Genomic DNA, 144179 nt, shown 5'->3' with positions numbered 1-144179 from the left:
TGAGTTGTCCCATTCTGCTACATATACATATACATGTAAATTAACATCTACATCCATATCTATAAAGGTAGTCCTTGCTTACTGGCCACATGTTCAGCAGCTGTTCAAAGTTATGACGGTGCTAAACAAACAGGCTTGTGACTGGTCTTTTAATATGGCCACTGTTGTTGCAATATTCTCCACAGTGATGTGATTGCTGTTCATGTCCTTCACAGTTTCTAACATATCAGTGGAGAAGCCAGCAGGAAATCACAGGTTGCAGTTATATGATGTCATGCTTAATGACATCGGGGGATTTGTTTAATGGCTACAGCATACAAGCTGATGTCCAAGTCAGTCACAGTGATGTGACTTTTCACTTTATGATTACATTGCTAAGAGATGGAGTTGCTAGTCCTAATTGTGACCTAATTATATATAGATATAGAGTACATGCCCATATATCTATATATACATCTATATCTCTGTCTGTCTGTTTGCCTGCCTGCCTGTCTATCTGAATGATATATAGCTGCTTCTTTTTTCCAGCGTGCAAGCAAGAGGAATTGGCAGTTTGTACTGTTTCCATGCAACTCTATAATTCTGCAATTGTTTTCCTACACTTATTCTATTGTAATCATTATATAATTTACAAGAAATTATTTGGGGACTGGGGAGAAAAGTATTTTAAACATAGTCTGTGTAATTTTTCCTTACTGCCCTCTGTGTTAGAACAGTTTCTCTCCTGGTTGCATATTTAATATGTGACATTTCGCGTTTACTCCCTTTACCTCTCCCTTCCCAAATCTGCAGTGTTGATATTTGGCAGAAGTACGGCAGCTAAGTTCTGTGAGGCAATGAACTGAAAATATTATTTTTAAAAGTTGGCTGTATGTACTGACATATTATCTGTCAAATCGTTTCTAAAACTGGGCAACAGCACCGAAAACTCAAGCTGGTAATCCATCGCTTTGATGTGGAAACAAAGATAGAAGGCAGATACAGCACAAGGTGTTTTGCTTTTGAAGCAGCAAAATCAGAGTGCTGCTAGCAACTTTTCTTCAACTTATGAAAAAGTGCCCATTTGCTTAGAAATTGTGGTGTTGTCTTTTAAACAAAGCACTGAATTTCTAAGATTAAATGCATAGCTTGATAAAATTTTGCAAAGTAAGTTATTACCAAATCTCGTCTTCCATTCTATTCTTCCCTTTCATGTTCCTTCCTTTTTAAGTGTAATGGATTTTGTAAAGTTAACCAATTATATTCTTTATATATTGCATATGATACATTTTTAAATAACAGCCTATGCTATTAAGTTAAAATAAGTTAAAGAAACTTTTTAAATTGAATCTTTGGTTTGTGTGTTCTTCTTTTTTGCTGGTTTAATATAGGATATATCTATTTTCATAGGCATATGGAATTTCTTTAATATATTCTTCATCATATAATCCAAACTATAGCTAAGCTAACTACTTACTATTGTGACATTTTTGTTCTGTCATCCACTCAATGTATAGTTTCAACTATGATTTGCCAACTAAATGTTTAGTAGCTAAATTCACATATAATACTAATCTGTGATTCGATGCCAAAAATCTGGATTTACATACTACCAAGCTAGTTTCTTTAATACTTTTGTGAAAATATTTACAGATCCCTCACATCCTGGACATAAACTGTTTCAACTCTTACCATCAAAACGATGCTATAGAGCATTGCACACCAGAACAACTAGACACATGAACAGTTTTTCCCCGAAGGCCATCACTCTGCTAAACAAATAATTATCTCAACACTGTCAAACTATTTACTAAACCTACACTACTATTATCTGTCACATCGTTTCTAAAACTGGGCAACAGCACCGAAAACTCAAGCTGGTAATCCATCGCTTTGATGTGGAAACAAAGATAGAAGGCAGATACAGCACAAGGTGTTTTGCTTTTGAAGCAGCAAAATCAGAGTGCTGCTAGCAACTTTTCTTCAACTTATGAAAAAGTGCCCATTTGCTTAGAAATTGTGGTGTTGTCTTTTAAACAAAGCACTGAACTTCTAAGATTAAATGCATAGCTTGATAAAATTTTGCAAAGTAAGTTATTACCAAATCTCTTCTTCCATTCTATTCTTCCCTTTCATGTTCCTTCCTTTTTAAGTGTAATGGATTTTGTAAATTTAACCAATTATATTCTTTATATATTGCATATGATACATTTTTAAATAACAGCCTATGCTATTAAGTTAAAATAAGTTAAAGAAACTTTTTAAATTGAATCTTTGGTTTGTGTATCTGTCCAAGGTCTTCTTTTTTGCTGGTTTAATATAGGATATATCTATTTTCATAGGCATATGGAATTTCTTTAATATATTCTTCATCGTATAATCCAAACTATAGCTAAGCTAACTACTTACTATTGTGACATTTTTGTTCTGTCATCCACTATCACTCAATGTATAGTTTCAACTATGATTTGCCAACTAAATCTTTAGTAGCAAAGTTCACATATAATACTAATCTGTGATACGATGCCAAAAGTCTAGATTTACACACTACCAAGCTAGTTTCTTTAATGCTTTTGTGAAAATATTTTGTGAAAATATTTACAGATCCCTCACATCCTGGACATAAACTGTTTCAACTCTTACCATCAAAACGACGCTATAGAGCATTGCACACCAGAACAACTAGACACATGAACAGTTTTTTCCCGAAGGCCATCACTCTGCTAAACAAATAATTCTCTCAACACTGTCAAACTATTTACTAAATCTACACTACTATTAATCTTCTCATTGTTTTCATCACCAATCTCTTTCCACTTATGACTGTATGGCTGTAACTTTTTGTTGCTATCATTAAGGGTTAAATTTCAACCTAAGACCATCATTTGTGTTGTAAATGTTGTACCTTTGATGAAGGTATTTTTTTCTTTTATGTACACTGAGAGCATATGCACCAAAACAAATTCCTTGTGTGTCCAATCACACTTGGCCAATAAATTCTATTCTATTCTATTCTATTTTAAAAGTGAATTGTGGTTATATCTGCCTTTTTCCTCTAGGCAGTTAGAGAGAGAAATGATAGTTTTAATGTTGGTCACTTTTTAATGGATCTTTGGCCAGATAATATAATGTTATTGCTATTGTTAAGTCTTCAACATCTCATATCAAAAGGTATAATCATTTCCAATATTCTCTTCTATCTCAGAATCCCGAGAATTAATATAATCATTGGGGACGGATTTATACTTTATTTCTGCCCCTGGAAAGATACAACCATTGCTAGGCCTAATATTTCAACTCATCTAAACTATTTGCAAAGAACAAATTCTAAACAATTCACTTATCATAATGTACGAACATTGATGGCACATTCCAACAGTGTCAGGCTTCAAAAACCAAGAAAGATTTCCTTTTGTTGTTGTTACTATTCCTCACCTATAGACAGAACTTTTGCCATACTAAATCAAATTACTTGCAACATTAAAGAACGACTCTGAGAACTTCTAGGAAGGAGCTATCCTGACAACCTAGAACTTGTCCTACCAACCAAATTATCTAAACTTCACTGTCTTTTTCTTCTCTGGAATGCAACCCTCCCTCCATGAAATCTGGATTACATGCCATCACAAACAGCCACAGAAAATTGCCCTTCCAATCTGTATGTAATTGATTTCCAAATATGTACTACCACACTCTTCACCCCACCCAAATGAAGTAACTTTTGAAAAAAGTAAATCCTAAATTGAACATATCTGCTACTTAATATGACTTTGGGATGTGGGGAGGGGGGCACATGCAAAATGGATTCCCCCTCCCCAGAGTTAGCATGCACTGGAATTCCTTGAAGCTATGTTGTAGTTCTTGGATGGCATGAACCCATCACCATCAGAGGTGGATTTCAGCAGGTTCTGACCAGTTCTGTAGAACCGGTAGCGGAAATTTGAGTAGTTCGGAGAACCGGTAAATACCACTTCTGACTGGCCCCGTCCACATCTATTCTCTGCCTCCTAAGTTCCAGCTGATCAGGAGGAAATGGGGATTTTGCAGTAACCTTCCCCTGGCTTAGGGAGGGAGTGGAGATTTTACAGTATTTTCTCCCTGCCATGCCCACCAAGCCATGCGCACCAAGCCACACCCATAGAACCGGTAGTAAAAAATTTTGAAACCCACCACTGATCACCATCAATGCAGACTCTCATATCACACTCATATCCCTGAATTCTTACTAACTGGTGAAGGGAAGGGCATAACACTATAGGTTTGTTTTAATTTGACAGAAATATACAGTATACTTGGAAGTTGCATGAGAAAATATATGTGCATCATTTTAAGTGCAAAAATTATTTTTTTCTCTCATTTTAATTGGAAGGGGGTTAGTGTCAACAACATAGGAAGTCTCACCTAGAAGAGAAAATCTAAATGATGACTTCCAAAAGCAAAATGTAAATTTTTTTTTTTTCCAAAATGTAAAATTTTGAAACCAACATTAAGCTGTAGCAATGCGATATTTTAATTATTCTGACTTCTTTTGGAAGACATATTCGGTCAAGCATAGTCCTTCCAGGAAAGACCAGTTGTCTGGTGGGAGGCATGCACACATGCGCGGTAGAGCTGGGCTGGGGCGACAGCTGGCATGCCTGCAGAGAGGGCTCAGCGCGCCACCTTTGGCACCCATGCCATAGGTTCACCACCACGGTTCTAGAATGTGATTATCCTAAAACTCTTTCCTCCCACCTTCCTCATCTAGCTCAAGATTCCTCTTGATCTGGGTCACGTTTTGGGAAAATTCTGAATTGAAAAAAATTCCTTCTCCTCTGCATTTATTCGGCATTTTAGCCTAATGCGAGCACACCCTCTCCCCACTGGTCCCTGGTCTGTCATTTGCTGCCATTCCACTCTTGTCTGTAATCTATCAGAAGTGTTCAATAGAGTAGCCTGTTGAGTTAACAACTAAGGCAAATAATATTCTGTCATATTAAATGATATCTGAGAGCTGTTAATAATTCTTATATATAAACTGATGATTGTTTGTGTGTATCTAGGATATTGGAGAATTCCTTTCCTTTCCTTCTTTTAAGTGAATCAGTTAATTCACACTTTCCACATTAACTGTGCAGACTGCAAAGAAGTAGCCGTTTGGACAGCATGTTTCTCTGAACTTTGCAATGCTGTCTTGCCTCAAAACAGGATGGGAAAATGTTATATGGGAATATGTATTTATGTGGGAAAAATCAGTACAAGTAAACACCTTTTTCTTCCTGTTCCCTTTAATGTAGAAAGAAGGCTATAGGATCAAATATATGTAAAATTCACACGTCCTGGAAACAGCATAAATGATTTACTCCATACATATGCATTTGCTATAGTGCTTGGTTCAGTGTCACTTTTCCACTTTCTTCTTTTTTTTAGAATAGAATTTTTATTGGCCAAGTGTGATTGGACACACAAGGAATTTGTCTTGGTGCATATGCTCTCAGTGTACATAAAAGAAAAGATACCTTCATCAAGGTACAACTCTTACAACACTTAATGATAGTCATAGGGTGCAAATTTAACACTTAATGATAGTCATAGGCTACAAATAAACAATCAGGAAACAATATCAATATAAATCATAAGGATACAAGCAACAAAGTTACAGTCATAAGTGGAAGGAGATGGGTGATGGGAACGATGAGAAGATTAATAGTAGTGCAGATTTAGTAAATAGTTTGACAGTGTTGAGGGAATTATTTGTTTAGCAGAGTGATGGTGTTCGAGAAAAGACTGTTCTGGTGTGCAGTGCTCTATAGCGTCGTTTTGAGGGTAGGAGTTGAAACAGTTTATGTCCAGGAGATGAGGGGTCTGTAAATATTTTCACATCCCTCTTTTTGACTTGTGCAGTATACAGGTCCTCAGTGGAAGGCAGGTTGGTAGCAATTTTTTTTTCTGCAGTTCTAATTATCCTCTGAAATCTGTGTCTGTCTTGTTGGGTTGCAGAACCAACCCAGACAATTATAGAGGTGCAGATGACAGACTCAATAATTCCTCTGTAAAACTGGATCAGCAGCTCCTTGGCCAGTTTGAGCTTTCTGAGTTGGCGCAGAAAGAACATTCTTTGTTGTCCTTTTTTGATGACAATTTTGATGATAGCTGTCCATTTTAGATCTTGCGAAATGGTAGAACCTAGAAAGTTGAAGGTTTCTACTGTTGATATTGTGTTGTCTAGTATTGTGAGAGGTGGAAGTATGGAAGGATTTCTCCTAAAGTCTACCACCATTTCTACGGTTTTGAGTGTGTTCAGTTCCAGATTGTTCTGGTCGCACCAAGAGGCTAGTCGTTCAACCTCCCGTCTGTATGCGGATTCGTCATTGTCTCGAATGAGACCGATCACTGTTGTGTCATCTGCGAACTTCAGTAGTTTGACAGATGGATCATTTTGAATTTCAAATTATCGTCATCACCACCATCATTGTCGCCAATGATGGCCTATCATATTGTATGAAATGTGTGTAATTTTTATTTTCCATGAAACTGGCGGTACATGGGCCACGCAAGTGGCACATTGTAATTAAAAGAGGCTCCCTGGACATTGGATAGAGAAAGGTCAGAATCCACAAACAGAATACTATTGCCTTGTTGCAAATGAAATGAACCAATGCTTCCAGCACAGCTTTTTAAGCTCTATAGAGCTGGAAGAGGCTGACAGAACACCTGTTCTGTGAGTGATAAGAAAAACCCCCCAATGAATTCCACCTTGAGAGTTCATTAATCTATTATTTGGCATGATCATGAAACATGACCCATCATCCTTGGCCCATAGTGAGAGAGAAGTTAGACTAATAGTAGTGATGACTGAGATAATCTTCAAATGTGTTTGACTCTGAGTGTCTCTCTTTCTCCCTATAAAAATATAGAATTTACTAATATATGTTAGCTACCCTTGTAAATGATTTCTTTTCTCTGATGGCAATGAGATAATATAATATTTAAAATGCACTTTTGCTAAAATCCTTCTCCTGATCCTTGACTTTTTTTTAATGTATTGTTAGCATTTGTGTAAATAATTTATTCATTGCTAGGAATTAACAGGATTAAATGTATTGGTGGAATCAGACAAATATTTATATTACTCATGTGATGAGCCTAATTATAACATGCAGGGACCAAGATAATTCCATTCACTGTGTCCACGAGAATTGCTCTGCTCTGAATGAATTAAAAAAAACAACAACAGAAGTATGATCCCAATGGTTGATTGTGTGAAATTCCAAACCTCATCAACCTAGGAATCTCTGTGAGTGGGAGAAAATTGGAAAAGGAAAAGAAAAATATGAAGTTCTTAGATCAGTCCTATTTTTGCTGGGCTGGTTAGAATTTCAATTCTGTACTAGGAAGCTGAAAAAGCGGTTAATTTCGTATTCTGGGAGAGAAGACGGGCAAACAATATCCTATAATCATCAAATAATCTAAACTAATCTAACTTAATGTCATTTTTGCAGAAATAATAACTCTAATCATTTAAATTAATATATTTATACCTTTAAGTTCTACCTGACCTTTCAAAACTAATCCAAGGGCACTCAAAGTAGGTAACAAGCAAAAAATAAAAGACTAGACTAAAAAGGTAAAGGTTCCCCTCGCACGTATGTGCTAATTGTTCCCAACTCTAGGGGGCGGTGCTCATCTCCATTTCAAAGCCGAAGAACCAGCACTATCTGAAGACATCTCCATGGTCATGTGGCCAGCATGACTCACAGAAAGGCTCTCAGAAGGCTCACAGAATGCTGTTATCTTCCCACCAAAGGTGGTCCCTATTTTTCTACTTCCATTTTTTATGTGCTTTCGAACTGCTAGGTTGACAGAAGCTGGGACAAGTAATGGGAGCTCACCCCGTTACGTGGCACTAGGAATTCGAACCACTGAACTGTCAACCTTTCAGTCGACAAGCTCAGCCATGGATAGGCTAGACTGAATAAAGCCAAGATCAAAAACCTATTATTTGTATTGTAATTGTAATTATATGTATAATAACATAATTATTAAGACAATTGTTTAGTTAAGAGAATAACTAAATATTTTTAAAAATGATGGTTTTTTAATACTGATAATAAAATCAATATTAAAATACTATATAAAATATACAGATGGTTATGATATCTTGGGCTGCATGACTGTTGTATATGCATCTGGATGTTTTCTATAGAAATATTCTATAGAAATATTCAGATTCATACACAACTATTTTGAAGTTCACAAGGATACATTTACAGTTTTTAAGTTATCTTTCTAAAAAATACAGTCTAGTATAGAATGTTCTTAAAAGTTTATGGAACTCGTAATCAGCATATATTATGAACATTTCAAGGAATAGCTGATGAATCATGCTATTGTATATAAATTAATCAAGCCTTGTCAAAACAGTCTCTACTAGAATTACTTCATTGACTAATGTCCAAATCTGCTCAACCCAATGCTGACATTAGTGGAACTCTAATTATATTGTAATTTTACAGCCCTATTTAAAAAGCATGACTTATATTGGCGTAATTGGTTTCACTTAACATGAAATCTGTTGGCATTATTTCATCTCATAAAACAGAACAGGAAGGCCTAAGGCATTATATTTGCTGATTTGTATATTTTGTCTTTCTTCCTCATACCCCATCATGCTTGCAACGTCTTCCTATCAAAGTTTTGACACTATGTCTCTTCAGAGGAATAAAATCATCTTCTTGTTATTGACTATTTTTTCTCAGAAGGTCATGGCTTGCCTCCTTGTTTTCTTTACAGAAGCAATAGGGCAACAAAGCAGAAGGCCAGGCATAACAAGGAAGGTAGGAAGAATATTTTATGAAATTGAAATAAGAAAAATAGAGTACAAAAAATCTGAGTGTCAGGCCTGGAAACCATACTAGGCCTTTTTCTGGAACCTTGACACTGAGAGAGTTGGTCCTTGGCTAAATCTTTACAGATTTACTCAACATATAGTTTCTTTCAGATTTAATCTAAAGCAAAATCTTTAGCACAATAAAGCTGCAGGTTCAACCATTGAGCTTTGGCACCTGCCCTATTGCAATTTCAAATATTTTCCAAGAATCTTCCTGGTATGTTGTGAATCAAAGCACTTCTGTCCAATATCATCTTTATTTCTAAGACTGTCTATTGCCTCTGCATGGGCTAACCAGGCCTTTAGGCAGATTGTTTTCCATTAATTTCTTTTAGAAGACTTACTCATAATGGCAGCTATTTGAAAACAGCAAGCTTCCATAGTAGCCAGAGCTTTAAGTCTATCATCCTGCCGCAAATTGGAAGTTCTATTTTAAGCAGAATTTTTACAAAAGTTACATTTCAAAGAAAGTAAAGATATTTTAATACAATTAAAAGTTTTTCTGAGCCATTTTGCATATCCCTATACTTGGTTGTTCTCTAGATACCTGATTGTTCTACACGTTGGGTCTCTCATTCTACCTACATGCAAGTAGAATGAGAGACCCAGAAGCCCGTCTTCCATCCCTTGGGGAAAAACACACATTCAAGGAGTGGTGGTGGATTTAAGTCTCTTACAGGGGTGTAGAGACTCCAAACTGATGATGTGTTTGACCCCACCCTCAGGCTCAGCCTGGTCATCTCCTACCCTTGTTCCTGTCATTATTGGTGGGGTGTTGCTTTCTCATTGATAGTTCCTTGTTTATGATATTTTTTAATGCTCGTTTGTTTGTCTAGGAATTAATCGTGGTATTAAAGCCAGCTTATCTGGATGTTGATTGCTGGCAAAGAGGTTTTCTGGTCTTTTTTGTTTTGTTTTAGCTTTTGAATTATTTATTCTGAATGTTGTGTAAATGTTGTTTATCTCTAACTGTTGATGGCTGATTTATCCGAGTGCCAGGTTTCTAGGAATTCTCTAGTGTTTTTGAATTGTTTGGTTTATGATGCTCACAATTTCCCAGTTAAAACTATGGTTAGGACTGTGTGCATTCTGAAATTAAAGAGTTTTTGTTGCATCTTCTGACTGCTAATTGGAGTTCATAGGTGTGCTTTGCTAGTTTTTGGCCTGCATATAAACAGGTATATAGAAGCTATACACTAAGGAATATAATAGCTATATAGTATCTATTATACTCCATACATCTATGTTGTAGATAACACCTTTTTTTTTCTTGGACACTGAGTCTTTTGGTTTACCTAAGATGTTTTGGAGGGCTTTGGTTGATATGTGAACTATGGTTGTGTTCTACAACATGGAAAATAGGCTTATGTCTTTATGCTCATATCCAAACTTGCTTGGATTTTAGGTAGTTCATAATTATTTTCAAGGGCTCTGGAATGAATAACTACAGGCTATAAAAACTGTTAAATGTTATTAGCCAGTGTATTCTGATTATATTGTAATAGTGCTGAAAGTGAGGACAATGATTCACAATCCCTCTAGATATGAATTTATCTTGCCCACTGTATAAGTTATAGGCACTTATAGTTATCAGTTTATGCCAATTTGCCCAGCCTCTGACCTATATATCTACATCCATGTAGATTATTTTATCTGCATAGGTTTATGTGTGAAATTTCTCAAGACTAAGCAGCTAATAATGTTAAATTAGTATTTGATTGTGTTTTTTACAGTCATCTGACAATGCATTGTCTGAATGATGTCAACATTATTTTTTTAACTAAGAATGTAAATTATAGAATAATAATTTGAAAATTGAAATACATTAGCATTGTTTCCACAAGTCTGATGTTGACTATTAAAGGTTTTCCCAAATGGCATTTTTACACATGCATTGTGGGGCACTTGTGCAACACTTACTGCATTTGACATAAATAAGATAAAGCATTTGGTATGGAAGTTCTATCAAAGCATCAACTCACTTATGTCAGTTCACAAAATTATAGATTGCATATGGAAACAACACTTTCTATTTCATTTTCTTTTACAATTATGTAGCTCTGAGTTGCAAAACAGTAATCTTGCATCATGGCTAAAGAACTTCTTTGGAGAATATGTTTTGTCATCAAAATATAGTTTATATTTTCCACATTCTGTTTTTCTGTGCTGAACCGATCACTTTTTATTGGCTTTCTCCTCTTTCCTATTTTCTTGATTGGCATGATTTTTATTCCATTTTTATAAGGCAGTGTACTTCACAGATACTGCTTAGACATGCATATTCCCCAAGGCGTTTAGTTCATCTCTCATGTTTGTTGCAGATATTTTTCTTGGAAGAGTTTACGTGTCTTGAGAATCCATTATTTTTTATTATATTGCATATGTCTCCTCAGGGCAGCTAGCAAGCAAGGTGGTGGTGATGTTTGGTTCATAATTAATAACATATATATGATCTGAATTAAGTTCTCGCCCTTGCTGAAACTATCTGCTATGTATATGTATGGGTGTTTGCTTGTTCAGTTGCAGCTTTTCTCAGAATTGTATAGCAGCTGCAGAAGGCAACTGCGTGATCCAGGAAAGACATGGCTACTTTAAAGAGGTGCTAGTGGATCTTATATTTGTGCCCTTGCATACTCCAAAGCACTTTGTTGTCTATGAATCCAAAGCCCTGTGCAACTCTTAGATGGAACAACAACAATAGGGAGATCACTTTGAAGAAAAGATTGAAAATGTATAAATAAGTTATAGTTATGTCTGCTTTTTCCATTTGCATAGCTCATGCATTCTTACATATAAATTAAATAATTCAGTAATACAAATGCAAAACAGTAATACATCACTTTATCCATTACTTCTATATGTCTGCTTTCCAATTTGCCTTTTGTAATTCTTTATGATGCCTGTGCAGCATGTTACTCTTTCAGTGCCTTGTTCGCAGATGCAAATAATTGCAATAAAATTTAAAATGTGATCTAAAAGCTATATTTTTCCCTATTAAAAGTCTGAATCTAGACAACGTGTCTAAAACAGCAGATGTCTGTGGCTGCAATTCTTCACACATCTGATGGGATTAGATAGCAACATGATTCTAAATTAACACGTTTCACATTTTAAAGAAACTCCATCTATAAGTAAGTATATTGGTGAATGGATTTCAGGATGCTTCTACATTAATTGTTTTGTATATTTAGTTTTTCTGGGGTATCATCCTGAGGTTGTTGGGAAAACACATTTCTCCTGCATACTCTTCATTTAAATGTATTTTGCTTTTAAAAAATGTTTTTGCAGAGTTCAGAAGATCTACTTTAAATAAAAAAAAATAGACTAGCTGTACCATCTCTCCATCACTTTTTATCAAGAAATATGCTCTGCTCCTACAACACATTTAATTGGGAAAGTGGATAATTTTTTGCTGAAGAAATATCAAAAGGGAATGAAATAACCTGGTTATCTAACCTGAGAGTTAGATTTAGCTCTGAACAGACCTAGGTCATGTCTTCACTAGTAATTTATAGCATTTTGGTAATGATTGGGTGACGCTAAGCATCTTCAGAGCATCAGCCAATCATTACAGAAATGCTATAAAGCTTGTTCCCATAACTATTATTTTAGCACAATGATAGTTCAGTGACTCTAAAAGACATTTTATGACCCCAATGAACTATTGGCTATAGACTTACATAGGGTTAATCAAGCTTTACCTTGTCAGTAGATATAGCTTTCTTCCTACAGAGATTACCTTATTAGAAACAGCAAAGAAATAATACCTTCACACATAACAGTGATGAAAAGAGATGCAAAGTACCTGCATGATATCATAGCCACTTGCATTTTCTACTATAAAATTCCAAATTTGAATGGGGCCTACCCTGCTAGTATTTCAAAGAGCCTTAAAGACCAGTCTCTTCACCCAGGCTTTTGGATCCCTTTTTTTTACTTTTTCTATCCCTCTGGAATTGTTTGTTTATTTATTGATTTATCAGTTTATCAACTTATTGATTTATTGATTTATCAATTGCCATCATTATTCTGTTGTCTTTTGCTTATTTTTGTTTTTATGTTGCTCCTTGGTTTTAAATGTGCTTAGAATCATTAGGAATTGGGTAGCGTATATATTATTATGGTTCATTGCACAGTCAGCCAAATGTTCAGATTGGATTTGTCATTTTTGTCTTCCTATCAAGTCCTTTGAAAGGATCTGGAATAGGCAGATCTGGATGTTTGATGGTATTACAAATATTGTTGCACATGTAAGCTGTTCTGGGTAAAGCTGCCTTTTGCAATTGACTGATGGTGAATTTGTCAATGCTGATGTTGTTCAGGTGGTGCTCCAGTTGTTTTTTGGGATTGCATCCAAGTCGGTTGTTATTATTGGTACTACATTTGCTTGCTTTTGCCATAGCTGTTCTATTTCTACTTGCAGGTCTTTGCATTTTGTTATCTTCTCCTGTTCTTTCTCTCCTCTTCTGCTGTTTCTGGGTATTGCCACACCCATTATCCAGACTCATTTGTCTTTCTTATTTGTTAATCTTAGTTGTTAAGTCTGGGGTGTTATGTGGCAGGTGCTTGTCTGTATAAATTCTAAACCCCCTACAGCTATTATGGCTGGGTTTTTGAAAGGAATCAAGCAGGGGTATTTCTAAGGGGAAAAAAATCTAAAAACAAAAGTACCCTAAAGCTTTGGAACTATTCATAACATTTAATGTGTTGGAAAAAAATTCAAACAGGATTGATTCACCTCATTTTAAGGTACAATTAGGATGCTTATTAAAAAACTATTTCCCCTACAATAACTTCTTTTTGTCCAGAGTGCCAGCTATTTTTGTGATGGGTCCATCAGCTTAGATGCCTAATCAGTGTCAATTTTGACTGCATATAGAAGTACTTGGGATAACTGGACAATTGCAACAAAACTTGATCAACTTGCAATGAGGTTTTCCAATAATTCTTTGCCTTGAGGACCTTACTTGCCAATGGAGCATGTTCCCACTTCTCATGAATGTATAACCTTCATTCCCTGGGTTTTGTCAAGGAGCAAACAGCAATATATCTTAATCAACTTTAGGTCTGGTCCTGACGTTGTCACAGTCTAATAAAGCTTTCCCCCTTGGAACTAATTTCTTTTGCTCAACGGTTCCCTTAAATAGAGACTGGGCTAAAATTGTCACAAAGACAATGCCTTTAGTCCTTCTGTTTTCTAGAGGAAAACTCAGCCAATGGTAGAAGAAGGGGTTTCAATGATTTACAATTTCATCACTGCAGTTGTTGAGAACAGTTTTCCAAGGCAGCCTATGAAAAAAAGGAAAGCAATTGGATAAAAATTGCTACAGTAAACAGGTCTCAGTTAGATAAAAAATAAGATTACAGATCTTTCAGGCTTTTAAGCATCAATAGATATCCTTAGGCTTATTGTATATATTAATGAAGGATTTCTAACCACTTTTGCCTTACTGAGATATATAACTGAATATTCAGGGAGACATTTGAAATTTAAAATGGATGTTCACTAGCCTTCTTGCCTTAGAGGAATGTAGGGAGGTCAGTTGCACCACAAATAATAATAGCACAATGACATTTTAAAGGGGTCATTGTGACCCAAGGTAAGAGGCTGTTTTGTCTGAATGATTTTGCAGCTTTAACATTTCATCTAATGGGGTGTACCCAGTCCAAAAACAATGTCACTACACAAAACATTTACTGCTCATGATTCAGTGCAAGGCCTTTGATACAGGAAGCTGCTTTTTATACCTCCACACCAGAAAGAAAGAAAAAAAACCCCTATCTTTTCATCCGTTGTAAGAAAACATTTTGACAGCCCTTCAGCACTTTGCAATCTTGAATGTAGATTTTATCTCCAATTCTTCCAATTAGGTACAAAACACCAAAGAATCTGAGAGAAAACTTTCATTATTAGCTCACAGGGAAATCTTGGAAAGTGACATTAAAAATTCATCTGTCTCCCCAGATTTTCTGTGGCGCTTCACTAGAAAACATCGTGAAGGGAATTAAAAGTCCATGGTAGATGTATAGTATTTAGAAAATCTCTTCAAGCATTCCGTAGCATGCTTTTTGGCTGTGCCCACATTGAAATAGGATAGGCACTATATATTTGTCCCCTGGAAAATGTTGGTGAAATCTCTCTTTCTATTTCAAAATAAAATCCTCTGCACCTTTCTTATTTGCAAATACACAACCAGTACTCCCTCTGGAATAACTTCTAAGAGTATCAGGTATACTTTTTCTTACGATGATCAGTTTTTCAGTTATTTTAGAGTTTACTTTTATAATTATTTAAGCCCTGATTTTATTTTATATAATTAGATTTTTTCAGTTTATTTAGCATTTTGGTTAGTATGAGTTATTTCTTACTTATCCAAACATAACTTGTAAAGACACCTTACCCTAAACAGCAGTCAATTTAACCTATTAATTACACAAAACAAACTTAATTTTCTCACATAAATTCATATATTTTACTGTTGTTCACAAAACAAAGGCATAGACCAATGAAAAAGGAAAAAAACAAGATTATGGTTTTAGCCGGTATACTAATTCCTGATAATTAAATATCTTATGTATTTATCAAATGAATATGAATTGTTGAGAAAAAAGCATATTGACAAATTGATTTCCACTCTTTTTTGCTTTTTCAATAAGCTATTTCGTATTAGTTAGATATGAACCTCTGGAACAGGATTCCCATCATATAAACATATAAATAAATAATTTTAAAGCCAAGGTATTACTGCATTAGCTCCCAAAGAAGAATATGAAACAATTATCTAAACACGAACATGATCCTGCTTAAATGAAGCATTTTATGATTCATTAAATTTACAGTCAGGCACTGAGGTAAAATGTTCTTCAGCAGTTTCATAAATAACTTAGATAACCGGATGCTTATCAGGGTTGCAGATGGCACAAAGCAAAGGAGGGATTATTGACGCCTCAGAAGATAAGATCAAAGCTGTAAGGCTCTCAATGAATTTAAATATTGGATGCTAGGAAGCAAAATGAAGTAGAATGATGAAAAATAGATGTTTCTGTACTTAGGTAGATGGACAAGCGCCATGCAGATTATAATGAACTCAGCAGTAGCATTTTTGTGAAAAAGATCTGGGCATCCTGGTAGATCACAGATTAAGTATGAGTGAGCAATGGTCAAAAAAGTTAATACAATCTTGTGTGCCATCAATATACATATAGTGCTGAAATCACAGGAAGTGATAGTTCCACACTACCATTGCACTCATCTAATTGCACCTGAATTAACCCTTGCCTAATTCTAGTCATCACAATGCAAGAAGGATACTAAAGAACTAAAAAGAACATATTGGAGTAATAAAGATGATAAGGGCTTTGGAGGCTAAATTTTACAAAGAATGATAAGAGGAACTGGGCATGTTTTATCTAAAGAAGAGAAGGCTATGGGGAAACATAACAATATTCTATTACTTGAAGGGTTAGCACAGGGAAGAAGGTAGGGATATGTTTTCCAAATGTTGGAGTATTGGACAAAAAACAATGAATAGAAGCTTCATGGAATGGCATCTAGACTCAAAATAAGGAGGAATTTCCTGACTAGTGACAGCCATTAAACCATGGAACAACATATTTTCTGGAGAAATGGAAACACCATCAATTCAGGTTTTGAAGACTGGACAACCATTTGTCTGGAATAATAAGAGGATTTCTGTCCTGGGAACTGGGTTGGAATGGGAAACCTCCACACTACCATCCAATCCTATGATTCTATGTTTAATACATCTTACTATGTCTGTTTAATTTAATTTTAAGTATTTCTATCTGACATCCTTTTCTATTTACAAAATGAATAGGATATCAAAGACGCAGCTAGTTCCTTTTCACTAAGCCCTAAAGCTCCATTCCTCACATTTTATGAGTTTAACATGCTTGCATTGACAGAGTTTCAGTAAGATGAAATGGAGAAGAACAGCTCTTGTATTTCTTTAAGAGAAGAAATAAATCATCTTTCCCATTGATTAATTCCTTGTTGACAAAGGGATTAGTACATTGAGTGGCAATTGGTGTTCTTTCTTCCCTGGTTTGTTGTTGCACATTCATTTTGTTATCTCCCATTGCTTTTATTACATGACAGCACAATTCAGCAGAATGCAATATGTACTTGACCCAAATATTATTCAGTGGAATCTGGATCATGCTGGGCAACTTGCTGGTTTTTATAGTAATATATGTGTTCAACCACAGATTTTATTAGAAAATATTTTTGTTTACAAAGAAGGTACATCAATAGAACATGATACAAAGACATCTATGATAAATTGGCTATATCCATAAAGATGTGTTTGTGCGTGCTGTACAACAAAAATAGTGGGAGATTAATGTTGGATGGAAGCCCAGAAGAAAAAGGCAACCAAACGGCCCTGGATGGGAAATGGAATTATTACACCATCAAAAACAAGGGCAAGGCATTTGCTTATTAAAAATAAATAGATAAAATTTGGAGGAAAACATATATATTCCTCCAAGGCCACTGAAGCAATGAATTTGATAGGGCTTAAGTAAGTAGCTTATGATTTATTCAGTTACCTCTCTGAATTGCTTTCTATCAGAACCCCACATTTGAAATGAATATAGCTTAGAACTCCTTTTGAACCACCACACAAGTTCATAGGAAGTTAAAATCTTTATGATCCTTGCCATGTCTGTATGTTGAAAGCCCTTTTTATATGATGAGATGCGATGAAAATCATGTAAATACATAAAAAATGTGTTCCTCTTTTTAGATAGCTTTTATCATCAGCATTTAAATCATTGGTCTTAAAAAACAACAAATGTATGAATGGATAGAGTTTAAATCAGTATTTAATTCAGGGGACCAGTGCCGTTTTTCATCATGAAGTCATCAGCAGTTCCAAAGTATAGGGTTGGGAAACTATGACAACTTTACAACCTGTGAACTTCAATTCCCAGAATTCCTGAGCCAGCGCTCTAGTTTACCAGAAGAAGCCATTTTATATGAATAACAATTCTGTTTATTATTTCTGTTTATTATGATTTCATTATTATTACTATTTCATTATAAATTGAAATAATGTATACTACTACCATTACAAAGATAATTGCTATTTCTTTGCACTATATATTTTCTTTTTGAACATCTTGTCCAATTGATAAGTAATTATAACAGAGTAATTTATGAAATGTTCAAGTCATAAATACACAGGATTTAAGGCTTAGAAGAGACTTTGGAGATTCCTGCCCAGTGTCGTAATCCATCACAATAGCATCCACAACAGATGGCCATCCAACTTTGGTTTCAACATGTCAGTGAAAAAAAAAACCCTAATGGTTTTCTATTTCAATGTCAGAGAGAAAAATCCCTAATGGTGGGAACTGTTCAACAATAAGACAGACTGCCTCAGGAGAAGATGGACTGTCAGTGAAGGAGAGTCCATTTTCTCCTGAGGTAACCTGTTCTCACCATTAGGATTTTTTTTTCTCTGCTGTCCACCTGAAATCAACTTCATTTTAATTTAAATTCATTGTTTCTTTTCCTGCCTTATAAACAATGTTGACACGTCTTCTCACTCTTACACAAGACTGTCACTGAGTTATTTGAAGTCATTGATCATGTGTCCCACAGTCTTGCCTAGGCTTAGCAAAAAAGAAATCATCTATTATCATAGTTTTTTCCTCTAATGTTTCCTCCTTCTCTTCTTGTTTGTTCTGCTCTGGACATGGTCCAGTTTGCCCTTGTCCTTCCTAAAATACAGTGCCCAAAATTCGATGTAATGTTTGAGGTGTGGTCTGACCAATGCAGAATACATAAGATTTTTTTTTCTTGATTCTGATAATATACTTCTGTAGATGCAGCTTAGGAATGCATCTGACTTTTTTGTAACTTCATCACACTGTTGGTTTATATTCAATTTGTGATTCATTTGTGACGTTCTAATTCTTTCACATGTACTGCTGCCCAGTACAGAATGGAAGAGAGGGAATTTGTGACTTGCCCTTCATGAAATCCCTACCAATATTTCCCATACCAACCAGTATCTCTTTTGATCCTTTCAGGGGAGAAAGTAGGATGAATAGGGAACTGGTGAAATTATTTCCCATTTTCTGGTAGAGATGCTCCTAGGCTATTCTCATAAGTCATCTGATGGGAACATTTCCTTTGCTATGCAAACCAGTGTTTGTAGTAGGAACTGAATAGGTTGTGGGCTTATACGAAACAAAAATTGTAGGACCAGCTAGTGTTTTTGCAACTGGTCATCTTGCAAATACACGAAGACTTAACAGCTGATATTGTTGTTTCTCTTCTCTCTGAGCTGCTCAGGCCCTTCCAACCAGATAAGAATGTCTGTGATCTACTGCAAAGAGATGATCTTTGATAGGCTAGTTAGCTGATGCTCTCTGATTGGCTGGTGGTTGGAATCTGCCCACTTGAACTCTGAACAGGAGGAGGACAGGGGGTGTGGGCTTCAAGAGAGAGGTGGTGTCGAGGGCAGGAAATTGGAATCAGTGGGCAGAGGAGCAGAAGTACCAGAAATTTAACAATGGAAAAGGAAGACGCAGTCCGCGGAGGCAGCAGCAAAATAAGGCAGGAAAAAAGGACTGAGAGGGGGATTGAGAATTGTTCTTAGGTAGAGACATTGTGGTCCTGAGGGAGAGAACTGAAGTGGCATTATGGGCTGTGGACTGCATTCTTGCTGCCATAAGACAGGTGACAATTCTAGTCGAAGGCGGAACTCAGAAATGAGTGCATTCCTGATCTGGTGCCAGTTTCCTGATTTGAATAAAGAGGATTATTAACTGAATGAAAACCTCACAAATCCCACAAATTGTCTTTGGGTCAGGTGAATGGTCATCTGAGGGGAGGGACAGAAGGACCTGATCATCAATGCTCCTCCTTCTGGGGTGAATGCTACACTTTAATACGAGATTCATTAGCATAGAATAGACTGTAATGCTATATAGCCTCCAAACCAATCCCTCAATTTAAATAGCCCACTTTAAATATGTTGCTGAGTTATAATTTTTAATACGACAAAAGATAAGAAAATTAAATACATACAGAATAATCATATTAGCATGCTAATTAAGATGATATTAATTATAGTGAATTAATTTGATTTGCTTAGATTCTTTGTCATACCACTCAACTGCTGCCTATGGCTTAGAAAAAGCTGCACATCATAAACAGTCATTATTTTACATTACATTCAGCAGGTTGATGGATCTGTCACATTTGCTATTCCTTTTTGCCATGTCAGGAGAAAAATAACTTTCTAAGAATTTTTATCTAAAGCTGATACACAGTTCCATAAAGTCTGACCCTGGCCTGTGAAATAGACACGAAGTCCGAACAACTTTGTTGCTGAATCAAAAAAATAAGCTTTCAACATCTAACAATCCAATTTATACCTGTGAAAGTTCACATGCCTACTTCTTTGACTTGAATCTCTCGTGGGATTTTTGGAAGCAGAGCAACTCCACATATTCCCTTCCCCTCTCTGCTTGATGTGCTAGACAGAGATCTTCAAGGAAGAGACAAAGCAGAAGCAGAGTGAAGAAAACTTCTTTTGCCCGTATCATCTGGCACAGAAGTCAAGCCAAGGCATTTTTAAACAATTAAAAGTGAACTCTAAACAAATCTTAGGAGGCAGGAAATGTTGGTTCAGCTCAAAATACAGGCGGAGACATGAACGTTTTCAAAAAAAAAAAAAGCTAATTGTTTCAGAAAGGCTATTGCATACACCTCTGGAGTATGCTAATGGGTGGCCTATGAAGTTTAAAAGCCCATCAGTTTTTCATAGCAGGGATGCTCTCCAAAGCAGAAGAAATGGGATTTAATACCTGTTTGGACCACCTGTTATTAGATTATTTTCCAGAGAGACTGCATAAATTGTAAGCACCAGAGATGTGACCGTCATGCTCACCCATGCCACCCATGCAGGAGCTATTGATGTGCTAAATAAAGATGTGCTATTGCCATTTGTCTTTCTCGGGATCCTGCCTCCTTGGGTTACAATTTAGAGCAATTCTGCCAGATGAAATGTGAACTTTGTTCCATTAAGAGGCATCAAGGGATAATTATTTCAATCCTCTAAGGTGAAAAAATTATGAGGGAAAGATGAAAACTACAAGAGGCATATAAGAAAGGCTATGAGATAATCTTTCACATTCTAGAATCAGGGGTGTCAAACTTGCGTTGTCACGGCGTCGTCACATGACGTATCACAACTTTTTCACTTTTTCCCTTTGCTAAACCAGGTATGGATGTGGCCAGCCTGCGGGCCATGAGTTTGACACTCTTGTTCTAAATGGACTCCCTAATGAAGTTAGGTAAGGAGAGGGGGGGAAACTTAACAGCTATCACAATGAAGGGAGTATTTGATCCAACTGACAACTCTAGAACAGCGTCCCCCAACCTTTCAAGTACGAGAGACCGATTCTGTGGAGAGAAATTATTCTGTGGATCGGTGGGGGCATGGTTTCGTCTGCTGCCTGCATCCCGCAGATGGGGCTTTGCTTCTTTACCTATTATATTTTTTTCTTTATTGTTTAATCTTTAATCTTCTTTTAAGGTTCAAAATTTTTCTTACAGTTATCCAATCTTATTCCAGCAGTATTTTCTTTCGGGTTTCTTTTTCTTATAATAAATTTAGTCTCTCCAAATTCAACATCCACATTTACAGTTTAAACATCAAACTCCATTTTGGGCTTTACTGTCTTTTACTTCTGCTTTCTCTTTCTGTCAATTAACTTCCCCTGAAGCTAATTAGCCACTATTTCCACACCAGGGTAGCTTTAAACATTTCCAATTTTTTTTTCTTTATTATCTGTGAGTTGGCCAGTCACTCACCCAGTATCAGTGCTCCGTCCAAATCTCCGTTCCTGCACAATTCTTACTCCAGATGCCCCAGCTTCATGGCAGCTGCAATGGCCATCACCCCCTGCCATCAGATCGAAGAGTTTTCTCTGGCTTTCCAAGGAACTTGCCTGTTCCTCTTTAGCCATCTGAGATGCCTCTCCTTCTTCACTGTCCCTACAGGACAATTCCAGCCCAAACACCTCCTGACAGCAGTTCGTCTGACTGGATTTCACCAGGCTCATTAAAGCCTGGTATTTTCCCAGCCAGTCTCACCACGATGCTGCCGGTCTGTCCCCGGGACACAGACCGGTTGCACAGACTGGTTTCTGGCATGTCATGGACCAGTGCTGGTTCACGGGCTGTGGGTTAGAGACCCCTCCTCTAGAAGGGAGAGAAAATTTGGCCACCTCCAGAGGCACCCTTGGTGAGTCTTCTCTATTTTTCCCTCTCCATGGCATCTTGCAATTTAAGCCAGAATGTCCTGACCTCTTAAAGTGCCAGCTGCAGAAATGGTAAAGTAGGAAAATCTCCATGTTATCACATTGTCCTCTCAAGTCATCACCTGTTTCAATCCTTGGAATGGGAACAAGGAACTTGCTGCGAGGAAACTTCATCTTTGCCAGAATTCTAGGCTCATGCAAATATATATTCATGCTTTGTCTCTGCTGGATCGCATTCCGAGTTCCAAAGGACAGCCATTTGCCACGTGGTATCTTAACCTCTTTAGAAATGCAACCATTAGATCTGCTTGAGACTTTCCTATCATTGAACTATAGATGGAATTGGTACTCCACAAAGTGCATTTCCAGATGCTCCATTATAGTACAGAGAATATTAAATGGAAACATGGAAAATAAGTTTTATTTTATTTATAAAAAGGAAATCAGAGAAAAACAACACTTGTCATTTCTTTCAACTTGCCATTCAATTTCAAGCTTGATTGATTTTGAAATCTTAAATTTAGGCAATGCATTTGATGGACATTGCATTGCCAAGAAATAGCAAGGAACATTTGTTCAATATAGGAACTGAATAAGATACAGCCTGTCAATAGCAAAGACAGGATGCAGCATTTTCCATGTTTCCATATTTAGCATCATAAAATATAAAATGCCCAGAGGAACACTAAGCTATACATTTATAAAAAAAACATATTCTGTATGTTGTAATGTTTTAGCATTTCAGTAGGGATAAATCTAGAAGATAAATTGCTTAATAACCATGGAATTCAAAAGTGGGAACAATATATCAACAATAGGTCCATAAAAAATGAGCTATACATCACTAAATACGGTGGAATTGTTTTCCTTAGTTGGGAATCCATTTTTCATTTCAGGTGATCATCAATGTTAGCTGTACAATTAAACTACTGAAGTTCGCAGATGACACAACAGCGATCGGTCTCATTCGAGACAATGATGAATCCGCATACAGATGGGAGGTTGAACAACTAGGCTCATGTTGTACCTTAGTATTCTTGATGAATATATCTTTTCTTTTATGTACACTGAGAGCATATGCACCAAGACAAATTCCTTGTGGGTCCAATCACATCTGGCCAATAAAGAATTCTATTCTATTCTATTCTATTCTATTCTATTCTATTCTATTCTATTCTATTCTATTCTATTCTATTCTATTCTATTCAATACAGTTTGGGAAACGACCACAAGTAAAATTTGGGAAGAAATAAATGTTGAACTTATATCCGTAATGGATACCAAATGATTTATATACTGACATCAATTGCTACTGCTAATGCCGTATTGCAGTATACATCTCTTGCACCCAAAGCTTTGAACTTCCTGGAGTTGTGGTCTGTGGGTTAGAACAGAGATTCCACAGTTCCCTGGAACTTTTTTAAAGAGCTCTGATTGAACCACGATTAGTGTCCAAAATTTGGACGAAAGACAGAGAAACACTTTCAGTTTCTGTGCAATTTATCTGGCTGCTTGATCAAATGGTTCTTTTCATCCAAAGTATACATTTTTCTCTGTAAACAAAACAAACTAAAAAACAACCCAGAAATTCAGTTAATATGCTTACATAGACAAATCTCTTTGCTTGGGGCAGAGGTGAACTCTGTTTACATAAATCCTAAGCTGTGGATTCTATTGTACAAAATGAAGCCTTCATTTGCGCCAATATGATTCCTTGTCATTGAGTTGAACTGTCACCGCCAACATTTATTTAGTTTCAGAAACCATAAACAAATTTTACTACAGGAGGGGGTGGGGAGAAGAAAGCATTCTCTTTGGTTATAAGATTGTAAAAGCCAAAACAATCTTTTGTAAGGCAGTCTATGGGTTTTTTTTCCCCCAAGCACTTTATATTTCTGACCTAGGTCAAAGTTCAAAGTTTCCCACTTTCATCCCTCAATGTTATTATAGCAGTAATAAAAGATTTTTTTTAAAAAAAAACTGATTTTTCTCTTATGCTGATTTTTATTTAAAAAAAAGAAAAAAAGAAAGAAAAATAACTATAGGCTCAAAAGGAAATAAGAGTCATTTGCTTCTTTCTTCTATTTCCCTGTTTCTAAGGCCACTTCTATCTTCATTCCCAAAGGAATACCTCCTCATCATACTTAAATCTTGGTTGGAGAGAGGAGAAGAATGAAAAAGATTAGAATATAAAATGATTTTTCTAAAGGTGTTTTGAATAGCAACAAAAAACAAAATCTGGATGATAAGAGAGGAACGTGCTTATTGTCATTTCTTCCAATTCTGACTAAATCATAGGGAAAGTATTGTTCTGTATTTTGAATGATGAATATGATCACCCATGATGTTCAGGGTATTTTTTAAAAAGTTGTGTTTTAAAAAATCAGTTTAAAAGATCTGTAAATGAACACCACATCTCTATTTTTTAATTAACAATGTTTTATTAACCATGTTTATGTGGTATTTTCCTTAAACTCTTTTAAATTCTGATAATATAAAGCAAAGCACATCCAAAACTGTTCCAAAGAAGAACTGAAGGATCAGGCTAGGAACAGATGATGGTGGAGAAAATATATCTAGATCAGTGGTGGGATTCAAATAATTTAACAACCGGTTCTCTGCCCTAATGATTTCTTCCAACAACCATTTCACCAACTGCTCAGAAAGTTAACAACCGGTTCTCCCGAAGTGGTGCAAACTGGCTGAATCCCACCACTGATCTAGATGGTCACTATAAGTCGATAATGACGATGGCATGTATTAGTACTGTTATGTATTAACAGTTGTACCTTTAAATATTTGAGCGGGAAATCAGCACGTTGCTGATTGGACGAAGCCTCCTGCAGAACTGTATAAAAGGAGAGGTTTTTCCCCCAGCCTGTTGCTGGGTTCACCCTATATTAAAGAGCTGTTGTCACTACCCTGGTCTCCAGCCTCGTTACTTCCCGAACTTAACATTGGCGACGAAGGTGGGATCTCGAGGCTGAGGAGAACCAGAACCGAGCTGAAGCACGATAGACCCGAACCCAGCAAAATCCAGGGCAGAAAAGCGGAGATGGCCAGTTACACTCCACCCGCACCGTTTGACCCGGCTAAGGAGAAATGGGGGACGTATATGACCCGTTTCGAAAGCTTTCTAGAAGCCAAGGAACTGCAAGGAGTTCCAGATAACCGAAAAAGGGCTTATTTCTTAAGCCACTGCGGTCCGGAGGTCATTGATATCGCGGAAACCCTGGCAGAGCCATCGCCGTTGCAGTCGGTGTCGTGGCCAACTTACAGACTTTGCTAAGAACCACTTTGCCCCAACACCGTCCAAATACGTGCGGCGGTTTGAATTCGGAGAGCGAAGACAGATGGAGGCGAGTCCATCGGTGACTACATGGCCGCCTAAGAAGAGCGCCCAAGGACTGCGGATACCGTGATCTAGACGAGGTGCTCCTCGAGCAACTCATCCGAGGGGTCAAAGACATCCGCTACGGCGACGGCTGCTAGCAAAGAGCAACCTACGCTGGCCAACGCCTGGACGGCCAGAGCACATGAAATGTCATCCCAAGCGGCAGAGACGCTGCAGAAGCCGGTTCCCCAAAAGGCGAGCGCAAGGCAACCCCGTGCACCAGGAGGAGGTTCAGACCGAATCCGACGGTGAAGATGAGGAAGGGTCTGCCGACCGAGAAACGCGACAAAGGGGACCGAGATGAATGCGGAAGCTGCGGGTCAACACCAGCGCCAACGCTGCAAATTTAAAGATGCGATATGTCGGTGTGGGAAGAAAGGGCACCTAGCTCAAGTTTGTCGAGCGCCCAACCTTCCCGCCGAAAATTCAAATCGCCAATCAGAGCGGAATCGGCAAAGGCGACCGCGATTGGCTCAAACAAAAAGGCGCGATTCCAACCAAACAACGGTGGTCATAGGCCGCCTCGACCAAAGTGGAGAAGAAGATCTTCACCAGGCCAAAAATAGAGGGAGTGCGGTGCCGGCTTGAAGTGGACACGGATCAGCGATCACCATCATGTCCTGGGACACTTTGGCGAAGTCGCTGCCGTCCGTCAAGCGCCACCTGCAAGCACAACGACTACGAGTCCACGACTACCAGGGAATCGCATCCCTGTTCGAGGGACCACCTCCGTCCGAGTCGAGTACGGCCCTCACAAGAAGACCCTGCCATCACGATCGTCGAAGGAACTCTGCCCAGTCTGTTGGGACTAGACTGGTTTCTGGCATGTCATGGACCAGTGCTGGTTCACAGGCTGTGGGTTAGAGACCCCTCCTCTAGAAGGGAGAGAAAATTTGGCCACCTCCAGAGGCACCCTTGGTGAGTCTTCTCTATTTTTCCCTCTCCATGGCATCTTGCAATTTAAGCCAGAATGTCCTGACCTCTTAAAGTGCCAGCTGCAGAAATGATAAAGTAGGAAAATCTCCATGTTATCACATTGTCCTCTCAAGTCATCACCTGTTTCAATCCTTGGAATGGGAACAAGGAACTTGCTGCGAGGAAACTTCATCTTTGCCAGAATTCTAGGCTCATGCAAATATATATTCATGCTTTGTCTCTGCTGGATCGCATTCCGAGTTCCAAAGGACAGCCATTTGCCACGTGGTATCTTAACCTCTTTAGAAATGCAACCATTGGATCTGCTTGAGACTTTCCTATCATTGAACTATAGATGGAATTGGTACTCCACAAAGTGCATTTCCAGATGCTCCATTATAGTACAGAGAATATTAAATGGAAACATGGAAAATAAGTTTTATTTTATTTATAAAAAGGAAATCAGAGAAAAACAACACTTGTCATTTCTTTCAACTTGCCATTCAATTTCAAGCTTGATTGATTTTGAAATCGTGACTGACCACAGACCGCTACTAGGATTACTGGCTGGCGATCGCCAACGCCTGTGGCACTTTCGCCACGCTTGACCCGATGGACTATATTTTAGCCGCTTATTCGTACAAGCTGCAGCATCGACCGGGAAAGAAGTGGGGCATGCAGGCGCGTTGAGCCGATGCCCACTGCCAGGGGCGACCGAAGACCCCACTCCGGGACACCCATCCTCCTTATTGACTCGTTGACTCTGGCCCAGTCACATCAAGGAAGTGGCTCGGCATCATACCGACATTGTGTTAAGGACTGTACCGGTTGGGTACAGAGGGTGGCCGCTGCGCGGGCTTAACGGTTCAAAGAATTTGTTAAAAACGAGATGAGCTCTCGGCTCAAGGGGTGCCTGTTATGGGGTGATCGTGTAATAATTCCTGTTAAGTTAAGGGAAAGGTATTGGACCTCCTCCACGAGGTCACCCAGGCATCGTAAGGATGAAGGGGTTAGCTAGAAGCTATGTATGGTGGCCACTCATGGATGCAGAGATTGCTGAGAGGGTAGGGAAATGCCAAGCTTGCCAAGAGTCCAGACCGCTACCCCAACAGCCCCAGTCAGAGAATGGGAAAAGCCCCAAGGGCCTGGTCAAGAATCCACATTGACTTTGCTGGCCCTTTCACGCCAAACGTTCCTAGTGGTGGTGGACGCATTTTCCAAATGGTTGGAGATCATACTCATGAAGTCCACCACGGCCGAGGCAGTAATCGCAACACTGCGCCACCTATTCGCAACTCACGGGTTGCGGACACTCTGGTGTCCGACAATGGGCCCCAATTCACGGCAGCCCAGTTTGAAGAATACCTGGCAGAGGAAGGCATCCGACATGCCCTCTCTGCGCCTTTCCACCCTGCGTCGAATGGCCTTGCAGGCGTTCCGTCCGGGCGCTAAGGAGGCATTGTCCAGGCTCAAGCCAGGTGACTGGCAAACAAAATAGACTTTTCCTGGCCGTCCAGCACAGAACCCCAAGCACAGCCACTGGGAAAAGCCCAGCCGAATTGCTAATGGGACGGAAACTCCGGTGCCCACTTGACCGTTTGAACCCCATTACACACCGAGGGTTACAAGGGGAACTAGAAAAGACAAGGAAATGAGCATAGGCGACCGGTGTGGGCCGAAACTATGGGGACGGCCCTAGTTGGTCGCAGGACAAGTAACAAAGATAACAGGCCCAAAATCGTGCGTGGTAGAGCTACCAGACAACCGAGTGTGGCGCGCCACATAGATCAGTTAAGAAACGAATAACTGACCAAACCAAACCAATAGAGACAGGTAATGACCAATACCACTTTGAATCCACAGCTGACAATGACCGGGAGGCGCAAGACTTAGCTGAGGTCCCAGAGTTCCAGCGGCGCCATCAGGTCCCGAGGAAGCAGCAGGAAAATTCAAAATTAATCCAAGGCGGATGGCCAAGAAAAGAGTCGGCCAATAATCCGAGCCCGATGGCTCAGAGAAAGAGCTGGGAGGAGAAAACAGCCCCTCCGACCAGCTCAAAACACCACCAGAACTGAACCGCAGGTCAGAAAGAACTAGGAGACGCCCAGGTTATTTGCGTGACTACGTCGAAAAATAACATGTAAATAAATATGTAAATAGAGACAAAGTGTTTTCTGGGAGGGGAGGAGTGTTATGTATTAACAGTTGTACCTTTAAATATTTGAGCGGGAAATCAGCACGTTGCTGATTGGACGAAGCCTCCTGCAGAACTGTATAAAAGGAGAGGTTTTTCCCCCAGCCTGTTGCTGGGTTCACCCTATATTAAAGAGCTGTTGTCACTACCCTGGTCTCCAGCCTCGTTACTTCCCGAACTTAACAAGTACCATCTGCAAATTACCTTTATAGTAAATTGTTGATGACTTCTCAAAATAGGCTTGCAAGTTATTTTATTCATTAAAAAAAATCAATCTCACCAAATTCCAATCCTAAATTCTCTTTGCAGGTTTTTAAAAGCTTTCAATAAAGCTCATTGTGCTTGATACATGCTTTTGTTAAATGTTTGCACAAGTTGCTTTGATTTGAATGAACCATATGCAATTATACGCATAATATGAATATTACATTAAGATTCTTAATTTGTAAGCTCCCATAAATGTAGTAAGAAATTATTGCATCCATGTCACTTGAATGACATCAATGTCAGTGTGCTTTTTAAATGCTAATTCACCTGATATATTGTTTTAAAATACAACCATAATTTTATCTAGCTTTTAAGAACATACTTGATTTGTACATACACTTCTCAAATATTTTTTTAAAATTCTTGTTAGGGAAATGTAAATGCTGCTCAAGACTAGGTTAAAGCCAACTGTTGCCCTGAGCATGGGCAACCATTGGTCTTCCTCGGTCTTTGAAATGTTTAACTGACAAGACATTAAGTTCCAATAAGTGCTGAGAACTAAAGTCAAGTGTCACAGTGAAAGGAATATGATAGCTAAGGGCAAAACTCTATGGTGCCCCCATTCCCAAAGTGCCTAAAGCACTTGCTTATTTTGCTTAATGGTTAATCCAGAGTTTGTTTTGATGGAACTTGCAATTTCTATTACAGGACTTTATAATTACATGTTTATAATTACAGTCCAACTTGCACTATGAAAGACTAATATTCAGGAGAGTAGAAACCATCAAAATCAATTATCATAAACTAAAATGCAGGAGAGCTGGAATAAATATATGGGTGTTAATGTTAGCCAAATCTGTACCCTGATTTTAATGAGATTTTTTTCCCTATGAAATCTATCAGTGAGAAATACTAAATTTCTGTTTCCAAGCCAGTCTTGGGCTTCAAAACATTCTTGAATTACACTTCTCATCAGCTAACCAGCATGGCCAATTATCAGGGATGATGGCCTTTGTAGTCTAAGAAGACACATGGACAAGACTGAGCACTACTAATCTAAACAGTAGAAGTTGTACTAAAACCCTTGGGAATACCTAGGCACAGTGCTCTGACAAAAGTATGGCAAATTTTCAGGGATCATGTTTTGGTCTTATCTACTTTCCATGTATATCAGCATTTGTCAGTTTCAGCTTCCAGTATGTTTCAGAAATTTGTTTTCTGAATGCACAAATATGCCATTTGGAAACAAACTCATTATATCTTTCAGGAAAGAAATAATAAGGAGATTCTTTCTTTTTCTTCCACCAGAAATTATTTGCAATTGTCATCAGGTCATTAGAGTTGTTAATGCACACCTCCCTCCAAATCTCCCACCAAATGGCCTCACTGGATGAGAAAGTTGGCTTTATTGTTCATTTCTATTGAATTAATCTCATGTCTGCAACTTCATTCTAATTGAATGCAGATGTACCTTAAACAAAGACAAGGCTCTTTGTGAAAAATTCTTATCCTGCTTCAGGGAGAATCATGGGCCCCCAAATTAGCAACTTTCCTTTAAGCCAAACTGGCAAATCACCATCAAAACCTCCTCCCCCCACCCCCATATTTCCAGCAATGCTATTGAAATGATGGCTTGAGTAATTTTCACCCCTGTTGCACATCCGCATCAGTACCAGAGGTTTAAAAAAGAATATAAGTCTGTGTATTCCCAGCAAATCTTGTGAATTTCAAAGGTCTGGACAGTGAGGGGTCATATACCACCGTCTTGTAAACTTTACATGCTACCCTGAGATCAGAGGGTGGCTTCTGTTGTGTCTGCCTGCCTTAAGGCTGACATGGTGACCTAAACATACTCACATGAAAGAAAGCCAGCAGCTGTACTCCAATATTTGCAGAAACCTCTGGCTCTGAAGCCCTAATAGGTGTATATTTTTCCTTGAGTCTAGAAAGCATAGGTCAAGTAATAGGAGACTTCTTTGAAATGAATCTGTTTTTATAGGCCGGTCAGATGGTTTGTAAGAGCAAACTCACACACATTCTATTAAGTTGTATTTTTTAGGCTCTGTGTTTCAGCAATGATCTTGCGGTAGTTTTCAAACATTTAACACACATGGGCCGACATTTGGTAAGGTCGTTATAATTTTACCCCATTTTAACTTTGAACAATAGAAACCTTTCTGACCCCAAAATGGCCTTGTTTCATCTTTTAAAAATGGGAAGACAAGTATGAAACTGATTGGAAGTATTCTAGGCATGCTTCCATTTCTCAAAGATGTAAGGGGAAAAAAGATGTACAATAATTCTGGACAACTTTAGCCTGCCGCACCTTCTAATTTATCTAAGACTTTAGGGAGGTTACACTAGAACCTAGAAACAACAATACCTTTATCATCCATGGAGCATCTATTTGAAGTCAGTAGAAGAACCTGCAGGTGAGATATCTCCATTGCTCTGAATGCCTTCATCTTATCTTCCATTGGCAAAAACAAGGATAGAGTTAAGTCATACAAGGGATGTCTGTCTGTCTGTCTGTGTGTGTGTGTGTGTGTGTGTGTGTGTGTGTGTGTGTGTGTGTGTGAGAGAGATGTGTATGAAATTTACATTTGTTTGCCTCACGCATTGTTGGTATGCAGCACCAGGCATGGGTGGCTGGAAGCCTTTAGATTGAAGGGTTTTCTCCTCCATTGGCTACAGAAAGTCATTGGATCAGGGCATACCGGTATATAGCTACTATTTCCTTAACAATGTATGGAATATATGGGATACTGACCCCTTTTAGACCAAGATTGCAAAAAGAATGATGTGATCTTAGTCCCAGGTCTACAGACAGCAGCTGACTTCCAATAAACTGTGGATGTTTGTGCTGCATTCTGAATGAGCTAATAATGCAAGGTTTTCATTCCAGTTGTGTGGTTTGTTAGAAGTGTAGAAAATGGTTTGGCAGAACTTCCCCAAAAAACCCCAAGTAATTTAGTCAATGCATCTTATAGACTTATGCCAAGCTACAGGTCATAACTGAAGTATTGAAAGTGGTACATCAAATTATACCCGATAAGGACATTTATACAAGGCTCTTAATTTTCTATACATTACCATCTGATAACAACCACGTATTTATTAAATTTATTTACTGCCCATCTCACCAGAAGGAATTTACCTGCTGCCATCTCGCAACTTAAGAGGAAGACCACTTTCAAAAGTTAAATTAAAAACTGAATTTATTAGAGGAAATTACTACTTGCCTAGGAAGTTATAACACGCTTTTTCTCTTTGTGCAGAATTATCAGCAAAGAGAATCGACTCCTTCATTTTGTGTTTTCGGCTTTCAATAGAAACTGGAAAGCTGAAAAACAGATAGTGGGCTTGAAAGAGAAGGAGCCAACAGCATTTTACAATTTGCTTTTCTGGGAGTAACCCCTGCACTAAAAGGCCAGAGTCATAAATAGCTCTTCTAATCCTGGAAGAAATTATATAAAGAGCTGAATTTCATTTGTGGCAGCCAATCAAACATGACCAGAAGAGGCAATAAATACTAAGTATTGCAAAATACAGAACTAATAAAACTATCTGCCTCAACATAGACTGCTAGGATTTCAACCTTTCCTGGAAAATTCGTTTTTGACTTTTCAAAAAATAGCATCTTATCTAACAAGATAAAAGGGACAGGAAAGTTTATAGCAATATTTCTCAATGTTTAAGATGTGTGGACTCCAAATCTCAAAATTCCCCATCCAGGCTTAGAGCAGGAAGGGTTGGCTTAGAGCAGGGCTGTCAAATTCCTGGCCCAAGGGCCAGATGAGTCACATGCTGGCCATGCCCACGCCCGGTTTAGTGAAGCGGAAAGAAGTCCCAATAAGTCACTTGATGCCACTGTGATGATGTGAGTTTGATACTCCTGGTTTAGAGCCACCTCCTTAAGAAACAATGACTGTGTTTAACTCAGTGTTTTATTGCCACACAAACAATATTTTCCTGCAAAATGAAACTTCCGTTTTTATACTTCATTTGCAAAATTCTTTTGAATATATTTAGACAGCAGAAGGCTAAAAAAAAAAAAAGAACTTAAGATGATAATTGTGACCGTATGACAAAGCCCCACTCCATAACACACATACAAAAGTGGTATGTTTTCAATCAGTCTTTTGTAACTGCCCTTTTAACTTTTTTTACTTTCCACTGCTGCTTTTATTGTGGGGGCAAAAGTGCTGTTGTTGTCTTTCTCTTCATGACGGTATTCTTTGCCTTCTTGATCTGAGAAATTTCTGCACATTACCACTGTAATCTACAAAAAAAAAAGGGGTTGCAAATTAACTACCTTTAATTAACTGATTGCAGTACATTCCTTCAAATGGGCCGTGGTAGCTCAGGCTGGTAAGAAGCCTGTTATTAGAACACAGCAGCCTGCAATTACTGCAGGTTCAAGCCCGGCCCAAGGTTGACTCAGCCTTCCATCCTTTATAAGGTAGGTAAAATGAGGACCCAGATTGTTGGGGGGGGGCAATAAGTTGACTTTGTAAATATACAAATAGAATGAGACTATTGCCTTATACACTGTAAGCCGCCCTGAGTCTTCGGAGAAGGGCGGGATATAAATGTAAATTTTAAAAAAATGTAACACCACCTGCTTTTTTACTTCAAAACCATGCATATTTTTTAAATGGGATCTTTGGCAGGTGAAGCAAAGCTCTGATCCCCACCTCCAATGCTCACTGCCACTTTAAGATAGGCCTCAAAGTCTGAGAAGCCCTTTCCTTCGAGATGCTATCATTGGATGAAAGACACTTTGCAGCTAAGCAAAGGACGGCATCTATATTTCCCTCACATGAATTTCACTAGGGAAAAAAAGGGGGGGGGGACAGAAAGATATTTTCCATGAAACCAAATGTTTAAAAATGATTGGATTATTATGAAGGACAACTGCAGTTTGCAAACTGAATTATATATACATATTCACACACAACCAAACTGCTGAAACGGCTTCCAAACCAAGTTTTAAATCCACATTACACAGTTTTTCCAGTTTAGCTGACCAGACTAAAAGATATTTATGCCCTTATTTATTTTTACAGCATTGCTAAGCCACCCCATTCCCAACGGACTCTGAGCATCGAACAGCAAAAGAATAGCAACAGCTAATTAAAACTATTAGAATAAGAATATGATGAAAGCCATTATAGCATTCCCATTTAGCTAGATTCAAAAGCCCAATGGAATAAGACTGCTTTTACTTGCTTATGAGAAGTCAAGAGCACAATGGTTGCACATTCTGGTGGTGGGAGGAAGCGAGTTTTGTGAAGTGGAACTCACTATCACCATTTTGTCAAGAAGATCCAATGAAGTGGACTGTGCAGATTTTATTCTAGCAAAGTGTTGCCTGGTGTTAAAGCATTTAGGTAACAGTCCAGGCAATTTCCACCATCAGTTGATTAAAAATTTATCAAAATATCAGTAAATTTAAGTACCAGTACACATACCAGTGATGACTACCCAACAATTTGCTGTAACCCTTTATATCACTAGTTTGAAGAATGCTTTCTTTTTATATATCTGCCATATTGATACACATTACTCTTTCTTAATGTTTCCATAAAATGCCTTTTTATGCCTGTATGAAACATGGGCTTGCAATGCTCGTGTTAAAAGTAATTGCAATCTTTTTTTTAATTGCAAAACTAACTGCAATCTTTTTTAACCTCTCCTAACCTGAAATTTCTTTAAAACATTATTTATAAAAACATGACTTCATGCTGATGTTGTTATAAAGAGTTTCAACATCCCATCAGTTTCCTCAGCTTTTTTTTTTAGGCTGAATGTTTAAAAATAGCCAGACAGTCTATGCTTTGAGACCATAGAAAGCTTTTGTCCTAATTAGACTTTAAAAGACAGATGTTTGTTTCTGAGTTTCTCGGAGTGCATTGGGGATGGCTTCTTTTCTAGACAAATTAATTGTCCAGGACTGCTGTCTTCACTCTCCTATGGAGGGATTGTTATATTGCTTTTTTTAATGGCATGTTTGTCTAAAAAGTATCTATTAACTTTTCCTCAAAAGCTACTCCCAAAAGTTCAGAGTATAGACGAAAAAACCTCAGAAAATTAAAAATCCAACAATGTTCAGTAATGTGTATTTTAATGGCACTGCCCAACATGGATGGATACCCCAGCATTCCTCAAATCAGTTGGCCCAGAACCATATTTTCTTTTCCAAATGGAAACTTATAAGGGAGGAAGGATATTATATACGAGATCAATTCATTCCATAAATGAAGTACCATCAATGAGAGTATTCTGCTATGGGATTCCTGTATTTAGAATTTTCTTGGTGTATGTACTTTTAAATGTATACATGATGATGTCAGAAACAACCACAAATTTGTTGGCACCCTCATGTAAGAACCTCTAGGCTGCTTTGGACCATGGAGAACAGACAGCACTATCTGCTTTTTTTTTCCTGAAAGATTCTGTTCAATCTTTTCTCGCCTAAATCTATAGTATGTAAAGTGGTATAAACCAGAAGCCTTGGTTTTGTTTTTGTTTTTTTTAAAAATACAGTTATATTTTGTTTCCATGCTTCTCTGCTTTTTGTAATGTTGCTTGCTGATTACAACAAATGTTCCAGTGAGCGTATATTATGAAAATTGATATATATTATATATGCACAAAATGAGCACAGTAGGAGAAAATGTGTAGGGAAATGTATACAAATGTGTTTGTGTCCTTACAGTGGCTTACAGATGCATACAGGCTTCCAAAAAAAAAAAAAGCTGATGTACAAATTGGTGGAACAAATTACACTTGAAAAACTGTCAGTGCTAGACAAGTATATAATATTAAATATATATTTTTCAAGATATCCAGTTCCAATATGATACGCCCTTTTTCATCCCATCCTTAAACAGCCTTAAAATACTATAAAGAGTTAGAACTGATGCTATTTATTGTTAAAATTCTAACCTTTAAACACTGTTACATTCCCTAATACATTTAGGGAACTGGCATGTGTAAAAATACGTGTGAACTACCTGTATTTTAAAGATGTTGGATTAATATAGTCTATGCACAATATAGAAGATAAAATGTTTGGGTTCCTTTTAATGTTGCATTCCTGCATATCTGTTTGCCAGTATGTTTTCATAACTGGCTTCACAGAATCAGTGGATACTACAAAGTAGTTCTGAGGCGATTTTTTCCTTGAAAGATAGAGAAAATGCACAGTGATCTAAAAAATTTCCCCACTGCAATGCAAATCTACAAAATTCAGAGTATTTTTTAAAATAGATTGGCCAGTAAATTGCAATTACTTTATATTGTAAGTTATTCAATCCCTTTTCTTTGGGCCAATTCAAAGTTGTTCTTCAGATTGCTTTATCTATCTGGTAAATGTGCATGAGAGAGAAAGTATAGGGTAGAATTTCCACAGGCCTCCATTATTTTCATTAAATTCTACTAATATTGTTCAGTTCGGGAAAGTGTTTCGAAGGTAACTAAATTTTCCTCTGCTTCTCTCCTCTTTTTACAATTGATACTATTCTGCTAAATTATATCCATATACCACTTCTCTTTAAATAGATTATCCTTACAATGAGCACACAATTCTTTAATTCACACACACACACACACACACACACACACACACACACACACACACACGTATGTATGTATATTCTTTGCTTGACTTTGATGAAACATATTCCCTTTGCTATTTTTAATAATAGAATACTTTTCAATAATTTAACTATTTTAATAAACCATTTATTAATTATTTTAATAAATAAATATAACATTATTATATATAATGTGAAAAAGAAGAAAAAGAGTATAAGAGATACTCGAGTATAAGCCGAGGGGACGTTTTTCAGCACAAAAAACGTGCTGAAAAACTCGGCTTATACTCGAGTATATACGGTATCCCATACAATAAATAGTTTGATGCAGCATTTTTAGTAGTATTGTATAATGGGTCTGATTCAAATAATAATATTTTTACAGACTTTTTTCATAAACAGAAAATGTGCCTTGCTTTTTAGAGACAATACTTTGAAGGCTCTCCAACCAAATTTATTTAGAATAGAATAGAATAGAATAGAATTTTATTGGCCAAGTGTGATTGGACACACAAGGAATTTGTCTTGGTGCATATGCTCTCAGTGTACATAAAAGAAAAGATACGTTCATCAAGGTACAACATTTACAACACAATTGATGATCAATATATCAATATAAATCATAAGGATTGCCTTTTAAAAAATTTTTAAAAATTAAAAGGACCCTTACATGCAAGGTTTACCTGATGTAGCACCCCCCTATAGTGAAATGTTTGGGATTCTTAAATGTTGTTTATTAGTTCCAAATTTGCACTTATAACTATAAATTATTATACTCAGCTGTTTTATAGATCTGCATCCATGTTTATTGTATGGTATTTCTTTGATCATGTGTTTCACCCCCTTTTTCTCTGGAGACCCAAAAAAATCAAAATAATTTTAACCATGGTTGCTACTATGAAAAAGAAATAAAGAAATTCATGAATAATTTATTGGGATATAAACTAGAATGAAGATTGGTCGGCTGCAAACACCCATTCCATTTACCAATCAGGATGCAACCACACAGCCAACCAACCCGCTCACAGCAACACTCCCCACCTCAACCAATCTGCAAACACCCATTCCATTTACCAATCAGGATGCAACCACACAGCCAACCAACCCGCTCACAGCAACACTCCCCACCTCCCCACCAGTATTTATAGAGAGATGGCAGCTCTGACCACTCTTTGCTTGAGAAGCACGAAGCTGAAGACACGAGCCTGAAGATGATGAGTGAGACCTCGTCGAAACATCGCCAAGATACTCTCAACCTTACATGGGAAAGAAGTCGTGTCCGACCCATCGTGACCCCTTGGACAACGTTTAAGAAAGAGAAAAAGGAAGAAATAAAAGGAATGCAGAGATTAAAAAAAAATAAACAAGTTTTTAAATAGTAGAAAGTAAAGTCAGAATTAAATGATCTACTGTTCTTAAACAAATAAACCTGTTTTTTTCTACAAAATATCTTACCGTAGGCCTCTGTTCCCTTGGAATCTGTATAACTGTCAGAAAGCCAAAGGAAAGAATATTCAGCTGCTGAGATTTTATTCAGATTTGCTCTGATGGTGCCTTAGAATTGTTCTCCTCCATCTCGCAATCTCTTTGGAGACTCACTTATTAATCTCCCACTCTACTCAGAAATTGTTTTCACAGTCCTTTCAATCAGGAGAGTCCAGAGGGTATAGTTTTTTTAAAAAAAAGGAAAGATTGTATCTATAGTGATCAAAGCTGGAGTTCAATTCTACCATTCTGGCAGTCATTTTTCTTTTCTTCCTAGCCTTTTACTTCTTCTGCAGTCTGTTTTTTGCGGGGACCAAGGGAGTGTTGATCTGTTGGTTATGACAGGAATTGTTTCCTGAGCCTAACATTGTGGACTTGAAAAAGTGTGACTGGTCCAAAGTCACCCAGCCAGTTTTCATGCCTAAGGCAGGACTGAGCTCACAGTCTTCTGGTTTTCCAGGAGCACCCACTCTTTCATCCAAGCTAAAGAGCAAGCTGCAAAATAAAATTTCAAATCAGAAAAGGCCAACCCTCCTCTTTCCTTTACATCCTTCGTATATTTAACTCATGATTTTTCCCCTGCCACACAAATGTAGATATATCCTTCTGCCATTGTTTCAATGATACATCAATTATCAAAAGAGATATTGTCAAACGGAGGCAACACATCTATTTTTATTACAATAATTGTCCCCAACCATGACAGTTGTAGTTTCTCCCATCTTAACATACTGTTTTTTAATTCCATTCCATGTCTTAACAAAATTTGAAATAATATACATTTCATATTTGCCATAATAATATCCATTTAGAATAGAATAGAATAGAATAGAATTTTATTGGCCAAGTGTGATTGGACACACAAGGAATTTGTCTTGGTGCATATGCTCTCAGTGTACATTTATTGTGTACATTTATTGTGATATTAGCTGAATACCCGTGCTCCGCTACAAAAGTCGGTGATCTGCTTGATAAATCGACACTTAAGAGTTTGAAAATTAATGAGTAGTTATGATCAGCCTCTCCTCTCCCCTTCTCTCCCTCAGGCTTTCTAGCCCCTTCTCTCCATGAGGTTTGCCCCACAGAAGCCTCTCCTCTCCCCTTCTCTCCCTCAGGCTTGCCCCATAGATCCTCTCCTATCCCCTTCTCTCCCTCCGCCTTTCTAGCCCCTTCTCTCCATGAGGTTTGCCCCACCGAAGCCTCTCCCCTTCTCTCCCTCCGGCTTGCCCCATAGGTCCTCTCCTATCCCCTTCTCTCCCTCAGGCTTTCTAGCCCTTCTCTCCATGAGGTTTCCCCCACAGAAGCCTCTCCTCTCCCCTTCTCTCCCTCAGGCTTGCCCCATAGATCCTCTCCTATCCCCTTCTCTCCCTCAGGCTTTCTAGCCCCTTCTCTCCATGAGGTTTGCCCCACAGAAGCCTCTCCTCTCCCCTTCTCTCCCTCAGGCTTGCCCCATAGATCCTCTCCTATCCCCTTCTCTCCCTCAGGCTTTCTAGCCCCTTCTCTCCATGAGGTTTGCCCCACAGAAGCCTCTCCCCTTCTCTCCCTCAGGCTTGCCCCATAGATCCTCTCCTATCCCCTTCTCTCCCTCAGGCTTTCTAGCCCCTTCTCTCCATGAGGTTTGCCCCACAGAAGCCTCTCCTCTCCCCTTCTCTCCCTCAGGCTTGCCCCATAGATCCTCTCCTATCCCCTTCTCTCCCTCAGGCTTTCTAGCCCCTTCTCTCCATGAGGTTTGCCCCACAGAAGCCTGTCCTCTCCCCTTCTCTCCCTCCGGCTTGCCCCACAGATCCTCTCCTATCCCCTTCTCTCCCTCCGGCTTTCTAGCCCTTCTCTCATGAGGTTTGCCCCACAGAAGCCTGTCCTCTCCCTTCTCTCCTCAGGCTTGCCCCATAGATCCTCTCTATCCCCTTCTCCCTCAGGCTTTCTAGCCCCTTCTCCATGAGGTTTGCCCCACAGAAGCCTCTCCTCTCCCTTCTCTCCTCAGGCTTGCCCCATAGATCCTCTCCTATCCCCTTCTCTCCCTCAGGCTTTCTAGCCCCTTCTCTCCATGAGGTTTGCCCCACAGAAGCCTCTCCCCTTCTCTCCCTCAGGCTTGCCCCATAGATCCTCTCCTATCCCCTTCTCTCCCTCAGGCTTTCTAGCCCCTTCTCTCCATGAGGTTTGCCCAAAGAAGCCTCTCCTCTCCCCTTCTCTCCCTCAGGCTTGCCCCATAGATCCTCTCCTATCCCCTTCTCTCCCTCAGGCTTTCTAGCCCCTTCTCTCCATGAGGTTTGCCCCACAGAAGCCTCTCCTCTCCCCTTCTCTCCCTCAGGCTTGCCCCATAGATCCTCTCCTATCCCCTTCTCTCCCTCAGGCTTTCTAGCCCCTTCTCTCCATGAGGTTTGCCCCACAGAAGCCTGTCCTATGCCATCCCATTCTCTCCAGTTATTTTCAAGTTGGGAGGGGGACTAGAACGTCTAACTAATTAGCATCAGAGCGTGTTATAATAATATAGGAAATACTAATGCTCTAATGATCATTTCAAAAAATCCTTTTTTAGTGAGCACCTAGAAGCCAAGAGAAACATACGTGGCAAATTTCAAGTTTGTAGGCTTTACGGTTCTGGAGATTTCATGATTAATGAGTGAGTGGTTTTCGTTTTTATACAGAGAGACCTCTTCTCAATCTTTAAACCTGTTGTATTCATCAGTTCAAATCAATTGATCTTCTGTTTTCATATTTTTGTTACCATCTTAATCTTTTGGTTATTAACCCTGATACCTGCTAACACACAAAATTCTTTTAATTTGCCCACCAATTTTTCAATTCCCTTTAAAGGATCTTTTAGAACCAAGCACAAGTTATCTGCAAAAAAACCCTTATAATTTATTAAAAGATTTCTTTTTTAACTTTTACTCCTTATATCTATATTCAGTATTTACAGAACCAAAATAAACAAGAGAGGATATAGTAGGAATCCTTGTGCTCTTTTTTTATCTCACAAGGCTTTGGCAGGAATTTTTATTCTGCCGTTTAGAAAATCTTTCTTTAGCTATAAATCAATTACATACAAAAGTGGTTAAGAAATGAGGTTTGTACAAACCTTGCACAATGGCTGTGAGCTTAATTAAAATGCCCTGACTCCCAGCCACTCAACTCACAAGCAGACCACAGAAACCTTAGTTACTGTGGTCCACTAACAAAGAGCAGTTATCCAAAGTGCAAATGGGCGATCTCACAAACTCTCCTTTTTCTAAAGAAACTTCACCAGTCTGAATTCACTGTCTGGCAATAGCAACAGCAATAGTACTTAGACTTATATACATCTTCACAATGCTTTACACCCATCTCTAAACAATTTATAGAGTCAGCATATTGCCCCCAACAATCTGGGTCTTCATTTTACTGAACTTGGAAGGATGGAAGGCTGAGTCAACCTTGAGCCGGTAGGGAACAAACCCCTGGCAATCAGCAGAATTAGCCTGCAATACTGCATTCTAAAAAGGAATGTGATGGCTCAGTAGCTGAGTTTGTTGATTGAAAGGTCAGCAGTTCAGCGGTTCGAATCCCTTATGCAGCGTAACGGGGTGAGCTCCCATTACTTGTCCCAGATTCAGCCAACCTAGCAGTTTGAAAGCACGTAAAAAATGCAAGTAGAAAAATAGGGACCACCTTTGGTGGGAAGGTAACAGTATTCTGTGCGCCTTTGGCATTTACTCATGCTGGCTACATGACCACGGAGACATCTTCAGACAATGCTGGCTCTTCAGCTTTGAAACGGAGATGAACACCGCCCCACTAAAGTCGGGAACGACTAGCACATATGTCTGAGGGGAACCTTTACCTTTACCTTACTGCAGGGGTGTCCAAACTGCGGCCCGCGGGCCAACTGCGGCCCGCGGGTCAGTTTTTATTGGCCCGCAGCAAATTCTGAAAATATAATTGAATATGGCCCGCACATGGCGCTTGAGCTCAACTCTGTAAAACCCCGTTAGCATCCCCTGAACACGCTGGCCAGCCCTGCCCCCCCTTCCCCAAGCAGGGCAAGGTCAGGGCAGGGGCCCCACTCCCCTGTGCGGGACCCCTGGACCCCGCAAGCTCCTTACACAACCGCTCGGCCTGGGTCGGGTCTGCGCGCGGGGCGGGCGATTGGCGTTCCCACGCGGGCTCCATATGCTCGCTGGCTGGCGCGGCCCCCACCCACCCACCTACCCGCCCCCCACCCCACTCGGGCGGGCGGGCGTGCTTCAGCCGCCCGCATTAGGCTCCGTTACAGCCTGGCAACTCCTCCCGCGCAAAGCCGGAGCGGCTGCCAACGGCTCCATTAGCCGCAGCAGCAGCGAGCGAGCCGGTGTCGGCCGCGCTGAGTACCTGGCATCCCGCCTGCCTCCCGTGGGCCGCCCCTCGCCCTTCGCCGGTGCGGATGGGCAGAGGATGAGGAGAGATGGGCCAAGCTTGGGTACTCCATCCTCTGCCGGAGCCAGCAGTACCAGCCCGCCATCTGACCTGTGAGTTCGGCCGCGGGCATCCCTGCGCGGAGTTGGGAGACTGGGGAATTGGAGGAAGGCAGAGGAGGAGGAGGAAGGACGCCCAGGACCAAGACTGGGAGCAGCCTCGTCCGGAGGGGGTGGGTGGGAGCCGCAGGGAGGAAGGAGGCGGGTCGGAGCCTCCGCGAGCGAGACGACTTAAGCAAGGCAAGGAAGGAGTTGGGGAGACGCGGCGTGGAAGAACAAAAGGATTTGCCGGAGGTGGGGATGGGGACTGAAGGGGGGTGGGCAGCGAGCAGCCCGCGCCGCTTTTCCCCGCCAGTCAAGAACGCGCCGCGCAAGAGGCAGCAAGGAAAAAAAGTTTTCCCGTAGGCAAAAAGATGACACAGGACGCGGATTGCCGCCTAGAGCTGTCACGTGGCCCAGGTGGCCAGGGACGCCTTCCCACGCAGACCAGGGTCGCTCTAAAGCGGCCTGGAGAGACCCACTTGGGCGCGCGGTCAAGAAAATCAAGAAAAAAAGTATTGTACGTTACTTCCTTTATCAATCACCTTGCTGACATTTGCAAAGAAAAGTATAATCAAAAAGTATAAAACAGTAGTCCGTAGTGCAATTTTGTGACTGGATCAATTGAGGTGCCACTGAAGGTGTCTTCTTACTCTTGGTCTACAGAAGCCACCTTCTGAGGTCACACCAGGGTCTCTGAACATGGGTTTTTGTAAGGCTGACACAGGGCTGATAGCGGGAAAACTCAGGCAAAATTGTCTTTGCATGGTAAGCGGTTGTGTGACTGCAGAAAGTAACACACACACACCCATTTCATATTCCTGTAAAACACAACGTCCGCAGCTTGCAACAGGGTGGACGTAAAAGCCCGTCTTGACTCAGACACAGCAAATTGAGGATGTAGTTTGGCATCAGACTACATCAGACTGTGTTTGGTCCTACACAGAGTTCTTGATCTCTGTTAGAAATACACACAGTAATCATGTGTCAATATGTCATTTTCTTGTGTGTGGCCCGGCCACACATGAATTTACTAGGCTTATATACTGTTTGTTGTCCAGCCGCATGCCTTTCTGGATAGTTATATTTAAAAATATTACATTAAAAATCAACATAACACAAACACACACGTAGACAAACATAGAGATACACACGCACATATATATAACTCACAGACATATAGTATACTTAAGCCTAAACTGTGCATAGGGACTACCCAGACGGCTGAAAAAGTGATTTCTGACAGGTTCTCACACTTTGACCAGTCCTCACACTTATGACCGGTCATCATTTATGCCTGTTGCAGCATTTTGTGCATAAGGACTACTCAGAGGGCTGAAAAAGTTATTTTTGACCTGTCCTCACACTTTTGACTGGTCCTCACACCTACAACTATCTTTACATTTTGCACCCTATCTTGTAACTGTGGTGAAGAGAAGCAGTTGTGAAATGAGTGATATGGTTGTTAAAAATGCTGCAATGGGCATAAATGTGAGGATGGTCATAAGTGTGAGGACTGGTCACAAATTACTTTTTTTAGCCCTCTGAGTAGTTTCTATGCCCATAGCCACATCCACTCAGTCACATGAGCAGTTAGCCACACCCACCAGTCACATGACCACCAAGCCACACCCCAAAATAAGCCACGCCCACAGAACTGGTACGAAAAAAATTAGCCCCTGCCCCGTTCAATGGTGTGGCCTGGGCCTTTGCTTATTTTTCTGTATTTGGCCCTCACCAAAAAAACTTTGGACACCCCTGCCTTACTGCATTCTAACCACTGTGCCACCATGGTCTAGCCCCCAATCTAGTCACAATGCCATCCCTGCTCATTCAGGTATATCTAGTTCAGTATGACTCTACACCAGAAGTTTATCTGATGAAGTCATATTGAGCAATTCTATTTCACATAGGTCCCTTTCACCTTCAGCTTTGTTCCTTTTTTAATAACAATTTTTATTAAAAAGTATATACAAATGTACTTTATATACTTTATGTACTTTATATACAAAAAAGTACAAAAGCAAAAAGGAGAGATAGGGAAGGGAAAAGGGAAGAGAAAAATGTGGAAGAGAAGGTGGGGAAAGAAAGAAAAGTCATTGACTTCTGATTCCCTTTGGTGCAGTAGAATAGGGTAATAACATCAAACCACAACTTTTTAGTTTTACATAGTAGTTTAAACTAGCCAGTTCTGCAACACCATATCTATATAATTGGTAAAGCCCAAAATCAAAGTTTTATTTTTTTCTACCTCAAGCACAAAGTCCAGAAGCGGTTTCCAGGTAAAAACAAAGGTATTTTAATTTTTATTTTTGATCAAAGCAGTCAATTTAGACATCTCTGCTGTCAGCTTTTGCAGCCATTCATCTCAGGGTCAAGGAGTCCTTCCATTTTTGAACCATAATCTTGTTGCCGTCAACATATATAGCACCTAAGTTCCAAATGTTTTTTCCAAGCCCAAAAGAAGAGACTTTGGTTTTCTCTTTATATACATGTCAAGAATTTTCTATATTAGAATATGAATCCTACACCACCTTCAACTTTGTTCCTATGAGACTCCCTCTCCCTTGCATGACCAGTTCTGGGTCTGACAAGATGCACTCGTTTTGAGGCCACACACACTACTTTCTGTGTTATTCACACGGAGACAATTCTATTGGGAGCAGCGTAGTAGATTGTTCAGTATATTCAAGAATAACTGATGGCAGTCATAGAATGGATCCCACTTGGTAAAAATCATCCACATAAGAGGCCTAAAACAAGATGGATCAACGACATCAGCAAGCATTGTGGGGCCAATTGGCAAAATAAAGCTCAGGACCATACTGATTGGAAGAGACCTTCATCCTGCAGTGGATAGACAACAGCTAAAATGATAATGATGGTGATTCAGATGAACTAGTATTCCCTCTAAATTTTTTGCTTTGTTTTGTTATGTGTTCGACTTACGACTACAATTGAGCCCAAAATTTATGATGCTAACCAAGATGGTTGTTAAGTGAATTTTGCCCCATCGTACCACCTTTCTTGCTGCATTTGTTAAGTAAATCATTGCACTTGTTAGGTTAGTAATACAGTTGCTAAGTGAACCCAGCTTCCCCATTGACCTTGCTTGTCAGAAGGTCGCAAATGGTGATCACATGAACAGTGCAAGCGTCATAAATATGAGTCAGTTGCCAAGCATTTGAATTTTGATCACATGCCCATGGGGATGCTGCAATGGTCATAAATGTAAAAAAAATGGTCATAAGCCACTTTTTTCAGTGCCGTTGTAAACTCTGAAAGGTCACTAAATGAATGATTGTAAGTGAAGAACTACCTGTATGCAAAGTAGAATGTTACATTGAGCAGTTTGTCTATTTGTAGCATACAAAACAAAAGAAAATTCTGTTAACTATAACTGGAGGCATATGACTTCACAACAGTGTTTTCCAATTAATTTTGCTAATACTGTTGAAGCTGTCAACGCAAACCCTGTTAGTATACAGTTAGTTTTTATTCAGGTTTTCAAGACGCATGTATTCTGTGCAACGTGGTGGTGGTGTTTTTTTGCCTTGCTGATATGAAAGATTAAGAGGGCATTTGGAAATGCAAAGTCTTTATGTTGTTTGGGGCTGGTCTGTTGACGTTTCTGGTATCTTAATACCCAATTGCACTTCCAGAGTACACTTTTAAATGTCAAAATTGAAAATGTCACTTGGGTTTATTGATGAGATTTTGTTTATTTCTCTTGCCCTGCACTGCTCATCTGTTTAACTGTTCTTGACTCAGCTCCACCTGCTCTGTGTGTGTGTGTGTGTGTGTGTGTGTGTGTGTGTGTGTGTGTGTGTGTGTGTGTGTGGTGTCTGCATGTGATTCTTTTTCCTGATCAACATTTTCCAAAAAGAATTTCTGATTTTACTATAGAGGTAATTGGCTGGCTAGATAGCTAGACAGACAGACAGATAGATTGTGTCTCTATTTATACATGTGTAATTTGTAAATAATAGGTTGAAAAGAATTAATATTAAAAAAACAAGAAGTAATAAGAATAGAAAGTCAACGTACAGCCTATTAAATTTATGTCTATGTGTGGTTTAGCTTCTATTATCTCTAGGCTTACATGCTAAGGATAACAATCAGAGAAGTTACCTCTCTTTTCAGTATAGAGACCATTCCAGGGTTTGAAAGGGTCTCTGTTGAGAAAAGGGGGCTTTATACTATAAATATCTTTATAATAAGACATTATGCATGTTAATGATTAATTAATTTGTGTACTGCTCCCCCACCCACCCATCCCAAGACTTTGTGGTGCCTTCTGCACTAGGTTGGTTAGTAGTAATTAGCATGGATTGCCATTCTACCTACTCTTGTGTCCCTGGGATGCAAAACAAAGGAACAAATAAAGGAAAATTTATTTTGTGCTCCCACTGTTTTCTGTTGAAATACAATAGAATTGGAATAATCAAAATGTTTTTCTCAAACTCAATGGAATCAACCAGATGGAGTTGCTTAAGGCTTAAGGCAACTTAAGAGTTGCTTAAGGCAACTTAAGAATAGACATTTTAATAACTATTGCATTTGGAATTAGTATACCAGGCAACATATTCTTTTAGGCATCTAACCTTTTTAAATGACATGCAAAATCATTTTGTATCACCCCTATTTGCCTGAACTTTTATTGTGACTTTTCTTGAGAAGAGATTAAAAAAATCTGCCTCAAAATCTGCCTTTTTTCTCTCTATTACTATCTTTCAAGTCACATTCACTGAACTGGATGGCCTCTCCTAAATTCCAGTATAGGTTGTTGTGGTTGGTTGAAAGAACGAAAGAATAGGTTTCAAATATTCTAGAACACTCTTGTTATTTCATCTGCTGCATTGCTTTGTTGGAAGAATTATCCTTCTGGGTTCAGTTCCAAGTGGGGAAAAAGACACTGGATTATTGGAAGTTGCTTGGAAAGAAGGTTTATTGATGAGATTTTGTTTATTTCTCTTGCCCTGCACTGCTCATCTGTTTAACTGTTCTTGACTCAGCTCCACCTGCTCTGTGTGTGTGTGTGTGTGTGTGTGTGTGTGTGTGTGTGTGTGTGTGGAGTCCCTGCCAGCCAGTCCTAGAGGAGATCAACCCTGACTACTCTTTAGAAGGCCAGATCCTGAAGATGAAACTCAAATACTTTGGCCACTTAATGAGAAGGAAGCACTCACTGAAGAAGAGCCTAATGCTGAGAAAAATTGAGGGCAAAAGAAGAACGGGACAGAGAATGAGGTGCCTGGATGGAGTCACTGAAGCAGTCGGCGTGAGCTTAAATGGACTCCAGAGGATGGTAGAGGACAGGAAGTCCTGGAGGAATGTTATCCATGGGGTCGAGATGGATCAGACATGACTTTGCAACTAACAACAATAAAATATCTCATTTTCCTAGGAGAGGGGTGGGTGCTAACTTCCTACAGCCTGATGCTGTCAGGACCAGATTCTGGAGTTGGAGGCCTAGTTTCAGACGGAGCCCCCCACAAGTGAGGGAGTCAGTTCTGAAACTAATATATCTTGCAGCCAGAAGCAGAGGCCATCAGTCTTTTAGAGAAGCTGATAACATTTAGCTAAGCTATTAATACACTGGCTTTAAAAAAAAGAAAGCAAAGAAACACAGGAGCTTGACCAAAATCCTCAGGAAAAATAAAATAAAATCAATAGCGTTTCATTTCCAGCATTGTCAGCTGCTTTCTAAGCTATGAGGTGCAAGAGGTAATTCACAGAGAGCCTGGCACATTCATACTGACCCTTTATTCCTCAGCAGGGCCTCATGCTGAAATCACTTCATCTGTTCTTAAATGGTTGCAAAGGAGGGGGGAGATGAGTGGAAGTGAGAAATCCCAGGTGCAGCAGACTTTCAAACAGTTGCATCTGTGTGATATTTCTGGCCACAGGCCTTTATTTTCTCCCCCCACCGAGGTAACTAAATCTCCTTGATGCTCACCATGCCACAGGACAGATTATTCTGCATTAGACTTAATCTTTGGGTGCTCTGTGTGTGTGTGTGTGTGTGTGTGTGTGTGTGTGTGTGTGTGTGTGGTGTCTGCATGTGATTCTTTTTCCTGATCAACATTTTCCAAAAAGAATTTCTGATTTTACTATAGAGGTAATTGGCTGGCTAGATAGCTAGACAGACAGACAGATAGATTGTGTCTCTATTTATACATGTGTAATTTGTAAATAATAGGTTGAAAAGAATTAATATTAAAAAAACAAGAAGTAATAAGAATAGAAAGTCAACGTACAGCCTATTAAATTTATGTCTATGTGTGGTTTAGCTTCTATTATCTCTAGGCTTACATGCTAAGGATAACAATCAGAGAAGTTACCTCTCTTTTCTCAGTATAGAGACCATTCCAGGGTTTGAAAGGGTCTCTGTTGAGAAAAGGGGGGGGCTTTATACTATAAATATCTTTATAATAAGACATTATGCATGTTAATGATTAATTAATTTGTGTTGCTGCTCCCCCACCCACCCATCCCAAGACTTTGTGGTGCCTTCTGCACTAGGTTGGTTAGTAGTAATTAGCATGGATTGCCATTCTACCTACTCTTGTGTCCCTGGGATGCAAAACAAAGGAACAAATAAAGGAAAATTTATTTTGTGCTCCCACTGTTTTCTGTTGAAATACAATAGAATTGGAATAATCAAAATGTTTTTCTCAAACTCAATGGAATCAACCAGATGGAGTTGCTTAAGGCTTAAGGCAACTTAAGAGTTGCTTAAGGCAACTTAAGAATAGACATTTTAATAACTATTGCATTTGGAATTAGTATACCAGGCAACATATTCTTTTAGGCATCTAACCTTTTTTTAAATGACATGCAAAATCATTTTGTATCACCCCTATTTGCCTGAACTTTTATTGTGACTTTTCTTGAGAAGAGATTAAAAAAATCTGCCTCAAAATCTGCCTTTTTTCTCTCTATTACTATCTTTCAAGTCACATTCACTGAACTGGATGGCCTCTCCTAAATTCCAGTATAGGTTGTTGTGGTTGGTTGAAAGAACGAAAGAATAGGTTTCAAATATTCTAGAACACTCTTGTTATTTCATCTGCTGCATTGCTTTGTTGGAAGAATTATCCTTCTGGGTTCAGTTCCAAGTGGGGAAAAAGACACTGGATTATTGGAAGTTGCTTGGAAAGAAGGTTTATTGATGAACAGGATCACATGGCTTGAGTTCCTGAGCAGAAAAGGGCCGAGTTGCTGAGAGTGCCTTGGTTTTATGCCCTTTGTGGGGCTTTGAATTTGAGTTTGTATTCTGATTGATTGTCAGACTCCCATGGGGCCATGCAGGGGCAACTCCGTAGTCTGTCCTGAGTCCCAAACTTGGCTGAACCTTGCTGGATGATGATGTGATGAAGGGGCTTTGGGCAATTCCTATTATGGCTCTGCTAGAAGGAGGTAGATCTTTGTTATGTAGAATAGACTGGCTCAGTCCTTAATGGCCCATTAACAAAGGTAGAGGCTGATATTCTGCCTCCTTTTTAGGGGAAATATTCTGCCCTTTTAATATTTCCTAAAATATCTCAACAACCTCAGAAATGCAGATGATACCACTCTAATGGCAGAAAGTGAAGAGGAACTAAAGAGCCTCTTGATACGGGTGAAGAAGGAGAGTGCAAAAGTTGGCTTGAAGCTCAACATCAAGAAAACTGAGATCATGGCATCTGGCCCTCTCAATTCCTGGCAGATAGATGGGGAAGAAATGGAGGTAGTGACAGATTTTATTTTCCTGTGCTTCAAGATCACTGCAGATGGGGACTGCAACCAAGAAATTAAAAGACGCTTGCTCCTGGGGAGGAAAGCAATGGCAAATCTAGACAGGGTACTAAAAGGCAGAGACATCACCCTGCCAACAAAAGTGTGTATAGTCAAGGCTATGGTTTTCCAAGTTGCAATGTATGGCTGTGAAAGCTGGACCATAAGAAAGGCTGAGCGCCAAAGAACTGAGGCCTTTGAACTATGCTGCTGGAGAAGACTCCTGCCAGTCCCTTGGACTGCAAGGCAAGTCAGTCTTGCAGTCCAAGGGACTGGCAGGAGTCCCTGCCAGCCAGTCCTAGAGGAGATCAACCCTGACTACTCTTTAGAAGGCCAGATCCTGAAGATGAAACTCAAATACTTTGGCCACTTAATGAGAAGGAAGGACTCACTGAAGAAGAGCCTAATGCTGGGAAAAATTGAGGGCAAAAGAAGAACGGGACGACAGAGAATGAGGTGCCTGGATGGAGTCACTGAAGCAGTCGGCGTGAGCTTAAATGGACTCCAGAGGATGGTAGAGGACAGGAAGTCCTGGAGGAATGTTATCCATGGGATCGCGATGGATCAGACATGACTTTGCAACTAACAACAATAAAATATCTCATTTTCCTAGGAGAGGGGTGGGTGCTAACTTCCTACAGCCTGATGCTGTCAGGACCAGATTCTGGAGTTGGAGGCCTAGTTTCAGACAGAGCCCCCCACAAGTGAGGGAGTCAGTTCTGAAACTAATATATCTTGCAGCCAGAAGCAGAGGCCATCAGTCTTTTAGAGAAGCTGATAACATTTAGCTAAGCTATTAATACACTGGCTTTAAAAAAAAGAAAGCAAAGAAACACAGGAGCTTGACCAAAATCCTCAGGAAAAATAAAATAAAATCAATAGCGTTTCATTTCCAGCATTGTCAGCTGCTTTCTAAGCTATGAGGTGCAAGAGGTAATTCACAGAGAGCCTGGCACATTCATACTGACCCTTTATTCCTCAGCAGGGCCTCATGCTGAAATCACTTCATCTGTTCTTAAATGGTTGCAAAGGAGGGGGGGGGAGATGAGTGGAAGTGAGAAATCCCAGGGTGCAGCAGACTTTCAAACAGTTGCATCTGTGTGATATTTCTGGCCACAGGCCTTTATTTTCTTCCCCCACCGAGGTAACTAAATCTCCTTGATGCTCACCATGCCACAGGACAGATTATTCTGCATTAGACTTAATCTTTGGGTGCTCTGTGTGTGTCTGAACCTTGGAGAGAAAACTACAGGGCAACGTGAATGCTTTTCAACAAGCTTGCTGTAAAGCGTGATTTAAATATTAGTATTACTCAAAGTGTTGGGTTGGATTTGCAATTCTTTCCCCTATTCTCTGTGACCTGGGCCAGCTTTTTTCTTAACCGTGACATGACTAAAACTATCCTTCCTACCTCTTGCAGCTGAACATCTAAATAATAAAAAACAGCCTCCGACTTTGTTTTTTTACCCATGGTCTCATCCATATTTATTCATGATTTCTCTCCCCCACCCCCTTTAACAAATCCCAGCTTCTCCTACTCTCTTGTGCTCCTTCTGCCGAAGGAAACAAAAATAAATCAATTTTAGCTGTTAACATTTTAAAATTGGGTAGTCTTAAACACAGAGAACCAATTGAACATGATGTGAAAAAGACAAAACAAAGGCAAGTTTGTATTTATAACACATTTCTGTAAAAGGAGTAAGAGGTTGTTGTTGGGGTTTTTGTTGTTTGTTTTTTTCAAATCTAAATATCCAGCAGATGATGTTCAATATACGCGTTTGTTTTCAGAAGCATCCAGCTGTTTGCATTTTTTGACTGATGACTGGCTCTAAAGCTGATTCAGAGAGCATTTGCTGAAGGGTGAAAATTGCCTCAAGTTGACTCAGCGTGTGTCCATTTCTAGGGCAAAAATTATGGAAACAATCGTGGAACCATTGGGGTAGAAGCAGTTGATGGTGGGCGGGCTGACTGGCAATCTCCAAGGGAACTTGGCCTGTAAGTATTTTCCTGATCCACTTCAGCAACCTTTTTCCTTGGAATTCCAAACAAATTGGCCTTGTGTCTGAAAGAGAACTGAGTTCTTAGGAATGGGTATAATAAACTTATTTTTTTCAAGCACCATCATAACTTCAAACATTCACATGAGTAACCGGTAAGCAAAGACTACTGATATACAAATCAACATGTAACCGTGCCTTCTTATTTGGACTTCAAGTTCTGGTAGAAAATTACTGTATGATCTGATGCATTCTAGATTATGCAATATCCTAAGTCAGAGTTCCTCAACCTTTCTGACTTTGTGGATCAGTGGGGGGTAGGGGTGGAGTGGGGGGAGAGAAGAGGGGATGGTGCTGTATGTGCGATGGTCAAGCACACACACAGCTTCAGTTGTGCTCCGGGAAATGGAGCGTGCATGCACGCATTCCCCTGCCACTTCTGGGCCGCGGTGTGGCTCAGGCTGTAAGAAGCCTGTTATTAAAAAACACAGCTGCCTGCAATTACTGCAGGTTCTAGTCCCACCAGGTCCAAGGTTGACTCAGCCTTCCATCCTTTATAAAGGTAGGTAAAATGAGGACCCAGATTGTTGGGGGGGCAATAAGTTGACTTTGTAAATATACAAATAGAATGAGACTATTGCCTTACACACTGTAAGCCGCCCTGAGTCTTCGGAGAAGGGCGGGATATAAATGTAAATAAATAAATAAAAAAAGTTCCAAAAGGCTCAAGGTCCGGTAATGGGCTGTGGCCCGACGATTGGGGACCTCTGTCCTAAGTCATTCTCCTGCCTCTTTGATTGCTTCTCTATTAGCAAAATAGCAATATGGATTCTTGAGCATAACCTTTTCTTGTGAGAGATAAATATAGGGAAAGCGTGTGCATTCTAAACATTTGAGGCTGAGTGTCAACATCCAGCTCGAGAATCCAAATAAAATTCCAGGTTCATTCTGTTTCCTAGAATCTTACAGTTTATTGAATACACTGTATGGTAATGTTGAAGCAAAACTAATTCTGAGATTTCCAGATACCAGTTCATAGACTTAAACAATAATTTCCCCAGGCAAACTCCCAACCTACCATGTAGTCCATGTAAAGAGGTTCACTTTATTATGGGAACTGGCTGCTTCAAGTCCACACCTGCTACGTTGTCCTTGAAAAGGTTTCAGGGTCTCACAGTCTTCAGAGGAATTGTTGAGGTTTCGTTTCTCCATCTAACCCATTCTAAAGCAACACCTCCCCCTCCTTACTCGAATGGCAAGTTGAAAAGAAGAGGCACGTAGCTGCCAAAGTTTCATACTTGACATTGAGTTTGGAGGGAGTTATGGATAGTACTTCTGTTAACTTGTAAATGGATTGTAGCCTCTGCATTATTAGGGCTGTCATTGCATAGGAATTCTCATTTACTTGGAGAATCCTATTTATGCTCAAGTCATTTTGAAAGAGGGTCCAGATGGATGCATTACCTTCTAACCCAAGCAAATAAACCATCATATATTATTGCTTAGAAGAGTGTGTCATATTGAGTAATCACTGCATGAGTGAGTAGTAATTTCAGGTGGAATTTTCCACATCATAACTTATGTTCTTATCTTATGGAGACTTTGGGTCTTCCACTGACCAACCAGTTGAAAATATCCCAGTCCCTCACAGGTCTAATGAAAGATTACAACTCTAATGGTTTTATGGAATCATAGAAAGTACCCAGAGGGAAAATACAGGAGCCACTTTGATTCAAATACTGTCAGGATCATCCATTACACCGATATGTCAGTGGTTCACTCGTCCCTTGAATTATTGTAGAATTCATTGTGTTCATAATTGGGTCATCACGATGAAAACACTTTTTCATGCACAAGGCTGTTACAGCTGGCACAAAATCAAATATTTAGTTACCTAGCCGCCATTATAGATACATTGGATATTTATGATGCAATGAAATATTTAGCCAGCACGTTGAAACATTTACTCCCTTGCATTAGAATTTTTTTTAAAAAATGATGTAAATGCACCTCTGACACAGAAAATGTGTATTTTATTTAAATGTATGTGCCCTGAAATATTCATACAATTCCACAAACTCTTTGCATTCAGGGGGCAAGCTTCTAGATATTCTGCATAAAAAGGCAGTTCCTAGGTGGAGGGGTACCCAAACTCATCTTAAATAGTCTGTCACCCACTGAGCTGACTCATCTGATCAGGCATCTCTCATCCTAACTTCACCCCTCTAGAGGATTTTGTCTCTCTCAGGTCACTAAAGAGCGACAGCTGCAGGGATCTGATAAATTGTTTTGTTCACAAGCACAGCTAGGGTTTGGCTAAGCTTCTACACATAAAAGGAGCAGATTTCGGTGCATATTCATAAAGGGAAAACAGAGAATGGGTGCTTTCTGATATTGCTTATTCACATTCACAGGCCAGTGTGAGGTCTGAGGTGATCTTGGTGATTACTCTTGTTTTGGTTTTACAACATATCCTTTGCATGTCTATAAGGTTGCCTTTTAGAGATTAAAAAAAAAAGGCATCACATTTATATGGAGATATAAATATAAAAGGAATCTCTGAATCCTGCTTTGCCCACTCGATTGTCTGTTGATAGGATGTTGGCAGGGGAAAAACAGCAGGTTATAAAATCAAAATAAAAAGACTCATAAAAAGGTGCCACAGGAATCACACCGTGATCTAAACATCAACGCCAGTGCATTTGCATCTGACCCAATGCTACCACCACACAAGTAGTCCTTGACTTACATTCATTTGTTTAGTGATGGTTCCAAGTTACAATGGCACTAAAAGCAGTGACTTGCAACCATTTTTCACACTTGCAAACCGATAGTCATATGATCAAAATTTGGACACTTGGGAACTGACATGTATTTATGACGGTTGTAAGGTTCTGGGATATTGTGAACACCTTTTGCGACCTTCTGACAAGCAAAGATTCATTTAAAACCCATGTTACTTACTTAACAACTGCAGTGATTCACTTAATAACTGTGGCAAGAAAGGGAGCAAAAATCACTTAACAACTATCTTGCTTAGCAATGAAATTTTGGGCTCAACCTGTATTTATTTGACTGGAGCAAAATTAAAATCAGTAACTCTAGAAGTAGCATTCCTGCATTCAGCATTTATGGAATTGATTGGTATAGAATTTTTATTCCTCTGGTTGTTTAAAGGCACCCTTGCAGAAACAAAAGCAAATACTTACAAAAATGAAAAGATAAATTCTCAAATAGTTATAGGGCTACCATAATGCTAGGGAATCCAGACATGCTGTGAAAGCAGTAATAAATCATAAATACAAAAAAGAATAGATTTAAGTCTCATAGTTACACATCCAATGGAACTGACTCCAATGGAACATGACCTATTAACCCGGGGTGGATTCTACTTACCTTGCACCATGCCCGCCCGCCCGCGCTCATTCCACTTGCGCGCGCTCTTCTGTGCATGCACAGATTGCTTTTGATGACGTTCAGGTCAGTGGGCGGAGCCTCCCGCCAGTTTTACTACCAGTTTTATAGAACCGGTGCGAACCAGGGGCAACCCACCACTGTATTAACTGTTCTTAATTTTGATCACTTTAAAATTATTCCTAAAGGATCAATCAAATTACTATCCTGTTTACTACAGTGAACAGTAAGAAATGTAGACATTTGTGGAGTTGCCTAAGTCACACCAACATTTTCAAAAGCTTCTTGGGGAAGAGCGGAGAATAATTCCTTTTTTAAGACGTCACCATGATTCAACAAATCATGGATATGTTTATGCTATTTGTGTGATTTTCGCACCCTGCCTGAAAAATAGAAAATGATCATGGAAGGAGTCCCTACTGCTGTCTTTTATTGAAGTAATTTGAGAAAAGCTGTAAATCTAGCCGTGCCTTTGTTTCCGTGCTGGAATTTTCAATTTGTAATGCCTGCTGAAATTACACTTGGAGATTTAGAGACTACTTTGTGTAGTTCCCTCCTTGTTGCTAAATTTGCAAAGTTTGATCATCAGAAAGCATTATACAGGAATCCTGATGCTGGATTGACCCACTGCTGAGTGGAAGTGTTAACCTCAAGTCGGTAGAAAATGATTACCTGCTTGCTTTAGCTGGCCAGCTGAAATGACTTTTACACCTTGGGTGACCCTGCTGGGAATCTGTACTCTTGGCATATACTCCCAGCATTCTTTCCTCATCCTTCCCAGGACACCTCTTGCCATGAAGAGGCAGCACAGCAGGACTTGCAGGGGAAACTATATAGTACTGATATGAAAAATGATGTCACCATTGGGGATCTCTATTCTGCCAGATTTACCCCTCTGTCCTCAGTCTCGGCCAGGGTAGAGAACAGAAATAATGGCCTTGATGGAAAGAGGGAAAACCCATTACCATGACAATGGACAAATAAACATGGCAGAAAAGATAACTTACCTTAGGCACGTTTGTGTCACAGTTGGGTGTAAGTAGAAGGATGAGGCCCATAGAAAGACAAGGTAAAGAAAGAAGGGGATGTTGCATGGATTTGTTGTAGCAAATACAACTAAAAGTGCCATTTCAGGTGTCATTTGTGGTTTTGGGTTGTTTTTAGATTTGCTTGAGGGTCCCTAAATTTGCTTCCAGAAATCTTGCCGTATTTGCTCATTTGTGATTTAGTTTTTTGATTGCTTGATTGGAATGGGAGGCGATCAGAGATTAGATGTCCCTGTTGGCCATTCATATGCCCTTGAAACCTGGTTTTGTGAGCCCTGGGCATGGGTTAGAGCTCATGTCTTGATTGAATGGATGATAGCTTAGTCTTGGATCATGCCTAACTGCTATGTGTTTTTATTTCTGTTTATATTTTATATTTTAAGGGGAGTTTTATTTTTATTGTAAGGCACCTAGAAGTGGGATGGGCAGTTACATAAATTGAGTAAAGAAATAAGATATAAATAACAATAAATACAAATAAGAGAGCCAGTTTGGTCTAATGGTTAAAGCTCCAGGCTAGAAATAAGAAAACAATGGGTTCTGGTTCCACGTTAAACATGAAAAATTGGCAGGGTGACTTTAGACCAGTCACTTTCTCTCAGCCCAACTCCACCCACAGGTTTCTTATTATGAGGAAAATAGAAGGAGGAAGGAATAGTAGATACTCAGAGGCACCCTATAGGAGAGATGGGAGGTATAAAAATTTAATAAATAAATAATGAAATAATGTGTTTTTCCACTGAGTTATTTATAAAAAAATAATACAGGCAGGATTTTTAAATATATATTTTTTAAAAAATGGGAAGTTTTAAAAATTTTCCATAAGAAGCTAGTGGTAAACTACTTCTCTGTTTAATGTATAATGTATAAATGTCTGTGTATATGTATAGACATTTCCATGTAGTCAAACTTGACTGGAGGAAACCCTCATCTTTTTTTCCAGAGTTATACTCAGAAGAGTTTTGAAGCCAAATCTTTGAATATTTTATTAACTGGTTACTTTTTAAAATAGTTTCTTATCAAGTTATGTAAGCAAGGCCGAGGTTACCATTTCTTAAACAATTGCTTCGATTGAAATGCAATAAATGAAAATACAACTAAAAATGCCATTTCAGGTGCCATCGAATGGATTAGAATAAAGGGGAAAAAAGCATCATATATTTTATATTTATTTGTATCATATTAAATCTAGATTAAATTCTGAATCAGCCCATAATTGAATGATGCTTGCTTGCAGCATATAATTTGAAGTTCAGGAAAGTGTTTGTCTTAATATCTGAATATGTTATGAAATATACAGTATTTTTCACTATGCAATAGATAGCATTAGCTTTTTGACTTTAAGAAGTCATCGTTTTATATTTTTCTATGGGTGTTTTAGGACTTAATGGTTAAATCTTTGCAAATGAAAGGAAAGCAAATGTTTTCCTTTGATAACTCCATTCCACTGGGCAAAATATATATTGTTACACAATTGCAAGCCTGTAAGGATTGTAAAGACAATTATATCAGTCAATATACTAATTACATGCTTTAGGACTAATGATGCATGGATTACTGGAAATCTAGTTAATTCATTGTTCATATTATGCTGAATTCTGCTTTCTGGAATTTATTTTGTTTGTCTGTAAACTTTCCTAGCATATATAACTTTTGTAAGCAATATCCCTGGTATTTTTCTTTGCTATATGTTTTTCCTTAATGAAGATTTCCTATGTTCCTGCTTTTAAAGTAGAGTTTAATATCATATTTTATACTATATGTTTAACTTTCAGAAACATACTTTTTTCAAACCCATCTCTCACAAGCACACAATAAATATTTTGAAGAGATTGAAGTTGTTTGTTTGTGCCTTCACCTCAGTCTTGATTCCTAGGAACTGCCTGAACAAGTCCCTGAAGTTTTCTTGGCAAGATTTTCAGAAATGGTTTGCCATTGTCTTCTTCCTAATGTAAAGAGAGCAACTGGCCCAAGATACCCCACCTAGCTTCAAACCTAAGGCAGGACTAGAATCATGGACTTCCTATTTCTAGCCTGATGTCTTAATCACTGCAGCAAACTGACTCCTACTTTTAGCACTGATTACTTGTACAAGGTGAAATAAGAAATCAAAATACAGCCTGCAGGTGAGACAATTTGTGCCACTGAGAAACTGTATCCCAGTTTATAGCCTGGTTCCCTTCACCTTTATACCAATGGGGTCAGTGGTGAAATCCAATTTTTTTTACTACTGGTTCTGTGGGCATGGCTTGGTGGGCGTGGTGTGGCTTGGTGGGCATGGCAGGGGAAGGATACTGCAAAATCTCCATTCCCACCCCACTTTGGGGCCAGCCAGAGGTGGTAATTGCCAGTTCTCCAAACTACTCAAAATTTCTGCTACCAGTTCTGTTATAACCTGTTATAACAGGTTATATATAACCTGTTATAACCTGCTGGATTTCATCCCTGAATGGGGTTCTTATTGCTGCCCAGCCAATAAAATCATTCCCTTGGAAGAATTATAAATGATTAGCAAGAATAGATGAAAATACATTTGTCCATCCAGTTATTAGGAGAAAACCCAACTTAATGGTACTTAACTTCTCTAAACTAATCTTCCCATCCTAAGACCCCAAGAAGCATAGAATCTACAGTTCCCAACACAACTTCCACCCATTTTGAGAAATCCAAATTTTGGGGAGGATATTCTAAACTTCAGTTGGAAAAAAAAAGTTCCAGCTGAATCCCTCCACATTTGGACATCTGCGGTGGGGGATAAGGTGGCAGATAACGCCATGTGCATGATGATATTAATACAACACAACCCAATCAACAAACAACTACTAATCAACTAATCAGAGATGCAATGGAGAGAGGACAAAAAATAAATAATGCAATATTATTTGGACTTGAAAACACAAATGAACCAGATATCAATAAGATTCACAACATCATTGGAAATTATAATTCATCAACCATCTCCCCAAATGAAATAATTGCTGTCTCCAGAGATGGACCAGAATATAAAAACAGCGATGGGACAACAGCACCAAGATTTTGTAGAGTTATATGCACTAATGAGGACAGCAAACGCAAATTCATAAATACTATAAACTCAATTGCTAAATCCAACCCTACCTACAGTAAACTTAGATCACGTCCTGACCTATCCTTTCTACAAAGGATACGCCTCGTGAACTTCGCACAGAACTTAAAAGAAGACAAGACAATGGTGAATCCAACCTATACATCGACTACCATGCTGATTGCATAAAAAATAAAACCTGCAATCAAAAAATCACCTCCAAACCCCCCATCACCCATAACAATCAACCAGCCATCCCAGTATTCAACCAAGTACCCATCCCCCTACCTCCCATTCAACCAACCATCTTACCAACTATCCAACCAACAGCCATCCAACCAACAATCCAACCAGCCATCCAACCAACCATCCAACCAACCATCCAAACAGCCATCCAAGCAGCCATCCAAGCAGCCATCCAAACAGCCATCCAACCAGCCATCCAAACAGCCACCCAACAATCCACCCAACCAGCCATCCAAACAACCATCCATCCAAACACCCAAACTACCATCCAACCATCTATACAACCATCTATTGTCCACAACCCCCAACCTACTAACACCCAAAACTAGGTATGCACGCCCCTTACCTCTTCAACACCAATCATATCAGATCTCAAATGCAAATTGATAAATGCAAGAAGCATAGTCAACAAATTACCTGAATTTATCCTCTTATTAAACAGTGGCACATTTGATATCATTTTTGTTTGTGAAACATGGCTGAATTCATCCCTTCCTGACTCCATTATCTCAAACAAAGAATATCAAGTCTATCGATCAGATCGGAAAACCAAGAGGTGGTGGAGTGGCTATCTTTACAAAAAGACACTGAATCTAAAAATATCCAAGTAGCACATAAACTCTCTTCCTGAAACCATAGTATGCGACCTATCCCTTGACACTACTCTTCGATTCTTACTATGCTACAGAGCCCCCGACTATGACATTACCCACGCAAATATGCTAACCTCAATGCTAACATGGACTACCTCTTGCCCATACCCTCTTATCTTCCTGGTGGACTTAAATCTACCTCTCATTAACTGGACAACCAATGAATGTTCAACTGACCCAATCCATACTACACTATACAACGCTGTTACAAACCTAGGTCTTGAACAACTTGTAACTAACAATACAAGACTCAACAACTGCCTTGACCTCATCTTCTGCAACAATCCAAACTCAATTTACGGACTACAAATTAAAGAACCTTTTTCAAACAGTGACCACTGCATGATTGATTTTCGTCTCAATATACGTCCATACTTAAATCGTCATAACACCAGAACTCCCAACTACAACTTCAAGAAAGCCAATTACGACCTTATAAACAACGATCTTTCACTTCTGAACTGGCAAAATCTGTTTGCAACCTGCATAACCGCTGATGACCTCTATAGAATCTTCCTACTTGAAATCAATAGAGTCATTAAATTATATGTACCACGAATGACTACCATGTCCAAGAAAACAAACTACCCATATCAATAAAAAGCTTCAATCAAAAAAAATCCTCTGAAAAGAAACAAAAAGGCTATGTTACAAACTTCAGAAACCGTTACAGAAACATATGCAACCAAATTAAAACTGAATGCACAAATTACCACACCAAGCAAGAAGAAAACCTTCTACGCACAAATTCCAATCGTGTTTTTATAATTTTGTCAACAGTAAACTTAAAGATTCAAGATCCATCCCACCACTAAAAGATTCTAACAACAAAGAATGCAATGACGAAACAGTCAAAGCAAACCTCTTCAACATTTTCTTTGGCTCAGTTTTTGTTAACTCCGATAACACATATCCAACATTCCACAAACGAACCAGCAATGACTATGATGATTTAACTCATATAGATTTCACAGAAGACAACGTTGGTAAAGCTCTTCACAACTTAAAACCATCGCTTTCTATTGGACCTGATGGTCTATGTGCATATTTCTTAAAAAAACTTTCCATTAATATAGCTGAACCCCTAAGTATTATCTTTGATAAAGCTTTCTACCAGTTCCCTTCCCAAACTTTGGTCACTAGCCACAGTCATCCCCATCTTCAAAAAGGAGACCCCAGCTTAGTCGAAAACTACAGACCGATCTCCCTTTGCTGCGTCACCTGCAAAGTCATGGAATCTATCATCAATCAATCCATTACCTCACACTTAGAAACTAACAACCTACTCTCCAACAAACAATTTGGTTTCAGGAAAAGTTATCATGTAACTTACAACTTCTCCACTGCAAAACATATGGACTTCAAATCTAGATCAAGGCAAATCAATAGATGCAATCTATATACTTCTGCAAAGCTTTCGACTCAGTAGTACACGATAAACTTCTCCTTAAACTAACATCCTATGGCATCTCAGGACCCCTCCACAAATGGATATCTACTTTTCTGTCTAACAGACAACAAGTGGTCAAAATTGGCAATGCTTTATCAAATCCTGTTCCTGTCAAGAGTGGCGGTCCTCAAGGCAGCGCCCTTGACCAACACTCTTTATTCTATACATTAATGATCTTTGTGACCATATCTCAAGTAATTGTGTTCTCTTTGCTGACGATGTCAAACTATTTAACACCACAGACAACACTTCTATCATTCAAAACGACCTTGACCATCTAACCGCTTGGTCTAAAAATTGGCAGCTCCAAATTTCAACCAGCAAATGCTCAGTCTTACATATAGGAAAAAGAACTCTAAAACTAAGTACATACTAGATGGACATTACTCACAGACGACCCCCATCCCGTTAAAGACCTTGGAGTTTTCATGTCAAATGATCTAAGTGCCAAAGCCCACTGCAACTACATAGCAAAAAAGCTCTAAGAGTTGTAAACCTAATTTTATGTAGCTTCTTTTCCAAAACACCACACTACTAACCAGAGCATATAAAACATTTGCTAGACCAATTCTAGAATACAGCTCACCTGTTTGGAACCTCACCACATCTCTGACATCAATACAATTGAACGTGTCCAGAAATATTTTACAAGAAGAGTTCTCCATTCCTCTGAAAACAACAAAATACCTTATCCCACCAGACTTGAAATCCTAGGCTTAGAAAACTTGAACTCCGCCGACAAGACCTAAGTTTAACTCACAGAATCATCTATTGTAATGTCCTTCCTGTCAAAGACTACTTCAGCTTTAATTGCAATAATACAAGGCAACCAATAGATTTAAACTTAATGTAAACCGCTAATCTAGATTGCAGAAAATATGACTTCTGCAACAGAATCATCAGTGCTTGGAATACTTTACCTGACTCTGTGGTCTCTTCCCATAATCCTAACAGCTTTAACCAAAACTTTCTACTATTGACCTCACCCCATTCCTAAGAGGACCATATAAGGCGTGTATAAGCGCACAAACGTGCCTACCGTTCCTGTCCTATTGTTTTTCTTTTCTTCTTCCTATATATGTTTATATGTGTATATACTATATAATCTTTTTGTATGATGTTGTGACAAAATAAATAAATAAAAAATAAAAATAAATATCACCACATATACCCCAACTTGTTTATCTCCTGGCATCGAACGTTGTGAGATAAGTGTGTGGTTGCAGCATTTGGCCAATGCTGTTATTGCATGTGTTTCATCATTTTGGCATCATCACTGTTGGTTACAGATGTCACTGCCTTCACGTTTCCAAGGGCTTTTTATCTGCTTCTTTCGCAGAATATTTTGTTTTTCCTTTTAAGTATGCCAGCTTATACCGCGTTGTAACCATTCTGAGTCTGATTGGAACTGAAACACTTTGTGGCAAACAAAGTGCGCAATTTTGTGCCTTGGAAAACAAAATAGCTTCCTGAAGGAGAGAAATGGAGGAAAATCACTCCTTGGGGAGTGGAGTTTGTTTTGCTTTGGTGGGAAAAAAAAATCTCCCTGATTTTGAGCACAGTTTCAGCTGAAGGCTACATTAACATTACACAGGCAGAGATTCGCCTAATTAACAAATTATCAGTTTGTGGAGTTTGTCGTGCATGCAGCAACATGCACACAAAACAGTTCTTTGTGATCCAGCAGCTGTCCCGTTCTCAGTTCATGGCTCCATTAATCATGTGCTCGGCATGTTACTGTCTAAATTGCAGGGTCATTGAAGACCGAGGCAAACATTGCAGAAGGAATGTTGCTTCCTCCCAGGAATAGACTTGGATTATCAATGGCTGTAGGGACAGAAAAACTTTATGTTGAAGAGTAGATGACCAATCGGTTCATTTAAATATAAAGTATTGTTATTTTCCCATGGAAATGGTCCTGTGTGGCTTTTCCTCCTCAAACTCAGCTCCATGATGAGTTGACCGGCGATGGAAATTTAACTGGCACTGGGAGAATTATGGAAGGGGCTGTGTCATTTTCTCTGGTTATAGCAAAATATCAACATTCTTACCGATCGCAACTGGAAAGCTGCCCTTTTATTCAAATAAACTGCAATTGCAGCTAGCCAATAGCTCAGTGAATTGGCATGGTGGTAAATATATTTGTCTCTCTGCGGGTGTAAGTTATTGTAATTACTCAATCAGAGCGTTTCTAGCGGAGGGAAAGAGAGTGAGAAAAGGGAATCATGTGGCTCTGCATTTCTAGGTCACTTTGATAGGGCAAAAGATGAAAGCAGCACAGCTTCCCTTTCTTTCTTTCTGTTTTCCCTTTAGCTGCTTCCAGCTGGAGAGAAATAGACCCTAACAACAGCCTCTTTCCCCTTGCGCCTCCCGTTCTCTAAAGAACATGATCGCTAGAGATTTGGTGGCCCCAGTTAGATTGGACATTCTTGATATTGCTCCTCTCGGACATCAAAAAGGCCCTAGTTCTGGACTTTTTCACAGCCAGGGCTAAGAGAACTATGAGGTTGAAGTTGCCTTTCTGAGAGCAGATCTCTTATGCCTTTAATGAACGTGAAGGGTTGAGAAACCCCGCTCAGGGACCATACCAGTGGTGGGTTGCCCCTGGTTTGGGCCGGTTCCTACGAACCGGTAGTAAAACTGGAGGAAGGCTCCGCCCACTGACCTTGATGTCATCAGGAAGCTTCTGCATATGCGCAGAAGCAAGCACGTGTGATATTGCTGTGAACCGGTAGTAAAGGTAAGTAGAACCCACCCTTGGACTATATGTGCATGCAGGTAGTTCTCAATTTATAATCGTAATTGAGCCAAGTTTGGTCATAACGCGGGTCATCACATGGCCAGACTCAATTTTGCAACTTTTTTCTCAGTAGACATTAAGTGAATCCTGCAGTTATTAAATGAATGCCATGGCCATTAAGCAAATGCTGTGGTCATTAAGCAAACCCATTGTTTCTTACAGGGTGGGTTTTGCTGGAAACCAGAAGTAAATGTCAATTTCTAGCAAAAATAACATAAATTGTGTTCACGTGACCAAATGACTGTAAATATGGGCTGGTTGCTGAGCATCCAAAATGCAGTCACGTGACTATGAGAGGATTCAAATATCATAACTTGAAATCCAGGTCATAAGTAGCTTTTGGGGGAAATTGTTGTAACTTCGAACACTCACTAAGTAACTAAGTAGGGCCGCGGTGTGGCTCAGGCTGTAAGACAGCCTGTTATTAAACACAGCTGCTTGCAATTACTGCAGGCTCGAGTCTCACCAGGTCCAAGGTTGACTCAGCCTTCCATCCTTTATAAGGTAGGTAAAATGAGGACCCAGATTGTTGGGGGGGCAATAAGTTGACTTTGTGTATAAATATACAAATAGGATGAGACTATTGCCTTACACAATGTAAGCCGCCCTGAGTCTTCGGAGAAGGGCAGGATATAAATGTAAATTAAAAAAAACAACTGGTTCTAAGCACTGAGTTTAGGCTTGTTTATTTGAAGGTAAGGACCAATAGAAAAGAGCATTTTATTTATTTATTAAATTTATATGGCTGTTTGTCTCACATTTGTGACTCTAGCTCAGAGGTCTCCAACCTTGGCAACTTTAAGACTTGTGGACTTCAACTCCCAGAATACCTCAGCCAGCAAAGCTGGCTGAGGAATTCTGGGAGTTGAAGTCCACAAGTCTTAAAGTTGTCAAGGTTGGAGACCCCTGCTCTTGCTTACAAATGTCCAAAAGTAACAAAATAAAACAGCCATACAGACAATGGAAACAGGAAAACAATTAAATTAAGGCCCCTATAGTGCAATCACCAGAAGAGCACAGCCATTCAAAAACAGTATAGTTGTTCCCGGACTCCACACCACTCTCTGATCTCCAATTAAAATGGCAAAATCAGTGTTAGATTCGGGCAATAACGAGGCAGGAGACCAGGATAGTGACAACAGCTCTTTACTATATGGTGAACCCAGCAGCCCGGGCTGGGAAAAACCTCTCCTTAAATACAGTTTAGCCGGAGGCTTCAACCAATCAGCAACGTGCTTTTTTCCCGCCAAAACATTTAAAGATACATTACACTCCTTCCCTCCCAGAAAACACTTTACCATTATTTACATGAGATTTACATATTATTTTTCAACGTAATCACGCAAGTAGACTGGGCGTCTCCTGACTCTTTCGGACCTGCGCAATTCATTCTCTGGGAGTGAGTCGAGCTGACCGGAGGGACTGCCTGTTCCTCTCAGCTCCTCCTCTAGGCCATCCGGCCCTGGATTATTTGCAGAGTCGTCCCTGCTGTTTTCTGACGGAACCTGTTGGCGTCGCTGGACCTCCTGGAAGTCAGATAAGTCCGCGCTTGCCCCGGGTTTGAGTCAGCTGTGGATTCAAACATTGTATAGTCAGGGCCTGTTTCGTCTAATTCGGATTGTTCGGTTATGCTTTCTTATTTGGTCTATGTGGCGCCCATACCCGCCATCCTTTATCTCCACTAAATATGATTTGGGACCTGTTATTTCTAGGATTTTTCCTGCTAACCAGGTCGGGCCTTCGCTTATAGTTGTGTGCCCACACCGGTCGCCTATTGCCATCCCTCTTGTTTTATCGAGTGCCCTTGTAACCGCCTGGTGTGTAGTTCGGTTTAAACGGTCTAGTGGGCACCTGAGTTTCGACCCATTAATAACTCTGCTGGGCTTCTGCCAGTTGTGACACAGGGGTTCTGTGTTGGACGCCAGGAAGGTATCGATTTTGTTTGCCAGTCGCCTGGCTTGATTCTGGACAATGCCTCTTTGCGCTCCAGACGGAACGCTTCTGCAAGGCCATTCGTGCAGGGTGGAAAGGCGCCGAGAGGACATGCCGGATGCCCTCTTCTGCCAAGTACCCCTCAAACTGGGTTGCCGTGAATTGCGGGCGTTATCGGATACTAACGTGTCGGGCAACCCATGGGTTACAAATAGGTGCCGAGGACTGAGATCACTGCCTCGGCTGTCATGGATCTCATGAGAATGATTTCCAGCCATTTGAGTAGGCATCGACTACCACCAGAAAGGTTTGGCCGTGGAAGGGCCGGCAAAATCGATGTGGATCCTAGACCAGGGCCCTTGGGGTCTCTCCCATTCCCGAACCGGGGCCGCTTGGGGTAGCGGTCTGACTCCTGGCAGGCCTGGCATTTCCCTACCCTCTCAGCAATTTCCAAGTCCATTAAGGGCCACCACACATAGCTTCTCGCTAGACCCTTCATCCTCACGATCCCTGGGTGACCTTCGTGAAGGAGATCCAACACCTTTTCCTCAATCTCTGGGATCACCACTGATCCCCCATAGCAGGCACCCCTTGAGCCGAAAGTTCCCTGCTTTCTTTACAAACTCTTAAAACGCCGCGAGCGGCCACCCTCTTTGTACCCAACCAAGTACCGCTCAGATTGTAATGTCTTTAATGAAGCCCGAGCCACCTCTTTGGATGTGACTGGGCCAGAGTCCAAAGAGTCAATTAGCAGAACTGGTATCCCCGGAGTGGGGTCTTCGATAGTCTCTGGTAATGGGCATCTGCTCAGTGCGTCTGCATGCCCTAATTCCTTTCCTGGCCGGTGTAGTAATTTGTAAGAATACGCTGCCAGGAAGATAGTCCATCGGGTCAGTCTTGGCGAAAGTGCCACGGGCGTTGGGCAGTCGCCTGCCAGCAGACCTAGCAAAGGTCTATGGTCCGTGATGATTTCAAAATCATGACCAAATACATACTCATGGAATTTCTTTACCCCTGAGACTAGCCAAGGCTTCCTTATCAAGCTGGCTATAGTTCCTTTCAGCTGATGACATGGTTCTGGAGTAGTATGCAATAGGGGCTTCTGTGCCATTTGGTAACCTGTGGCTGAGCACAGCCCCCACCCCATAGGGAGATGCATCACAGCTTAACACTAGTGTCAGCGTGCCATTGTATTGGATAAGGAGGCTATCACTCGTTAGGAGATTCTTTACCCCTTCGAATGCCCTAGCTTCTGCCTTTCCCCAAGACCATGTAGCCGTCTTTGCTAGTAATTTATGCAGCGGCTCGGCTACTGTTGCCTTATTCCTTAAGAATACTGCGTAGAAGTTGACCAGACCTAAGAATGCCTGCAACTCCGTTTTGTTCTTGGGCACGGGCCTTCCTGATGGCCCGTACCTTGCTCTCAGTGGGTGAATCCTTCCCTGTCTATCCGTAGCCCAGGAATTCCACAGACTCAACCCCGATCTGGCATTTGTTTAGTTTGACCGTGAGACCGGCAGACCGGAAAATGCCCAAAACTTTTCAGCCTCCCCCTAATTCCTCTAGGTTTTCAGCGGATACCAGTACATCGTCAAAGTATGGTACCACCCTGGTAGGTCCTGCAATAGCCGCTCCATCAGGTTCTGAAATAACCCTGGAGCCACACTGACCCCAAACTGTAATCGGGTACACTTAATGCCCTCTGTGAGTCACAATTGTCTGCGCTTGGCTGTGTTGCTATCTACGGGCAGCTGTTGATAGGCTTGGGCCAGGTCTAGCTTGGCAAAAACTCCCTTGCCCCATTGAGTGCAGTAAGTGCTGTACCACCGAACGGGTAAGCACTCTTTGCAACGCTTTGTTCAGCGTTGCCTTGTAGTCAGCGCAAATCCGGACCGATCCGTCCGGTTTGACTGGGGTGACTATGGGGTCTCCCACTTAGCATGGTCAACTGGCACTAGAATTCCCTGGTTTACTAGTTTGTCCAGTTCCCGGTCAATCCTGGGCTTTAGGGCAACGGGACCCTCCTAGCCTTAGGCGGATAGGGGCAACTTGGGGTCTAAGTTGAAGGATATAGGGGTCCCCTTGTACTTGCCCAGGCAGTCTTTGAAAACGTCCCCAAACTCCTTCGTGAGTGCGTCTTTGAGGTCGACTTCGCTTGAAGATTCCGGTCACTCCCATGCCCAATGCTCGAACCAGTCCAGTCCCAACAAGCTTGGCAGGGTCCCATCGATGATGGTGATGGGCAGAGTTTTCTTGTAGTGTCCATACTCGGACGGGACGGACGTTACCCCTCGAACAGGGATGCGATTCCCTGGTAGTCCTGTACTTTAGTCTTTGTGGTTGCAGCTTGCGCTTATGGCGGGTAAGGCTCTCACGAGGTTGTCCCAGGACATAATCGTGATCGATGAGCCGTGTCCACCTCCAATCGGCACGGCACCCCTCAATCTTTGCTTTTGTGAAGATTTTCTTTCTAGGCGTGTTGATGCGTGACCCACTCTCACGACAGTTTGATTCAACGCGCCTTTTTAAACTGACCACTCGTGGCCGCTTCGCTGCCCCGCCGCCTGATTGGCCGGTTTGAATTTTTGGCGGGAAGGTTGGGGAGCTCGACAGACCTGTGCTAGGTGCCCTTCCTTTCTCGCATCACGCCCAAGTTGCATCTTTAAATTTGCATTGTTGTCGTTGGTGTTGCCTCCGCAACTTGCGCAGTCGCCCGGTCGCCTTTTTTCCGCCTCCCGGTGTGGAAAACGCTCTTCCTCCTCACCGTCCGATTCGCCTGGACCTCTTCATTGTGGACCGGGTTGATTTCGCACCAGCCGCTGGTGTGACCTGCTTTGTAAGGTTTCCGCTGCTTGGGTGGACATCTCGTGAGCCCTGGCCTCGTCCAGGCGTTTGCCAGCGTTAGGTTGCTTTTGGCCAGCAGCCGCCTCGCAAACGGATGTCCCTGACCCCGCGGATGAGTTGCTCCAGCAATGCCTCGCCCAAGTCTCGATACTGCAATGTTTTGAGGCTTTTCTTAGGCGGCCATGTATGCACTGATGGACTCGCCTTCTTGCTGTCTGCGCTCCCGATTCAAACCGTTGCACATACTTGGATGACATCGGTGCAAAATGTGCTTTCAGCAGAGTCTGCAGAGTTTGCCACGGTACCGACTGTACCGGCGTTGGCTCAGCCAGGATTCTATGTGTGTCGAAACCTGGACCGCAGTGGCTCAGGAAATAGGCTCGTTTCCTGTTGTCGGAAACTCCTTGAAGTTCGTTTGCTTCGAGGAAACACTCGAAGCGAGCCATGTATGACCCCCATTTCTCCTTAGCTGGGTCGAATGGCGCTGGCAGTGTGTAGCCGGACATCGCTGCTTTCCGCCCTTGTTTGCTGGGTTCGCGTCTTCCTGGTGAGTTCAGCTCTTTTCCTGGCGCTCTTAGCCTCGAGATCCCACCTTCGTCGCCAGTGTTAGATTCGGGCAATAACGAGGCAGGAGACCAGGATAGTGACAACAGCTCTTTACTATATGGTGAACCCAGCAGCCCGGGCTGGGAAAAACCTCTCCTTAAATACAGTTTAGCCGGAGGCTTCAACCAATCAGCAACGTGCTTTTTTCCCGCCAAAACATTTAAAGATACATTACAATCAGGTCTTTAGGCCCTTTGGAAGACCATCATGTTTGGGGCCATAGAATGGATGCAGCAGCAGGAAAGTCCCTCCTCCAAATATCTGTGGCTCAGGATTGAACTGTGGAGTTCTTTGTGTTCTCTGAGTTTATTTGATAAAAAATAATGAAACATATTCTTTATTAAATGAGTTTAGGATTGTGGTCTTAGGTATCCTTAAATCGATGGATTTCCCAGAGATGGGAGGTAACATTACCCTGTTTGAATTACATACATGTTTTAATCATATCAATTATTCCAGTGAAATGAAGGTCTGTGTGGAAAGTACAGCGCAATTACACATGTGGTTCATCACATGATGAAGCAACATCATGGTGTAAATAAGATGTCACGAACCAAATTCCACAGAATCTGGAAGCCTTTCTCTTCTAGTATATACAGTTAGTGTAATCAGTTTACATACTCAGCTGCTACTCAGCTATGGAAGCAACTAATATAGGTCAAAGGATGTATATATATCCATGAAGCAGCTAAACTTGAAAAACTAAGTTTGGAACAGCAATTCCAGTGATAACAATAATAATGTTTCCAGTATTGTCTTCTGCTTTTAGGACTAAAGTATGCATGGAAAATATTTGAGTTTAATAATAGTGTTTAATGTCAAATGATTCCTTATGAAGCAGCTTTTTATAGAAGGCTAATCCTATTGCATTTCTAATACATGTTTAGGGACCTAATTTTAAAGCATATTTTACTCAATTAAACATAGTTCTCAAATACTTTTAGTTTCACAACAAATTTTTATCATTTCTTTTTTCCTGAGTTTTCCCCATAGGTAATTGGAAACACAACTTTCAGTCCCAATTCCCTTCCTAAGGATTTTGGAAAGATTTAAAATCTTTTTCCTATTGAACATTTTTAGAAAGATTCCCATTTAACATTTTTCTCAATCTTTAATTTTAGAACTGGATGGTTTGAATCAGACCCCTTAAAAAAGCACACCTGTGAAATATGTATCCTGAAAGGAAAAGTATACATTTTAGGCCTGAAAAATATATTCTGCTTCCCAGCCAGCCTACTCAGTAGCCTGTAAATAAAAGCAATAAATTTCAACAGCCAACATTTGTTCATTATATTTTATTAATATATTGAACTCTGGCTTTACTTTCACAAAAATAGTATCGAAACGTGTATTATTTTATGAGAAAATATATCAAAATAATATTTGCTTAAGCTTAAATGCTAGTTTTGTATAACACTTGAAAATTACTGATTAATACAAAGGAGTGATTTTACACAAGAACAACTGGAACAGCAATACTGATTGGAAAAATATGCTTTCTTCCTCACATAGAAAATGTGAGAGTGTTCTTGAATATACCATGTTTATTAATACGGACAACAATTCATTAATATGGAACTCATTCATTTTCCACTTACTATTCAGTGGAAGATAAACCTCAGAGACGGATCTTCATTGTTATTAAAATTCCAAATTAAGTCAGAAACATGTAATACCTTAACATTGATAGAATTTATACTGATTATTGTTCAGATTTATATTTGTGCAACCCTTTTGATATTGTGGAAAAATGCTAGGCAGATGTCCCAAAAGAGAACATAACATTTGTTCTCTACATTAGAGTCAGCAGCTTGCTGTGAACAATTCTCCATTCTTTGTGAATTAAGTCAGTTGGCTCCCTTTTAACTTGGATCTCATTTTGGGGGTAGGTCATTAGTATAACTTTTTTTTAAAAAAAAATATCCTTTTCAGCATTCAAATTTTAGGAATATGCCCAAGTGTGTCTGATGAGATAAAGGCTATTACTTGCATGTTAATTCCCACCACTCCTGGCTGATTTCAACCAGCCTTTTTACTGGTTTTACTTAATTTACAATTTTACTAAAATTGCTTTAGCTACCTTTGTGAGTGGATGACTTTGGATGGAAGAGTGCAACACTACTATTGATACTTTTGATATCATCAGTAATGGCTCTAGTATAGTTCTTTCTGTCAGACTATGTTCTGTAGGTAGTGTTTTTACAAGTTCAAAGTAATCTCTCAATCGCTACCTACCTGTTGGAGGAGGTCATCTGAAATTGTGGAACCATTGCATAGCTCTCTACTATTCAAATCTAAAGAAGTAAACAGTATTCTTGAACTTTGTGCATGTTCAATTAGAGCAGGGATGACAAACTCGCGCCATCATGGCATCATCACAGAGGTATCGTGACTTTTTCTTCCTTCGCTAAACCAGGCATGGGCATAGTCAGCATGTGACACATCTGGCCCACGGACCACAAATTTGACACACCTGAATTAGAGCTAGTTTGGTGTAGAGGTTAAGGCTAGAAAATGGGAGACTAGGAGTTCTAGTCCCACTTTAGGTACAAAGCCAGCTGGGTGATCTTGGGTCACTTACTCTCTCTCAGCCTTAGGAAGAAGGCAAGGGAAAACCATTCTGAAATCTTGTCAAAAAAATTGTAGGGATTTGTCCAGACAAGAAAGATTAAGCTGAAATTATTATTGTCATTATTAATTATTATTATTAATTTTAATGCTGCCCATCTTTCTTACAAGGTGACTCTGAGTGGCTTACAAGTTAAATTGATTTTATTCTAGACAAGGTGGCTTTAGATTAGATTAAAATAAATAATAAACTAGTTCCTGGCTCAGAAATCCAATATTTCCTTAAAGCTGCAGGTTCATGGTCAGGGAGTGTTCCTTCACCCTCCATAGGCACTGGGTTTGCAGATGGAAGCTATAGTGGGAAGTGCTTTTACATAATTATACTTAGGGTGCCAAATGTGGCCCACTCAGAAGCAATTTACCTTGATTAGATTCTGTTTTGATTGCTGTAATGTGTTCTACTCTTGAAAAGTGTTGAAAGTTACAGTTGGAATAAAACGTGGCAGCTAGGGAACAAGCCTATGTCTGAAAGAGTGGCATCAGATGCCAATACCTTATCAGGCAAATTTTGAATTTACAGCCTCAGATGCTTAAGCCTGTCTAAGATATCCTACGACAAATACATGTGTGTGTATATACTGTATACATACACATTTATTTACAAAATCTGTAAAACTTTTTATTAAGTTTGGTAGTAAAATTTTATTGTTAGTCATTTTAATCCATGTCTTTACATGTTGGATAGTCTTTGTTTTATTTTTGTTAGCTATCTTAAGCGTTAGCTGGAACAGAAATACTGAATATAAATAAAAATGTTAAAATACATGCAGAATGGTTTTTTTTCTCTTTTACATTCTACTATTTTTTATTTTATAGACCTTGACATAGTCATTAGCATTCATCCTGCAAGATAAGCTTAACTTGCCGGTGTGTCCAAAATAGCCGTTCAGGGAGGAAACCCCCCCCACACATTTCCTGAGTCACCAGGCAACTAAATCTTTTCCTATCAGCATAGACAACCCCTTCTTAAATCACTTACATATGTCAATAATAGCTTCTTTCTTCTCTGGATAACCAGATGAAAACAGAATCTCCTAGCTTTGCTAGACTAAGAGTTTGCTTTTTTCAAACTGCCTTTATAAAGTTAGATTTCAGAGAGACAATAAGAATGTTGTCACTGGCTCAAAACACACATGTCTGGAACCCATACCACATTTCAGACATCAATACAATTGAACATGTCCAGAAATATTTTACAAGAAGAGTTCTCCACTCCTCTGAATACAACAAAATACCTTATGCCACCAGACTTGAAATCTTGGGTTTAGAAAACTTAGAACTCCGCCGCCTTCGACAGGACCTGTGTTTAACTCATAGAATCATCTATTGCAATGTCCTTCCTGTTAAAGACTACTTCAGCTTCAATCACAACTATACAAGAGCAAACAATAGATTTAAACTTAATGTTAACTGCTTCAATCTTGATTGCAGAAAATATGACTTCTGTAACAGAGTTGTTAATGCTTGGAACACACTACCTGACTCTGTGGTCTCTTCTCAAAATCCCCAAAGCTTTAACCAAAAACTGTCTACTATTGACCTCACCCCATTCCTAAGAGGTCCGTAAGGGGCGTGCATAAGAATTTTAAATTTGGGGTTTATTAATATTTTAAAATTTTAAAATCTAAATTTTAATTTATCAGCCTTTATAATTTGCTATGTTTTAAATGTTGTTTTAATTGTATATATTTTGTTTTATCGTTGGCTGTACACCGCCCTGAGTCCTTCGGGAGAAGGGCGGTATAAAAATTTAATAAATAAATAAATAAATAAATAAATAAGAGCACAAATGTGCCTACTGTCCTATTGTTTTCTTTCATTATATCCAATCAATATAGTTATTACATACTTATGCTTATATGTATATGCTTATATATTATATAGTTACTTTCATGCTTATGCTTATATATACTGTTATGACAAAATAAATAAATAAACAAATAAATAAAATAAAATAAAATAAAATAAAATAAAATAAATTCTCAGTTCAAGCCACATGCATTCAATGACCATTAGGGTGATCCAGTGTTGATAGCATTTATAAAATAAACCACGGAGACTGACTGAGAGCTTTGGATGAATTTTATGAGATCCCTCAATATTCCAGGTGATTCCATTCCTATTGAATAAACAGCTGATGTGTTGTACCTTAGAATTCTTGATAAATGTATCTTTTCTTTTATGTACACCGAGAGCATATGCATCAAGACAAATTCCTTGTGTGTCCAATCACACTTGGCCAATAAAAAATTCTATTCTATTCTATTCTACTCCACTCTAGAATAGAATAGAATTTTTTTTATTGGCCAAGTGTGATTGGACACACAAGGAATTTGTCTTGGTGCATATGCTCTCAGTGTACATAAAAGAAAAGATACGTTCATCAAGGTACAACATTTACAACACAATTGATGATCAATATATCAATATAAATCATAAGGATTGCCAGCAACAAGTTATAGTCATACAGTCATAAGTGGAAAGAGATTGGTGATGGGAACTATGAAACGATTAATAGTAGTGCAGATTCAGTAAATAGTCTGACAGTGTTGAGGGAATTATTTGTTTAGCAGAGTGATGGCCTTCGGGAAAAACTGTTCTTGTGTCTAGTTGTTCTGGTGTGCAGTGCTCTATAGCGTCGTTTTGAGGGTAGGAGTTGAAACAGTTTATGTCCAGGATGCGAGGGATCTGCAAATATTTTCACGGCCCTCTTCTTGATTCGTGCAGTATACAGGTCCTCAATGGAAGGCAAGTTGGTAGCAATTATTTTTTCTGCAGTTCTAATTATCCTCTGAAGTCTGTGTTTTTCTTGTTGGGTTGCAGAACCGAACCAGACAGTTATAGAGGTGCAAATGACAGACTCAATAATTCCTCTGTAGAATTGGATCAGCAGCTCCTTGGGCAGTTTGAGCTTACTGAGTTGGCGCAGAAAGAACATTCTTTGTTGTCCTTTTTTAATGATGTTTTTGATGTTAGCTGTCCATTTGAGATCTTGCGATATGATAGAACCCAGAAATTTGAAGGTTCCTACTGTTGATACTGTGTTGTCAAGTATGGAAGGGTTTTTCCTAAAGTCTACCACCATTTCTACGGTTTTGAGTGTGTTCAGTTCCAGATTGTTTTGGTTGCACCACAAGGCTAGTCGTTCGACCTCTCGTCTATATGCGGATTCGTCATTGTCTCGAATGAGACCAATCACTGTTGTGTCATCTGCGAACTTCAGTAGCTTAACAGATGGATCATTGGAGATGCAGTCATTGGTATACAGAGAGAAGAGAAGTGGGGAGAGCACACAGCCTTGGGGGGGCCCTGTGCTAATTGTACAGGTATTTGATGTGATCTTGCTTAGCTTCACCTGCTGCTTCCTGTTTGTTAGGAAGCTTGTGATCCACTTACAAGTCTGTTCCGGTACCTGTAGCTGGTTTAGCTTAGTTAGAAGAATGTCTGGAATGATGGTATTGAATGCTGAACTAAAGTCTACAAAAAGGACCCTTGCATAGGTCTTTGGAGACTCAAGATGTTGTAGGATGTAGTGCAGAGCCATATTAACAGCATCATCTGTTGATCTATTTGCTCGGTATGCAAATTGCAAGGGGTCTAACAGCAGATCCGTGATGGTTTTCAGGTAGGAAAGCACTAGCCTTTCAAAGGTTTTCATGACTACAGATGTTAGAGCAACTGGTCTGTAGTCATTCAGTTCCTTGATGGTGGGCTTCTTCGGCACTGGGATGATGGTAGAGCGTTTGAAGCAAGAAGGAACATAACACATCTCTAGTGATTTATTGAAAATATGGGTGAAGATGGGGGCCAATTGGTCAGCACAGACTTTTAAGCAAGAAGGAGTTATCTTGTCTGGGCCTGGAGCTTTTCCTGGCTTTTGTCTGTGAAATAGGTCCTGCACTTCCTTTTCTGTGATCACTAGGGGTTGTGAACCCAATGAAATGGGGTCAGTTGTAGGAGGCTTGGCTGTTGTTGGTGTGTCTGAGATGGGGGTTGTGGAGATAGGTGGCTGTAGTTTCCTTTCAAACCTGCAGTAAAACTCATTCAGGTCATCTGCCAGTTGTTGATTACCTTCAGCCTGGGAAGGAGGTTTGCCATAGCCGGTGATATTTTTAAGAGTTTTCCACATGTTTGCTGGTTCATTTGCTGAAAACTGATTCTTTAGCTTTTCAGAGTAGCTTCTTTTTGCTGCTCTTATCTCCCTTGTTAGTGCATTTCTGGCCTGATTGTACAGCATTTTATCACCTTTTCTGTAGGCTTCCTCTTTGGAATGTCGTAGCTGCTTAAGTTTAGGTGTAAACCAAGGTTTGTTGTTACTGTGTATTCGCAAGTTCCTTGTAGGTACACATAGGTCTTCACAGAAGCTGACATATGATGTTACAGTATCTGTGAGTTCATCCAGGTCTGCAGAGGTATCTTTAAAAATATTCCAATCAGTGCAGTCAAAACATGCCTGTAGCTTTAATTCTGATTCCTCCGTCCAGGTTTTCACTGATTTAATTATTGGTTTTATGGCTTTAAGTCTTTGCCTGTAAGCAGGTACAAGGTGAATCATGCAATGATCAGAGTGTCCTACAGCTGCAAGTGGTAAAGACTGATAGGCATCTTTTAGTGTTGTGTAGCAGTGGTCTAGAGTATTCTTGCCTCTGGTGGGACAATTGACATGCTGAAAGTATTTTGGTAGTTCTTTCCTTAAGTTTAACTTAAGTTCTTTCCTTAAGTTTCCTTAAGAAGCCTGTTATTAGAACACAAAGCCTGCAATTACTGCAGGTTCGAGCCCGGCCCAAGGTTGACTCAACCTTCCACCCTTTATAAGGTAGGTAAAATGAGGACCCAGATTGTTGGGGGGGCAATAAGTTGACTTTGTAAAAAATATACAAATAGAATGAGACTATTGCCTTATACATTGTAAGCCGCCCTGAGTCTTCGGAGAAGGGCGGGGTATAAATGTAAACAAAAACAAAAAAAGTTTGCCTTGTTTAGATCTCCCAAAACAATGGCCAGTGAATCAGGGTGTTTGGCTTCAGCCTCCATGATTTGGTCAGCTAGAGTTCGTAATGCCTTGTTTACACAGGCTTGTGGTGGGACATAAACAGCAATTAGAAGAAATGAGGAAAATTCACGAGGCGAATAGTAAGGTTTGCAGTTGATAATTAGAGTCTCTAAATTGTTGTCACAGAATTTGTAAATTATGTTAAAATCTTGACACCAGGTTGAATTAATATATAGGCATAAGCCTCCTCCTTTCTTTTTACCAGATGTTTCTGGAATCCTGTCTGATCGTTCAATTTGAAATCCTGGAATGTTCAGGCTGCTATTTTCAATTGATTCATTTAACCAGGTTTCAGAGAAGCATAGGACTGCTGAAATGAGAATCAGAATAGTATTTGTTTAAGAGGAGTATTTCATCCATCTTATTTGCAAGTGAGCGTATATTTGTTAGGAAAATTGAAGGCAGAGGAGTTTTAATGCGACTTCTTAATCTGTTTAAGATCCCAGATCGTTTACCTCTTTTCCTTCGTTTCCGTCGTTTGGTTTTTTTAGTAATCCATGGCTCCGTGGGAATTGCCTCCTCCTGTGTTAGAATCTCCTCCGTGTTTGTAAAGACAGGCGGGGGTGAGATTAAAGAAAGCTGCTCCTTAAAGAAATGTTCCTTAATTTTTAGCAGATGGTCTCGTGAGTAGGAAATCCGTAGTGAGTCACAGAGAACAATTAGAAATAAAGAAACAATTAGAGAGCATTTCACCGAGGCAGCCTTCGTCGGCGCCATCTTAGGATGGCCTTCGTCGGCGCCATCTACTCTACTCTACTCCACTCCACTCCACTCCACTCCACTCTATTCTATTCTGAGCCTTACAGACAGACAATCTCACCTGAGATAATATTTGATTATTAGCTCTGTGCATTGGCCAAGTGTGTCATTTGTGTCATTTGACATTTGCCTCAAATTAGGGTACCTGGGTTTCAGTATGCCAGTCGTAAAAAATGGGTCCAATTCTACTACTCTCTTCCTGATTATTAGTTCCACAATGCAAAGAACATAATACAGTTTATATTGTAGTTAACTTTCCCAAATTAACTCACCTTCACTTTCAAAGGAACATTTTGACATATTATTTTTTTTAATTGAAAAAGTTTTAAAAAAACAAAAACATTTCCCCCCCTTTTTTCCCCCCCCTCCCTCCCAGAAAACCCCCTTCCCCCCTCCCTTCCCCCCCCCCCCCGGCTTCCCGGGTCAATCACAAGGTATTGTTATACATAAACCAAACATAGAGTAAAATTTTTCCCTTCTCATCCAAATCTTTTCATCTCCCAACCCCCTCCCCATTACATAAAATAATACTTCCTAATTATTCAAAGGCAGTCTGATATTTCTTAATCTGATATCTATTTTGTAGATAATCAATCCATTTTTTCCATTCAATTAAATATCTTTCCTGTATATTGTCTTTTAAAAAAGCTGAGATTTTAGCCATATCAGCCAAATTAATGACTTTCAATATCTATTCTTCTATTGTAGGTACCTCTTCTTTCTTCCAGTATTGTCCAATCAACAATCTTGCTGCTGTTATTAAATTCAGAATCAATCTAGTCTCAATCCCTGTACAATCCGTTATAATTCCCAAAAGGAAAAATTGCGGCAGGAACTTTATCTTCTTCTTCAGTACATTTTGAATAATCCACCAAATTCTTATCCAAAAGGCATTTTGACATATTATTAAGTGAAAGAATAGACACACTGTGTTTGAATGGTTTGACCTCCATCCAACTGAGCCAGTTCAAGAATGGATTAATTAAGGTGATCTTAAAATTAATTGGATAAATCCATCAGCTGTACCTTATTATAGACAATGTATTTACATTAGTAAATACAATAAAACACTGAAATGATATTAAGCTAGTCAACAGAGTTATATCTATGGGAAACCTTGCATTAGTTGGCTGCATAATAGTTGGGACTGCCGTAATCTATATTATAGATCATAAATTGATTGTATCCATTATGTTCATGATCAACCATTTTCATAATGTATAGCAATTATGAGGAAATTGCTAGAGATTTCTGAATGAAAAATCTTTTATTAAATTAACAAGTATCAAAATACTATATTTGTCTCCAGCAACTTGCATCTTTGGGGAAACACCATATACATGCATGTGGGCATTGTATATATGGTATTTAGAATTCACAACAAAAAAACTGTTATGTAATTAAAACCAAAAGAACAAGAAATCAGTTATACAATTTCCTAAGTTATACGCCTAAGCAGAGATCTTTATAGAAGCAGTTGTAAGTACCTGATCATCCCTCAGCTAGTACTCATTAAGCTCCATCCAGCCGCAAGGACTTCCTTACAAACTGTGACCATAATTTGGCTGTTGTTCATCAAAACTGATTTGATGGTAAGGCATGTTGGCCTATATTTGTGTCATGGCCAAAATCAAATCTTAAGATCAAATCTCCACTCCAAAATCGATCATTTATTCATTCATTCAGTTTCTATAGCTGCCCATCTCAACCAATGACTCTCGGTGGCTTAGAATTCTTAAGATCTTTAAAATCATTTGTCTCTTTTTTTTAAATTTGCATTTATATCCCGCCCTTCTCCGAAGACTCAGGGCGGCTTACACTATGTTAGCAATAGTCTTCATCCATTTGTATATTATATACAAAATCAACTTATTGCCCCCAACAATCTGGGTCCTCATTTTATCTACCTTATAAAGGATGGAAGGCTGAGTCAACCTTGGGCCTGGTGGGACTTGAACCTGCAGTAATTGCAAGCAGCTGTGTTAATAACAGACTGTCTTAGCAGTCTGAGCCACCAGAGGCTCTTCATATTCAGCTCAGTTTTTGTGGCCTTTATAGGGGATGAGTGGCTATATTGGTGATCAGGGTCAGGATTCTGATTTGGTCCAGGTGTATATTAGGTTTTGGCAACACTACTGGAGACATTACACTGAATGTTTTTGTTTAGCTACTGATGAGACAAGCTGCTTTCCTCACGTTTTAAAATTTGTTCCTTGTACTTTATATAATATTTATGGAATATATATGACAGTGAAGAATCATAGCTTAAACTAAATTCTGTACTTTGCATGAGGAAAATTCTAGGTTCACATTACACCTGGGGCTGTAATTCTTAAACAGAACCCTGGCTACAACTGGGAGATCTATTGTTGGCCAATATGTATTGGCCTTTCTGAGACTGGTCTCCACCAGATGCACTGGACTTCAACCATCATGGAATGAAAGATAATCTGAAATCACACCCATTTAAGAATTAAGTGAACAACTTTATACCTTTTGTCCTGTTGAGCCTCGACCCTAGGTTATCAATATAATTTGATAAAGTTGTATGGGAGCCAATCTTACTCATAGCCTATTTATTTTTCCTTGTTTCTTTCAATTTGTATTCTCTCAGTATATATAGCATTTCACTGGATGGCTTTAAAATTGTGGGCACCATCATTTTTCTTTGTTTTGTATAATTTACTGTGGTTTTCCAAATGCACTTTCAAATACTGATATACATTTATGATTTATCTTGGGTTGCTTGGTACAGAGTCACATGTACTCTTCAGCTAGAGATTTTCTGTTGCATTTGCAAAACAAAATTATTGCTAACGCTGCTATTCTCCACCACCACCACCCACCCCCAATGTACTTTCTGCATCCCCAGAGCCATTATGCCAGCACCATATTTTTGGCAGACACCTGCCACCCGGACTGTCAGTTAATATAACTGTGGTAATTATGTTTCTGGGCTTGTATTGTGTTGCCTGATGGAAAGCCAGCACCATGATTGAGAGTATGGGTGGGTTGCCAAAAAGTTTGCTTCTTTATTATGCTTTCAGAAGTGGAAGCAGACGTTAAATGCAAGAAACAAAGAAGTCACAGGTTTGGTCCTTTGAGCAAACATAAAAAAAATAATAATCTAGAGACACCAGGGAAATGAGGAACAAAGAGGAGTTTTACACATTGTGAAAAAATAAATAAAATTCCCTGGGGAAAACCTGTAACATTTAGCAAGCTAACCATATTTAACTTTGGTTGATTTCAGTAAGAGAGCATAGCACACGCTTTGTTATCTCCTATGAAACAAAAGTATCTTAAAGTCCCTTTATTTTGCTTTTTGAAGAATGTGGGCTTAGATTAAGGGAAATGCGAAGCCTTGATTTTAGGAGGCCTATATAATATTCCCTGGAGCATTCCAATTTGGGATCTATGAAATAGACAAGTTTAACTTTGTAAAAACTTTTCAAAGCAACAACTTTACAGTAATTCCCTCTTGCCAAGACTGGACTTTAATAAGATGAAAGGAGAAGAAATTGATTAATCTGATATTTTTCCTACATGCTTGTTGAGATCTCTTTATAGTGGTTTCAGATGTTAATTATTTACTCGTGGCTTATCCCAGGAAACCAAAGAGTATTGCTTGACCTTTCCTATCTCGTGTCAAAATGGCCCGTCTCTGAATAATGATAACCAATTATAGGTTGATTATGCTTTCACACTTCACCTACAGTGGAAAGCGTTTGCTACATCTAGTTATCAGAGGCAACACTGAGAATGTCACTGTTATGCCTTCTTCAAGCAAACTTGCTTGGCATCATCATTAATTTTTTTTCCCTAGATGTCAAATTAAGTTGACCTTGCTTGCAGCAGCTTTCAGCTGCAATTACATTTTCTGTTTTCTTCTTCTTTGCAGTTTACTCTCTGTTGGCTCTCATTCTCTTTTTTTCTTTGTTGTTGCTGTTGTTAAAATTGTTTTGCATTGGTATTTCATGGGGTTTCAAATTTTATTTGGCGAAAACCAATCTGATAGAAAGGTTATACTCCTCTTCCATCAGTTGTCTTCCATTGGTGTCATCCATTATTTCTGACTACATTAGCTGGAATAATTCAACCAGCCAATGGATAATAGGTTGAGAAAGCTTGCCCTCTATAAAATGGAATCTTCATTTGTTGCTGTTTTTGAGGAACAGTTGTTGAAGAAGAGGCCTAGCTCCTTGTTGTGGATTTATAGGATGTAAGCAATGAAAAAAAATTATGTGCTACAATTCCTATTTAGTTCCTAAAACAGATGCAACTAAGACAAGTCACTAGTGCTCTATGCCATTGAAAGCCATTCCTTATTTTCTAACTACTTGGATCAGGTCAAAGACTTCTAGAAAGCAAGGGTTATCAGTCATCCCTCCACTAACTTTCACTTTGTGAAAAGGAGACCCTATTAATGCATTGTTATGACTGAGCTTCCTGCCTGTGGCAGCAAAATGGGAAGAGGTTGAGAAGCACTTATATAGTGCGGGTACCAATGCATTAAAGAAAAAATGCTTTACTGAATGAGAAGACAAAAATATGTAAAGAGTAAATCAGTAATAGAAAATTTTCAGGGTTACAGGCTATAAGCACTTTCTATGGCAGACTAGAGGGCCACAGATGATACTTTCAGAAAGGCAATGATTTTAAAGAAAAGGATTTTTTTAATCTTTTTTTTTTTAGTATTTTCAGAGTGTAAAAGATGACAGTGAGAGCAGGAAGCTCCTGGGAGATAAAGAGTCCCAATTCCCATCCTTTAAACACTTTAAATCGTTCAAAGTTGCACCAATTAAATTAAGTGAAAACTATTTAGCTAAATTTCAGTGGCAAAATTCTAGGCTGTTTGGGGGCCTCTGACTCACTCGTTACTAAATCTCAGGTACCATTAACCCAGCCTAAATCTTGATTTGACACTGTTAGCTTTAAATGTTTTGGCGGGAAACAAGCACGTTGCTGATTGGTTGAAGCCGCCGGCTAAACTGTATTTAAGGAGAGGTTTTTCCCCAGCCCGGTCGCTGGGTTCACCATATAGTAAAGAGCTGTTGTCACTATCCTGGTCTCCTGCCTCGTTATTGCCCGAATCTAACACTGGCGACGAAGGTGGGATCTCGAGGCTAAGAGCACCAGGAACGAGCTGAACACATGAAAGAACCGAATCCAGCAAACGCAGGGCAGAAACGCAGCGATGGCCAGCTACACTCCACCCGCGCCGTTTGACCCATCCAGGGAGAAATGGGGAACGTACATGACCCGTTTCGAGAGCTTCCTCGAGGCAAACGAATTGCAAGGAGTTCCAGACAACCGCAAAAGGGCGTATTTCCTGAGCCACTGCGGTCCCGAGGTCATCGACATCGCGGAAGCCCTGGCAGAGCCAACGCCGGTACAATCGGTATCGTGGCAAACTCTGCAAAATCTATTGAAGAACCATTTCGCGCCAACACCGTCCAAATATGTACGGCGTTATGAATTTGGAGAGCGCAGACAGCAAGAGGGCGAATCCATCAGCGATTACATGGCCGCCCTGAGGAAAGCCTCCAAGGATTGTGGGTACCGAGACTTGGATGAGGAGCTGTTAGAGCAACTCATCCGTGGGGTCAGAGACATTCGTTTGCGGAGGCGGCTGCTATCAAAAAGCAATCTAACGCTGGCAAACGCTCTGGATGAAGCCAGAGCTCATGAGATGTCCACCCAAGCGGCGGAAACCCTACAAAAGCCGCTCACGCCAACGGCGAGTGCGAAATCAACCCCGGTCCACAACGAAGAAATCCAGACCGAATCAGACGGCGAGGATGAGGAAGGAATTTGCCACACTGGGAGAAGGGCAAAGAAGACCGGGATGAATGCGGAAGTTGCGGAGGGCAACACCAGCGTCAACAATGCAAGTTCAAGGACGCTACTTGTCGGCGGTGCGAGAAGAAGGGGCACCTGGCTCAAGTCTGTCGAGCACCCCAACCTTCCCGCCGAAAATTCAAACCAACCAATCAGAGCGCGGGATCGGCTAGGCGACCCGTGATTGGTCAAAACAAAAAGGGCGCGAGTTCAATTCGAACGACCGTGATAGTAGGTCGTGCAGCAACCCGCGTAGAGAAGAAAATATTCACAAAACCGAAAATCGAAGGAGTGCCGTGCCGACTAGAAGTGGACACAGGGTCAGCGATCACAATCATGTCCTGGGACACTTTTGCGAAAATCGCCAAACGCAAACTGCAAACACAGCGGCTAAGAGTTCAAGACTACCAAGGGAATCGCATCCCTGTTCGAGGGACCACCTCCGTCCGCGTCGAGTACGGACCACACAAGAAGACCCTGCCCATCACGATAGTCGAAGGGACCCTGCCAAGTTTGTTGGGACTAGACTGGTTCCGTGCGTTGGGCATGGGAGTGACTGGCATCTACAGAAATGACTTTAACCTAAAGGACACACTCATGGACGAATTCGAAGATGTTTTCAAGGACTGCCTGGGCAAGTACAAGGGGACCCCTATTTCCTTCAATTTAGACCCCCAGGTAGCCCCCATACGGTTAAAAGCAAGGAGGGTCCCTTTTGCCCTTAAACCCAAGATTGACAGGGAGATAGACAAGCTCATCAGTCAGGGGATACTGGTGCCAGTCGATCATGCTAAGTGGGAGACGCCAATCGTCACCCCAGTGAAACCAGATGGGTCAGTTAGAATCTGCGCTGACTACAAGGCAACGTTAAACAAAGCCTTGCAAAAAAGCGCTTACCCGGTCCCCGTGGTGCAACATTTGCTGCACTCGCTGGGGCAAGGGCACGTTTTTGCCAAATTAGATTTGGCCCAAGCCTATCAACAACTGCCTGTAGACGCCAACACAGCCGAAGCCCAAACAATTGTGACTCACAGAGGTGCTTTCAAGTGTACCCGGTTACAGTTTGGGGTGAGTGTGGCACCTGGCCTATTTCAAAATTTAATGGAGCGACTTCTGCAAGGGCTCCCGGGGGTAGTCCCCTATTTTGATGATGTATTGGTATCAGCCGAAAATTTAGAAGAATTGGGGGAGCGTTTGAGGAAAGTTTTGGGCATTTTCCGGTCAGCCGGTCTAAAGGTTAAAGTGAACAAATGCCAAATAGGGGTAGAATCAGAGTTCTTGGGCTACAGAATAGACAAGGAAGGAATCCACCCCACTGAGAGCAAGGTCAAGGCAATAAGAAAGGCTCCAGCGCCCAAAAACAAAACAGAGCTACAGGCATTCCTGGGTCTAGTGAACTTTACGTCTTTTTGAAAAATAAGGCAACCGTTGCCGAGCCGCTACATAAGTTACTGGGAAAGAATACTGTTTGGTCTTGGGGAAAGACGGAAGCGAGGGCTTTCGAAGCAGTAAAAAACCTACTTTCGAGCGATAGCTTACTGATCCAGTATCATAGCACAATGCCATTGGTATTAGTTTATGCTTCCCCACGGGTGGGTGCTGTGCCCAGCCACAGGCTCCCAAATGGCACAGAAGCCCCAATAGCCTTCTACTCCAGAACAATGTCCTCGACAGAGAGGAACTATAGTCAGCTGGATAAGGAAGCCCTAGCTATAGTATCAGGGGTAAAAAAGTTTCACGAATACGTTTTTGGTAGAGACTTTGAAATTGTTACAGACCATAGACCACTGTTAGGTTACTGGCTGGAGACCGCCCAACGCCTGTGGCACTTTCGCCCGATTGACCCGATGGACTATCTTTTAGCCGCCTACTCCTATAAACTGCAGCATCGGCCAGGAAAAGAGTTGGGGCATGCGGACGCTTAAGCAGATGCCCACTGCCAGGGGCGATCGAGGACCCCACTCCGGGACGCCCATACTGTTAATTGACTCTCTGGACTCTGGCCCAGTCACGCCTAAGGAGGTGGCTCGGGCGTCATACCGGACATTATTTTGAGAACTGTACTTGGTTGGGTACAAGAGGGTGGCCCGCTGCGCCGGGCGAGCTGCTTTAAAGAGTTTGTAAAGAAACGTGGGAACTTTCGGCTCAAGGGGTGCCTGCTATGGGGGGATCGAGTGGCGATCCCAGAGAAATTGAGGAAAAGGGTGTTGGATCTCCTCCACGAGGGTCACCCAGGGATCGTAAGGATGAAGGGTCTAGCGAGAAGCTATGTGTGGTGGCCCTTAATGGACTCGGAAATTGCTGAAAGGGTAGGGAAATGCCAGGCCTGCCAGGAGTCCAGACCGCTACCCCAACAGCCCCGGTTCGGGAATGGGAGAGACCCCAAGGGCCCTGGTCTAGAATCCACATTGATTTTGCCGGCCCCTTCCACGGCCAAACCTTCCTGGTAGTAGTCGATGCCTACTCCAAATGGCTGGAAATCATTCTCATGAGATCCATGACAGCCGAGGCCGTGATCTCAGTCCTACGGCACCTATTTGTAACCCATGGGGTGCCCGGCATTAGTATCCGATAACGCCCGCACCACGCCAACCCAGTTTGAGGAGTACTTGGCAGAAGAGGGCATCCGGCATGCCCTCTCGGCGCCTTTCCACCCTGCGACGAATGGCCTTGCAGAGCGTTTCGTCCGGAGCGCAAAAGAGGCATTGTCCAGACTCAAGCCAGGCGACTGGCAAACAAAAATCGATGTTTTCCTGGCCGTCCAACATAGAACCCCCTGTGTCACAACCGGCAGAAGCCCAGCAGAATTATTAATGGGCCGAAAGCTCAGGTGCCCACTAGACCGTTTAAATCCAAACTATACACCGGAGGGTTACAAGGGGGGACTCGAAAAAACAAGAGGAATGGACATAGGCGACCGAGTGTGGGCACACAACTATGGTGAAGGCCCATCATGGGTAGCAGGAAAAATCCTAAACATAACAGGTCCAAAATCATACTTGGTAGAAATAACAGACGGCCGAGTATGGAGGCGCCACATAGACCAACTAAGGAAACGCATAGCCGAACAACCCGAATTAGACGAAACAGGCCCTGACTATACAATGTTTGAATCCACAGCTGACTCAAACCCGGGGAAATCGCAGGACTTATCTGAGTTCCAGGAGGTCCAGCGACGCCAACAGGTTCCATTAGAAAACAGCAGGGACGACTGCAATAATCCAGGGCCGGATGGCCTAGAGGAGGAGCTGAGAGGAGCAAACAGCCCCTCCGCTCAGCTCGACCCACTCCCAGGGAATGAATTGCGCAGGTCCGAAAGAGTCAGGAGACGCCCAGTCTATTTGCGTGATTACGTTGAAAAATAATATGTAAATCTCATGTAAATAATGGTAAAGTGTTTTCTGGGAGGGAAGGAGTGTAATGTATCTTTAAATGTTTTGGCGGGAAACAAGCACGTTGCTGATTGGTTGAAGCCGCTGGCTAAACTGTATTTAAGGAGAGGTTTTTCCCAGCCCGGGCTGCTGGGTTCACCATATAGTAAAGAGCTGTTGTCACTATCCTGGTCTCCTGCCTCGTTATTGCCCGAATCTAACATTAGCAGTTGTTGTTGTTTTTTTAAAAAAATTAAACCCTCATTAACCGCATTACTTGCACAAAGGAGATTCTATTCTTTTAACACATTGATAATGTAATTTAATCCCATTTTAGGCAAATAGAATACTCCATTGTTGAATTCTGCCTCGGTCTATCATTTCTTTTATATGTCTTAAGTAAGGATAAAGATAAATGTTTCAGGTAATCTAGGTAGTTTGCTGAATTTCTGTTCTGAATTTGATTGTTTACAGAAATGACAAGTGCGATTTTTGGTTTTCCTGTGCAATATAATATAGTGCAAATGACATATAGGCTTTTAACTGATGCCCACCATTCCAGGTTTACCAAGCGGTTAAACAACATTTTACATATGGGTGATCCTAAATGTAACTTTTCACACATCTATGTTGGGTTGAAAATATACCGGCCAAAAAGCCAGACTTTCTGCTAATCACAGTTGATTGTACTAGGCCAGCGTTGGCGAACCTTTTCGGCACCAAGTACCGAAACGGGAGCGTGCGCACATGTGCACTGGCCACCTGGTCTTCCAGTTTCTGACGTGCATGCATGTGTGAAGACCAGCTGGCTGGTGCACATGTGCATGCCAGAAACCGGAAGACCAGTCACCCGATGCACATGTGCACACCAGGAAGATGATCTTCTTGTTTCCAGGGTGCATATGCGCACCGGCCAGCTGGTCTTTGTGCATGCATGCATGCCAGAAACTGAAAGACCAGGTGGCCAATGAGCATGTCATGTCCCACTCCTCCGCTGACGACCGGGTCAGGGAAATCCGAATCAGGCGTGCCTCTGCAGCTCTGCCAAAGTCCTAGCAAAGTTCTCAAGGCAGGCAGGAGACCAGAAAGTGACTTCAGCAAGATATATTAGACTTTGCCTGACTCAGATAATGCCAGAAAGCAGATCCTTTATATAGGCCATGGGATGTGGCTCCATGACTCAGCACTTATCCAGGCCTGCCCCTCCCTTCCTTCTGTCGCCGCCGCCTATCAATTCTTCTGAAGCGAGGGTCACTCCAGTCTGCAGCTGTTGGCAATTGACCTTCCTCAGGCTCACATGCTGTGGGGGAGGGGGAGGGGTCTAGTTGCTCCATTTGCCTGGGCATGGAGCCAGAGCTGGGGGCTGGAGGTACTTCTTCCTCCTCAGCCTGTCTGGGCATGGAGCCAGAGCTGGAGGTATACTAGGACATTCCTCAGCGTTCGGAAGCAGATAAGAAGGCCCCGGCTGCAGTGAAAGCGGGCGAGACACAACAGAGCATGCATCTGCCAGTAACTGGAAGAGCAGCCACCCGGCGTGCACATGCACACCGGGCAGGTGCTCTTCCAGTTTTGCCCACTCCCGTGCGTGTGAAGACCAACTGGCCAGCACACCGGAACCTGGAAGAGCAATAGGCAATGAGTCGCATGCCCGGAGAGATGGCTTTGCGTGCCACTTCCGGCACACGTGCCGTAGGTTCGCCATCATGATACTAGGCCATACAGGTAGTTCTCGACTTACAACAGTTCATTTAGTGTCCGTTCAGAGATACAACAGCACTGACAAAAGTGTCTTGTGACAGTTTTTCACACTTACCACCATTGCATCCTCCCCATGGTCACATGATCGATATTCAGATGCTTGGCAACTGAGTCATATTTATGATGGTTGCAGTGTCCCAGGGTCATGGGATCCTCTTTTGCAACCTTCTGCTAAGCAAAGTCAATGGGGAGCAGTTTCGCTTAATAACCATGTTATTAACTAAACAACCGCAGTGATCACTTAACAACTGTGGCAAGAAAGGTCATAAAATGAGGTGAAACTCACTTAACAATGTTTCACTTGTTAATGTTTCACTTAACAACAGAAATTTTGAGCTCAATTGTGGTCGTAAATTGACGACTACCTGTATTGACTAATAATCTGACTCGTTTGAAAGCAATTTCCTGTATTTTTTTTTTTTTGTTTACATTTATACCCCGCCCTTCTCCGAAGACTCAGGGCGGCTTACAGTGTATAAGGCAATAGTCTCATTCTATTTGTATATTTTTACAAAGTCAACTTATTGCCCTCCCAACAATCTGGGTCCTCATTTTACCTACCTTATAAAGGATGGAAGGCTGAGTCAACCTTGGGCCGGGCTTGAACCTGCAGTAATTGCAGGCTTTTGTGTTCTTAATAACAGGCCTTACCAGCCTGAGCTATCCGGCCCCTCAGGAGTGACAAAAGAGTCAGCTGCCACTCCAGTTGCCTTTGTGTTCTTGGAATAGAGAAAGCAACCGCTTCATTTTCCGCTCAGGCAGTGGGAAAAGTGAGTTTGGGTGAGAAGAGGCAACATAACACAGATGTGAGAGTTGTGGGAAGCAAATGTTTTGAAGGGACGCTCATTTAATGAAATCATTATAAGCCCTACCTGGAATTTATAACTTTTAAGATTATGCTTTTACTCCAGATTTTCATTACAGATGCCTTTCCAATATTCATCTTATCCTTGGTTTTGTTGTGTTTTATTGTGTTTTGTTTTGTTTTTGGTCAGCCAGTTATGGGAGTTTCATAGGCACCCAAGTGTCTTAGGCTGGTCTTGAAAAAACATACTTACCATCCAGACATTGGTAACTCCCAAGTATAACTCCATAAATACTTCTATCTAGTTTTACACATCTAGAACAATGATGCATAATAAGGTACCAGGCTATACACTTGCTTATGTACAGTATGTACTTCTCTACTGGAAGAAAATTAAATCTTGACATGACAGGTTGTGAAAGCGGGCAAGATTCCCCTTCATCAATAATTCAAATGTGTTACATAAAGTTCACTGGCTAAAATTTTCTCTTCTGCACATAATTGAAGGGATTGGAATCCGGTTGTCTGGATACTATAATGCTTTTTCCTCCTTGAAAAGGAGCATATAGGCCATACTATATGGCCATATAGGGCTGGGAAGTGGCTCACCAGGCTAATGCAGCCTGTTATTAACACACAGCTGCCTGCAATTACAATTACTGCAGGCTCGAGTCCCACCAGGCCCAAGGTTGACTCAGCCTTCCATCCTTTATAAGGTAAGTAAAATGAGGACCCAGATTGTTGGGGGGGCAATAAGTTGACTTTGTATATAAATATACAAATAGGATGAGACTATTGCCTTACACGATGTAAGCCGCCCTGAGTCTTCGGAGAAGGGCGGGATATAAATTCAAATTAAAAAAAAATACAATTTATGGAAAATAGTGTTGGTGTCCAAAACACTTGAAAATCAACTGTGTTGGGTAAGGTTTCAGGAACTGGCATAATTATATATTTCCCTGCTTCCATACCGATGCGCACTGGACCACTAATGGTCAAATAAGACCTTAGTCTGCAGTAGAGTACATGCATGGACCGAGATCTTTGAGTCTTACCTTTAAAGTTTCAGAAGAATATTTTGCCCTTGAAAGGCTTTTTTAGACATGAATTGTACCTGTTTTATTTGGAGTTCAGACAAAACAGCTTGCCAGCCTGTGGACAAAGTGCCAGGTTCTTCTGTTTTAAATATAGTCATTGGCCAAAACCTGACTGCTGAATTTGCCTTTATAGCACTCATCAGCAGAAATCGAATTTAAGTTAAGGGTTAGGCTTTTTAAACAAACAAATAAATAAAAAACCCTCCTGCTTCAGCTCGAATTTTTGGCCATACTGTTTCTTGGCTCATTGTCTTTTCCTCTCTAAACTCCTGGAGAACTTAAAATTTGTAGCCCATTGTCTTCCCATTTTTTCATATCACAGATAAGTACATCCAACATATCCTCTTTAGAATCACAATATATTACTTATATTGTAAGCTATTATTCCAGCCTGCCTTTTGCCTATGCTACCTTCCCCATCGGAGTCTTGGCCTTATCACATGTGTAAGGAGGACTTACAAATGGAACACAAAATCTGCTTTTGTTATGCACTGCACAGCTGGTAAAATCTAGATCAGTCTAAGTCAATGTGTATTTATAGAAGATTTTTTTCAGATTTATTTCATTGGACTAGATCAATCAGCATTTCCCAACTTGGTGTCCTCCAGATGTTTTGATACAAGGATTTACCATGATGGTTGACAAGTACCGGCATCTCAGAAGGTATCAGTCTAATCTGAATTGTCCCTTTTCCAAACTGATCACAGTCTAAAAACACATGGTTCTCAGTGATGGCCTTCAAATATCAAACCCAACTGATTTGCATTGTACTTGGTTTTTATTCCAGTCTTTCTTTCTTTCTGTAATATCTGAATTACATTTAATTGGTTACTATTTTCTTTTCAAAACCCAACAGGGAACCCTTACACGATCACTTTTGGCTACAAATATGGAAAGTCTTTGCTTTTTCTCTGTTAAAGCGATTAGTGCTAAATAAATGTGATCATGTACTGAATTAAAGCACCACCAGACTCTGCTCTCATTACATGATCTCATACAGGCCTGGCTCACAAAATATCCCTCGGGAGTTTTATAAAAATCGTTCATCTCATTGTTTAAAAGCAACTTCTGTTCAACCGAGGAAATGTGTCTGACATTATCACTTTAAGGAGACAATTGATGCCAAGACCATTTAAAAGTGAACAGAGGAGACTTCAATAAGAACAACAAGAAAATTGCAAGATGTTCCTTACATTTATTTATTGAATTTTTATCCCAGGTGGCAGTCAAAGGAAGTCAGGTAGCATGCATTTGCTGCCTGACATTTCAATTGTCTCCATTGTCCACGTTACAAGCAGAGAAGTTAAGAAATAGAGACTGGGGGCAGAGGCAAATATCTGTAGCTCAGGTATAGAATGAGGGTGGATGTTTGTTCTCCAAGCGTGAGGGTTGGTTTCTGAATATTTCATTGCCAGGCTAGGTAACATCTTCAGCAGAATTTAGGGGGTGTCAGTGTTCTTCTGTTCTTCTCACAAGACCCTGACCTGTTGTGACCCTGACCTGATGTGACCTTACCATCAAAAGACCTACTGACCACATGAAACCCTTATAAACAGAAGAACACTGACACTAACATCCCCTAAATTCCACTTAAGATGTTACCAAGTCTGGTAATGAAATATTTGGAAACCAACCCACAAGGTCAGAGAATGAACATCTACCCTCAAATAGAAATTGGTTCGTTTAGGGTGGAGAACATTTATAAAGCGACCCCCTTTTTTTAAAAAAAAAGACAAATTATAAACTTAGAATGTGGGGGAGGGGAGAAATCCAAAAGAATTCTCATTCATTGGACCAGCCAAATATAACTACTGGTAATACAGAATTCCCTGTTTCAGAGCAATGTTGGCATTATCTATAGCAAGGAACATCTAGAAGCAAAAGACTAGATGAATGGGTGCATTTTGCGTTTTCCTCTTTTTTTAAAACCTTAAATTCTTTCTAGAATAGAATAGAATAGATTTTTTATTGGCCAAGTGTGATTGGACACACAAGGAATTTGTCTTGGTGCATATGCTCTCAGTGTACATAAAAGAAAAGATACGTTCATCAAGGTACAACATTTACAACACAATTGATGGTCAATATATCAATATAAATCATAAGGATTGCCAGCAGCAAAGTTACAGTCATACAGTCATAAGTGGAAAGAGATTGGTGATGGGAACTATGAGAAGATTAATAGTAGTGCAGATTCAGTAAATAGTTTGACAGTGTTGAGGGAATTATTTGTTTAGCAGAGTGATGGCCTTCGGGAAAAAACTGTTCTTGTGTCTAGTTGTTCTGGTGTGCAGTGCTCTTTAGCGTCGTTTTGATGGTAGGAGTTGAAACAGTTTATGTCCTGGATATGAGGGATCTGTAAATATTTTCACGGCCCACTTCTTGATTCGTGCAGTATACAGGTCCTCAATGGAAGGCAGGTTGGTAGCAATTATTTTTACTGTTCTAATTATCCTCTGCAGTCTGTGTCTTTCTTGCTGGGTTGCAGAACCGAACCAGACAGTTATAGAGGTGCAAATGACAGACTCAATAATTCCTCTGTAGAACTGAATCAGCAGCTCCTTGAGCAGTTTGAGCTTACTGAGTTGGCGCAGAAAGAACATTCTTTGTTGTCCTTTTTTGATGATGTTTTTGATGTTAGCTGTCTATTTTAGATCTATGTTCTATGTTGTTGACAAAGAAATAAGTACATTTTGGTGAATTGACCAAAAAATAAAATATACATAGCCATAGCAGCTGTATTTAATAAGTATAAAGTGACCCAAGAATTTAAAAATCCCACATTATACTTCATGCCAAGTTATTTTTAAGAATAGATTCAAACCTTTTCTCATCCCTATATCCCCAGCAATTACAAGATATACTGATATCCTGACTTATTGTAGGCTTTATAAGTGTTATCGGTTTGTAGAGTACATTTACTTGGAATATTATTCTGTCTTTTCTAGTTTTTTAAGTTATAAAGTCTGTTTTTTGTTTGGGAGGTGGGATGGGAGAAGAAAGAAACATATTTCCAGATCTTATGACTGCAAACATATGCAGGGCATAATGAGCTCTTAAATGTTACAAAAAGATGGGATAAATATTAATAGAGATTATTGCAAAACCATGTAAGATACCACACAATGTGAGATACTACATTCCTCACCCAAACTTTGCTAATGGGAGGGTTACTGGTCATTTACAGTTAGCAGAAGGAAGCTTATCTCCTTTCCATCCTACATTGGGTATGTAGGAACTTGCCAACAATATAGATTTTGTACATTTGATATGGATGCGGCATGGGGGACATGAATAAGAAAAATTGAGCATGACTACAAATATGCATTCTGGAAGTCTTCCTAGGGCAATGCAGTATTTAACATTGCTTCTTTATAGCCAGAGTGCCTTGCAGAGCAGACACAACAGTCCATAAGGCAGAAAGCAGTTGATACTGTTATTATGCAAACTTTCATTTGGTAATGGGTTTGTGCCAACTTTATTCTGTGCTCAACTCGCTTCTGAAGCAACTAATACAATTTTTATGCATTATTAGCATTGTATAGAATAGTGATACCACCAATGAGATGAAAAAAGAGGATAAAATAAAAACACCTTGAAATGTATATTTATTCAAATTAATCAAAAGTCCTCTGTCTTGGACATTTGCTGGAAAAAAAGGTAATTCAATTATTGACAAATGGTATATATCTGTGGCTGAAAATTGAATGTAGATTTATTTTTACAATACTGTATAATAATTCACTTGGTAACACTCCTATGTGCAAAGGGGCCACAATTCTTGATACTTTGATAAATTCAGTATTGTAGCTGCAGCCAAGAAGAATTTGTTCATCTTTGACAGAATCAATCAATATAATGTCTTTTGAATTTCAAACAGAAATACAACAATACAGTAGAAACAGCCCAAGACTATATGTTAATAATCCAGTTCCTAAACTGCATATCCAATGGCAAAACCATCATAAACATTCATGGCTACACATTCTCAAATTCTAGATCTGAAACATAAATCTTGTGTTGTTTTGCCAAATGTCACTAGGGTATTAAAATTTGTCAGGGCAAACTATCAACAAAGATAAGCCATTTTTTTAAAAAAAAGCAAAATTAGCAAGTTTTTCTCCATTGTCTTCCTTACCACATTAGTTCAACTTTCTGGGGCTGATTTTCTGGCAAATTTCAGGAGAATATATATATATTCAGGAGAATATATATATATATATTCTCCTAAAATTAGGTCTTTGGTTGTTCGGGTTTTCTCCCGTGTAAAATTGGAAGTGTCTTGGTGACGTTTCGACGAAGTCTCATTCGTCATCTTCAGGCTTCAGCTTCGTGCTTCTGGGAGCAATGTGTGATCGCAGCTGTTTCTTCCTTTTAACTGCTAGTGGGGGTTTGAACTGATTGGGTGGGAACGTGGCTGTGCTCTGATTGGATGGGGATTTTTTTGTGCTCTGATTAGCTGGGGATGTGTCCTATTTGGGTGAGGGCTTGGTTGTGCTCAGTTTAGTCTGTGTTGCAGGGGGATTTGAGCTGGTGAGCTGCATTGCTGTTTTTTGGCTTCGTGGTCGTGCTACATCTTCATAGTGGGTTTTAGTCTGCTGCATGTATGGATTGGAGGGGTTTGAAATGGCTAATGTTGCAGTTGCGGTCTGGCTTCTGGTCCTTGGTCGTGCTTCATGATCAGTGTGGGTTTGGGTCTGCTTTCTGGATGGATGTGCGGTGGTGACATCCTGTGTGGACCTCGTGAGTGTGGGTCTGGTGTCATTCCTCGTGTTAGGGACTCGTTTGTCAATAAGGGCAGGTTTCCAAATGGCTGGTAGGCGGGAGGTATCATCTCGTTTGTTCATGCTGTGTGGGCGTTTTTCTATCTCAATGGCTTCTCTGATTATTCTGTTGTTAAAGTGTTCAGTTTTGGCGATAGTTCTGGTCTTTTTAAAGTCAATATCATGTCCTGTGACTTTAAAGTGTTGGACCAGGGAAGAAGTTGGTTCCTCTTTTTTGACTGAGTTCTTGTGTTCTTCAATGCGTGCACTTATTCTTCTGTTGGTTTGTCCAATGTATGTGGTGGGGCAGGCGGTGCATGGGATTTCATATACTCCTTGATTTTCTAACTCAATTTTGTCTTTGGGGTTTCTTAGGATGGTGGATATTTTTGGGTTTGTGCAGAATGCTGTCTTGATGTTGTGTTTGTGGAGGATCTTGCTGATTCTGTCTGTGGTGCCTTTTATATATGGGAGGAGGGCTGTGCCGTTTTCTTGTTCTCTGTCTTGGATTTTAGTGGGGGGTTCTTTTTGGATTAGTTTGGTAATCTTATTTCTTTGGAATCCATTGGATGTTAGTACATTAGTGAGAGTGTGTAGTTCGGTTTTTAGGTGTTGTTCGTCAGCTAAGCGTTTTGTTCTGGAGATGAGTGTCTTGGCTACGGAGTTGATCTGTGCTGGGTGGTGGTGTGAGAGTGCAGATAGCGGTTTGTGTGTGTTTTCTTCTGGTAGATGGTGTATCCTAGGGAGCCATTGGGTTTCCTGTAGACTAAGACATCCAGGAAGGGAAGTTGGTTGTTAACTTCTGTTTCCATGGTGAACTGTATTTTGGGGTGTAGGCTATTGAGGTGTGTGAGGAAGTTGTCAAGTTTTTCTTTCCTGTGTGAATGAGAATGAGACTTCGTCGAAACGTCGCCAAGACACTTCCAATTTTACACGGGAGAAAACCCAAACAACCAAAGACCTACATACAAACACCCGTGAAAACCTCAGAAAACACACACACACATATATATATATAGTATGTGTGTATGCATGCATGCATGCATGCGTATGTATGTATACATGTAGTCCTTGAGTTATGATTTGTTATTTAACTTCAGATGCTCAGTGACACAGCTGCATTTGTGGTTATTTGCAGCATACCTATGAACATTGGTTCATTTAATGACTGTCAAGAGCCTCCACATGTGGGCAAAGCACTTTCTTGATTGTTGATCACCTATTTACAAGAAACTTACCAAACTGACTGCAATCTCTTAAGAGTCAACAGATAAAGGCTTCAATAATTTGCCCTTTGCCACTTCCTCCCACAGAACAACTCCAAGTTGGAATATCCTTACTCCTCCTTCTATTTTAGCCATTGCAATGTTTAAAGGTCTGCTCATTTTACTAACATTATGCCATATGAGTATAATGGGAAGGCTCCATTAGGATCCTATGTTGAGAACTACACGTGTTTGCAATAGTGGCAAATATCTGTAGCTAGGGTGTCGGATAAAGGCGAAGGTTCATTCTCTCAGCTTGCTGGTTGGTTTCTGAATGTTTTGTTACCAGGCTAGGTAACATCTTCAGCAGATATAAGGGCTTCAGGTGTGAGTGTGTCAAGAGAGGGTTTTGTGATGGATCTTGTGAAAGGGAGATTACATCAGGTCAGGGTCATTGGGAGGTGAACTGGGGGGGGTTGCATTTGGTTGAGGGTCAGTGCTGTCTCTGGTTAGCTGTGTGGTTGATTTGGATTCTGAGGTTTGTAGGCTGGTTGTAGGTCAATGTGTCTGTTGATGGAATTACTTGTGGAATACCAGGCTTCGATGAACTCATGAGTGTGACAGGTGATAGCGTGGCCCATGATTTTTGTGTTGCTCCAATCAAACTGGTGTTGTTTGGTGTCAGTGTGGGTAGAGATTAAGGTTTTGGGATCGTGGCTGTGTGTGTGTGTGTAAATATGTGTGTGCATGTTTGTGTGTGTGTGTATATAAAATATACTGAATTATAGTAAAAACAGTCAAAGCCAGCCATGGATATAATAAAAATATAACATTTACATGTAGAGTCATAATATTAAACACTTCCCTGGTTTTATAAATGGCAGTCAATACAATATTTAATTCGTTCGCAGCATTTTAATCATGGAATAAAATTTACAAACCCTTTGCAAATAATCATGAGCTGTTGTCTAAAAATGGTCAATATGAAAGGTAGCCATTATATCCCCAAGAACAGAATTCTGGGTATTGCTTATGCATGCAATATAAAACTCTAATAAACATAAATCAATAATTGGGTTGTTTTTTTAATCTAGATGTGGATTGTTAGGGCCTCAGCCTAGAGTGGGAGATATGGGTGGGATACGTATTTCAGTCTAAGTCAAAGATTGCCCACATACAGATAGAATTCAGATTCTAAGCATAGACAGTATAAAAGGAATTTCTGGCATCGTTCCAACCTAAGGATGCTCTTGTTGTTATGCTTGGATCCTTTAAAATAAAAAAAGATTGTGCCACTAAAGCATTGTCCTTTGGAATTCCATTTTATAATCAAGGATTACTGTATAGATCTGCCATTAGACCTAGGTAAACAAACCTACCTTCGGTTAAGTCGTTTAGGAACAATACATGTCTAGCAGCTTTTGAGGATTTGTTCAAGGAAACAAATGGAAACATCCAGTAGAATTAAACTTATTGCACTTATTATTATCACACGTATTCACAGGTGGCAGAACACTGAGCTTAAAAGTTTTGTATATTTATCTGCCAAAGAAAATGTATTTAATACAACCCTGAACAGGGTTTTGTTGATTTTTCTTCTCCTCCAGGTGCAGTACAGGAACTGATGGTTTTGTATAATTTTTCAGATCTCTGTGGGAGGTATTGGTTGCTTTCCTTTTTTCAATAGATCACACATATTGTGTTAGTTTTATTTTTACTCTGTCCAGTTTCAGCATCTGAATAACACAAGTTTTGTTCCCTTTGCTTTAGGACAATAAGGCTAAATAGAGTCCATCTAATGTCTCGAATAAAATCACGATGCTCCTTGGAAGTTTTCTTGGACTCCATTAAAGACTACTCAGAAAGAACTATTTGGAAAAAAATAAAGTAAGATATTGACAATTGGCTCCCAAACACTACCACAGGAAGTATCGCAATATGGTGAAATACTTCACTTGGTAAACATCTTTAATAAGAGTTTGAAATGAGATCACTAGTTTCCTCCTGAATGTTCTGATCGCCTAACGATAAAGCTGGCTGCAAAGTTGATATACAGAATTTTTAAAAACTTAGTTATGTTTTTTATTTATTATATTTAGAAATTGGATGAAGGTTGCAGAGAAAGAAAAGCAACATTTCCCTATTCCCTTTCTGAAAACTACAGGCATTCCTCAACTTAAATCATTTGTTTAGCAACTGTTAGAAGTTACAACAGCACTGAAAAAAAATGACTTATAATGGGTCCTTACACTTATGACATCACAGCATACTCATGGTCCTCTGATCAAAATTTGGGCACTTGGCAACCAATATGTATTTGGAATGGTCTCAACATCCCAGGATCATGTGATGACCATTTGCAACCTTCCCAGCCAGCTCTAGACATACAAAATCAACAGGGAAGCCGGATTCACTTAAGACTGCATGATTCACTTAACAATTGCAGTGATTTGCTTAATAACAAGATCGAAAAATCGGTAAAAAGATCGAAAAATCGGACATGATTCATTTAACAACTACCTTCCTTAGCAGTGGAAATTCTGGGCCCAGTTCTGATCCTAAATCAAGGATTATCTGAATTCCAAAATCAGCAGGTCTGGCCATATAGTTTATAATCCAAAAACTTATTGTTCATATTACTATTTGTTGGCTTCAGAATTCTGGACAACCATTAAGTGACCAAAAAAAAGTGGTACAGAAAATTCTAATACTCATGTCATCTACTGGATTTGTTTGTGCAACTTGGGTATGGCATTCCTATTTAGTGTTTTCTAGCAGCATCAAATTATTATTGTACTATATGAGGGCAGGCTTTCAGTGATGCTATTTAGTGATGCTATTTAGAGAGAAAGAGCAAATGGCTGGATAATTGTCATATTGCATACTGTATAGGAAAAGAGAAAGTTCACAAAAAAACAGCGTATCTCAGTCTTTCCCAATTCTAGTTCCTCCAAATTTGGAACTAAAATTCCCAGAATATTCAGCCAAAGTGGAATATTGGCCAAACAGGATATTTGAAGGGCATCAAGTTTGGGAAGGCTGATATATATTTACCTGAATTATTTTGATCTAAAAGTAACTTTTCTTTCAATTCTATTTTAAATACTCTAGTCCCAATACAGCTGAAAGTCATTGTTTGTCAGCCTTTTGAGGTAGGCCAGGTCAGGAAGTAGCCTCCACAAGTTTGACTGGAACTCTACTTTTGTTTTAGACTATAAAAGCAGAACATTGAGAGCCCAACAGTGTTTTCCCTTCTCTCCTTCTTAACCCCTAGTGAATTAGGTGGAGCCTATCTGAGCATTTTTCTCATGCTTTCTCTATTTCCTATGCTCCACACTTGCTTTTGTTTTTGTAGCTGTTTCTGCATATTTGTTTTAAGATCATCTCAAAGTTTCTCCAAATCATATAGTTGCATTTAAATTGATGGATCAAGTGTAAGTGTGACTACAGTTGTATGTAACTACAAACAACTACAGCTAAAATACATCCCTGAGCAATTCTCAGGAATCCTCTTTTTTATACCATTTATTTTGAGAGGACAGTTTTCATAAGACTAATGACAATTGGGAGGAGATATTTTTCACAAAATTTAACAAAACTCCATAGAAATATTTAATAATAATAATAAGTATTGTTGTTGTTGTTGTTGTTGTTGTTATTATTATTATTTAATTTCTATACCGCCCTTCTCCCGAACGACTCAGGGCGGTTTACAGCCAGGTAAAAACACAATAAAAGTATACAATATACAACTAAAAAAAACCAGATTTTAAAAAACCTATTCAATTTGGCCCATTAATTAAAATACACATTAAAACCATAAAAAACCCCATTAAAATTACTAATAGTTAATGGGATGAACAGGGACAAACAGAGGTTGTAACTCATAGATATGCAAAGAGGTTTCTTTAGATTTGTTTAGCTTGTAAAAAATAAATCTTTACACTTTTATTTATTTTATTTTATTTGACTTGTATGGAAGATTTATTTATTTATTATTTGATAAATTTATGTAGCCACGCATCTCACATGAACGACGCTGGGCAGTTTACAAAATTAAAAAGACAGAAATAGTAACAAAAATTACTGATATCATAACAAAAATCATTAAAATCATTAAAAACAAAGAAAAAAAACTGTGCCCACTGGCACAGTCCTTTTGCAGACTCCACATCAGAGGTGTCCAACCTTGGCAACTTAAAGATTTATGGAGTTCAATTCCCAGAATTCTCCAACCAACCATGCTGGGGAATTCTGGAAATTGAACTCAATAAGTCATAAGTTACTAAGGTAGGACACCCCTACTCTACATCATTATTACTGGATCACCAGGTCAAATGGCAAAGCCATCAAATCTTCAAGCCCTTCCAGAAGGCCCACAAGGTCAAGGTCAGTCTGACCTCAAAGGGAGATGGTGTTTCAGAGGGCAGGTGCCAAAGCAGAGAAGGCTCTATCCCTGGTCCCATCAGGTGACCGTGACATCTCTTTGTGGAGGGAGCCGTCAAACCCTCTGCCTTCTTTCTTTGTTGCTTCCCACATGATGGAACCATGGGGGGAAGGGGTTGAAGGAAGGAGAAAGGAGAACAATGGTGTGCAGATATCATTACGCTAATCTACTCCCTTTGTATCAGATGTGACACAATTTGATAAAATCATTATTTGTATGGTAAATGCACTGGATGCATGTCCTCATTTTGGCATCATTGCAATTTATTGCAGGCGTCTTGCGGTCTGTCCAGGAAGTGTTGAATAATGAAACTGTTCAAGGTGCTTTCATACAGTTCAGGCCTCCTAAGATTAAACAATTCTAGAGCAGATCCTCCAGCAAGCGTGCACATTGTTTTGAAACTCAGTGGTGGATACCCCCCTCCCAATGTCTCCAGATTTTTTTTGTGAAAAGAGAAAATCTTAACCAACTGGCCTTGTGGCTTTCGTTTGTCCAGCCATGAATTCTTTTCCCACAGGGATTTGTGGCAAAAATCAATTAATATACTAGTTCTGAATTACTCTGATGATCGTGGGGCTGAGCAGAGATCATCAAAACCCTTTAAAAAACTCTCTTTAGCCGAAGGGGGAAAAAAACAAGAAAAAACCCGAGGTTTTAAAAGCCTCCTCTGGCGATCCCAGAGGAATTTCCTGATCCTCACAGGCTTTTAAACTCACTTTTTAACAGCCCCCACTTACAAGAGCCCCCACCCATGCCCAGCCAATTCCCCCTCCTCACTTACCTATAATTACTGCTCTTTCGGGCTGGCAACGCCATGCTTTCTTCAGCTACTGAAGAAAAAAAAAAGCTTGCTTTGACTTCTTGTTTTGCCGGCTGAGGAACTCTGGGATTTGAAGTCCACAGTAAAATAAAATAAAATAAAATAATAAAATATTTGTGCAGCTTTCTGAGATTTGGTGTGTTTCTGTAGTGTTTCACTCTAACTACACAAACACACAAAATCTCAGAAAGCTGTATGTGGCATTTTGTGTGTGTGTGTGTGTGTGTGTGTGTGAGTTGTGTGTGTGTAAAGTGTGAAAGTTGGTTTTTGAGCTTTTTGTGGCTGTGTGAAGTGTGAAGTGCAGCTGCTTTTACATTGTGTGTGAGTCAGTTGTGTTGTGTGTGTGTAAAATGTGAAAGTTGGTTTTTGATACCTCTTATTGTTTTTTATATTTTGTTTATTATTTTTATTATTTATTGTTATTGGCCACACCCACCTGGTCATCTGACAACTAAGCCACGCCCACCAATTAAACCATGCCCACAGAACCGGTAGGGAAAATTTTTAGATTTCACCCCTGCATTAATGCTTACTATTTGCAAATTGATTGTACAATGCTTTAGAGAAGTTCCATGAATTTTAATAAGGATATAGATAAAGGTAAAGGTTCCCCTCTCCTGACTCTACGGGGTGGTGCTAATCTCCGTTTCAAAGCCGAAGAGCCAGCGCTGCCCGAAGACGTCTCCATGGTCATGTGACTAAATGCCAAAGGTGCACGGAACACTGTTACCTTCCCACCATAGGTGGTCCCTATTTTTCTACTTGCATTTTTTACGTGCTTATGAACTGCTAGGCTGACAGAAGCTGGGACAAGTAACGGGAGATCACCCCATTATGCAGCACTAGGGATTCGAACTGCTGAACTGCCGACCTTTCGATCGACAAGCTCAGTGTCTTAGCCACTGAGCCACTGCGTCCCTATATATATTGCTTAACACATTGTAAGCCGCCCTCAGTCTTCGGAGAAGGGCGGGATATAAATTCAAATAAATAAAGATATATATATATAGGTTGTAGATAATAAATGACAAAAATATCAAAGCATGGGAGGGGATGCTGATGGAGAGAGAGATCAAAAATAGTCAAGATTGGTGTTGCTACATAATTTGTACTAAATGTGTAACATCTAAGCCCTCTATTCAAAGCAACATTACTGAACCAACTTTAATGTTTTTTTTCCTCACTGTCAATAAGCCATAAAATTACATTCTTTTAAAACACTCTTGGTATGAATAGAACAAAAAAAAAGGCAGGGAATAATCATCTTGAGAAAGAATAACGAGATAAATAATGACTAAGCTTGCCAGATTCCAAGACATTTCTGGAGATGTTGTGTTCTGAATTCATTGTAATGAGCTGTGGTTTGGTTTCTCCCTTTACAAATAAAATAAGGTAAAATAAAATAAATACTTGAATTCGTTCTAACCACCTGCACAATGGATCGTTGCCCAGTTAATTTCCTTTGTGAAATAGAAGTGTTCTCGTTTAAGCTATGTAGTGTTCCTCTTGGTTAAGCTGCTGTTACAAAGGCAGCATTTTCATAGCAATAAAGACAATGGCAATGTCCTTTGGAAAAGAGGTTGGGATGGGGGTGGAGGATCTTTTTGATTATTTAACAGTGACCGTCCTGTATTCATGTAACATAATGTTACATATTCATGTAACATATAATGACTTTAATCATTATAGTGGCAAAAGGGATGACCAGACTTGATGCAAAATTATACCCAAACAACCATGGAATAGGCAGTCCAAAGAAGAGTGTTATAGTGGACAGGGTTAAGACCTACCTGGCTAATCTCCCCTTCCTCTCACAATATCTGTCCAGAATTCACTCTGTACCAGAGATGGTATTCAGCAGGTTCTGACCAGTTCTGGAGAACCGGTAATGGAAATTTTGAGTAGTTCGGAGAACCGGTAAATACCCCCTCTGACTGGCCTCGCCCCCATCTATTCTCTGCCTCCCAAGTCCCAGCTGATCAGGAGGAAATGGAGATTTTACAGTATCCTTTGCCTGGAGTGGGTGAGAATGGTGATTTTACAGTATCTTTACCCTGCCACGCCCACCAAGCCACGCCCACAGAACCGCTAGTAAAAAATTTAGAATCCCACCACTGCTCTGTATTGCAGATCTTTCCTACTGATTTCAGGGGTCAGTTCAGCTTCAAAAGAAACAAAAGTATTGCATTACTTAATCAATTAATGTAACCTTTTGTCTATAATTGATATTCCTATAGACTTTTAGAATACCTTCCCTTTCCTCTGGAAGGCAAATTTTACATTTAGAACATCTGAAACTTTCATCTGATTGCACGACATGAAAGCATTTCCCAGAATTCAAACATCTGGTCTGGGTTTGGATAGACTTAAATGTTAAGAGAAGGGGTATCTTTGCAACATAATAGCTCAAAAGATTAAATTGCAATGCGTCCAAGCCTAGATCAAAACTGTTTTGTTTACCTACATATTTAAGTAAGATTGTATATTGTACTAAGTTTCCTGGTTGAGTTTGTTCAGTGAATGTTATTATGGCTCTTTTATTTAAGTACAATTTTTATGTGTCTTTATATTTCGCGTAAATCACTCTGATATCTATAGGAATGGATATAATTAGGAACATGCACGTTTCTGGTTTTTATGGTTGTTTTAAGATGTATTTTTATTGTTCTGTTTTTATTGTCTGGTGCCCGGAGTCACATTAATGAGATGGGCAGCTACATAAAATAAAAAAATAAAATAAAATAAAATAAAATGTGGTATCTTAATAACTAATACATGTATTGCATAAGATTTTGTGACTGATAGCACTATAGGAAATTTGTTGGCCTTTAAAATGCCACAATTATTGGTTGTATGTACTGCAAAAACTCTGCCTATGGCAATTATAAGGACAAAAGGCAAATTTAAATGCAGTTAATGCATTTAATGCAAGGAAAAAACATGGAAATGCTTCGAAATTGTGTTCAATAGGACAAGAGGAGATTAAAGATAATTTAAACATCTATGAGCAAACAGCCTCAGTCATTCGGGGATTCCCCCACTTGTATTTTGCACAGAGGTGAAAGGAAATTAAACTTTTTGTCTCTGGTCCATTTTCTCTAACATTAAACCCTAAAGCTTCTCTTCATTCCAAAAATTTCTCTTTATTTAATTAACTTTATACCGCATGGTTTTTTCCTCCTTAAAAGTTGATTGACTTGTAATGTAGTTGTTCATTCTCTTTCTTTTTTTGCTTTGTTCCATCTAATTATGTAGCTGCCAATCTTAAAGCATGCAAAAGAGATAAATTTGAAAACATTCTTGGCTTTGGTTATACTACAGATAGAATTGTTATTTTTCTTCTCACAAGGGAGAGACAGCGCTATGTTAAATTTTTGCAGGCCAATTTTTTTTTTTAAAAAAAAATCAGTGAATCCAACATGAAAGAAAGGAATTGACAGGCATGTAATTATTTGACTATTCCTACTTTTGTCACTTTTCCTCCCTCCTGCCAGTCTTTTTACCATTCCTTGCCTTACGTTAACAAAGTCCAGGATCTCTTTTACATAAGAACAATCTGCAGAGCATGAACAGAGTGACAGTAACAGGTCTTAGCCAAAAATAATGTGATAAGACATTGAAGCTGTTCAGAACTCACCTTAACAATTCCATTTTTTTGGCAGGAATGCGATTTCATTCTTTCCTTTAAAAATGTACATATCAGTAAGTAAAAAGCTTTTACAGAAAGAAAAGGTGATAAACGCATATGTCCTATCTTTCACCCATCTTCTAGCTCTGCTGAAATATTTCTCTGTTGGAAAATGTAAACTCTGAAGACAGCTCATTACTTCTTAGCAGCCATTATGAGTTCCAGAACCTTCTCACCATTCACATTGCAACATTTTGCTAGCAAGCCCCCCCCCCTTTGTAATTTTATGGTTTCCTTGTTCTTGTTGTCTCCACTCCATCTGAACTTGATTTCTCTTAATCTCTGGAAGTGTAGAAAGAGGCCCAATAAACCAAGCCAAAATTCAGGTTCATGGAATCTGCTGCAAACACACTTCAGATTCTCTGAACTTCTTTAGATGATGTTTTAGAAAATCATTGCTTACTAAATTACACTATTGAAATGGCAATTATAGGGATTATCATCTCTGAATAAATGCCACTGAACTCAGTGCAAATTGCTTTTCAGTAATAATTCAACTCTAATCCTATGCCCATCTCTCTGTCTCTCTCTGTTTGCCCTCTCTCTCTCTCTCTCCCACTCCCTCTCCCTCTCTCTGACAAATGCATTCTCCTGCAGGGTTTTGGAGGCATTGCTATTAATCTGTGTTTTATTTTGGTGGTTGTTGTTTTTTCTGTGTTCATATTAACTTTGCAGGGAACTGAACTGTGCTGAATCAATGAGACCCCAGTTTAAATTGCATTTAGAGTGTCAACAAAGGGTTTAAGCTTAGCAGGTTTGGAACACTTTCAACAAGCTAGCAAGATCCATTATACCTAAGGTGGAAATTTAGTAATGCTTACAAACATTGTATAGACTTGTACTGGGAATACGTTCAATTTAACCCAGACTTGCTTTTCTCAAGCTCATTCTAAGGAGCTCGCCTTTTAGTATATACATTTCCTTGCTTGAAGGGAGAACTTTTGCTCATGGCTAGGAGTGACTCTATTTTTAGGGCTTAGCTTTGATCATTTGCTAGTGGGAGCACTGTTTCCTTCCAATGCAGAAACTACCTGGTATTTAGCCTTAGAGTGGTTGGGATAAAGATTTTATAACAGAAAAATAGCATTCTACGAATGAGGCTATTAGAGTTAATGTTCATGGTCTTGCTGAAATCAGAGAATGACTCACTTTTGACAATCTCATTTTTGAACAAGATTGTTTAATCCAAATTATATGCAACAGGTTCATCAAGTAGGATGGATATGTGTCTTACTAGAGATGGGACAGCCTTCTACTACAAGAATTATCAAGTCCAGTTGAACAGCAAAAACTAATAAAAAGAAAGAAAAGGGGACACATTATTAAATCCAGACAGATTAGATATACAAGACAAATTAAAGGATTTTGGATTAAGACAAGTAGGACCTATATGAATAATATTATATTAAATATGACATTTTATTTGTGGTAAAAAAGGATGATGGGACATACCAGGATATTATAGTAATAGTAGTAGGAAAATGAAATATGATTGTAGATGGGAAGGTCTTAAAAATTAATATAGCAGTTTATTAGAGAAAATTAGACTGAAGAACTTGGGTAACTAAAATGTGTTTTCAAAGATGAACAAAATGTATTAGAAAGTTTGGATATGTTTTTATGTATAAAAGTATTGGTTTCATTAGTAAACTGATTAAACTGAATTTATCAGACATCTGAATGATTTTCAAAATCATTAATGATCAAAAAGAGTATGTCATATTGATCATCCTCATGTCCCCTTATCTGTGATTCAGTATTACCTTCTCCTTCTCTCCAACTTACAACCGGAGGAGCTAAAAGCTGCTCTTAGTTATTCTAATGTTAAGGTAGTTTTAAATTTCTTTTCTCCCAACAAATTTTCCCACAGACACAATTTAGGAGAGTTCACTGACAAGGTCAGGGTTGGATCTGCCCAACTCCCATTGGCCAGTTCAGACTGGAGATGCCTCTGTCTTCAAATCCATGAGGAGGGTGTCCTCCATGACCCTGACTTGGGTTGCTGGAAAGTTCAGACATCTGGCTTTTCAAGCAGGATCTGCCCACATACAGTAGTACTTGCCTAGTGCTTTCTGAAGCATTTGTCAAGATTGAGGCAGCTACATGAGAAATGCACTTTCATGGAATGGCTCAGATGTCTTATTAAAAGTGGTTTAACATTCTTTTGAAAGAGCACCAGACCTGTGCTTAAAAAAGAGCACTGGGGCATTCTTCAGAGAGCTGTGTAGAATGTTGATTTAAACCAAAAAAGTGAATCTGATTCCGATAGCTATATGTCGTTATATATGCTGTCTTCAATGATTGCACTACAGATATGATAACTGAAAAGTATTTTGTGGAACTATACTTTTTACTGTTTCATAATTGGAGTTCGGGGAGCAGTACTATTTTGCCTGATCCTCAGGCTAGGTCTGGATGCTGCCAGTCACAGTGACTTATTAGCACTGCCGTTTCCTTGAGGAGAGAACTTCTCATTGTTTTTCCCATTACACCCTACAGCTTTCCTCTTTGCCAGTTAACCTAACTTCTTTCAGTGTCAGCTCCCAATGTTCCTCACAACCCAGTCTCCAGACCTGTGATATATCAGTTGAGCTATTAGTGAACCCAGTGCAGACTTCTCAGGAGGGCCTAGCGCCGTGTCTCAATAGCCCAGGGATGTCAAACTCACAGCATCACATTGTCATCACGTGACGTATCGCGACTTTCCCCCCTTTGCTAAAACTAGCGGTGGGCATGGCCAGCACGTGATGCATCTGGCCTGCGGGCTGTGAGTTTGACACCCCTGCAATAGCCCAAGGGACAGATCGCAGGCACAGCGGAGTGCTGAGTGAAGTGTGGGGGGGAGACTGGGAGAGTTTTTTTCCACTTCATCCCATTTCCCTTCATCTTGTCCACCTATGCTCCGAATGAGCTCAGCTGACGGATCTTATGATCTATCCCTTGGACAACTTCCCTTGCGGGAAGATATAGGAACAAATGTAATCAAAGTAAGATTTTGGAGTAGGAGATTGAATTCCAGTTGCTTCACCTGTAATTTTTGGAAGTCTCTTCACTTTTCGTTTTCTGTGCTTGGATAATATTTATTTTCTGAATTTCTATTTCTTGGATTCTTTACTTTGACCTGATGTGGCACTAGTCTATGGGTCTTTGGGAACGTTATGGGGTATTTCACCAAATTATCAATTTCCTTTTGTGATTATTCTCTACATTCTATAATGCTGTATTATTTTGTATTGTTCTTCCTTTTTTGAAAAATATATCATGATTTATTGTGTCCTTTTATTTATTTTTAGCCCCCCTTTAATGTTTTTTAAATATTCCTAATACTCCTTCCTCCTCCTATTTTCCCCACAACAATAATCCCGAGAAGTGGTTTGAACTTAGAGAGAAGGCCTGGCCCATAGTCATCCAGTTGGTTTTCATGCCAAAGGCCGAACTAGAAGTAATGGTCTCCCTTTTTCTAGCCTGATGCTTTAATCACTAGACCAGACTGGTTAAATTTAAAATATCAAAAAATAACCTTCTTTTTTTGGAGCCAAAAATGGATACTCTGTTCATGCAATATTTCTAAGAAATGTTTCTACTTTGTTCCCTCCCCCTGGCAGCCTGTTTGCCAATTGTGTGTTGCTACTTCCTTGTCGTTAAAGTTGTAGTTCTATTAACATAACATAATAACAGAGTTGGAAAGGACCTTGGAGGTCTTCTAGTCCAACCCCCTGCCCAGGCAGGAAACGGTACACCATTTCAAACAAATGGCTCTCCAACATTTTCTTTAAAATTTCCAGTGTTGGAGCATTCACAACTTCTGCAGGCAAGTTGTTCCACTTATCGATTGTTTTAACTGTCAGGAAATTCCTTCTTAGTTCTAAGTTGCTTATTGACTACTATTACCTATTTATCGAAGAGCGGATGAACCACGCTGTTCTGTCCTCCTTCGCCTCCGTCCGAGTGATGGCTTAATTAGCCGGCACTATCAGCTCTGGCAGCAGAATAGCGAACGTCTGCCAAGTTCTCTGATATCTCCCTCGACGCTGGTGAGTCACTTCAGCTCTCAGTTAATCAGTTGATTTGCCAGCTACAAAGAGACACAGCAGTGCTCACTGCCTTTATATCCTGTGGGGTGTGGCTCCATGACTCAGCACTTCCTAGGCCTGCCCCACCTCTGCTTCTGTTGTTCCCTCCTCTCCTGCCTACGAAACCTAGGATCCAACCAAGCCTTATTGCTATCAGCTGGGTCTGAAGGCGTGGCCTGGGGGGGGGAAAGAGTCAGGGGATGGAGGCCTCGTTATCTCTTCCACCTGGCCTGCTTCTGGCTCCTGGAGCTGAGCCAGGGGAGCCAGTGCTCTCGAGGTAAGTCCTGACAGCCCTTCCCTCTCACTTTCCAAGTCACTTTCTGGCAGCAGGCCCAGCTCGGGGGGTGCAGACACAACACATGCACTGGAATCTCTGCATTTAATTTTTTAGACTAAAACAGTCTATGAATTTTATAAATAAATATATACTTTATTTATACGTTCCGTGACTATTAAGCTTTTGTTCTTGGTGCTTCATCTATATTCACTTTGTCTGGAGTCCCAAAGAAGTTCATGCCTTGCCATCGAATTAACATTTCAGAGGTAAGCCTTGAATCTCCCATAGCCACACTATGCCATTTGCAGAGGGTTTTTGTAATTTTTATGCAAGCCTATGTCTTTTTGGTTCTTCCACTTAGTGATATTTTTTCTCATAATGCTTAAGAAGCACCCTACCATTAAGTGTCAGTCTGAGTGTACTGCATTCAAGTATGTGCCAATTAGCTGTACAAATATGTTAATTACCCAGAGTTCTCTAGCTAAGAGAAGATTTTTTGACCCCAGACCTTGGTGTAAAGAGGTTACTCTAGTAATTATAAAGTCAACCGGCATCTAAGGCATCTAAAACATGATTTCAAGTTCCTCATAAAAAATGGTTCCAGACATTGTTGCTCCTGAAATTTTTCCAGTTTCAGGCACTTCAAGGTAGCTATGGGGTTTCTAAGCTTTATGTAGACACTACTCAGCTGTTATGATATTATTTATTTATTTGGAAATTTTGCATCCCATTTATTCCTTTAATACTCTGCTTGTTTATGAAAATGTAATAAAATATCCACATGAACAACATACCACCTTCTGTTACCACATGCCTCCCACCTACTGGTACGCTCCCATAGAGAGGGTCTCCTCAGGGTGCCATCAGCCAAACAGTGTCGGCTGGCGACTCCCAGGGGGAGAGCCTTCTCGGTGGGGGCACCTACCCTCTGGAATGAGCTTCCCCCAGAACTTCGACAACTTCCTGACCTCCGGACCTTTCGCCGTGAGCTGAAGACGTATCTATTCTTCCGAGCAGGACTGGCTTAACAGGGGTTTTTAATTGGATTTTAAATGGGGTTTCTTTTATATTATGTATTTTATATTTAATTTAGGCCATATTGAATAAGTTTTTTAAATAGTGATTTTATTGTAATATATTGTATTGTTTTTATCTGGCTGTTCACCGCCCTGAGTCTTTCGGGAGAAGGGCAGTATAAAAATTAAATTATTATTATTATTATTATTATTATTATTATTATTATTATTATTATTATATTGTTGTTGTTGTTGTTGTTGTTATTATTATTATTATTATACTATAAAACCTGCTTTTTAAAAAACTATAAAATCTAACAGATGGGAACAAAATAAAATAGGAATAATAAAACATTAATTTATTTAGGGAGGATAATATACATTTTAAAAAGGGATAAGGAATGAGCTGAGGATCTACCAACTCTATCTCAGTTTAATAATAAGCGGTTTCAAAAAGTAACTGTGGAGTGGGTTGAAAATCAACCAATTCAGGGAAAAGGATTATGTTCAAAGATCTTTAAAGTTATTTCTGTCAGTTTCTTTGCACCTTTGTCTCAGTGGTGATTGGACAGTTTCACTCATTTTAAAAGGACAGGACAAGATATAAATCCTTACTTGAAAATGCTATAGCAGTAAATGATCTATGGATGTTGAATTGTCATCACCTTTCTCATTACTCACATTTTACAACCCCACGTGATGCAGTCAGAGCAGTAGCACCTCTCTTGAAGTATAAAATTCTTCATCTCAGTTACCAAGAGAGCATCTGTCTAATGTTTTATTCCCCCTCTTCCATCTCTTGTAGCTATGTGAATTTTGATCAGCTGAGCCAAGAGGACACTATGCCTTATGAATTAGAAACAAGCTAAAAGTTAGAGTCAACGTTACTTTAAAAATTCAATACAAAATATCCTGAAGAAAGGATTAACATTAATCAATAAGAGGATATATAAGAAGGAATTCTGATTCTGTCTGGCAGGAGAAATATAATCTGGAAGAGGACAGAAATGCAATTACAATGCTGTATCATGAAACCTGCATTTAAAACTTTATATTTATTAGGTGGGGGGGCATTTCTATTCATTTTTTTACATTTGGTTTGTTAGATTATTTTGTATTTTATTTTGTACTGTAGTAGAACATGAGAACGTAAGAAAACAGTTGGCTTGTGCCAACAACCCATCTGGAGCTCTGCCACCCCACAATCTGTGCCACACCTATTTCCTAACCCATGCAGCTCATGTACATTTCCATCACATCAGCCTCATCACTTCCACCTTCCAAATCCTCCAGTATGGTATGTGAGAGCCTCCCTTCCAGCCACATTTGTGCCAAAAATTGAAAATTGTTTCCCTAATCTTTACAGAAAGTAGACCATCTGAGGCAAGTGATATAAGTCAGCCATGCTTATAGGCAACTTTACAAGATCATTTGTTGCCATTGACATATGGTCAGTCTAGGAAATGCTGCATAGTTTCTAATGGTTTCTTATGTATGTGCCAAGTGTTTCTTCCTAAGCAAGCATTCTGTGCCTCATAGTTGTCAAGTTATGGTCACCACAATTATGGAGATCCAGAAAGAGCACAGAGAAGAGCAACAAAGATGAAAAGTATTTAGAGGCTAAACCATAGAATGAACAATTGAGGGAACTAGAGATGTATGGTCTTACGAAGAGAAGGATGAGGAGTGATATGATAACTGTCTTTTAGTACTTGAAGGATTGTCACAGAGAAGAATGGGTCAACCTATTCCCCAAAACACCTGAGATCATTAAAGAAAGATCCAATCTAGAGCCAAGGAGAAATTTCCTGGCAATGGGAACGATCGGTGGAATGACTTACCTCCAGAATTTGTGGGTGTTCCATCACTGGAAGTTTTCAATAAGAGATTGGACAGGCATTTGTACAGATTGACGTAGGGTTTCTTGCTTGAGTAAACGATTGGGCTAGAGAACCTCTAAGGTCCTTTCCAACTCTATTATTCTACGGTCTATGTTTTATGTCAGTGCTGGCAAACATATGGCACGTATGCTGGCACCTCTCCGAGCATGCCAGCTGTTGCCCGTTGCTTTTCCGGGTTCTGGTGCACATATGCGCGGCAGCCAGCTGGTCTTTGCGCGCACATGCACACTGAAAACCAGAAGCTCAGCTTCCTGGCGTGCGCATGCACATGGGGGAACTGCTCTTCTTGTTTCCAACGCTCCCGCGTGTGCTTGCCAGGGAACTGCTCTTCTGGTTTGTGGTGCTCCCCCCTGTCTCCCATTTCAGTACTCGGTTTGCCAACACTGTTCTAGAATAGAATAGAATAGAATTTTTATTGGCCAAGTGTGATTGGACACACAAGGAATTTGTCTTGGTGCATATGCTCTCAGTGTACATAAAAGAAAAGATACGTTCATCAAGGTACAACATTTACAACACAATTGATGGTCAATATATCAATATAAATCATAAGGATTGCCAGCAACAAAGTTACAGTCATAAGTGGAAAGAGATTGGTGATGGGAACGATGAGAAGATTAATAGTAGTGCAGATTTAGTAAATAGTTTGACAGTGTTGAGGGAATTATTTGTTTAGCAGAGTGATGGCCTTCGGGAATCTTCTATGTCCTATAGCTGACAACTAAATACATTCAGAAGCTTACAGAGATGGACTTGTTTGCTCCTTCATATCTTGTGTTTAAGGTTGGTGCAAAGTCTTAAGGAGAAATAATTTTTTCTCCTTTCCCAGTCTGCAATTTAGTCTTGCAGTTCCTTGTTTTCCAGTTGCAATTTTTGTAACCCATCTGTCTCTAAAATTTTCCAGTCCATGTCCAATTCAGTGGATCTTTTTCTTTACTGGTCACTTCAGAGTCAATGCAAATCTCCCCATAACATTTCTCAGCAATTAACTCTAAAAGCTTCCCTGAATCCACAGGATAAAGTTTCATCCCGACAGCTTTATATCTGTTGTCCATTGTTGTGTCATCCCTTCTGGACTGTACCTTGATGTGTTTCTCCCCAATAGTTCTTTTCCACAAAGGCATTTAATTTGGCTATGGTAAAAGATAACTTTTCTGCTTGTTTTAAATTTAAATTCTCCATTCCACTTTGATTTCTTCTCAGTACCTCTAAAATCTTCCATGTGATGTATTACAATTTGCAAGTTTCCATCTGCCTTCATTTTTTAGAGCATTCAACAAGAATGTCAAAATATTCTAGGAGGCTGTTTATCGTTAACCTAATTATGACTGTTTTAGATAGAATTAGCCTTTGAACTTCTAGTTGGCATGATATTTCTAGCATCTCATTAAAATGCACAGATAAGCTTTTTTTTCCTTCTTAGGGGCTCTTATTACAGAACTGTGTAACAAGGTGTGCTTTGGAAACCATGGGCCTTTTCATTTTGTAGTCATTTCAACATGGCCCATATTTTTGTATTATTCCGTAAATGAAGCATAACGGAATTGCCTTCAACAAAGCAAACTCATTTCAGTTGCTTTTTCATAACTTCTGTTCCATTTTTTTTCCCATTTTTGTTAATGACTAGGAGTGTTAGGAAAAGAAGCAAATCATGAAAAAATATCCAGGAAAAAGATGTATGTACAAGGTTCATCCTTACTCAAGGACATTCCTGTGTCTGTAAATGCAGGCCAGAGACACATAGTCCTCATCTTGTAACTATTCATTTAGTGACTGTTCGAACTTACCACAGCACTGAAACAAGTTTGTGACCACTTTTCACACTGATGACTGTTGTAGCATCCCCATGGTCATGTGATCAAAATTAGGATGCTTGGCAACTGACATGCATCCATGATTGGATGGATCATGGTTGGATGCATCATGCATCCAACCATGCATGATGGTTGAAGTGTCCTGGGGTCATGCAGTTACCTTTTGGGATTTTCTGACAAGCCAAGTTAATGGCAAAGCCAGATTCACCTAACAACCATGCCACTAATTTAACAACCACAGTGATTCACTTAACAATTGTGGCAAGAAAAGTCATAAAATGGGGGCAAAACTCACTTAACAACTGTCTTGCTTAGCAATGAAAATTTTGGATTCATTTGTGGTTGTAAGTCAAGGATTACCTGCATGTAAATCATTTCACCCATATCAATTTATGAGTGATTTGGGGTTAGAGTTTTAATTTTCTTTCTTTCTTTCTTTCTTTCTTTCTTTCTTTCTTTCTTTCTTTCTTTCTTTCTTTCTTTCTTTCTTTCTTTCTTTCTTTCTTTCTTTTTGCACCCTGCAAATTTGCAGCAGGATAAACATTAGTCAGGAGAAAGGCTGATTAATGTTCATTTTTCCTCAGAAAAAGTCTGACCCGCTTTTGAAACTGGCCACATGGACAGAGTCTCAGCTTTATTTCTCTTTCTTTTGTAAATAGAATAATAGCCTCACACTTGCAAGAGTACAGAGCTTCCTGCAAAGCTCTTTACAGCACTTCCAGACCACAATACAACATTGCATCAAAAGCACCTGGAAAAAAAAGAACCAGTTTCTTCAAAATCTCATTCTATTGTCAGCCACAAGAGCATTTGTGAGGAAAAAAAGAGATAACTTGCACCTGGCCACTGTACAAAGTAAGTTCAATCCCGTATGTTTCTAAATAGACAAGCAGTTTTACATCCAGGTAGTTTATTGAAATTGAGGCATAAATATGTCAGAATTGAAATCTGTCCTACAAAGCAAGTAAGAAAATGGACCAAGTTTATTGGAACTCCCACATCTCCAATATAGGCTTGTATTATTATTGGCCATATGTCTGCAGAGGCCTCTTTCCCATTTGAAGAATATGTTAGTCTTAAACAATATGGTGCCAACTAGTGGATGTTGCAGTTACAAAATTTTATATTTCCAGTGGAAACTTGATGTACAATTCTGACATTTTTCCAAAGTTCAGTCCAAATCACAATCAAGGCTCCATTCATAGGTCACATCTCACTTTTTGATACTGCTTAATTTGGACAACTTAAAAGTAACAAGATCCCTTTGTTACCACTACTCATTAGAGCAGTGACATAGGCTGTCATCATTAACAAAAGGTTTAATTTAAAGCAATATAAACAGCACTGCACAGCAGTAGAAGAAGTGGCAATTAAAATGCATCTTCTATGATGGAATGAACTTTAACAAGGATCTTAATGATCAGATTAGAAGTCATGCATGAAGTTCTACTTCTAATGCATGGTAAATTCATAAAAAGGAGATAAAAATATAATATAAATATGAAGTGTGGCATTTGTGAACTAGATAGAATCGTGACACTGCACTCACTTTGCCTTAATGAGAGGAGAAAAAAGAGGAAAGGAAAGAAATTCTCCACTGCCAGTGCATCATTTGAATCAATTTAGTTTAAATGTGCTTGCTTGCTTTCATGGAAGGTCATTATTTTGTAAAGTGATTTTTGTAATTGTTGTCATTCTATATCACTTATGTCACATTTAGGCGAGATTAATTCTGAGAGCATCCCTCTAATAGATTATTAGCTAGCTGATTTGCTCAATGGCATGCACACACCGACACAGACATAAGCACACACACGTTGTCAAGTTAGTAGGGTGTCTCCTGTCAAGCAGAGAAATTAAACAGAAGCTCCAAGGTGGCTTCATTTCAGAAATTTATTCTGGTTCATGGGTCAAGATCTTGGGAGTTTTTATTCCTTTGTCTACTTTCTTTTGCTTATGACTGTATGACTATAACTTGTTGCTGGCAGTCCTTATGATTTATATTGATATATTGACCATCAATTGTGTTGTAAATGTTGTACCTTGATGAACGTATCTTTTCTTTTATGTACACTGAGAGCATATGCACCAAGACAAATTCCTTGTGTGTCCAATCACACTTGGCCAATAAAATTCTATTCTATTCTATTCTAAAAAATAAAGTATAGACTTACTTACAGTTTATGGTAGAATTTTATAAAATGGATTGAGAAACCAGCCCTTGGTGCAATATATCTGCTTACCCTCCACCCCCAATGACAAATAGTTAGGCAACAAGCTGCTCTATGGCTATCTATAGTGGCCCAAGAATGCAGGAGCGGGTCCTCATTAAATAAATGGCAGCTTTAGGAAATACTTAGGGATAAAGATATATACCCTAGATTAGTACATAAATCCTTAATCTTACATGGAACAATGGAAGAGCTATGCTGAGTGGAATGTCAGACATGAGCATTGTTGGTAGATACTTGGTAATATTGGAAATAATTGGAAATATTATATCCTGGAGAATGTTTTATAATTATTGTCTCTAAGACTGTAATTCTGTCCATGGATTTTCAAACCAGTTTAACAGCTATGGCTGCTAAATTAGGTGTTTCTGATAGCTATCACAATTGGAAATTGTCCTTCTCTAACCTCCCTATTCCACCCCAGTCCTCTTTTTATAGATACTACTGTTATAATGGGAAAACAGCACATTGCCCCTTCTGCCAAGGTCTTCCATCCATAGAAATTACTTAATGAGCTTTTGAGAGGCGATCCTGTTTGAAATAAAGATGGATATTACTAGAATACCCAGTTTGCATTGAAAAGCCGGTTAATTATATACCTCACAACATTGCTTCCAGAACAGTTCCACAACATTTAAATAAAAGCTTTAGATAAAAGTCACAGGATCTATACACATGTATTCACATGGTCTATTATACAGGTAGTCCTCGACTTACAACGGTTTGTTTAGTGACCATTCAAAGTTACAACAGCACTGAAAAAAGTGACTTATGACCATTTTTCACAGTTATGACCTTTGCAGCATCCCCATGATCCTGTGATCAAAATTCAGACCCTTGGCAAATGTTTCATATTCAAGACGGTTGCAATGTCCCACGGTCATGTGGTCACTTTTTGCGATCTTTTGACAAGCAAAGTCAATGGGGAAGCCAGATTCACTTAACAATCAGGTTAGCTTATCCCCTGCAGTGATTCACTTAACAACTGCGGCATAAAAGGTTGTAACGTGGGCCAAAACTCACTTAACAAATGTCTCACTTAACAACAGAAATTTTGGGCTGAATTGTGGTCATAAGTCGAGGATTATCTGTACATCAATGCCAGAAATGTTAATGATTTCTCACTGGGTTTCTGTGTCTCTTAGTCTAGAAGAAAAAGTCTTGACTTCTGTCGACTTTTTGAATAAGTCCATGTGGTTCTCTTCAGAAGTGGTTTGCTTAGGGCCGAGAGAAAATGACTGGCCCAAGACTGCCCAGCTGGCTTTGAGCCTAAGGGGATACTAGAACTCCCGATTTCCTGTCTTTAAACCTGGTTCCTTAAACCTACACCAAACTGGCTCTCTAAAACAAAACAAAGTAAAGCAAAATTAGATGGAAAAATATGAAGATGGATTAGGGCTATGAGAAATGGCAGCCACTCATGAAGATTCTAGTTTGGGCTGTATACTATGCCAAGTGAAGCCAAGGTAATACAAAAACAGTTAGTCCAACAACTCTAAAAATAAAGTCACTAATTTAAGCCATAGTGTTAAATTTGGTACAGGTTCCCCCCCCTCCCCATACACACCTTCTCTTTAAAACTTCTTTTTATTCAGTTTGTGGGTTTCTCACAGTTTCATGGCCTGGAATCCAATAAACAGCCCAATGACAATCAGATGTTGAGGCAGAATTTAAGAGTGAATTTCTCTGAGTTGTGCAGATCATATACTTTCTTTTCCTGTCATCGTCCCCCCGCCCCCTTATTTTCTATATGTGACTGCACAATGTTAAAATGCTGCCACCTTCTGTCTGTTTTTCATGTCCCATTCATCAACAGTAGCAGCAAACTCTGCTTAGAGATTTATAAACTGATTTATACGGATCCTGCGCTGCTCTTCGGCTCCCTCTCTCTCTAGATAGATAGATAGATAGATAGATAGATAGATAGATAGATAGATAGATAGATAGATAGATAGATCATGACAAGTTAAACACGGAGGCTGCCAAAAGATCTCGAAAGGGTCAGGAGCTTTCATGCAGCAGCCGTTGAACATACTATTACGTGCGCCACCCAACTAAAGTATACTCAATAGTTTTGACAGTGAATTATTTGAACAGCACTTTATCTCTCTGCCAAAGACTGGTGTTAAAACACTGGCGTTACAAGAATTGAAGGATCCAGGAGTTAAAGATGTTTTATTTTTGCTTTTTAAGAGGAGTGCTGCAGAAAGTTGGAATCGGTCCAGTTCTGATGTTCGTATAATTTGTCAACTACTTGGAAGATCCCAGAATATCACTTGCCCCCGCCCCCGAAATAACTCCTCCAACCCCACCCACAAGGGATTTAAGTTTATCTCATAGTTTGCAGTCACAACAGATTAAGTATTAAATGAATATATTACACATTCAGATATGGGACTTCGATGTGCAATGCATGTTAAGCATTTTGAAACGCTGGTATCAGGGGGTCACACCTGCAGTAAAATAAAATTGTGCATAGTATCACATGTGGAAAATAGAATGACAGGATAACTGCCCAACTGCCTGCTCAAGGAGAAGACCCTACGTGGTACTGCACCAAAACGCCTATCATTCTTGAAGTGTCACATGACCCTTATATCTGACCTAATATTTTATAATTTTGAAATGTGAAAAATGTAACCAGGAAGGCAACCTCTGTAAGTAGGCATTCTGTTGATACACAATGGTCCATAAGTCATAAATGGTGGTCATAAATTGAGGACTACCCATAACTAAAAATATATAAAATTTATCCCTCCATGCCTTACCCTCATAAGCCTACCAGATCTATTTGCCCCAATTCCCCCCTTCAAGTGGTTACCCTCCCTTTTTTTTTGTTGTTCTCTTGTCTTTTCCCTCGCATTGACTACCTTTTTCCCAAAGCAATGGTCCTGACCCTCTGAATCCCTTTGTCAAAGAGTCACCAAGGCCAATGCAGGATGTCCATCATTCTCCCTCCCTCTCCAGTTTCCACAAGGACATGAGGCATAGGGTGGGGAGGGGAGGGGAGTGGGCGGTTTGACAGAGGAAGTGGGGAATGGTTTTGAAGGGGTTGCATTGCTGTTCAGGGCTGGCAGGGAGTGCAGCCAGCCGGCTGGCTGCTCCACCAACCTTTCCATTAGAAGGCGAGGAGGAGGGAGAAGGTGAGCTCATCCTATCTGATTAGGGCTGTCACCATCCGACCGAGTTTGCAATTAGTCCATGCCAGCCTCGTTCAAGCTTGGATTCCTTTCAGCGACGATGGGCGGGAGGGGGAGGAATGGGGTGGAAGACTTGAGCTCCATTGAATTGGAGCGTGGCATCTGCTGCACATGGAGGGGAGAGGTTGGGGGTCAGCGGTTGATTTTGATAAAGTGTGCCAGATTAATTGTCTCCCGTAATCCTGTTTGTCATGCTAGATGTGTAGAGGAGTCTTTGTGGCACAGCCTGACATATGGGCTAGCCTGCTGCTTTGCCCAGCACATGCTCTTCACAGTTGGCCTAGTTCCCAGAGCCTTGTTTTCCTGGGGAGCGGGCCTCCTGCTACTATTCATCTGGCCCTCCGCTCCACAAACAGGCTTGCTAATCTTCAGGCCTGTCTGGGCTACTCAAAGCAATGGCATTATTCAAAAAGATGGAGGGAGAGAGCAGGGAAGGAGGAGGAAAGAGAATGAAAAGCAATACATGAGCTGTTTTTCTTTTTCTCTTCTTTCTCTGGAGCCTCAAGCGAAACAGGGCAGGAGCTTGATGATCATCTGTTTTCAAATCAGGGTCAATCAGCAAATGAGAGTTTATTAGTTCCTAAAGGAAATCATGACAAACTCTGGACAAAGCAGAATTTACCACAGGGCGTTCAAACCATATTTAGACCTGTCATTCTCAAACTAGTGCTCTCCAGACGTATTGAGATATAGTTGCAACTTTCTCAGGCAACTTTCTAATATTTGTGTCCTAAAATGAGTCAGCTTTTTAATTTTGCAGCTACCTCAAATGGATTTGAAAGACTAAAGAAGCAAAAAAATGTGGCTTCTTCCAAATAAATTAGGATTATAATTCTTAAAAGTTTGCAAAGAGATGGGGGGGGAAAGATACTTCTAAACTCAGTCACAGAGGGAAAGCGTGGAAGTAAATTAATTACCAAGTGAATGCTAGGAATGGGAGGGAAAAATATATATTCTGATGATGGCAAAACTGGGTGCAAGTAGCAAGAAAGATATCTTCCTAGGAAAAGAGGCCATCACTGTGCTAAGGCAGTGAAAAGGACAAACTCTGTTAGAATGTATTAGGAATAAGATTGAAAATAATAAGGATCTCTGTTTCCTGCAGTCACTCAAGCAGTGTGCCAGTCTCATTGAATTCAGTGAAATATATTATCTAAGAAGACATGTATTCCTGTTCCTCGGGATTTTGCTACAGAGGAGAAAAAGTGTTCTAACAATGCAACCAATATACTCTAAAGGTTGTTGGTGGTTAGGAAAGAAGATCAGTCCGGAACTTCATTATTTTTATGAAGAAACAGTGAAAGTGTAGGTTATGAGCTTTACCCAGCACTGTTTCCACTTGTCACTCCCTCCAAACTATTTTGAAGTCAGTAATGCAATTAACTTTCCTTGCTGAAGGCTTTGGAGCGCTGACAAAAGCAGCAAAGAATATCACAAGCAATCGGTTCTCTCTCTCTCCAGTTGACCAATAGAAGAGCACACAAGCCTCACTCAGTCTATGTCCTGCCCCAAGCTATTGTACCGGCAGCAACAAAAGCCCACTCATTCCATCCAAAGAGGATGTTTAATGAATTGCTGTGAGAATTCACATTTCCATAAGGAGGGAGGGAGGGAGGGAGGGAGGGAGGGAGGGAGGGAGGAAGGAAGGAAGGAAGGAAGGAAGGAAGGAAGGAAGGAAGGGAGGAAGGAAGGAAGGAAGGAAGGAAGGAAATTCTGAGCAGTTTCTATAAAGGGAGAGTTTTTTTAAAAAACTACCAAACTAAAAAAACTATCATTCCCATTATATATAAAAACTTTTGCTGGTTGTGATGGAGAAGGAGATCATGTTAGTAGTTTTGCAACTTGGGACCCTTCCCAGTAGATTTAACAATACATTTTGTTGTATAGGTTATTATGGGAGAGAGAGAGAACTTCATCCTAAAACAACCCCAGGGATAAGCAGAAAGAACAACATACAGTCAGTGGTCTGATGAGTTGAGGGGTGAAAAGAGAGATGGTCCTAGAGCAATTAAAATCTTTTCATTCCTTTTTTTTTTTAAGGAAAAGAAAAGAAATTACTTTCCTATCCTATTAGTTTTTCTGGGGGTTGGGTACAACCACATGTACTTTGCATCAATTGATTTACAGCAAAAGAGAAGGGTAAAATAGGCACAGCTATAGTCAAGTCTCCCGAACTCCTCTTTTTTAGATTACTTTGTGTATGAGAAAGATGGCAGATAAAATATAAGATAGTCCAGATCAATGATAGTACTGAAGTCATCAGGACAATACATATTTCTGGATCTTGCGTGAAAAAAATTCTGAGCAGTTGCTGGGAAGAGAGATCTATAAAGCTGTTAAGTCATCTTTCCCCTTTAAGGACCTGTAAACAGAATGGTACATCAATTAAAGTAAAATGAAGCAAGTGTTCAGTGGGAAAACAGACTACTATATAAACAAACTTGCCAAATACACTATTTCAGCTTTGTGAATGGAAAGATCTTTGTGTGCATTTGTGTGTGTGTGTGTGTGTCAGAGGTGGGTTTCAGCAGCCACCAGTTCTGGAGAACCGGGAGCGGAAATTTTGAGTAGTTTGGAGAACCGGTAGTAAAAATTCTGACCCGCCCCCACCTATTCTCTGCCTCCCAATTCCCAGCTGATTAGGAGGAAATAGGGATTTTGGAAGTAACCTTCCCCTGGAGTGGGGTGGGAATGGAGATTTTACAGTATCCTTCCCCTGCCACACCCACAGAACCGGTAGTAAAAAAATTTGAAACCCACCACTGGTGTGTGTATATAATTTTGGGATACCTGGCAGCTTAAGTAGAAATATATTAGTTCAGCTGCTGATCACAGACAACTGCATAAAACTAAAAGCTTCAAAACATATCTTGCAATAACTTGGTTTAAAGATGCCATATATTTGAGGATACTTATGTACCAGTTGTGCAGTTCTTACAAGCTTTACAAGAGCAAATCACAACCACCATTGGCAGGGGATTGGACTAGAAGATCTCCAAGATCCCTTCCAAACCTACTATTTTGTTATTAGAATAAATGCTACATTCTGAATTACCATCAGGTATTGTAATGCTAATATCCTTTAACTAGCATGCAGTTATGCTGAATCTGAAGGGAATCTGCCTAATTACATATACTCAATGTAAAAGTAGTGGGATAGTATTTCAGGGCACAACTGGTGTACAGCAATAATTTTGCTTTACCATATAGATTTAAATATATTTCCCCTAATTTATTTACAGGTAGTCAACTTACAACAGTTCATTTAGTGACCGTTCAAAGTTACAACAGCACTGAAAAAAGTGATTTATGACCATGGCTCACTTATGACCATTGTGTGATGCCCATGGCACATGATCAAAATTCAGTACTTTGCAATTGACTCACATTTATGATGGTTCCAGTGTCTTGGAGTCATGTGATCCAGTTTTGCAACTTTCTGACAAGCAAAGTCAACAGGGAAACCAGATTCACTGAACAATTGTGATCTTAACTTAACAACTGCAGTGATTCACTTAACAAATGTGGCAAGTAAATGTGGCGCCAAATGGGGCAAAACTCACTTAACAAATTTCTCACTTAGCAACATACATTTCAGGCTCCATTGTGGTCATAAGTTGAGGACTACCTGTATTGTCTTGATATTTTCAGTGCAGTTTGTTTACAAACAGAATAACTGACTCAGCTGCTGTTCAGCAAATATTGTTGCCATATTCAACTGTCAGCTAAACTGGTTAAAACACACGAAAGTGGAGAACAGGCGTATGCTAAGGAATTCCACCACAAATATTTTACATATTGTCTTTTGGGAGTCCATATATACAACATGAATGCCAGTGGTATCAAGGGAGTACTCTAAACATAATCTTATATAAAAGTCTATGGAGATTCTCAGTCCTCCAGGTCATGGTTGTCCCAAAGGTGCTTTTTCAAGAGGCAACTGGACTTTCTGGTTTTCCTTTGAAGACATTTCACTTCTCATCCCAGAAGCTTCTTCAGCTCTGCCTGGATGGTGGGGGAATGGAAGGATTTATACTCCTTGCAGACAGCTGGTCATTGGCATTCTTTTAGCAAGTTGTTAAGGCCACCTGGAGGTTTATCTGTGTCATCAAGGTCACCTGAGTAGTGCAAATGGGTGTGGAGCCTTCTTGGAACTGTTGAAAGGACTATGTTGTAGACTGGAGGTAGAAGATGTTGTATCCCTCCTCCTCTGTTGTGAGAGGGCTGTTCTCATATAAATGGGGACTTCCTTATGGGCTGGGACAATCGGGTTCGTGCAATCCCAGTTTGGTGAGCATTGGAAGTATCCTCTGCTTCATCACACTATATATGCAGATATTGGAAGAATCCAATCAATAAATGCACCATTAGAATGCATGCTCCTCTACACGGCCCCTTTGCTCTTTGTCTTCTCTAACATATGTAGATAATACTTGCAATTGTTCTGAAAATTATCTTCTCAAAGTAGAATTGCCTTTTATCTATGTGGGCAACAAGCCTCTCTAATTTTTATTATGAGTATCGCTTAAGCTATGACGCTAAAGTGCTAAAACCACTTAAGTATTATTAAGTGTAACACTTATGAAGACAGTGTATGTTGCTTTCAATAAATAAACACAAGATTGTTACATATTTTTGTGAAGCCATCTCTGAAGTCAGAAAAGGCCCGAAAACTGACATTTTCCAGTAAGATTATATTAGAAACAAACAGTATAAATCTACTTACTGACTCACCTATTGCTTTTGGAGAAATTAAAGACAAAAATCATGACATAAGTATAGCGGTCTTAAAATGGTTGAGTGACACACCAGGGCTTAGTGACACACCAGGGCTTAGATTCTCTCACTGAACAGATGTCTCTTGGTCATTAAAAAGGGTCAGCTGAAATACTTACCCTTGGGTGCCTTTGTCTACCATTACCACAATAATTGATGTGCACTCATCACCCCAGGTCAATAAGTCACAGCCTTTGGTATGGACTATCTCTGACTTGTCTGCCTTAGTTGTGAACTTCAATGAAGGTCTAGTCCTCACCAACTGTGTGCTCCTTAATGGTATCTCTCTGACAAATACCATGCCCATTGTAATGCAATGGCCACCTGCTGCTACTTTTGCTGATTTCCTTTTCTGTCCCTGCAGGTGCACAAATCTGTATAGGCATCCCCTTGAAATCCTGAATAATGGATACTTCCTAATGATCACTTGTTGTAAAACCATAAAAACAGACATTTCTGGTATAAATCTTCTTTCCCAAGTTTAAAGAGCAAGTTCTACCTCTATCTCCCATTCTGGAAGGTTTCTGACTATATTCCCTTTTACATTTCCATCTGCTACTGCAATTCCTCTATGGTGCTTTCAAATCCATGTTCAATTTCAGATGCCTATACATTATAGAAGTATTTTGATAAGTCCATCAGTCAATAGATGAAGCCTAAAAGTACTTTCTCTCTCTCTTTCATTTCCATGAGCAAATGAATTTTTCTGATGGAATTTGATGGCCATAGGTATAATTGGTTGTAAAATGATGGAGATGCTGCTCAATACAATTGCCCATTAATAAATAAAATCCAGGCCAGTCAAGGAACTACAGCATGTGCCCATGAAAGGATAATTTCATGTAGCAGGCTGCTATTTCTCTGCTTTATTTTCATTGTTCAGTCTGCAGCTGCAGACAGCTAATGAATGCAGTTCTTGTGAAAATGGATATTCCAGATAAAATTGCCTCCTACCACTGTGAATATATTTGGAAGAATTATCAAGCCTCTACAAGTCAGTATCACTATGTTATATGTAAATATATTGGAAGAATAATATCATATCTGCTTTTACCTTTAAATGCACCCAAAAAAACTTAGGGAATAGCATAACACAGGGATACATGTAAATCTCATACATGTAAATTCCATACATGTAAATTCCATTTCTGATTGCTGCTTCAGGAAGGAAAAATCGCATTAATTTAGCAATGTACTCCAAAAATATAAACAGTTATGATTTACAAGTCAGATTATATGTTCCTACCCTCCTCGTTTCCAAATTACACACTGAACCTTTGACTTCAACAAAATATGATGCTGTCATTTTATTTTTAATTCACCGATTTTGTTTTCAAATGTTGTGTAGCACAAGGAAAACCATTTGTTTCTGCGAATGCATGGATGTCCAGGTCATTTTTTCAAACCTCCCTATTTCATATCTACTATTAAAAATGGATGGATTATTTTTATGTATTTGTGCATTAAAGAATAATGAATGCATATGTTAATTATGGGTAGACACGTAAACATAAATGTTAAAGTTATTTCACTTTCCATTGATCTTCTTGCCATGAAGTTATTTCAAATTTAGAAGAGCTGAGAAATACTATAGGTGTATGTCTAATGAACACATAAGACGACAAATCTATTTTTTTCCTAAATTATACCGAGGCAAACAGTACACTTTCCCTACTCAATTCTGCCTGTCCTTTAGAAATTCAGAAGATATATGGATCCCTACAAAGTGGGGGGAAAGATAATGTCAAGGAACAGAAAATGAGCAGGAGAAAGAGGAAAAGGAAAACATCCATGATCTATAGAAAGTCAAATTGCAAATTTTGAGATAGCAACCTTCATTTTGTCATTTTTTAAAAAATTTCTTACTGCTGACATTACAAGAAAAGATTAGAGACCCTGGTTTTCATTGCTAATTCAGTGGAAATAGTTTTGTCCTCTCCAAATGAAATGAATGAAAAACAAAAAAAACACTGCTCTAGTTCCATTTTGTTGCCCACATAAATCAGGAATCACCTTAGCCCCCGTGTTCTACTTCATGAATAACACCTATTATGGCTTGAGAAATGCCAAGTACTCTCTTCAACTAGAGATAATTTATTATTTTGGTAATAGGATAAGTGGATCTTGCTTTTTCTTTGACAATTGCAGCCAGTCAGTGGAATAGTTCTTCCTAAGGCAGGAGCATTCTTTAAATCTGGCAGCATTGCCCAATTGTATGAAAAGAAAATGTTGAGCTCTGAAACTGCTGAGATAGACCAGTATATTGCAAATAAAACATGTATGGTGCACACAGTCAGGTCTAAATAATATTTGTAGAAAATATCAGAATCAACATAGGAATCCTGTTTCCAACCAGAGCCACATCATACAATCAGGCATAGGTCTTTAGTGCAGCGTGGCTGCCCACATTTTTCCAACACCCTAAAGCAAGACTTATTGATAGTGGGAATGACCATGAAAACAAAGGGGAAGAGATGCTGCCTAGGGAACAATCTGATAAAGGAAGAGGGCGAGCCCACAGCTATGTAATGGGCAGAGAAAAAAACTTAGCACTAACTTATCAGGCTGTAAAAGAGACGGCAGGAGGTTTGTACCTTCAGACCTGAAAGACTCTGTTAATGTAGCCTTACAATGAAGTAGAATTAGCTCATCAGGTCTATTTCCTGTCTGGTTTACCTGGGAAGGCTGATATTGCCATGCTGTAACTCACAACATTCTGAGTCACAACATGGTTGTGTCTAATGTGGGAACATTGTTATTCACTGGGGAACAAGTAATCATGATATCTGTTGGTACAGTAATAAAACATATTTTCCAGCAAGAAAAAGTGAGGCTAAGGATGTCGATCTGTGACGTGTTGGTCTGACAAATGAGAATTTCACCATACAGGAGCTGAATTCCAAACTGAATTAGGCATGCTTATATAAAAATGTTATTAGGAAAGCTGACCAGAGTCAAAGAAATAAAATTACTAAGAGCAAAACACTGGTGTACATTCTCAATGATGCTGACTCAGCTACACTTCCTAAAATAAATCATCTAATTTATTGTGAGTTCATTATTATTTGACAAACATGGGAACACATTAAAACTTCCGTGAACATGTGTGTGTGCATGCACGCAGACATGTTTGCATGCACGGACATGAGCATGCACACATGCAGACATGGGCACATGCGCAGCAGACACCCGAAAACTAGCTGGCCAGCAGGAGGCAGGGAATCCCAATACTGGCAGCGCGGCAAGAGGTAAGATCTTTTTCTTTTGTCAGCTTCCGTTTCGTTGTTTGCCCAGAAACAGAAGCTCACGAAAGAAACACCACGGAGATCTGACCTGGGACAACGGTGTGCGTGCCAGCAGAGAGGGCTCTGTGTGCCACCTCTGGCACGCGTGCTATAGGTTGCCATCACAGCTCTACACTAATGCTAGAATTGTGGAGTTGTATACAAGTACTAGAATAGTTCTTCTGATTATGGCAATGCCATCAGAGCACAACAGAGTGAAGCAACACCAAAGCTCCCCTTCGAAACTCTGCCCAGCCCTACACAACAATTTTGAAATCCATTTTTATTTATTGCATTTCAGTTCTGCTTAATGTTCATTGTGAAATTGAGAACCTTTTCAGCTTTGGGGACTGGCGGGATGGGGCGGGAGAGGGGATGGTTTTGCTCATGCAGGGGGCATGTATGCAGCTCCATTTGTGTGAGATGTGTGCACACGTGTGTGCCACTCACACAAATGAAGCACATGCACATGCTCGCCTGCTACTCACACGAGTGGGGATGCAAGTGCACGCTCACCCACCACTTATGTGGCCCGATTCTGAAAGGCTCAAGGCCCGGAAGTGGGCTGCAGCCCAGTGGTTGGAGACTTCTGTTTTAAAAAGTCAGCACTTACTTAATCCCACTTTAAAGGATAGAAGATTTAACATTGCGAGATTATTTTATGTTATCATTCCTATTTGTTTAAAGTGCTGCACCTTATTAATAGCTTGGTCTGATTCTCATTTCATGGAAGCAGTAATATAACCAGGAGGGAATTGCTCATTTCTCTACTAGTACTGCTTGCAGTTCTATCGGATACTGCCTGCAGGTAAAGGGGAAAGGCAAGAGCCAGCATTCAAGATAATGACACAAAATTAGGAACAATTCGGTGTCTCTGAAGAGCCTGCCACAGTGACATCCCCGTGTATGCTGATACATATGTCCTCTGCAAAATGTTACACCAGTGATTTTAAAAGCCAGCAGGGATGGGCAAATGCAAATTAGGGAAACATGAGGAGGCTTTGACTGTTTTATAAAATGATGTTGGAGGGCTTTTTTCAATGAAGCAGTTTAGATTGTTTTCATTGGTTATTGTTTTCATTTTTATTTATTTTATTTTATTTATTAATCGCATTTATATACCGCCCTATCTCCCGAGGGACTCAGGGTGGTTCACAGGCAAGTAAAAGACATATAAATACAGACTAAAACCACAGTTAAAAAACTTATTCTACCAAGCCAAATTAAAAGCAATATAAATAATAAAAACCATTTAAAACCAATGTAAATTTAAAATCTAATCCAGTCCTGCGCAGATGAATAAGTGTGTTTTAAGCTCGCGACGGAAGGTTCGGAGGTCCGGAAGTTGACGGAGTCCTGGGGGAAGTTCGTTCCAGAGGGTGGGAGCCCCCACAGAGAAGGCCCTTCCCCTGGGTGTCGCCAGACGGCACTGCCTAGCTGACGGCACCCTGAGGAGTCCCTCTCTGTGAGAGCGCACGGGTCGGTGAGAGGTATTCGGTAGCAGTAGGCGGTCCCGTAAGTAGCCCGGCCCTATACCATAGAGCGCTTTAAAGACCTTGAAGCGCACCCAGAAGGCCACAGGTAGCCAGTGCAGTCTGCGCAGGATAGGTGTCACACGGGAGCCACGAGGGGCTCCCTCTATCACCCGTGCAGCCGTGTTCTGGACTAACTGAAGCCTCCGGATGCCCCTCAAGGGAAGCCCCATGTAGAGAGCATTGCAGTAATCCAGACGAGACGTCACGAGGGCGTGAGTGACCGTGCATAAGGCATCCCGGTCTAGAAAGGGGCGCAACTGGCGCACCAGGCGAACCTGGTGGAAAGCTCTCCTGGAGACGGCCGCCAAATGATCTTCAAAAGACAGCCGTTCATCCAGGAGGACGCCTAAGTTGCGCACCCTCTCCATCGGGGCCAATGACTCGCCCCCAACAGTCAGCCGTAGACTCAGCTGACTGTACCGGGATGCCGGCATCCACAGCCACTCTGTCTTGGAGGGATTGAGCTTGAGCCTGTTTCTCCCCATCCAGACCCGTACGGCTTCCAAACACCGGGACAGCACTTCGATAGAAATGTTTATAGGCATATTTTGAGCTGGACCCTAATGAAGAAAAAAAATGTTATGTAGATATGAAACATTACAGTCTGAAGTCTTAGCAGGCAAGAATTGGGTCACACTGTAAGGGAAGATCACAGATGGGACCTTTTCCATGCTAACTTTGCTCCATACTCCCCTCTGATTTGCAGAGAGGCTGGATCAGGGGTGAAATCCAGCAGCTTCTGACAGGTTCTGGAGAACCGGTAGCAGAAATTTTGAGTAGTTCGGAGAACCGGCAAATACCACCTCTGGCCGGCCCCAGAGTGGGGTGGGAATGGAGATTTTGCAGTATCCTTCCCCTGCCATGCCCACCAAGCCACGCCCACAGAACCGGTAGTAAAAAAATTGGATTTCACTACTAAGCTGCATACTGAGTCCCGTTTCCTAAAAGGCCTGAAGAATGCTTCCATGCAATGAAACTTCAGCTTCATTGTTTCTTTTATCTGTGCCTCAAAAGGAGCGAAGACTGTGCAATCTTTCTCAAGAAGCAAATGATTTTCTTACCTTATCAACTGTGTCGTCTTTAATAATGAAGCTGCAGTATCTCATTGCTTGCCTGTTAAGCAACGTTCAGGTGACAATGCAAGTTCTGCAATAAACTCCTATCTGCATATCCATCCAAACGTTATGCCAGAATATTATGAAATGATTGCAAGATATGGATGCATGAATTTTAAAGTACAAGTCAATTCTATTGTTTTTTTGCATGTGTATGAGAGAGCATTTGTGGGTATGAGACCATTTTTTTTGGTAATACTGTTATGAAAGAAATTAGAGCACAAACGTGCCTACCGTTCCTGTCCTACTGTTGCTTCATGCTTATACTTATGTATGGTGTTATGACAAATAAATAAAATAAAATAAATAAAATAAATTCTGCATTATTGCCTACCAGTATAGTTAAGAAACTATAATGAGTTTCTCAAACTGGTAGGGCTTCTTTGTTCTGGTTAAGGCCAACAAGAGCCAACAATGTTACATTCTAATCTCTTATTAGCCTTACACCACTACAGTTTTCTGCTCCCAACTGTCAACAAAAGAATTGGTCTAAATAGATAATATTTTACAGGATGACTCTTCTTGTTGCAAACTATAACTATCATGGTTTTGGAAACAACTGGACTCCTACCTTGGAAATACCATGCATGTGCATTGTTTTGAAAAGGCCAGTTTTTCTCTCAAGAGCTCTTTGCATCATTCTTATTCATTAAACTTTCAATAGTCAGAAATTACTTGTGAGTGATGATTACTTTAATTGCTTAAGAGATATTTTGGAACCTTTGTTTGCTGGGTTTGTGAGAGCTGACAAGGCTTTGGAGCCAACATGTCAGAATTCAGCATGTATCACTTGTTTAGTGACACAACAGCATGTTAATGAGATGCATGAATATGTTCCACTTTAACTATATTTGGCATTTGCTAAGTGCCTGGGGGATACAGATGAGGGAAAGAGGCATAAGGAGAAGGTCACTGCTTAAGGGCAGCTCATATGTTATATGTTATTACTTTGATCACATATTTATGAACTGGAAGAGCAATAAGGGAAATATTCACCACATGGTGCACACATGGGTGCTGGAAGATACAAACAGTTATTTTCACTTCAATTCCACTTTCTGTTATGAAAATTCATTCTTAATTTAATTAAATGTGTTTATTGTTTCTTGTGAGTCAACCTTCTCCTTGTTCCCATAGCTCAGATGCATGCGCTTTTTAGATTACATTTATTTAATGGAAGTTGCTTATAGTTCCCAAATTACCTAGATATTATTAGATTTTTTTTCAGGCCTTGTTTCTTAACCAGTCTGTTGAATAGAAACTGCCATTGTATAATAAGGGTGGCTCCAGATCTAATTTGGTCTGCATTTTTAGGAAAATCTCATTTGCATTTCCTAGATGAATACATAGACCAGATGTATTTTAGATTTTGAACTTCTTCAAACTTTTGTGTCGTAGTTCTGAATTCAAAAACATTCTAAAATCCATATTTAATTGTGCATTTAGAATTAAAATGTGTATATGTTTATACACATAAAATTTGAATACACATAGATTTTAAAATCTCACAAAAAGATGCAACATACATGGCTGAATGCATGTGACATTGATGTGACACAGAATAGAACAGTCCTTCCATCAATATAGCATAGGAGTCTGAAAATCAATTGGAAATGGTAGTCTGATGTTCTTATTGCATCTTTTAATTCAGTTAAGTACCTAAGTTCATAAATATGCCTTCCAGCTTCTATTAACTAAATCTAATTAAACTTTATTTGTCTCCAGTTTTTATAGGTATGAGATACAAGTTGCCTCAATTTTCTACTTGATTAACATCAGAATTCCAACAGCAACTAAATTTTACCATTTTCAGGCCTTTCTTACAAGCTAATGAGGGAAAGAGAAGTAAATCTATTTGCTCCACTAATAGTCTTCCTAGAGATCAGTTAAATACAATAAAAGTTCAATTTTCCTGTAAAGGGTCCTTTAGTTAAGGACAGTGACTTCATTAGTCTTCCTACGCTATTTTCACATTACTTGTACGTGCTTAGAAACACCTTCAGATAGTTGTATTCCTCTCCATTCAACTCCTCCTTCTCCTCTAACCCCCAGGGTAAAAACCAAACGTGCTCCCCCCCCCGCCCCCGAAAAGGCAACTGAACTTACTTGGTTTTTTCTTTGAAAACATTTCATTTCTTATCCAAGAATCTACCTTCTTGGATAGAAGAATCCAGTTCTACCTGACTGGTGGGGATTCAGGTGGAGTCAAGTAGAACTGAAGATGCTTCTTGGATGAGAAGTGAAACGTTTTCAAAGGAAAAGACCAAGAAAGTCCAGTTGCCTTTTGGAGGGGGAGGGGAAACCCCACCTTTGGGACAACCACCTGAATGATTGAGAATTTCCTAGACACTGGGGTGAAAGAAAACATCAGCTTTTTCCAATTTGGCTTGTGGCTTATGCTCAGGCAAAAAATTGGACCCTTAGTAATGTATAGAATATGAGCAATAGGCAGAGGTCCTACAGTGGGGCTTAAAAGGTTATGAACCCTTCTGAATCATTCAATATTTTTGCATTGAAAAATGACTTAAAATGAGATCTGTTTTCCTCACGAGCCCTAAAGTTAGATATAGAGAACCTGGTTAAATGAAGCTAAAACAGTACATTTTTAAAATAGTGTTAAACATTACATTTCAGTATTGCCTTAGAGGCACATATCTACAGCCAGATTAATTTGTTCCCTTCTCCAAATGGCATAAATTTCCCAGATCAACACCAGCACCTGAGCATCCAGGAGAAAGGTGGAGATAACCTAGGGCAGTGATAGCTAACCTTTTTGCTGTGGCGTGCCAAAAGCGGGGGAAGCGTGAGGGGTCACACACATGCATGCCCACACCCATAATTAAATGCACCCCCATGCATGTGCATGCAAACACCGCCCCCCCTGCACTCCTCCCGCTTTCGACATGCAATGGCAAAAAGGTTACCGGTGGCCCCAGTAGGCCCGTTTTTCACCCTCCCCAGGCTCCAGAGGCTTTCTTGGAGCCTGGGGAGGGCAAAAATAGCATCTCCCACCCCCCTGAAGGCCCTCTGGAGGCCAGAAACGACCCATTTCCCAACTTCTGGTGGCCCGGAAGGCCTGAAAATCAGCGTGCATGCATGCTGGAGCTGAGCTAGGGCAACGCTCGCATGTCTACACATATGGCTCTGCATGCCAGCTGTGGCACGCATGCCATAGGTTCTCCATCACAGATCTAGGGGTCTGGGATGCCTCATTTTCTCTGTATAGATGCTTCCTACATGCTAGGACAGGTAGGTGGGCAACTACGGCCTCCTTACAACCTGTGGGACTTCAACTCCCAGAATTCCTGAGCCAGCCATGATATGGTGTATGGTTTCCTAAAAATTTAGGAAACTTGGTGATAGCAAAAGAATACAAAAAAAAACACCTCCAACTCAGGATTTTTTGCAGCCTAGTTATGGTAGCCCTGTATAAGATAATTCCCTAAATTTATAGGTAAAGACTTGATTTCAAAAGAACAATTTCTCATTCATGCCCATGTATATTGCCATTTTCCCTCTCTTGTTCTCCCACTTCTTAATTATTCCTGGGCTTTGCTCACTGAAGAGGCAAATCCATTCCACTGTGTATCCTAAAGGCTATAATGAAGTCAACTGTCAAAATCCCATCATGCTGCTGCCCTGAAGCTGTATCAGAAGGGCACTTGTCAGCTGTTTCACCAGTCAAATGGAGACAAAGACCCTTTTGATGGTCATCTTTTCTCTAATCAATCTACGCTGAAGCAAATGCTAAAACCTGACAGGAAAAGGTGCAATTTGAATTTCCATACAGCACAGGCTGACCCACATAAGAAAGTTAAATGTATCAGAATATGATACTTCTCGTGTTAAGAAGGAGTATATAAAATAACTGATTTTTAATTTGCTGTCTGACAAAAGTAAAAAGGTATTTTTCTTTTGATCCACCCCACCCCCTCATTTTTAAACTTGGGCTCAGCAAATATAGCAAGTCTTGAGGGTGGAGGTTTTTTCTCTGAGCTTGTACGTTGGTTTCTAAATGTTTTGTTACCAGGCTAGGTAACATCTTCCAGCAAAGTTTAGGGGATGTCAATGTTCCTCTGTTTATAAGGCCTTTGTGTAGTCAGTAGGTCTTGTGATGGGGAGGTCACGTCAGATGAGGGGTTTTTTATGGGTTTTCTGATGGGTCAGATGTGGGTTGCATTAAGTAAGGATTTTGTGATGGGTCTTGTGATGGGTCAGATGTGGGTCATCTCAGGTAAGGGGTCTTGTAATGGGGAGGTAAACATTAGGTGAGGGTCATTGGGAGGTGAAGAGCAGGTTGGGATGTGTGGGGAGGGTTGCATGGGTTGGTTGAGAGTACAGGCCATCACTGGTTGGTTGTGAGGTCGATTTGAATTCTGAGGGGTTTATAGGCTGGATGTAGATTGGATGTCGACAAGACCTAAGTTTAACTCATAGAATCATCTATTGTAATGTCCTTCCTGTTAAAGACTACTTCAGCTTTAATTGCAATAATACAAGAGCAACCAATAGATTTAAACTTAATGTTAACCGCTCTAATCTAGATTGCAGAAAATATGACTTCTGTAAAAGAATCATCAGTGCTTGGAACACTTTACCTGACTCTGTGGTCTCTTCCCATAATCCAAAAGCTTTAACCAAAAACTTTCTAATATTGACCTCACCCCATTCCTAAGAGGACCATAAGGGGCGTGCATAAGAGCACAAACATGCCTACCATTCCTGTCCTATTGTTCTTCTTTTTCTTCTTCTTATATATATATATATATATGCTTATACCTCCTAATATCTACTCATATATATGCTTATATACTATATAATCTTTTTTGTATGATACTTATATATATTGTTGTGACAAAATAAATAAATAAATAAAAATAAATAAATAGATTGATGTGTCTGTTAATGGAATTGCTTGTGGAATGCCAGGCTTCGATAAACTCATGAATGTGGCGGGTGGTAGCATGGCCAATGATTCTTATATTGCGCCAATCGAATTGGTGTTGTTCGGTGTCAACGTGGGTAGCGATTAGAAATTTGGGGTCAAGGCAATTGACTGCCAGCTGGTGTTTATGGATTCTGGTTTTCAATTGACATGATGTTTGTCCCACATAGAATTGGTAGTAATTGTTACAGTTGATTTGGTAAATTATATTGTTTCTTTCGTCCTTCTGTATCTTGTCTTTGGTTCTGGATAACCAAAGGTGGATTGGTGGATTGTGGCTGTGGATTGTAGGCTGTTGTTATTCCTAGAGGTTGGAAAATTCTGGCTGTCATTTCCGACACCCCTTTAGTGTATTAGTTTTTGTGTGGTGGTTGGCTGTGTGGTATGTTGTGGTTTGGGTGCTGGGTGTCAGAATACAACTGTTTTCGGATAGCCATTGTGGAGAAAGACATCAAGCATCTGTTTCTCTTCTGCTTTTCTTAGTATTGTGGTGCTGCAATGTGTCCTGGCCCTTCTGAAAAGGGTCTGGACACAGCTTATTTTGTGTGTGGTGGGGTGGTTGCTTACAAAGGTGAGGATTTGATCCCTGTGAATAGATTTGTGATAGATTAAGGTTTCCAGTTCTCTGTTGTCTAGTCTTCTTATGTCAATCTCAAGAAATAGAGTCTTTTGTCTGTTTCCACTTCGCATATGAATTTGATCCCTGACACAAGAATGCCAGAAAGTGTATCAGAAATTGTCCTTTCCAATTCTTTCTTATAATAAGCAAGATTTGCCTTTGTCCAAGTGAAAGTAGGAGATAGATAGGAATTAGGATACATTTTATGCAGTTCAGAATTTGATTATAAAGAGAATTCTAGCACCCCATGAATTATTCTCATATAAGCATATAATAAGTTTGATAGAGTCTCTCTTCCAGTGAGACTCATTTATAGAACTTGGTATACAAAATTTTACAAGATTTATGAAGCAGGAACTGTGTTTAAAATTCTGAGCATTCTTTGGTTTATCAACCTGTAATCTAAATGAATCCAAATATTTAGCTTTGTTTTCAACCATGACTATTTAAATCAACCTATTATGACATTAATAATGTATATTATTTTCTTGATTTCCATGAACATTTAGCATCATGTGCCTCCAGTACGAAAGGATAAGAATTGGAAGGAGTATTCATTCTATTTTTATTGGATAGCCATCCGTGAATATATTTTCCTAAGCATAAAGCAATTTTTACTGTGGGATGGGGGTCATAACCACAATTTTACACAGTTAGACAAGGTTTATCACAGGAAAAGTTAATTGGATCAAGCAAAGCACAAAGAATGGAGTCTATTAACAGCATGCGAGGAAAAACCTATTCCAAGCTAACATAAAATATACTGCAAAACTGTTGATTAACACCAGAGCCATCAAATGACAGAGACTTCTTGGGTACCTGATCGTCTGTGCTCTGTAAATTGTTCTCTCTCTTCCTTCCCCACCCCCACCCACCCACCAAAAAACCTAGGAAAACCACCCAACAAAGAGCTAATTTCTCAAATAGATGAAGGCTTATTATGTTCCTGTTGCATATTCATAAATGTAAAGGTTATGTGCTGGGTGTTTGACTTTATTTGCATGAAATATTTAACTAGTCCGATAATGTTCTGAATAGATGCAGTTTATCCATTACAATATGTAATGGAGATATAGAAATAATTTACTACCATGCCCTTTCCCCTTTAAAATTCATGTCCTTAATGAAACAGGGGCAACACATAAAGGGAGTTAATGTACGAGATAGGACTATGGGTAACTTTCTAGAAGAAAGATGCAAAATCTTTCTGAGCAGAACAAGTTTTCCACCATGGGTAACAGAAAATGGGTTTTGTTTTTGTAAGACTTGTGGACTTCAACTCCCAAAATTCTCTGGTAATTTAATGACATCACTGATTAAAAGAACAATAAGTGACTCTTAAAAGTTAGTCTAAGCTATTGCAATTCCAGCCACTCGCCAAAATTCCCTGCTTGGCAGCAAAAGCTGAATTTGATTTGAGGTTTTTTTTTTGCAAAACAGCTTATACAAACAAATAGCTTTCAGCATATACAATTTATTGGCTTGCCAGCACATTGCAAATAAACCTGTTTGTAGTCTAGTCATTTCACACCATCTCCCAGGAAACACAACAAGCTGCTCACTTTTCACTTATGGTAGTTTTAAATTAATTCAAATGAAGCTTGCCTCTTGAGCCTGTTGTATATGACGGTGAAGCAACTGATGATGATAAATTACAGTAACTTCACATGAGAATACAACTATACTCTCGGTTGCAGTCTTCTGTGAAATATGTAAGTATGTGAAACATGTATCCATAACCTGGACCACAGTTAAAGAAATGATCACAGCCAACTCAACCATAGAGGGTTGCAAAAAAAATGTATTAAGAAAGCAGTTGTTAAAATTGTTATATTTTTTCAAATTAGAGATTATGGAAGTGAACATCCATTTCAGCATACAACTATATCTGTGGAATGAGAACAGAATTCATCTGAAGAATGAATTTTAAGGTGGAGCAGGGTAATTCATTTATCTTCAGCACAGTAAATTAAGCTTGAATTATTTTTGTTGAGGATCTGGGTTTCCATCACAATCTGCTTCTATAGAGCTGCTAAGAGGCTATGAACAATGGCAATATCAGGAAGGAAGAGAGATTTTATATATTATACACACACACACACACACACATATATATATTGCAATATTAAGATGGAATTTGAGCTAAAATCACAATGACCCTTATGATCAAACCAGACAACTTTTACCACACAGTCTCCCCCGTTCTTATTCTGAGCATTTTCTGAGCTGCATTAGCTAGGTGACCTAGTTATTACTGATTCATTTTATTAAAATCAACAATAATAATGAATTCATTCTGCTTCTCATATAGCCTCAAATCATTTTCACAGCATTTAGGAAGAAGCATTATTATTCCTTATAAACCTTCTCTTCTTTGTAACAAATCTTTTTCTATTTATCCGTCTGAGGCAAAAGAGACTATTATTACTGCAAATTTTATTCTATCCTGTCCCCACACTAGAGTATTTCAGGCCCTTAAAAGGAAAGTTTCACAAGGCTCAGCATTTCACTGATTTCTGTGAAAATTGGCAAGTTTGACATCCTTCTCAAGAGCCTTTTCCTCACAATTTCATCCCATTGTGCTATATAACACACACACACCCCAAAACATCCCCCAATACACACTTTGTTTTTCTGGATATGACCACCACTTCAGAGTGAAGAACTGCTGGCACAAAGTGAAATAGATCAGGGGCTTTTAAATGCTCTAAGTCTCTAGAAATGGGATCAGATTAATTAATTAATTCAATTTATATGGCTGCCCATCTCAACAAAGAGACTCTGGGCAACTAACAGCAGTTAAAACCAACAAAGGAAATAAAGGAAAGAGGCAATTGGCAGATAAAATAAAAACAGCAGACAACCATGAACGCAACCGGCTTCCAGGCTCTGTTACTCTGACCCCCATTCCTGGGATCACAGCCATGTCTTCAGGATCTTTTGAACAGTCAACAGGGTTTAAATTTATGTTTTTCTGAATACCTTTTCAAAATTATAATAATTCAGGGCACCTTCACCCTGTCATCCACCAAAAATACCAAACATCATATCCATACTAAACATATACATGAAGTGCTTTAGTAGAGATTCTTTGTGAATATCTGCTTCTGATCCTGGAGTTTCAAATAAGCCTAGTGAAAAGTTATAATTTCACAGTGATGAAGGAGATACCAGTTCCCCTCTCAAAATGAAAATGTTTTCCATTACATGGAACACAATAGGCTTTTCTTCTTAATAGGTATGAAACAGCACTAAGCAAACAAAACTGAATGAGAAATTACCACTACAGAAACAGGTTTAGCACCAAAATATCAACATTCAGATCACTTAAATCAATGTTAATTTGCTAAGTATGACTGCAAAATTTATTTGCTGAATCTTTAAACACTGACATTTGGACTATAAGCAGCGCAATGTTTTGTCTGACTACTTTTTATTTCAGAATAAAAGTCCCATCTGGTTTGGAGAATATCCTCTGGACAATCTGACATGAAATGAAATCAAATGGTCGGTCTGCCACTATAACAAGTGACATGCCCAGATTAGATTTGTATGAGAAAAGAATTAGGAAGGAACTAGGAAAGTAGCTGCAGTATTTCTTAGTCTGATGGTGCCAGGAGATTGTGAGTTCTGGTCCTATTTTAGGTATGAACACCTGCTGGATGACTTTGGTTTAATCCAGAGGTGATATTCAGCTGGTTCAGACTAGTTCGGGCAAACCAGTAGCGGTGACCTGTGGGTGGGCTGCCCACCCACCCAGGCACAATCCCGTCCTATATCGCTGTGTTTTGACGCCACACACATGTACGGACAGCTCATGCAAGAGAATTGCCATGTTGTTTCATGTCACTTCCCTGCGCGGATGGCGCACACAAGTGAATTGCCATGTTTTGTAATGCTGCACACGTGAACGGATGCTGTGCACATGTGTGCACATGTTCACATTTCCAGTGCTGGGAGAACCAGTTGCTACAATATGTGAATGCCACCTCTGGTCCAATCTCAGCCCAACCCACCTCTCAGGGTTGGGTTGTTGTTGTGGGGAAAATAGGAAGAGAAAAGGGTATTGGATATGTTCACCACATTGAGTTTCTTATAAAAATAAGAAAAGGATTAAAAAACCTAAACAAATAAAAACAATTGTGTTTCCCCAAAAATAAGACCCTGTCTTATATTTTTTTGAACCCTGAAATAAGCGCTAGGCCTTATTTTCGGGGAGGGCTTATTATTTTGGGGCGCATGGAGCAAGATGGGGCTCCTCTTGCTGTGTTACCTGATTTGCAGCTCTGCATTTAAATATTTTCAGGGAGGGCTTATTTTCAGGGGGAGGCTTCTTTTAGCGCATGAGCTCAAAAGCCCGATTAGGCTTATTATCAGGGGATGTCTTATTTTTGGGGAAACAGGGTAAATAAATTGTAATGAGATGGATGACCACAGAGGTGGATATAAGAGGCAGCCATAGTTTTGATGGTGTTGATTTTGTGGCTATCTTAAGGAGGCAACATCAGCAATGGACCCTTCGAGATTCAAGAGTTTTAGCAAGTCTCTGACCAGGTCAGTTCTTGGCTTTAGCACTGACCTTTTTATTTGGACTGGGAGATTTGTGCCAATTTTGGGAGGAAACTAATCTATATTTATTTTTAAATGGGTCTTATACAGTATATACATACATTGATTTAAAATACATTCTACTGAACACTGGTAGAGATTAAATAGTAAGCCACTATACATTGCTGCTATTTTTACTTTTTGTAAATCAAATATATTGCTTTTGGGAGAACTTCATCTGCAAAGTTGGCCATAGTAGTTTGAATGAATGGATTTTAAAGTTGGGTACATCGACTGTATTACATACTTCATCTTTTTATTCTGTTGCTATTATGGTGTGTCCTCGGTGCTGTCTGAGCTTGCTAGTTTTCTTGCAGACATTTCATTACCCACACTAGGTAATATCATCAGTGCTAGTAAGAAGTGCAGTTTGCTGTCAGTGTATATTCTAACAGCTTGCCTGTCTGTGTTAGACTTTAGGAGAAACCCTTCCATACTTCCACCTCTCACAATACTTGACAACACAGTATCAACAGTAGAAACCTTCAAATTTCTGGGTTCTATCATATCGCAAGATCTCAAATGGACAGCTAACATCAAAAACATCATTAAAAAAGGACAACAAAGAATGTTCTTTCTGCGCCAACTCAGTAAGCTCAAACTGCCCAAGGAGTTGCTGATTCAGTTCTACAGAGGAATTATTGAGTCTGTCATCTGCACCTCTATAACTGTCTGGTTCGGTTCTGCAACCCAACAAGAAAAACACAGACTTCAGAGGATAATTAGAACTGCAGAAAAAACAATTGCTACCAACCTGCCTTCCATTGAGGACCTGTATACTGCACGAATCAAGAAGAGGGCCGTGAAAATATTTGCAGATCCCTCGCATCCTGGACATAAACTGTTTCAACTCCTACCCTCAAAACGACGCTATAGAGCACTGCACACCAGAACAACTAGACACAAGAACAGTTTTTTTCCGAAGGCCATCATTCTGCTAAACAAATAATTCCATCAACACTGTCAAACTATTTACTGAATCTGCACTACTATTAATCGTCTCATAGTTCCCATCACCAATCTCTTTCCACTTATGACTGTATGACTGTAGCTTGTTGCTGGCAATCCTTATGATTTATATTGACCATCAATTGTGTTGTAAATGTTGTACCTTGATGAACGTATCTTTTCTTTTATGTACACTGAGAGCATATGCACCAAGACAAATTCCTTGTGTGTCCAATCACACTTGGCCAATAAATTCTATTCTATTCTATTTTTATTTATTTATTTATTTATTAATCATATTTATATACTGCCCTATCTCCCGAGGGACTCAGGGCGGTTCACAGGCAAATAAAAACATATAAGTACAGATTAAAATAACAATTAAAAAACTTATTCTAAAAGGCCGAATGTTTAAAAATATTATAAATAATAAAACCCATTTAAAACCAATAAATTTAAAATCTAATCCAGTCCTGCGCAGATGAATAAGTGTGTTTTAAGCTCGCGACGGAAGGTTCGGAGGTCCGGAAGTTGACGAAGTCCTGGGGGTAGTTCGTTCCAGAGGGTGGGAGCCCCCACAGAGAAGGCCCTTCCCCTGGGCATTGCCAGACGACACTGCCTCGCTGACGGCACCCTGAGGAGTCCCTCTCTGTGAGAGCGCACGGGTCGGTGAGAGGTATTCGGTAGCAGTAGGCGGTCCCGTAAATAACCCGGCCCTATGCCATTCTATAGAGATTCTTTGGTTGGGATGTTTGCTGTTGGCGTCTTTGGCATCTTCTTGACTGGGGTATTATTTACTTGATTGTTGGTCTGATGTTAACTTTGGAGTTAATCTATGCTGATCTGGGTGCTGATTGCTGGTGGAGAGATGCTTGTTTTTTTTGTTTTTTTGTTTGTTTCTTTTTTAGTTTGGGTGATAGCCATAGCAATAGCACTTAGACTTATATACTGCTTCACAGTACTTTTACAGCCCTCTCTAAATGGTTTACAGAGTCTGCATATTGCCCCCTACAATCTGGGTCCTCATTTTACTGACCTAGGAAGGATGGAAGGCTGAGACAACCTTGAGCCTGGTGAGACTGGAACTGCCAAATTGCAGGCAGCCATCAGTCAGCACTGCAATTTGGCACTGCACTCTAACCACTGTGCCACTGTGGCTCTTATAGTCTCTTTAGTGATAGTCTCTTTTGCATAGTCTACAGATGTTGGTAATGTCAATGTATCTATTGATGGCTCATTTGTCAGAGTGCCAAGCTTCTAGAAATTTCCTGGTGTTTTTGGACTTGGCTTTTGTCTAGGACGGTCACATTTTCCCAATTGAAACTATGTTTAAATTTGCCTATATGCTGTGAATTTTTT

This window comes from Ahaetulla prasina, chromosome 3 (genome assembly GCF_028640845.1).
Source record: "Ahaetulla prasina isolate Xishuangbanna chromosome 3, ASM2864084v1, whole genome shotgun sequence".
Lineage (NCBI taxonomy): Eukaryota > Metazoa > Chordata > Lepidosauria > Squamata > Colubridae > Ahaetulla > Ahaetulla prasina.
The sequence above is the reverse complement of the archived record's forward strand: the minus strand, read 5'-3'. Positions refer to the sequence as shown.